The 142,290-nt window shown below is 41.7% G+C and overlaps 7 protein-coding genes across 7 annotated transcripts; 4 read left to right on the top strand and 3 right to left on the bottom strand.

Moving 5' to 3' along the window:
• Nucleotides 1-28,946: 28,946 nt before the first annotated feature.
• Nucleotides 28,947-31,592, top strand: LOC128713938 (uncharacterized). The gene has a single exon (XM_053808810.1). It carries the CDS (start codon nt 28,947-28,949, stop codon nt 31,590-31,592), a length of 2,646 nt encoding a protein of 881 aa, XP_053664785.1.
• Nucleotides 31,593-50,281: 18,689 nt separating this feature from the next.
• LOC128711992 (homeobox protein Nkx-2.6) lies at nt 50,282-53,322 on the top strand. The gene is made up of 2 exons (XM_053806885.1): nt 50,282-50,744; nt 52,358-53,322. The coding sequence occupies exons 1-2, from the start codon at nt 50,282-50,284 to the stop codon at nt 53,320-53,322; spliced, it is 1,428 nt and encodes a 475-aa protein (XP_053662860.1).
• A 3,610-nt stretch (nt 53,323-56,932) lies between these two features.
• LOC128711683 (alpha-1,3-mannosyl-glycoprotein 2-beta-N-acetylglucosaminyltransferase) lies at nt 56,933-58,855 on the bottom strand. Its single transcript, XM_053806566.1, has 5 exons — nt 57,834-58,855; nt 57,656-57,760; nt 57,477-57,567; nt 57,226-57,396; nt 56,933-57,149 (listed from the first exon to the last, which is right to left on the bottom strand). The coding sequence occupies exons 1-5, from the start codon at nt 58,853-58,855 to the stop codon at nt 57,033-57,035; spliced, it is 1,506 nt and encodes a 501-aa protein (XP_053662541.1). The 3' UTR covers nt 56,933-57,032.
• A 1,249-nt stretch (nt 58,856-60,104) lies between these two features.
• On the bottom strand, nt 60,105-61,486 carry LOC128714397 (transcription factor grauzone-like). Its single transcript, XM_053809272.1, has 4 exons — nt 60,828-61,486; nt 60,590-60,763; nt 60,330-60,528; nt 60,105-60,266 (listed from the first exon to the last, which is right to left on the bottom strand). The coding sequence occupies exons 1-4, from the start codon at nt 61,484-61,486 to the stop codon at nt 60,105-60,107; spliced, it is 1,194 nt and encodes a 397-aa protein (XP_053665247.1).
• A 5,615-nt stretch (nt 61,487-67,101) lies between these two features.
• LOC128711534 (uncharacterized) lies at nt 67,102-111,530 on the top strand. Its single transcript, XM_053806415.1, has 6 exons — nt 67,102-67,171; nt 109,950-110,164; nt 110,247-110,404; nt 110,509-110,739; nt 110,838-111,124; nt 111,199-111,530. The coding sequence occupies exons 1-6, from the start codon at nt 67,102-67,104 to the stop codon at nt 111,528-111,530; spliced, it is 1,293 nt and encodes a 430-aa protein (XP_053662390.1).
• Nucleotides 111,531-114,265: 2,735 nt separating this feature from the next.
• LOC128711533 (uncharacterized) lies at nt 114,266-118,645 on the bottom strand. The gene is made up of 5 exons (XM_053806414.1): nt 118,629-118,645; nt 117,329-118,440; nt 117,189-117,248; nt 114,860-115,090; nt 114,266-114,792 (listed from the first exon to the last, which is right to left on the bottom strand). The coding sequence occupies exons 1-5, from the start codon at nt 118,643-118,645 to the stop codon at nt 114,266-114,268; spliced, it is 1,947 nt and encodes a 648-aa protein (XP_053662389.1).
• Nucleotides 118,646-120,860: 2,215 nt separating this feature from the next.
• Nucleotides 120,861-136,959, top strand: LOC128715308 (tyrosine-protein phosphatase non-receptor type 61F). The gene is made up of 7 exons (XM_053810191.1): nt 120,861-121,010; nt 133,874-134,047; nt 134,115-134,377; nt 134,458-134,683; nt 134,746-134,892; nt 134,984-135,879; nt 136,725-136,959. The coding sequence occupies exons 1-7, from the start codon at nt 120,861-120,863 to the stop codon at nt 136,924-136,926; spliced, it is 2,058 nt and encodes a 685-aa protein (XP_053666166.1). The 3' UTR covers nt 136,927-136,959.
• Nucleotides 136,960-142,290: the final 5,331 nt, after the last annotated feature.

Here is a 142,290-nt window from a genome sequence, read left to right as displayed (position 1 = left end):
TAACTAACAAATCACCGGAACAGAACGAGAAAATCTGAAACCGAAGCGAAGCGCGAAATGGTTCATTACCGGGCCTGGCCATTACTCTCCGCTACCTAGCAGTGTATAATGTTAGTTGTTTTACTTTTCCTTTGCGAAGGCAGAGCAATTCACTGCGTAGAGTGTGCATGTGCACAAAGGAAAGGACAAACAGTTGATCCTCAGTTAAATTGGTGGCCAAAAGGGGAAAGATATATCGACACATTAACAGAAAAGATAGAAGCGCTACAGGAGATGGTAGGTTGGTTTAAGTTTTTCCTGTGTTACGTCGGCTTAACTAGTCGAACACTTTCTTCTTCGTCTGTTGCTTCGGAAACTTTGCAAACGAGTAGCAACAAAGGGAACATCAGACAAAACCAAGCAAAAAACACCCTATCCAAATCCATCGTCCAAAACCCAAGTCTCGGTGCGGGTTGGGAATGCAAAATAATAAAACGCAGCACCATTTCAAAAGAGGGCCGCCAAGTACTCCACCCGACGAGACGTAAATGAAAACGAAACTCCCGGCTTGGCTTTTCACTTGTTACGCGTCGATGGTTGTGTTTTGCGTGCTTCCGATTTTTTCGGGTTCGTGAGGTATGTTGCAGTTTTTGGTTTTGATACAAGCGTTTGGCATTTTAAGAGTCCACTTTGCGCAAAGGGCAGCGATACACGTGTACCGTTTGTTTTCGCTCATTGTGGGCAGACACCACCATGCCACACATCGTTTCCATAGAAACGCGATAGGGGTGAGCAAGAGAAATAAGGTTTAAAAAGGCACACTTCCATCCACAATTAACGACCATGTTCGGTAATTACTTGATCATGAGCAATTTATTGGCGGGTGAAGTTTGCCATGTTTTCCCATTTTTTTTTAAATTTGATATTATTTCTTTGCGTGGCGAATTAATGCATCGAACAGTGGAGAGTGCGTAAACTGTAATAGGAACATATACGTGGAAGGAACAATACCATTATTTGAAATAATTTTTAATGAACTTTACTATAGCTTTCTAATTGCACTACAAATGGCAAACTTAATATAAACTTTTAATCAAAATCTCTAATGTAATTAGTTCTCTACTTAAATTTGCGAAAGCCTAAATGCTGCAACACTGAATACAACTGAAGAGAAATCAGTGTGCTGATATCCCAAATACTTCTTAAACAATCATTTCAATTGTATTTCATCCATTTTACTGTTTGAGTTTTGTTAATTCTATAAGTTGTTAAAATTGTGTACTTTTTTTTTTGTTGATTTATCGATAGACTCTGAGCTTTGGAAACTTTGAGAATGTCGGGAAAATCTGAATGCAACGTATTTTAAAATTAAATTTCTAATTGCAGAGCTGAAATCATATTAGTTTTCTTTTGAAGAGTTTTTTATAATTTTTACTTTTTGTGGTTATTTGAAACGAAAGATGCGCAGGAGGATTTTTGTGATTAAAGGACAGAAGAGCAGTTTACTATCGAGCATTACGAGCTGTATGTCATGTCATAAGAATGACACCGGATAACCGAACCAGCGGAGCCCAAATGGTCCCAACTGGAATGAAGTGATAGCGTTGATACGTTGACGCTTTAGGAAAATGTTATGAATCATAACATAAGGAGTTACCGCGCCTATCTCAGATCCCCTACTGAATTTGCATCATCCCTTAAGTAAACTCCAAGCTATCAGCAAAGCTAGACAATTAAAAAAAAAGTTTAACCTGCGAAACAGACATAATGAGATAAGCATTGTGAAAGAGCAAATTAAAATTAAATTAAATTAAACAACAAAATTGTACCAACAAAGTAAGAACAAAACAACATAATTAAGTAACAGAATTTCAAAAAACATCGCGTTAGTAAAAAAAAACAAATTAGCTAACGTGCAAAAGTTTGTTTTATATAGAATATCATTTACTTACATACATAAAAGTTTCTACATAAAGCGAGATGACAATTAATATATTAAACTTCTCTTGCAATCTTCCATCAACCTCTCATATGTCAGTAATTATGTTTGGACAATTGTTAGCGCCACTGGTAACGCCGGCAGCGTCATATTGCACGTGGCTCGGTCGGCTTCCTCTGGCTAGGTAACGGTAGATTTGACCATGAAGCTGGACAATCACACCAATCGACTTCACACTATTCAGACACTATTCTCCGCAAGCCCCTATCTGCAACACTCCTCTGTGTCTATTGCTGGAAGGTACCGGAGAGCTCCAGATATCCTCCCTTCTAGGGTTAGCGAATGGTTGGCCGAAGAAAATGAGGTGGAAAAACTGCCAGTCAAGATTTGCATCTCGACTGGAAGTGACGCGTTCGGTGCCGGCTTCAAATTCAGGTGGTGGAAAAAATTCAATGTCAGCGATCTCCGTGAGTTCAACTGTGTGCCTCCAGCATGCATGCCGTCCACACACTCTCATGTGTGAACTCCCAGCTGCATCTACCACTTCCTACCGCACCATTACATCTGACGCTCATAGCACTAGTTTCACAGTTAGTTTCACGGTTTCAAGTTGCATTCCATAGCGGTAGTGCCGTGAGATTTGTGCGCACTGCACGGTTACTTCCTGATGCGAGCACAAACAAGAGCCAGATCGTGCAATTGCAACGGTAGTTATAAAAAAATCCACATGTGTAAACGTTTCTTGTCACGCTGCCCGATCTGTGGATTATTGCTGTTCATTGTAAATATTGGATCTGTTTCAAAATAAAAAAAAACCAACAGATTTAATTTTTTGTTATGCAAAAAGAAAATATTGAATAAAATATATCACAACTTTAGAAAATAATTTATGAATATAAAATTGATGAGGAAGCAGTTTTACTTTACTTTAAAGTTTAGGAAAAAGTACGGGCTGTATAAGACAAATCGTTTTCATTTTAAAACTCCTCACTAATCGCTCTGCGTGTCTTTGCATGCAGTTGCCATTTTTACAGGCAGCAGAGCTGCACACAAACCATTCTATTCGTTGCATGTGCCTATTTACAAAACGGCACGCGACGCCTAGTTAGCGAGGGTGCATTGATCGCACGAGATTGAATAATTGTGGGCTGGATAAGGGATAAGGCCACAGCGTTACGTAGGAAGTGGTTTGAAGCTATGCTCGCCATGAAAGCGGTTAACTTAAAGGCGGAAGAGTTTAGATCCAGATCAAATTAGTGCTGCAACCTATTCTACTGTTGCTGAACTTCTATCAGACGACTGCAATTGAAAAGGACAAAACTTTGAGCAAAATAAACGAGAAAAATTGAATTAAACATTGTAAGTTATTCGACGATTTGATTGGATTTTTCGACTTAAACACCAACTTGATTAATTTGTTGTAAGCCATTAGTTAGTGAGTGTATACGGTGGCACACCAAAACTCTCGACAATAACAATCGACCGTGCCTTAGCTCTGCTCTAAACTTCACCTCGATGCGAGACAATTAGTTTTCTTTTGCTGCCCAGTTCCGTAAACATCATTCATTCATTCGCCTACTGGAGCGTGCTTTAACGCCGCTAAGTGCGTCTCGAGTGACACTGCCGACGCGAAATGAAATCGCCATGAAATCTAGCCTTGTGCGCGATCGCGAGCCCTTGCCCTTTGCCGGACAGGTCAATCAACTGATGGCTGATGAAGGTTTGTTTGGTGGTGGTGTTTTACGGTGGTGGCTAATCATCTACTGCTATGGCGTTAACGAAGCCATCTACCTTTTGTCCTTCGAATAACGGTTCGAAGCTGGTGAATGACAATATTTTTTGTCTGAAGGGCTCATTTGGGATGATGCGGAAAATTCTAGCATTTGTTTGAACTGTTATGTTATACGGTTAGTATATAAAGCTACAATCATAAACTGGATAAAGTGAACAAATAGAATTTGGAATGAACTCATAATGAACTGCAAATAAAGGGTTACATAATTTTAACACACAAACTAAATTTATAGTTCAAGCTGGGACTCATTACATTGTTACATTATTTAAGTTCCAAATGCCTTATACAGTCAATGCTGTCATCACGTGTATTCTAACCATTTTTTTTTTCATAACGAGCAAATCTCGATGTTTCGAAAATACTCCTTGCAACCCCGCTAGCTTCGAATGTTGTTTGCTCATGAAACTTTTTTTATTTTCCTCAGAATATACCTAATCCCGACATAGCAGTGGCACTACGAATGAATGACGTATTATTATTAATATTATTGTACTATTGTATTATTTTACTTTTCACGACAATTTCATGGAAAAAGCACAAATATAGCTAGTTTTTCACATCTACAATAGATGATAGATAATAATACTTCCGATTGGCAACCGAGCATGCCCGGGATAAGGCAATAGACAAGGAGGAAATGCCTTGAGGTATTTATATTCTTCGTAGTCAATATATGACTGATAACACGGCTAAGTGCCGATATAATTATATTAAATAAATAAATAAATAAATAAATACTTGTAATTGGATAGGACGATACACACGATAGGACCGGTCCAAAATCCCATCCGGACCAATCCTCCGTACACAGAGTCAGTTCTACGCTACGGGTAAACGGGTCCTCAATCCGGCTACGGATAAATGAAGTCAAAGAAAGCCAGAAAACACAGTCCTAACCTCCTTGAGGTTATTGTGTTATTGTGTCGAAAAAAAGAAGAAGAATACCTGCAATAGATCAATAGATTAATTGATAATAGATGCAATAAATTTCACACCTGCAATGTAGAAGAGCCTGCAATAGATTGAACTCGTTATAAGAGGGTCGACTGTATTTAAATAAGACATTAACTGATAATGACCTAAACTATTAATCATATATTTTTTGTTTCATTCTGTATTGTTGTAGCAAGGACACATAATACAATACTAAAACACATTTGAAGTGAAATTATTGATTTCTAAACCATGCGCTTAGACAACAGTCTGCTTAATATTTTGCAGTTTAAGTCAGAATCAGGTCTACATGTTAATTTCAGTGAACCGACAACTATTTGTTACATAAAAAAACGTTAATCATGAACGTCTCCGGCTCGTGCTCATTGCGCATAAAAATATAACTCTGAGGTGGTGACAATAATCGAATCAATAAATCGAACGTTACACGACCCAAGGATTTGCTGTTAATGGAATGGAAGGATAATTCAAACGTATTTATTTTTACGTTTCGCCTCTAGCTAACAATCGGAAACTACGCCAATACACAAATTACTCATTGCGGGAAAAGCATGGAACATGACAAGGGTATTTTTCCACACAGTAAGCTTATCCACCGTGGCCAGCGGGCGTCGCCCGGTCAATGTCCATTTATGGTCAACGAGAGGCACTGCGAAAAATCACCTGTCCGTACGCAACACTCTGGCGAGCGGGACAGGCCCACTCGTTCGTGCTCGATGATGTGGTGCCGAAAGAGCCGATCGATCACGCTTCTGAGTCCCTAATCCGCATCGGGCTCTTGTGCAACAATATCGGCCAAGGAGCCCAGCTCCCTAATAGGCATGAACTGGGACTTGGCGGCGTGTGCCATCGATGTTCCGATTGGTTCAAGCCTCGGTCAGGCCACTCACGATGGGAAGCCCTAGAAAAAGTGCCTTACGACTAGATTTTGTTTGCTACACTTCGTCGTGAATCGGTTTATTTTTGCATAATGTCACCGGCCTCAAGAAGGCAGGGAGGGATGACAATGCGATGGTGAAGCATTCGGATGACCCACCAGAACGGAGCCAGCTATGGAGATATGTGGAGAACATAGAGCAGGCATAAAGTGGACAGCTTTGATCGTTACCGAAAACAGAACGAGTGCGTACTTATGGTGATTTATCGATCGATTGCGTTTGTTTTGTACTGATTGGCTGATGCAATGGTTGGTACTAGTTAAGCGAATGTTATTGCGTTTGTTCACCTTAAACCTATGTGACATTTGATTAAAGCCACAAAGATAATAATTTGTTTAAGTTATACAACTTCTGATAACGTGCGATACTTATAACAAAAGTGACATAAGTGCGATAACACATTTTTCATTTGTTTATAATAATTTGTTGATAATTTTTTAAACTGCTTGCCAAAATTAAACGATTTAATTATTATATTATTTTATTTAATTAATTAACGCAAGACTCCACTAGCGTGAAACACATAGAAGAACAACAGATTTTTTACAAACGTGAAAACAAGATTTCATAGATAATTCACTCATCGCTTGGCCAAGAGCAACACTTACAACTGATAAAGTAACGTACAATAACCTCGAACGCTAGCATAACCTCGAACCATATCAGCTTTACTGTCAACAATCGAAAAACCCCCACCGAATTTACCGTAGCTATATGCTTCTAATATCTGGGCATCAGATCTCATGAAGTTTTTGGTAAACCATAAGCAATGTAGATGACATTTGCTGCAGAAAATGAAGCGTAAAATAAATGCTTAATCAAGGAATGAAAGAAAATGGCACGATTAAATCGATAACCGTAGGATTATAGTTCGTTGAAAATTGAATTTGAAAAACGAAACAAAAATGAATAATAATCGAGAAAAATCGAGATTATTGAAAAAAAATAGAAAAGCGCATTGATTGCGATCGTAAAGCACTACTACCGAACACTCCGTCCATTCGAATCGAGAAAGAGGCCACCCGAACGCAGTCAGTCAGTCAGTCAGCGGTTTCTGGTGCTGTTTGCTTGCGGTGTGCAACCATCCGGAAGAAACGAACCTTTCCCCCAGTTCAGTCAGCTGAGAGAAAATAAGTCAAACTTTCCTAACATACTTGCGACCGATCACTCGAGAAGCTCGGGATGCCGTGCCGCAAAGAAAGATGGATGGAAAACCCGGGTGTTGGTGTGTGGGTAAACACCAACCTACCCCGAAATCGCGTGGCTAGATCGTGAAAAGTCAGCTGAGCGAAAAACAACTCACCAACCTCCCCGAGCGCCATCTCCCCCGATCAACCAACGGTTGTCAAACTTCCAGCAAAACAGCTGAGGTCAATGGCACCAACAACCGGGGTGGTCATAAAAATTCCCCAGCGTGGAAAAGCCATGATTCAGACCCGTGGTGAAGTCGTGGAAATTTGTATCCCCATCCCTAGCAGTACCAGGTTACCGCTAGCACGTTAGTTTGTTTTATTTCTTGCTCTCTACCTGTTTATCTTTCTTGGCTATGTTCATTTTTTATGTTAGTTACTTCATTGTTTCAGTAAACGTACATCGAAACCGTGCAATGCGATGCGATACACATTAAAATCAATTAAGCCAATTTTGCTGTGCAATTCCCAAGTTTTGGGCATTCACAAAAACATTGCATCAAACTGTACGAGTGTATGATCACACACAAACAAACACAGAGATCGGGTGATGATCGCAAAAACTTTTAGTAAGATTCAGGCTGGCAATCTTACCGAAATCAGCTCGCTGCACCGCCGAGCACTATAGTGACATTTAGATGCGCATTGCAAGTACACAAGTGAAACGAAGTAATCAATGTATGAGTACGAGTATTTTTAACAAAAAATCACATGACAAAAATGGGCTTTAATGAAGATTTTCTACTGGGACTCTGTTACGTCTGACTGTGGTGAATTGACTGATGAATTCTTCTGAGGGCCAGAACAAGCATCCACTGGATAGAATTAGAGAGCGTCAAATATTTGTTAAATTATCTTCGAGATAGCTTCGTTCTTGTCAGCTTCATGCAAGGACTAGAGGTGAAACATCATCATCACATCCGATTAAGTCCGGGGTTTACCACACGAAGGGTTTGTACGCTTGTACGCATGGCTTGTACGCATGTCAGCCTATATGGCACCGACAATACCGAAAAAGAACCGCCTTAAATGAGTTATGAAACACATCTAACTCATGTCGCCAGGATAGGATCAATAACCTTGATTCTTAATATGTGTTGACTTGTAGAATAAACACTTTGCATTTACCCTTACTGATTACATTACTCTCTACCTCGATGTTAAATAGCAAACACAACTTCATTAACTCTTAGAGAAATCCTTTGATAGGATAAGTATTGAAACATTTGAAACACCGCGAAAATATCACATCACAGAGTCCCTTTTACCAATTAGTATCCTCTTAAAAGCTTATGTTTTGTACTATATACTAGTATTCGAGTATCTAGCACGTCGTATCTCACATCGGCCCTATATCCGTAAACAGCTCTTAAAATTTGGAACTTTCCACTCTACAGTAAACAACTGCTTGACACGCTTCATATACTGCCACGTAAAACGGCACGAAAACAACTTTACATTTTTATTCGTCAACTTGTTTACCCGTAGGAGGGAAGGAAACTTTTAACAGTATAACGTACAGGAACGTTCATCCAACGTAACCCCATCCAGTGTCTCCCTTTACAAAGGAAGTGATGTGTTCCATTCGACAAGGTGAGTCACGTTTTGCCGAATATCGGCCCAAAGTAACAAAAACAACGGCACCAAACACCCGGCGCCTGATGCATACAGTACAAAAAAAAAGCTATGCGCCATGGTCAAACAAGTATGCCTGATCGATGTACTACAAACATGCAGTAACTTCCTGCTGCGCCGTAGAATCTCGGGGAGATGATTCGCCCCCGGCCATTAGTGAAGAATGTTTCTAGTTGAAGAAGCGTTACAAAAAACACACACACGCATCATTCAACTACCAAAGCACACACTCAAAAACCTCCCCAATTTTAGCGCCTTGGTCTCCGTTTGGGGTGGTCGTTTTTCGTAAACAGCTGATTACGCGTGTACCACGGTCCAGCCACGTGGAGATTCCGTGGGGGTGACAACACTGTAAACAAAAACAACCCCCTCGTCTGACTTCTGCCCCAACGGGTGCTCGGCTATTCCGTCCAGCTGGATCCGGTGCTAGATGGAACCGGTTTCGTGGTTCATCGCAATGCGTGTATAACAAGTTGGGTTCTAATGTGTGTCAGTCTATTTTTAAACTGTATACACCTGAACGATTATTGGAGGGGAGATAAGATTTTGCCATTCGAATACAGTTTTACAACAGTTTTTTAAGTTTTTTTAGATAACATACATTCAAGTAAATTGCTATTATTTTAGTAGTAATGCAGTATTTGTTTGAAAAAATACCGAATTCTAAAATTTTTTTTTTACATAGAAATTTCTATACATCTTAAGAAATGTATTATTATGTATTATTTCATATTCAATATCTGCACTTATACAAAATTACATATACGGCCCGGCCGTTTTTCAGATAAATTAAAAACAAATATTCAAAATTGATTTCTCTTTGTCTTATTCAAGATTCTATTATGTAAAAAATCCATAATACTGAGCTAAATATACTACGCTCGTGAAATATTAATGCAATTAATAATATTAGAAAATTAATAATGTTAAAGTAAAAAAAATGTTTTTTTGTAACTTTTTGCAATTTACTTTTTTTACGAAGGTGTGTCCTTGTGCATAAATATAATATTTTTTTTAATCTATATTTGGTAGCCCCGAAACAGTTGTCCGCACAAACAGTTTAGTAGCCCCAAGCAGGCTGTCATCTTGTTGATCTCTAATGGTGTAAAGTATCCGTCTATTTGTAGTGGATAAAGCGCGTATCTTAACGAAAAAATGTTCGATTCAGTTTTTTTTTAAGTTCGCAACGTTTTAGACTTTAGCGCTGGACGTTTCGTCACGATTCATCACCATGCTTGTGAATGTCGAGGACGATGGTCAATCATTATAGCTCGCTTATTGATTGATTTGCATTTACGGTGTACGATCTAATCATTCCAATTATGATGCATGTCATGTTTTTTGACCTTGTCTACCTCGTATACATTACCTATCACAATTTTCTGTTTTGTCCTAAGTAAAAGCCGTCATTTTAAGATCACTTCTTCTCGAAATAAAAATTGATTCATGCGAGTAACGAGCTATGGATGGGTTGCAATATCAAACCACACTGCCCTGTATTTTCCAGTCGCTGCTTAAAAAGACTTAGCAAAGGTGTGAAGTCTAATAATAATTCATCACGTGTCTTGTCTTAAAATGTAACTCGAGCAACTTGCCAGGGGAAGAATATCCGCCATAGACCTGCATTAAATAAATGTCCATAAAAGGAAAGCAATGAAAACATGCGCCTCCTCGCAAGCGCAATGTACTGCAATTTTCTAACGTATGGTTATACAAAAGCGCGTGTATGGTAAAGCATCGTACCCTGAGAGCACACCCAAACGATTCCGTCCGCAATCGACTTAGTTAGTGGCACGATGCACACACGAACGGCGCTTATGTCACCTCTGCACCACGTGAGTAACCCTGGCCAAGGTTCTCCCAGCCCTCTAATCGATCGCAGCAGGTGATGTGTGTAGCAGCAGGGTTGCAACCTCCCGGACGGACCGTACATCCGACCGGCTGACTATTCGGTGGCTTATCGGAACAGCTAAATGTGTGTTGTTTCCATTTTTATCAGAATAACCAAACTATGGCCTCCGAATGAAATCTGGCTTTGGAGGTTTATCAGCATACAGGTGTTAAAACGTTTGTCCAGCCTTACCAACTCGGAAGTGGGTGTACGTAAAGGGCCCGACGTGCACTGAAAATTTGATTCCCATTTCAATCTACAAAACAACGCGCTGGACTTCCGTAACCCTCAAGTAGGAATTGGAAGCGGTAAAACAGGACTCGCCCTGACCTCTGAGCTACAACAAAAAACAGCAGCTGAAAGACGTCGTACTGATGTCCTTTCTCTGTTGTCTCCCCTTACTCGGGGACCTGGAGAATGGGAAATTTACAACCTTGCCCAACAATTCACAATGGTACATGCGCACACCAATTCCCCCTGGCGCCTGGTGTATGACACCTTAGAGAAAGACCTTAGCGCAGAGACCTGTCGGCGAATGTGCAGTGTTTGCGCACCTTTTGATTTACGATGGGCAATAAAATGACTCACCTCTGGCACGATGTTCTCGCTGTGTGAGAGAATGATAGTGAATGTTAAGCTCACTGGCCACCGTGAAAGGGGTGGATGAGATGTACGAGCCGGTTGCCATTGGAGATCTATGTCAAGGGGGTGCAATGTACAGAAAATCCCTTTCTTTTCTGTTGTGCACCCAGATTCGAACAGGGATAAATCAAAACAAAAGGGGGAAAGGACGCGATGCTATTCATTCATAGATGAAGGATTCCTCTAATATAGAGAGAATCACGTGCACTTACCTCCGGGAATGGCCATGGCATTGACCCAGTGAGATCAGATCGAATGGAAATGCGGGAAAACCCACGCTACACCCGACACGCGCACTGACCAACACCTGCCAGAAACAATTAGTGTCGGCTTTGTTGGATTTTAAACTGCATTGAAAGCAAACTACATGCAGTGGACAAAAAGACTCATACGGAATGTACACTTACTTTTGCGTTCCGAGAAGAAATAATATTGGAAAAAGCAAGAACGATGGTACACTCGACAGGTTTTTTTTTCTAATTGCCAAAATCGCTGAATGTTTTTTAAACTACAACATGTACCTACATGAAAAAACTGAACTCTAAACAGTAACGGAGCATTCATCTAACTGGTAAGATTATATCATCAAAATGCCATAATTCAGTACATAACTTCTGTAGAAGCCTGAGTCTAAGACAGGTTGCTGAAACCTTCATCCATCTTTAGACACCGACTAGTCTACTTCCTGCTTCCACCCAGAGCTTGAAGCCACGCTTTGTGCTTCGTAAGTTCAAGGAAAAACGATGCGTATGAACGATTTATGCTAAAAAATACCATCCCCCTTTAGACGGGGAAGGCCCATTGCTGGAGGACAACTGCCTCTAGACCCCTCGAGCGCTCCAACTGCCATGCAACAGTTACCGTTGCGGACATTAAACTCGTCACACTGGCAACCGCTTATCGGTGGCGGTGAGATGCTAGCCAGCCCCCGTAACCCAACAGGGAATGTTTAGAATCTCGCCAGTGGCAATGAGCACCGGTCGGTAAAGTATTGTTTCGGTGAGATGAAGTCGCACGATGGCGTTCACTGGTCGCTTCCGCACACCGATTGCATGACAACATCACATCTTGTGCGACGCCAGCTCCCATCTCTGTAACCTTCTCCTCCGTAGACTATCGCTAGCTCTATCGTTCGTGTGTGGTTTAACGTCTGGTAGGAGTCGATCGGTAAGCAACGTCGGAACTGACCAGTTTACTAAGCTCCCCTGCTCGCTTACCTTGAACTTCTACGACGGCGGTAAGCAGACGAGAGATGAGGTTAAGAGCTGTTGTGTTATGATCTAGAATTTCTGGCAAGTTCCGTGTACTATTGTGACATCTGTTTCCAGCAATTGATGGATTGAGATAGTTTCTAACACGTGTTACTTAATCATTAATTCGAAGTTGAAACGGTATGATTTATTATTCTACAGATAACGCAAACCAAAACTACCACTACTATCTTTTATCAAACTGTCTAAGAGATCGAAACAATTTTATGTTAATTTTACACGCTAAGCTAAGTTGAGTGTTGAGAATGTACTCTCAAATCTGTTAATTTTGACGGGTACAGGAAGCTCATAGTGCCATCCTTATCGCGGTGAGGACACTGTAAAACATATATGTTGAATATGGCACAAGGTTGAACCAACCCAATCTGGCCTCATGGGTAAAACGAACTAGGTAAGCGAACTGCAGTGCGCCGAATAACCCTACTAGCGTAAGACCTCCCAGCTCGTGTGCCGCTCACTTAGCATACAGTGTTGCCGAAAGGGTAGCTCAAGACGCGAGCAAGTGCAAGTGCAAGGTGCTTCAAAATTATTTATTTATGTCACTAATGCTGTCATCAAATGGCAATTACCGTCACCTACCTCCGCCGGTACCGGTATCAGTGCACAGCTTTAGTGGTAGATGATCGACGACGATGCATCTCATTTGCCGCTGCAGGGCCCGTGCACAATGCAGGCAAACTGGGGCACCGTTGCACGACGTGTTCAAAGAGTGAAACCAGTGCGAGAAGCTCCCACGACGGAACTGCAAGCCAAGGAACCAAGTTGGCAAATATTTACTTATGCGTTTTACTGCAGCAATCATGCATTAAATGTAGCTAACCGCGCGCTAGCCTCACACATCACACCAAACGCACTGCACGACAACGATCCGGGCTCGTTTCCCGTCTCGTCGCCCAAATCTTGGCACGATATGTAAATAAATCATCATTCGCGCGCTTACGGCGGTCGGATTCGCTGTTGAGATCTCAACAATCCATGGTGGGCTGGCGGTGACGACAGCGGTTGTTCATCGCGGCCACAATCGATTTGCAAACTAATTCGAGCGTGAACGATAAATGATGTTGCACCGAGTGAAGGTTTGCATCGATCGATGAGGATCGTGATGATGACGAGACCACCCCCAGAGTGGAACGTAATATGGGGCATTGCTCACCGTCGGATCATCTAGTAGTGCATCACTTGACAGCTGTCGCTTGAGTGCTTTGGCGGGTAGACGGGTAGCAGTAGTACATACAAGATGCACAGTACCCACCACAAAGAATGTAACGCGTGTGAGAGGAAATAGCCTCGATCAACATCTGTTCGCAACTGTCGTATATACTGTTTCTTCTGCCTTGTTTTCGCAATGTCCTAGCGGATCACAATTCTCTTGAGTCGTATGAGTGATACCCATTTTTGCTCTTTGATTTTCTACTATAAATAAAACACTTGCAACTCACTTTTCTTTCATCGTCGCTGGCGGGGAGTTCTTTCTTCCCCGCGCATGTTATTTCTCTTTCACTTCTTACTTCCTCGAAGGACTCGAATGCGGTCAAGTGTACCGGGCATGCGGTTGTTGCTTACCCCTAGACGACATAATGAATACGTCAAATGGGCGCCCTTACGCACACCGGGCCTGTCCCATCCGTGTGTATCTCTAACCCGCCCCATGTTCCTTTCCACGGCAGATAAAAAAATGCACACGCAATGTGCACGCCGCAAATTCCGGCTGTCCTCGAGCGGTGGCAATGGATGGATTAATTCACCATCGAATAGTCACTGCAGTAGTCATCGTCGAGAATGTGAACCGTTCGCTCGGCTCCCTGTCCTTTTTTGCTCACCACCAACACTGCCAACGGATGGGGTCTGACATTGGCCCCCTAAAGGCTTTTCCTGGAGGTGTCCCCACGCACCACACGTCGTGTGTTGTTTGCGCGCGTTCTTAGAATGTTGAGCTTATAGCACTTCCCTGCTGATTACCATTACATCAATCTTTCCCTATTAACCAATACCGGAAGTGGTGGAAGTCCTTCCCGGGGCCGATTCAAAAACAGGGTCAGTCGATTAGGGACGCAGGACGGTGCGCTTACTATCGGAAGCGATGCTTTGACAGCTGGTGGGCCGCCACGAAGTCGCACGTGACCGCCATTCACCGTGCAGTGGTTTTAAAGTTTTGATTTTTTTACTGCTCCCCCCCTCTCGTGCCTTTTGCCCTGATTGATGAAACGTTTGCACTTGAACTTGGCACATGCGTGCGTGACAGGCATGCGAGCCTAATGGTGGTTAGGCGTGCAACGTTCAAGCATTAACCTTTACCGGTATCTGTTGCGCTGATTTGAAGAGTGCAAAACAAACAAACAAAAAACGCTTACTTCCATCCAGCACAAAATGACAACTTAGTTTAGATAAAGGAGCAAAAAAACCATTGAATTGAACTGCTCAACTAGTGTAGTAGTTAGTTGAAAAAAGTGTGGTAGGCATTGCATTAGCAGACTGTTCGGGATATCATATTGATGCGTGTAACTGTGTTAATTAACTGAAGGTTAAAGGTTTTGCCAGATGTATTTTTATTTGTTTATTTTATGTAATTTTGCATCTTATGTAATATTACTGTTAACAGAATAATGTATCTCATCGACTGAACGATTAACTTCCTATGGAGTATAACGGCTAGATGGCAGTTCGGAGGTCGTGGCTTTGACTTTCCTCTTACTCCAACAGTATATTACGCCATCGAGCTGCTCCTGGCTCAAGTGTACACTAAACAAGGTGGCTGCGTAATTCGGTTGCTTCATAGAAATATTTCCGATCGATTAAGAACAGAAATTCTACACTGATTATTATATACAAGATAAGCATTCTAATACTGCTTTTTCGATTAACATTATGCACATGGACTTTTGCGAAATATTTCTTTCGGAACAGCTTGTTGCAATGCAGTGGAGGAATTTAGTTCGTTTGTGCTTTTTGAACAATTATTAATTATGATCAGACTTTGCCAGTAAATATTATCTGCTACGCATGATTCCATTCTATATCATGGCGCTGCACAGGTAAGCTAACCATCTGTCGCTAGCAAAAACTTAACAAGATCAAATGCCAAGGATAGTATCAGTGTAAAACACAATCTACAAACATTACTCGTTCGAAAGGTCGTCTGGTCATGACAAGCCGAATTTAAATGAACAGCCTTTGGTAAGCTCAGCAACTAGTGAAAAGTGGTTTGTAGGTTCTAGAGCTGCGCGTCTAGTTGTAGGTTCTGACATTCCTTTCGCTTTTTTCCGCTTGCATTAAGAATCCTCCCCACTGCGCATTATTGATGCAACAGTTTTCTTTTTACCTCTGATTTCCAGTACATTTTCGCCTTAAGGACAAAAAAGAGAAGAAAAGAAACTAGTTCATCCCTTTTCCTTCATCACCACAGTGTCGGCCATCAAGCGACTGGTTGGGTTCATGATCATCAAAGGCTTCTTGTGGCCAAACGTGTGTGTACTATTAATTTCGAACCTGTTCCATCCCTTAGCTTCGTGATCAGAAAACCTTTAACGAACCAACGTCATAGTACACGGGAGGTTTCGTATGAAAGGCGTGCCACTGAGAAGCTTCGGGGATTTCGCCTCTAGCTTTGTTCGTTTATAGTTTTTTTTGACGCGATAACTCTCCATCAACTCTGCCGCCAAGCGTCCTGTTTGTGCTTACCAGACAAACGCTACGGTGGGGCACGCTATAAGGAGACTATTGAAGGTCAGTGTGTCAATTCACTTGACTGGTATCCATATCCGTTGTGGTGTGTATCGTTTGGCGCACATTGCTGACTCGATTTATTCTATAGCATGCTTCAGAACTTGGTGTAACGTGTACAGATTGTATGATCCTCGAATTTCTCCGAGAAATGTACGACAAACTACCAATCGGTACCGAATGGATCGAGGACCATTAAAGTCTGTACCTGGTCTGATGGCAAAAATAGTTCGCAAATTCTGGACTTGAGGTTATTTACAAGTGTGTTCTTCAATGCCAATTTTCTTCTTCGTATAACGAAGTTTGAAGATCTTCCAATGCTGCATTATACTGTGTAGTCGTCCGTTTGAGACACTTATGTAAAACCACAGTATACCAACAGTTCACGCGAAAGATCCGACCGTTTATTCGCTCTTACTGTTTATGTTCCGCCGAGACATAGAGCCCTATTGTAAGATCCCCTTCCAGTCTCGGAACAGACTACGCCGAGTGACACTGAAAGCAATCACTTCACCCAGCTGACCCTGGAAAGTTCAGTGAGCCTTTTTGGTAGGAACTACATGGCAGACGACAAACACAGGCTATCGTTTGTTTTTATTGGGCAGCATGTTTGCAAGGAAAAAGTTTCGATACTGCTGCAAACTGTGGCCTTCTGACGTTTTTTTGACGAGATTTCGGAATGAATCTCTGTAGCAAGGAAGATTTGCTGATGAAGATGGTTCAACCATAAATGGTGTCGTTACGCTTAGAACCTGTCGCAAAAAACACCATGTGCGTACTTCTCATGTTAAAAGGATCATTTCCATGAAACCACTAATTAGGTTCACGCTAACCTGTAATTTAGTCAGCAAAACTTCAATTGCTTCCGTTCAGCAGCCGGTCAGTATTGTGTAATTTGTGATTTCTAGGTGCAAATTTCCGCTTCCCAGTCATTGGCAAACAAGCTCACGAGTGACACGTGATGTTTGCTAATGACGCGATTTGGAAAACGTGTGAACTATTTGTCACACCCGAAACAAACACTTTGTGTAGAATAGGAGAAAAGAGCTTCTTACATACTGTTTTAAAGGATTGTATTGAATTAATCAAAGGATTGTACTGATCACACGTAAAAAGAATGACAAATACAGCACGCATGCGTCCCTTGTTTCGTATCTCCGGCACTGTAGAGTGTGTCAACGGAGCATAGGATACCGTCCGATATGATCTGCTTCCAAACCGAATCTGTCAAGCAGGGTCTACAGAGTGGGCAAAAGATAAAAGGAAACAATATCACAACAGCGTCGTACGGAAAGCCGGTACACCCAACCAACAAGTTAACGTGGTCCGGTTGACTTTGACCTTATGTTTGGCAGAAAGTGAATGGTTTCGATTGGAGCTAAACTGTGTGTGTGTTTGCGTGAATCATGCGAACGTGATTATTGGGGTTGTTTCCATAGAACGTGTCAAATCAATTTCTAGGCCACTAATAATTCGTTGGTTCATTTTGTAGGAATAAAACTAAATACAGGAACAATGTGTACATAATTTAAAGCCTTCTATTCATTGATATTAATTGCAGAATTCATTCATTTACTGACTACAGCAATGTTTCTACTAACGTGGTTACTAAAATATGAGTTTAAATCACATATTTTTACGTTGAAATTTCTTTTCATCGATGTTGCTAAGTATTACGTCACAAGTTTGTGTTTTTTTTTCGTTAGAACGGCTAGCCGGGTAGTAAGTCCTTGCTATGGGGATTGGTCCGGATGGGATTTTGGTTCGGTCCGTTGGTGTGAAGGCCGGTACCGCTACCATCATGTCTTCGGGCCTCCCCACAAGTGTATTAAATTGGATGAAAATCTACACCCGTTTCACTGGCGCGGAAATGAATACAGTACCATTTCGTTTAGTTTTGCTACGAACCTTATCACTTACACATTCTGCCTGCGGGATAACATTGTACTGGAAACCACCTTCGAACGGTAGTGCCAATCATCCGAAGGACATCGAACGCACAATGGGTAGAAAAAGAGAGCAAAACATTACCAAGCGCACATAAGCTGGTCAAAAATAATGCGCTGCGAGTGCGTCATAGTTTTACATGGTAACTGTTTGGTCGGTGTTGCATCATACGACGAGGGTTTGTTACCTTCATTAGCTAATTTAGTTATGGCAAACAGGAATAATGCTATCCGATAGCATTTTGTTCCCGTTGAATGACCTTATATTTTTACGGCATTACGGATACCACAACGAATATTTGTTTCATAAAACTGTTGCACTTTCTATGTAGTTCTTCATTAGTTATTTTATTTGTATAAAAATGCACAGCAAATTTAAAAAAAACTCTTAACAAAAAAAAAGCAAAAGATTCAAATTTATATACTTAAATATAATAATAAGATATTTCTTGAGAACGCAATGAACACATTTGTAGTATTGTGTTATTTCACCTCTTATAAAAGTTAACTATAATTTATGTAACACAATTTTAAGAAGATTTCAAATTTAAATATTTATGCATGATTGCAAGGTTGTGTTGTGTTAACTTCAATTAGTATTTCATATATAGATACCTTCGTGTTATTTTTTCACACGACAATTGGAGATATTATTAAGACACGGAATCGCAATTCGTTCCATTCTGCAAACCCACATACTAGCCGACCTACTGATGAGCAGACTCAGACAATCCTCCAGCCAATGTCACCGACACGACTAAACCCTGTTTCTACCGTTTAAGGAAGTACATCGCGTGAGTCGTTTAACATGCGTTAGATCCTTACCCCTCATCAAGCGTCCGAAGCGCCGCCAATGCACGGGAATCGCGGGATGTGCGAAGTTGGAAAACGGGGAGCAACGAGAGCAAGAGCAAGCTTAAGCGCAAAATGATGCGCTAAGTAAGGGTTGCGCACTTTGTTTACTGCTTATTGCTGTGATCGATCGCTGTGCTAATCGAGAAGCTACGACGCTGCTGGACGGTGATGCTAAGGTACGAGACGCAACAGAAGAACCGGGAGGTTCACGACTGTTGTTAATTTATGTAATCGACGTCGCGACCTTTTCCTTCGCTTCCTAAAACTCCGCAAAAGGTGCCGCGCCGTTTAACTTCCGGTGGTACATTTTGGAAGCAAAACGGCCATTACCAAACTTTGATTTGACCGCACGATCCCTTCTCCCTGCTGTTGAACAGGGAAATATTTAAATTAGCTGCGGCTAGGGGCTGGTTTTTGGGGCTACAATGTTTGATTTGTAGGTCACATGACTCATTTTTCTCGTTCGTCCCAACCCCGACACCTGCTGTCTGTTAATTAGCTGTGGTAAGCATATGGTACGAGCTTTGGCTGTTGTTTTTTGTGTTCGTTTCTAAACCTTATTGAAGATTGTTTTTCATTTCCTCAAAAACAAACGGACACTTGCTGGCAGCATAATTTCATGGCTGCCAATACCTATCCGATCAGATCAGATTGCCCCGTTCACTATCGGAATCGGATCTGATGCTGTGCCTAAAGGAACGAAAAATTTAGTGAACGAGCTCGCAAAACGGCCATGTTAGACGCACGAAACCACAACTAGCCCGGCGATCAGAAGGGAACGGAACGGATATTCGAATGTTGCCTTTCGTACCCGTGGGCAAGGTTAACGACCAGCGGTCGAAAAGCACCACGGGAAGGCCTATCAAGCCGAGAAGCCCATTTTCGGAAGCGAAGCCAAACCTTTCGCTGCCAGAAAGTGCACACCGAACTCGTTGGCCCTCGAATGCTTTGAAACGTAAAGACAAAATCCGTGCTAGGAAATGATCGAAAGTAAACTCACTTCCTCCGACGATAACAGCTTACAACCCTGTTGGGAGGAGGCTTCTTCATCAAAATCCACCACACTTTGTTCATTAACTTCAAACGACATTGCCCACGGCAATATCGGGTTGGCCTTTCCCGAAGCAACCATCAAACGGGTGGCTGGCAGTCGCAATAAAACGGATTCTGTTCGTATGCAAATCTCATTGCCACCGTACTGACTGGCGGTGCAAAATGTCTTGGTCAGGGTTACTTTTTTATTGTCGGAAATGCATCGCACCCAGAGTGACACTATTACAATATTACATCTGCTTAATTGGCACCAACTGTCTGCGTCGATCTAAAAGCTATCTCGCAACAAAGTTTATACAGATATAAATTCTAATTTAGTAAATGATTTAAAGAATCAAGAATCGAAGGAAACAAGAGCACAAGGCTGTTAGTTTTTAGTGTTAAATATTATAATGCATATGAGTCATCATATTTGCTCTTGTTTCGATGTTTTTAACAGCATTTAAAAGACGGAATTTCCCACTTTGGAATGCATCACATATGGAAAATACGCGCCATGTATTGCCTTGCGAAAAATTATAAAGGATTTAGGAGTGATATCAATAATTGCAGGCATTTTGTAGAAGACATAATTTTTAATGCTGTTCTTTTTAAGGAATCATTGTACAAATGTAGAATTAGAAAGTTGATAGTACTCGAAATAGGAATAGAGCTTTTCCTACTGCAGGATTAAATTCATTAATTTTAACATAAGGTATTGACCGACAGCAACTCGAATATTTATTTTCTTAATTTTTGTTCAATGAATGTGAAATCTACGTCAAATATTATGATATTTGAGAATTTAAAAATACGTTTGCTTGTTTGTGATACAAATAAAAATTCAAATTGTCTACATTTAAACATTTACGTGTTTAGTTATAACCATTCAGTGACTTTTCGTTGCTACCCCAAATATGAAGTACATAAAAGTAATAAAAAGCAGGCAACAACAAATCCTAGATTAATTCAATTGAAATGCTTAAATCAAAAACTTCAAACAGATTTCCGTAAATGATCCGTTCATATTCATCAATTTACAGTGGTGATATTATAACGTTCAATTATTCACCGTAGATCATCCGTAAATCCATGGTGACCGGAGTGCAAATGTTAAAGCTTTTCTTATCGGGTGCAAGAAATCAAACCCCGCACAACTCAATTACCAAGTAAGCGGGCGACGTCTCGTGAATAGCACGCTTCTCACGTGCCTCTCCCATCTCACGAGTGGGTGTCCCGTCTTGCATCGAGAGATCACATATCAGTTTCCTTATTTGCATGCGAACTGCGCCATCATCCAATGGCTGTCTTCCCTTACCGTTCCATCCAGACATTGCTCTTTGTTGGCTCGCTTGTCTAGAAGAGTTTTTTTAACACCCGCAGATGAAGACCGATTAAGATCTACTTTGAACTCGAAGCTCTCTGTACGGATTGCTTCAAAATTCGTTGCCTAAAGTGTTTCCAATGATCGCTCGCTACGTAGGGATCAAATATCAGTCTTGAAAAGTTATGATCAGAAGCAGCAAAGGTTGACATCATGTTGTCTAAAATAATAACTTCTGAGTTGCCAGTAGTCATCGCTCCCTCGCAATAGGGTAACGCAAGAAACATGGGCCAATGCGTTCTTCGAGAATCATTGGTTCAAGGTTTTTCACCCGCTGAGGATGGTGAGGAATGAACCCAAACCCGCTCGGCCGTGGACGAAAGCAAATTGGTTGGGTCGCGGTATTTCAGCGAACAAGTATTCCATTTCTTCTTCCATCGCTCAGGCGAACGTGTGCAGTTCCGTTCGTTTGGTTGCTCTGTTAAAGATACCTTCCGAAAGCAATTAAGACACGTTTCAGCGAGAAACTGGCAAATTCACGCAAACCACACGGTTACCCGATGGCTGGTATGGTGCCTGAGGTTTGGCCAGGGTCCTATATACTTTGTGGTCATGCATCGCCGACCAAGTGGGCGATCAACTGCACCGGGGTGGGGCGGTTTTCTTTTCCTTTTCACCCGCCTAGCTCAGTATTAGGCTAGCCGAGTTTTGGACATTATCCAGCGAAGTGCACGCGGCTGTTTGATAGGAGCAAGAAGAGTCTGGGGAAAAGTTTCAGTTCGGAAGATTGCGATGTGCAATTTACCTTCGGTTTTAATTACATTTCGTTGTGGGTTGGTGATTTCCTATAGCCTTTTTCTCATTCCTTTGTTTTCTTTTCTAATTAACTGACTTTTGTTCTAACTGGCACGATAGGTTATGTTTTTGGTATAAATTTGCTTTTGAAGTTGATAGGCTTTCATTGCAATTAAAACATCAAACGTTTATTTTATGATCGCTTTAAGAAACTGTGAATTTAGATTTTTTTATTTATTTGTGCCATACATGAAACAAAAACTTTATGGTGGAATAAAAAAATCAATAATAACTATTTTCAAACCTCAAATACATATTTCTTTTCCTTGCCCTTGAAACATAGCCACATTTACTCTCTCGATTTACGTTTCGCGATGACATTTCCATCAGCGTTGGAAAACCCCAACAAAATGAACTAATGTTCACAGCTAGGACAGATCACTAAAACTCCCCTAAAAACAGCTCCCAAAGCACCATCAAACCGTTAAATCCACAATCGCACAACAGATCGCACGGTTATTCAATGACACGCCGAAATCATTGACCTTCTACCGCCTCGACAATATCATGCCAAAAAAATAAATTTAAAAAAAAGTACCCGTGAGCAAACCTTCGCAGGGCAGCTCTATGTTTAAACCGTCTGCCAAACACCTTTCTAATCGCAAATCTTTTAAACAATTCTACCTCCTACCGTCTAAGATCCAAACTTCCATCGGTAGTAAACCACTTAAGCAGCGGCCTGTTTAAAACGATTCATCATAAATCTTGCGCTGACAGTCGGTGTATCTTCTGTGCCAATGCAATTGATCCAGCAATATACGGGGCCCTTTTAACTTCATTGTACTTCGTAGTGATCTTGCGTGATACTTAACTGATCCTCTCGCCGATTGTCATCTCAAGGCATTTGGAGGCAAAATCGCAACATACGATTCCGTTGGTGGTAACACGTGTGGAACTCCTTCCAATATAGAACGTAGGATCCAACAGGCGGGAAGCAGGCAAGAGCTCTGGCTAGATGTCACACAACACCCGATTGAACAAAAGAGAATCATACAAAAGCTACACTGAACAACAATGTTTAATCTCCTAACACTGCCCCATCGAATCACCTTGACCGCTGTGTGGATTCACATCCGAATGGGTCCCGAAATTGACGCTTATGCCACTACTGACCCCCATTCGCCATTGCAAAAAATCGCCCTTCTCTTGGTTAAAATGTCCGAGATCAAGACCGAGTGAGGACCCTCCACATAACGCGTGGAGTGTTACTGATGAAGACACTCATCTTTCGGAAATAATCAAACACACAATGCAGGGAAGAAAAAATCCCCCCATATACGGCTCCATGTTGCAATGGGTCATGCTATTGGTATTTCTTTCGCTCCACTCTGGTACTCTCTCTCTCTCTCTCTCTCTCTCTCTCTCTCTCTCTCTCTCTCTCTCTTGCTCTATCTATGCTCCACGCAACAACGGCGCTGGGGCGGTTTCGGCTCGCGTTGGGTGATCGTGCGCACGCTTGAGGGTTTTTTTGCTGTTATTTTATTTGGCCACCACTGACCATGAGGATCAATGACACCGGGTTTTGAGAGCTGCTACGTTGACGCGTTGGACGAATGTTTACATTTTTTGAACGATGTTTTATTTATATTTTTTTCTTCCTGTCCTATCAACAAGATCATTTGCATAACCGTAGCAGAGGAAATTATTTGAGCACATGATGGTACGGCATGATAAACATGTTCTACAAAATAGATTACTAAACTTATATATGTATCACTGTCTAATGTAGATGTTGAAAGATCATCCATGCATTTGTGCTTTACTACTAACACAATAAATGTTTCGTTCATTAAATTGATCAATGATAAATTTTTCAAATATGTAATAAATATTATATCCTATGACGTGTAATAAATAGCAGACTTTGCGCTATAAACACATGGCTGGAGGTCCTATTAACACATAATTCATTCTCTATATGGCCAACATAACCGGTGCCTTTCTTTTTATAGCTCCACTAGTTGATGATAAGAAATCACGACATCTGTGTTAATGTATCGTATTAATGTCAGCTCCTTTTCTTCCCGTCCTAGTCTTCCTTTACCATCACATCTTCTTCGCTGTCGGTGAAGGTCGCGAGGGAAGTTAACCTTGAAATTACAACCAATCGCTCTCGGAAGGTATAATTATGCTACCACAACGTACACCCTCCAATGCTTTCGTCGGTGAATGTGCGACTGTGCTGAGGTTGATAGTACGATACATTTTTTCTACAACTACGGAAAGTTGTAGCATTCGCAAATGTGAAACTGACCCTGAATCCAACCCTTGAAATCGACCATTGGACCCAACGGGTAGGGAATGTTGAGATGAAGCAAACAACAGAGCATAAACGTTGCGGAAGACTTTCAATCGACAACGACGGCGACAGCCCCTGTGAAGCCTAACCAAGCAGGCTAGAACAGAAACGGAGATTCCGCTTCCTTCCCTACTGCAATGGTCTCGGCCGGTTACACTATGACGATTCGCCGACGGAACCAGTCTCGATGCTGACGACCATACTGTTATGCTTCTATGTAACGACGTTGCGTCGACACGAGAATTGTGCACCGGTTGCCATAAAAGGGAACTGGTGCGGAAATAGCATTGCATCATGCTTCGATTCTGAAGGCGAAACTGATTACCACCCAGCCAACTACGCTCTATGTATTCCCGACTATTCCCCCCGTCATATACATGAGACTGCCGCATATCACGTACCACATTTACTTACAGCGTCTTTAATTTCTTTTATGTTCGCCTTGTTGTGATCGTTTCTTCATGCTCCCTTGCCACGGCGAGAGTGTAGGGGTGAAGTACTGGAACTATGCACTCTCGGTTAACATCGCCATCGCTCATTCGTATCAGCTTGGGGATGAACAAAACAAAAGATCATATCGCCATTGGATGGCATGGAACTGGAACCATGTGTACATAATCTCTTCCACGCCTAGCTGATCACCTTGACTGAGCTCTCCCGGCGTACTCTTGAACTCTAGCACGGGCACCGGGTACCGCCAGTAGCATTCAAAGTCGATCAAACCCCTTGCATCCCGCACTTGCAAACGCGTAACTAACTAAACCACGTGGGACGGATGTTCGCTTCGAAAACAACTAAATTTTCCACACCTTAACGAAGGCGGATGAAAAGCGCCGTTCAATGGGGCTAATAAAACCACCAAAGCTTCAAAATAAATGTTAAAACACGAGAATACAACTTGGGCAAAAGCTATAAAGAGGGCAGCATTAAGGCACACCCAAAAAGCAAAACAGAGCAATTCACGATAATGTGTCAATATGCATGCCATAAATACAAATACGGTGCTGCGCTAAGTAGCTTCTAAAAGGGATTTGAATTTCAAGGGTAACAATTTGCAAGCTGACTTAAGTTAAAATAACGATATGGAAATTGTATCAAAGCGTCATTACAATATATTTTTATTTTCGTTAATTCATTAATATGCTGCCGTTTCACATCCGTCGCTAATAGCGTTCTTCGTAAGTCATTAGTTGTACAACGACTCTCATCACATAACACCTATGCGACAGTACATCCGTTCGTTAGTTCCTGTGTGCACATAGCACACACACGTACAAACACATCGTCATGTTACTGCAGACCACAGGTTGACCTAACAGTGAGCCTTCTGCTCCACTTATTGGATTAAGCCTTCACCATTACCGTTTTGCCTGCTGTAACGTGGGTTCGTTAACGGGAATGGAAGCGTCTGGATGTAACTATTTCGGTTGCGTGAACAAAATCGGCCATTGTTTGGCAACAACTGTTCGGTAAATACTTCCAGACCAAAATGTGATTATTTCATAAGAATTGCTTACGACAAGCTATTTATTTTGCAAATTTTCTTCCTACAACTTTGTTGCTTTAGTTCCTCGCTGATGTAAATGCAAATCTAAATTGTATGTTAGTAATCATACTTCTGGATGTTAATTCGGTTATAATTTAAAATATTGTAAATTAGCTATAAACTCACAAAACTTTATAAACTTAATCTGAATATAAGAAAAAAAAACATTTTAGTTGAAGGTGAGCTGCACTTGCTCCCATTCGACGATGCGATACCGCGTAAGCTTCGGTTTGCAAAGCCGGTGCCAGAACGGAAATCACCGCTTAATAACAGCTCTCGCAACCGACCACCAACCATCGGAGGTAAGCAACAATCGATAGCTCACACTGCTTCCGATCGCTTGTTCGTACGGTGCGTAATGCGTTTGTGTAGTTCGTTCGAGAAAATGATAAATAATACCAAATCGCAAACCAATCCCTCTACCTAACCTCGGTACACTTAGCGGCAAGCAGTAGAATGCAAGAGGCGGGTAGGTGAGTAGGCGACATTTTTCGCCGAGGTTTTTTTTTAACCACCCTCACACCATCCCCTCAAAACATCGATCGCCGTCCGGCGGCATAGGTGAAATGCATTGAGACGGCAAAAGAAACGCAGCTTGATCAGCGCGAATCGATCGACACACACTCCAACGCATGGGACAGTCGGTGCATCGGTTCCTGTGGGGAGCCTCGGTCAAGTTGGCTTAAAGTTAGTACAAGGGCTCCCCGTTTGAGAGAAGGAGAGTGTGCTACCCCCAGTTGGGGATCCGAACTGAGCACGAACTGCAAGTTCCGAGCGCCGGCATCGAACGGAAGTGAGACACGAACCGCGAAACCGAACCGAACGCACGCATTCAGCTTGCCACGGGGTTGCATGCATGCGCGTGCGGCGGAAGAGAGTGGGAGAGACGATATAAAACCGGCGTCAATTCGTAGCTGTATTTCAGTCTTTCAACAACACTTGTCGTAGCAACACCTTTCGAAGACGAGAACAGCAGAGGGAACCCACCCCGCTCCGTTGGCCACCGTGCATCTCTATCTGGTTTCGACCTACCCGACAGTGTCTGTTCGCTTAATGGGTGTGTATGTGTGCACGTGGGAGATACAGTAGTGCCTTCAGTATCGAATCGTCAACCAGCTGGGTGCATCTGGGAGGAAGTTTAAAGCTGCTCCAAACGAAGTTGTGGCAGGCGTTAACGCAAAACAACCACTAAATCTCCCACGATCCCCACGAATGTGTTAGTGTTCGGTGAAGCGTGTGCGTTCGTATAGTGCGTAAAGTTCGTGCACTGCCCCAGCGCAATAACCTGAGCGCCCCACGTGCAGCAGACGGGCCGCAGTGTGTGTTAGCAGCATCACGTTAACAGCCCAAATTGATGGAGCAGCGAATCGGTGACATTCATTGGAGTTTGTGTGCGATAGCAACAGCTGAGGCAACCGAGTGTCCAGTCACGAGTTCGCGAGTGTCACGGAGTTGTGCGCTAGTGTAACTGCAACCAGTACGTACGAACTTCCGAAACGGGCAAAACCGGTGTTGGTCGAGTGCCTGTGCACGATCAAGTGTTGATTGTTGAAGCGAAGCAAATATTCGGGCACGCCGTAAGCCACCGTGAATGAACATTGCAACTAACGCTAGCAACTAGCGCTACGTGGATTACTAGGAGAAGCCTTTACATACGGTGTGGTACGGAGAAAGCTAGGTCCTTCATGTGCGCTGCGTACTGAAGGTGGCAGTAGCTGAGCATCCAGAGAAATTATCAGTTATCATAGGACTTCAGACGTCCAAACGAATAGCAACCACGACAAATCTCAATTTTCGGTGATATCGGAACATTCATAACCATTAGTTTACTCCCTCCCAAGAAGTGATCGTTTTGGAACGGATATTGGTCTAAAATTGTTTGCAAACACATGAAAACGAGTGGATTATGTTTTTTTTTGTCTTAATCAATATTATATGCTGGAAGTATTCGACGCACCTCAAATTTCTCGCTACCGTGTAGAAAATCCGCAGTGAAAGAAGTTAACATTTTCCATTGCCTTCGAGTTGCGCGAAATCACGAACTGTAGCGCTATTTCCCCTCTACAGTGCGAAACATTACGCTAATCGCCCTTGCCGTCCTTACCGTCTCCATGCACGAAAGTCTGCTCTAATCGTGGACTTGAATCGTTCACAGCTTCAATACCCGAGACGAGTGCATGCACGCAGGGCATGCCAGCGTGTGCGGCAATTGTGAAAGTACTTGAATTCCGGTGGAAACAACCGTCAGTGAAAGAGCGCCTGCAGAAAGTCTAACGCCGTATTCACGAGACGGCCAACCGGGGTGATCGTCGGGCATGAAATCTTGGTAGCACCGCAGTGAAAGGGAACGCGCGATCACTGTAGCCGGAGTAGGGGTGTAGTGTGTACGTGTGCGCGTACAGAAGACTGTGGAAATAGAAAATCGTATCCGACACACACTGTGTGAATAGGAAGGACACGGCAGAGCCATCAAAACATTTAGGAAGCAAAACCGTCCACCGCAGGACAATCCTCGGGAATTTGTGTGCGGGTGTCTGCGCGAGTGTTTGTGTGTGTACTGCGAGGACATTCATGGGATTAGCTAAGCTATTGTTTTCGTTAGAAACAGAAAACAATCCCCTAACGCGAACTCACTAAACGATTAAGAAACTTTTAAAAAAAGGTCCGCTGGATTCGGAACTTCTTTATCGAAACAATCAACAACCTACAGACTGAGCGGTGATAGCTGTAAAGCAGGCTGTGTAACAAACAAACATTGTACAATCTATGCCGCAAAACAGGTGTGAGCGTTTGTAAATTTACTGTAAATATCAAGTGAGTCACCGTCGAACGGAACTAACTCACTCCAACCTTCCTCCCCCAAAAGACTGGTAGCCAGATTAGCAGAAATCGAAACAGGTGACGGCACCAAGTGCACCGATCGATACGACAGCCAAAACGTACTTGACCAACGCTAGGGGATATTTAAAAAAAATACCAGTGCCTTCATCCGAGAGTGTATCGCCGAAACTAACTAACCCCTACGAAAGCAACTTACGGTGACAAAACTCGCCTCTACAACGTACAAGAGGAAGCCATATTAGCCATATTAGTGGAGAAGAAAGAAAGCAGTACCGGGCGCCGAAACTAACCAGTATGGCCGACACAAAGACGACGACGCCGACGACGACAACGTCCAGTGAACCAACGAAGCCAGTGCTGCCAAGCACAGCTACGGCGACGGAAATGGCAACGCAAACCGTCACCAACAGTGAACAGACCACTCAGACGAAAACGGAGACCACACCGGCAGTGAGAACGATGATCGAAACAGCTACGATGACTGACGCCACGGAGCAGAAAGAAAGTGAAAGTTCCGTATCGGAGTCTCAGTGTTTGACGGAAACTGCTGCTCAAGAAGACGCCATCACTTCCATAGAAGCGAAACTGCTGCCGCATACGCCGGTCGAATTGGAAGGTGTAGCTGCGAAGGAAGCGGTAGAAGCCGAAGAGGAACCGGACACATTGTCTCCGCTCATGACGGACAATCATACGTTCTTACAGCATCAGGAGCTGATGCGCGAGGAACCGCCGACCGACGAACATCTGCCGTTAGACGAGCCGGGAAGCAGCAGTCCTCAGCAACACTTCCATCGCCACCATCATCACCATGGCGCCGAAGAGGTGCACGACTACGGCATCTACGATGATGACGAACAGGAAGACGATGATGAAGAAGATGACGACGACGATATTGATGATGAGGACGAGATGTTTATGCGCGATCAAGACGATCAGGATCGTAACATGAAGCATTCCGACACGAAGGAGTCAATCAGTTCGATCGACAGCGACGTTTCATTGTCTTACGATCGGCGAAGTTCTAGTGAGCTGCCGGAACATCAGCAACAACTGCGACAGCACTCGGAAGATGCCGGTGCCGGTTCGTCGGATGATGCGGCGAAAGATTCGGGATGTGAAATCATGAAAAAATCTTCCGGCGAGGGAGCAAATGAAGCCGGCACACATGAAGACGCCGAGGACGGCGCATTCGAGATCCCGGACGATGAGATGTGCGAGCGAATTATTGAGCAGGTGGAGTTCTACTTCTCCAACGACAATATCCTTAAGGATGCATTTTTGCTAAAACACGTGCGCCGCAACAAGGAAGGATTTGTCAGTCTGAAGCTGGTGTCTAGCTTTAAGCGCGTCCGTCAACTAACGAAGGACTGGCGTGTGGTTGGGTACGCGATCAAGCGCAAGAGTGTCCAGATTGAAGTGAACGACCTGGGCACAAAGATCCGTCGTCTGGATCCGTTGCCCGAGCACGATGAAACCACGCCATCGCGCACCGTTGTCGCCACGGGACTGCCATACGACAAGTACACCGTTGAGAAGGTGTCGGAGTTATTTTCGAAGTGCGGAGAAATATCGCTGATTCGCGTACTCCGCCCGGGTGGTCCAATACCTACTGATGTTCGCCAGTTTATCAATAAGCATCCGGAGCTACAGCAGAATGAATGCGCTCTAGTAGAGTTCACCGAATCCGCGTCGGCTCGTCGGGCCCAGGCAATGACCGAGTTCGTTGTGCTGGAGCTAGTAGCACCGAAAAAGAAGACCGGCAAGAAGGCGACAAACGTCACGAAGTTTGTCGAGAGTTATAAGGTCGCCGCTGGACATGACATTGAGAGAAGCCGCGGCGGGGAGGGTTTCGATCGCTTCCGAATGCGCCGCGGTTCTGGCTTCTATCCCAAGTCCGACATGATGGTTGGTACGATCTATCAGCAACAACAGGTATTACCACATCACCACCATCATCATCATCATCAGATGCTACCAATGATGAGCCAGCCGATGCAAGCTCCACTACAGCAGGATCCACATCAGCACCAACAGCAATCGCCACCGATGCCGTACATGGTGCCACATTCGCCGCAGCCACGCAAGTACTCCTTTGGCAACGATACCTACGAGTGCTATCAGCCACAGCCAACTCAGCAGCAGCAACGCCGTTCCAGCGCCTATTCCCTCGGGTCGGATGCTTCACGAAAGTTCTCCAGCTGCTCGGAAGGTTATTCGAGCTGCGGTGAAATGTCGCGCCGCACTTCCGCATGTTCATCGGTACCGGCGGAAGGTTTGTCTCGGCGGACGTCCGCCTGTTCGGAAGTGCCATCAACACGACGCTCATCGAACTGTTCAGACTTCTGCTCGTGCAATACGCGTCGCATCTCGCAGTGCTCCACCGATCTAATGTATCGTCGCATGTCCCAATGCTCAACGGAGCACGGTACACCGGTGCATTCAGCCCCTCGCAAGTACTCGGTCGGGTCCAACTACGAGCGTAAGTACACCAACTCACCAGAACTACTTCAGCAACAGCAGCAAGGACATCTACTACAGCGTCGTATCTCCATGGACTCGACCGGTGGCTATGATCGCAAGTTCTCGTCTGGCTCGATCACGGGCTACCACACAGACGGAAGCCCAAACATCTCGCCACGAAAGTACTCTTCTGGCGGATTCGATCCGCTGCGTAAGCTATCCAACGGTTCGGATCAATACTACAACGGCCGCAAGATATCGACCGATTCCGGCTACGATCGACGCATCTCGATCGGTTCCGAGTGTTCCGGGCCACGATCGCGTACCGGCAGCATCCTGTGCAACCACGTCAACGCGGGCAACACGGCTCTACCGACGTCCGCCAACGAAGCCGTCGTACGAACTCCAATCGGACCGGACGGCAGCAAGGGCTTCGGCACACGCACACGGCGTATCGGACAGATAGTGCCACCGGCTTAAGGGTGTGATCTACAGCATTCTTTCATCCAGTATTCTGATCCATCACTCCCAAATGTCGTCAAACTCCATACATCTTTGGTTTAACGTTTTGGTTAGGTTTCTCCGGAGCAATACTATGTGATCATCACGCGTTAGGGTTAGGTTCAGTGTGACATTTCGACAGTTCGGTGTCCCCACTCTGCATTCAGCAGGCGAGGTGCGTAGGGGTCCAGAACATACCTCTGTGCGGGCTCTATTCGAATCACTTTCACTTGCGCCAGCTGTTGGCCTAGATTAGCGCACCATGGTGGGATTGCATTCGCACGACAGATATTTCTCTCGTTCGCTCTCTCACTGCGCACAGTCTCGTTCGCAGCAAGTTCAGCGCCACGACGCGAAACATGCGAGGTGGTATTGCGCAAGCTCCTAGACCGAGCAGGGAAGAGAATCGACGAGCAAGAGAGCTAGCTGGGGCGAGTAAATGCGTACGTGGAGTTGTCAGACGACTCGTGAGCTGTATCGGCCGAGCGTCAGACAGAAACGTGCGCAGACAATCTGACGACCGCCACAGCTTTACGCTGTGTTAGTGCAGTCTTTTATTTTTGCAAAGTCCCGCAGACCACAGACCGCTCACAGACGCACATGAGTAAGGTTTCGTCTCATGCTCCCCACATTTCAGGCAAGATCGGAGGCGCAGCAGCTTCACGATCAGCAAACGTACCATAGTGTTGGTGTCGATCGTTTACACACAAACTGCTCACATTGCGAACGTTTCACGCCCGACAAGCCCTCGCCAAGCAATGGGTAGCTTAGAAAAGAGAAAGATTTCATTGAACTTATTTTAAGGATCGCGTGCCTGTGACTTAAGCAAGAACTTAACCTCACTTGTTGAAGGCATACGTCATCAGCACCTTCACTTTTTGCTACTTAGCCGAGACTCACTAATGATCTTCAATTGTTACTTATAATCTTGCCCGGCTTCTCCCCGTCAAGATACATTTTCTATTCCCTCTGTTCCCGCCTTTCCCAGGCCACACAACATATGTTGTTTACTTTGCGCACCAAACGACGATCACAACATATTCAATCGTCTACATGACCTTGTCTCACGCCACTGCAGCCCAGAAGGGTAGATTGGAATGCTTGTTGAAAGGTTTTATTTATTCACTGTATTTTGTGTTCGCGTTAGTAAGTTATCTTTCCTTTTTTGTTTTTGGTTCTACATTTTATTGGTTGTAAGATTTAGAGCTTAAGTTTGTTTTAGTGCAGTACGATCGAGAAGCTTGGTTTGCATGTCCCGATCAAAACCGATCAAATGCGAATGATAGTCCGTCGGATTAGTTATTATGGTAGGAATAGAATCACTTAGGGCTAGTCCTAGGCAGAAAGTAACAATAACGTTTAGTTTTAGCAGCTTTGCCCCATTTTGCATTGAAGAGTGTAAAGATATTGAGCAGACCAGTTGAACCGAACGAATGTCGTGAACGAATCGATCGCAAAACAAATGGGTTTGCGGCGATACCGAACGTAATGGATAAATGGATCCTGTCCACCTGGTTGGATAGGTCAAGCTCTGCTCCAACGACTATACCACCTGGTTGAGTTCTCACACTCCAGGAGGTTACCGTGTTGAGTCTCATTTATTGAATGGTTTTTTAATCACCAATGAGAACTACAAGATCAGAAGAACTGGTAGTTCATGGACCTTGACCTACTTGAGATTTCGGTGGCTCGGACAGGTAAACCTTTGCTGGATAAGGCCATGTACAAAATTCACTGACACTTTCAAGTTCACTCAGTGCCACCGTTTAATAGTGGAACTTTCTCACGATTGCTGAGAAGTGGTACTAATTGATACGACCATATTGGTTACTGATGAATGACAGAAGCAGCCCTACAGATGCCAAATTAAATGCACAATTATCCCAAACCATATCCCGCTAGGTGTCGATGGGAAATAATGGTGTTAAACCAAAAGGAAAGCATGACTTTACATTAGCTGCGCTTCCGCGATCACCAGCAAAGTGAAAAGCTTGTCGCTTCCCAAAATCCTAAATGGATAAGTTTTCTCCCCGCAGGTTTGATAAATTGCCCATGCTGCCGAGTGCGGTAACGGGTAACGTGATACAAATGTTTTTTTTTCCTTCTTCGATCTCCCTTCAATTCCTTCCCAATTTTGTGCAGCGCCGTCGCGGTAGACTTAATTTCCGGTCCACGAGCGCATTAGCTTCCTCCCTCATGGGATTTCTAGACGACCGGACAACTTCACGACAACGGTTCGTTAAGTTTTGATTTTCATTGCTCCGTATTCGATGGTGTGGAAAATGTGCCTCCACACATATGAATACATACATGCACACAGTTTACCAGAAATGCAGAAAGAGGCAGAGTGCCTAGACCCCGGCCATAGGAAGTGAAATTATCAACTCGCGGATGGTTTCAGCCGATGGGGTTTGTTAGACGTTGTAAAGCAACAACACTAAGCAATCGTGTTAGTAGCATTGGTGAACATACAACAACAACAGCATTACAAAAAAAAAACAAAGATTAACGACCGCATTTCACTAGCCCAACCGATTGACGCATTGGCACGGAAGGGAACGGGTTGGGAGGAAGGAAGTGTCGATATTCCACTGTTTAGTGGCTTAAGCATTCGGAACAATGCATCTGTTTGATGTTCCGCAGGTATGGGTAGGTTTTCGGTGGTGGATTAGGAGAATATAAAGCGCCACCGGGCATTGTTGACGGCTACCGCATCTACATTGTACAAGCTCATGTATGACAGCTGGAAACGAAGGCACAACCCTTATTTTGATGGATTATTGCTGCGACTGAAAGCGATGGAAGGTATGGAAGAAAGGGTAGTTTGACGAAGTTCGTTACTATCAACCGTTTCTTATTGGCGGGTGGTAGCACACGGGAGCCTTCGAGTGGAAGGGCAAGTACCTCGATGCCATGCAGCGGTATTACCTAGCGTGGAAGTTAAGGAACACTTGCCAATAATAATTACTACCAGCAGTGCGCCACACGCGGGTTTACTTTTCGTGTCTGGCTGGCGGTGTCGGTGTTGCATGTCCGATATGGGTTCGACTGAGTATATTGCACAAAATGGCTTATGGTGGTTGGTTCCGTAGTAACACAGCAAGGATGTGTTGGTCCGTGTTGGCTTCCGGCTGGAAGTGAGCAGCTCCACGTTATCATCGTTCGTAGCGTCGTCGTGCGTCAAGATCACGGTAAACTCCAAGTGACACGATATTTCGTCACGGTTCGATCGTTCGGTAGGGTCACGTTTGCGAATGGAAAGGAATCACACTTGAGGTGCTGTTGCAGTGTAAAGGCATTAACGTTTAAAAGTGGCTGCTATGACAGTTAGTTTAGTATGGTCTCGTAATGAGTATAGTAATCATGATTTTCGTTCTGCTTAATTACGTTTGTTTCCACTCTAAAACCGCTTATCAATCATGCATAAATAGACGGATAGAAATAGACAGTACACAGACAATACAGGCGCTGGGAAGAATGCAACATAAACAACTCCCCTGGCATCAACTTCATCGTCGGTTGTAAATCTACATTCGCAATGGGCATGGTCCAGGAGGAGCAACTATTCATAGTATTCGATCCGCTAGTGGATCGAAATTTCACTCGTAAAACGAAATAGACAGAGTAGGAAAACGGATTATCTTATAAGTACTTTATTAATTATATTAATTATGGAGACATTTCCCCTGCTCCCGTTCCCCTTCCTATCCTCTCCCTTAACCATCCTCTGCTCCATGACGTGTTCCCTTCGATACGTCCTGTTATTATAATTGTAATAATCATTGTTTTTTTTTTGGTTCAATATTCCCGCATAATAACGTTAAGCAACAACAAACAGGCAGCAAATGAAGCTAAGTGTATGAGCAATGCAATAACTACGATACTGTATCCAGTTGACGGCCACGCATGGCAAGCGCCGATAGGAACAGACGCAGTTTTCTAAAGTGGTGCCGCGCTTGAGCTAGACATATTTATACGTACAGCGACAAAGGAAAACGAGCAAACACGTGTATTATTTGTCTAATTTTAAGAACGGTTTTAAGTCGAAGATCGTCAACGCGCGGCTGTTTGTGTGGCGTTAGCTTGCACGGCAACGGGTGTCTCGCATCTTAGCTCTTAGATGATAAAACGGTGTACTGGAAAAGCAATGAAACAGACAGAAATACAGGAAAGAAAGTATTTTATACATGTAGCTGACGGTGTAATTCAATCAATCATAAAAGTAAACCAGACGTTCAAACGAAAGAAACTTTCCACAAAACTTTGCCGCTCCACTTTGATGACAAGGAAGGTTATTTACAATTTCGACATAAAATACGTCCGGAAAGAAAAACACCGAGTAACTAATTCTGTTTTGAATAACTTCATACACTTCAGGAGATACAAATGTCTTTGCAGGCAGTGGTTTTCCATCCAACAGTGTCCAAAAAGACTATCTTGCCTTGGTGATGGTAGAATTCATGTCACCGTCGCTAGTGTCAAACCGAAGGCCAGTAACAGCACACTACATCTAAAAATATTTCTTTTTACGTGTAGTTTGATGAGGAAATAAACGAAAGTAACGCGTAAACCTTGACCCACTTCGGAAGCAGGAAGGCAACTGCTTACGGAAGGTCACATACTATACCCGGTTGTGCTGCAATGCAATATAAAAAGTTGTAGATGAATTATACCAAAAAGGAACTATTTTTTGCAATTGTTTAAATAACACGAAACACGACTTGTAAGAAGCATCAATTGACGCCAGTCCAGTTTCAACTAGTTCGTTACGCAACGTTGGTCACCCATGCCATCCGAGAATGTGGGATTTTCCCATTTAAGTTACCCAATTCAGCAATCTCTTGTTGCCACTAATCCGGTACTAATTTAATAAATTTTCTAAATCTCATTAACAAAAACAATTAACAACAAGTGACCGTCACTGGCAGGGAAATATACCCTTAATCCATTGCGCCTTTCTTTCCTCAGCCTTTAAAACACTCATAAATCACAAAACTCATTTTACCAGCAGGGGTGGTATAGCCGTGCTGCCCCACAGCCCCATTGACCTACATTCTCATACCGCGTCATCTGCCAGATGAAGGATCGTTCTGTTCATTTGGCAGACCAGTACGAAGGGACTCGGATTAACGCGGATTCTGCCTGGTGTCCTTCATCCAAAATTTAACCAGAGGGTGCGTCCACATAATCTCAAAATAGTCTCACCCGTCCCTAACCGGCTCAATATACCGCAGTGTGCGTTTGGGGCTGAATGTCACTCACTAAGAAAATGCCAACATGACAACCGGCGAGACACTTGTCTACTAGGTTCCTGATCTCAACGCAATTGAAAGAAAATGAAATGGAAAGGAAAGAAAAAAAAGTAAAAGTAAGGCTACATGTTTTCCTTGATAGGTGGACTGTTCTCCACCATGATCGATCGATGATCTCGCGGAGCATTCGGAACGTGCTCGTGGCTATTGGGTTCTGGACGAGATTCCTTGTTTTCTTCCAACAATATTGAAGCACTCAAAAATGCCAATGAATCTTGGAGTCGCGAACCAATCAAAAGAACATCCCTTGAGCTGTCAGCCGCGGTCATAGGCGGGTGCTCACTGGCTGTCTGATCTTTGGGATCGCTAGGGTACATCCACAACATCATGACTAAAATTTATGAGTGATGATGACCTTCGCGCGTCAAATGTACGGAACGCTGCCACACCATAATACTCGACACCGTCACCGGTTGATCTAACGGGAGTAGAAGATTCTCTCGCTCCGTGAAACCAATTCGGCCAGGAGGCCACGGGTAGGGAAGTAAATATAAATCATATAAATAGTACTGCCAGAGGGGTCTGGTCTTGAAAAAGAAACAGCAAACATCGATGGCCTTACAGTAGAAAATATACAACACCAAGTGTTTTTGACGATCGGGGTGGTCCTTCCGTTGGATAGGTTCGGGATGACAACGTCCCTCAATTCTGAACAAACAGTTCATTGCTACGGTTTTGTACGAAGTGATGAAGATGTGTTCATTTCTTACACACATTACTAATCGCACACGGTAAAAATCCGATCGTATCGAGGGACCATGTGTTTGTCGGAACATTATAGTTCGGAGCTAGAAATAATATTACGTAGTAATAGTTGTTTATTAGTTGTAGTTGCTTATTATTTTTATAGAGACTTTGAGCAGGACAGCATTATTCGTCTCTTCAAGTAATATGCCTTTTGAAATGTTTTAAAATTCAATTGTTAGCAACATTGGTAACCTGCAGTATAATGCATTGTAAGATAGCTCTTAAGCAAAACGCGAATCATTTCGAATAACAATAACCACCCCAGGCCTTGGGCGAGTCAAAACAGTACAATATAGTAAACAGATTCATGACTATATTTGGAAAAATAGTGCCGTCAGTACATAAAAAGATAAATATATATACACACACACATAAAGTATGGTAGGGATGCCGGCACGTAAAGGTCAACCGGATTGGCGGCGTGATTGTACATTGTATCCATTCGGGCTCGAGCTTCCTTCCGTTGTTGTCCATGTCCGGTTTCCGAAAACAGCGCACCTCACCTTCGGCAGCGACACTTATGATAGGTTTTACACAGAGCAAAGCAAAGAAGCCAGTATACTGAGGTCCTGCTCGATCCTTTGTAGGGTGCTTCAAGGATCGTCGATCATTGAACGAATACGGTTTGTCTCTAGAACACTCCACTGGGAAAATTTTTTATTTTCCTCATTGTTAGTATGTGTATATTGTTTTGGAGCTAGGGGAAAAAACAGTCACTCCTTGTGATACAATCGCCATGAATGATCATGACACTAAAGTTAAACCTATTTCCCTCTCGCGCTAGAACCCAACGGCTCACGTGCGACTAGACATCAAACATCAAATCACGCGTTGGTACTGTGTACGGGAAGGGTGGTAAATATTATTCCAGCAAACATGCGTAACCATACACATATGCACCATTTCGCTCTAGTTAGACGATAAATCCGTTCGCCTTGATTGTGACCGTCAAAAATGTACGCAGGGTGATAAAGTGGCGAGGAAGAAAAAAACGGGCACAGATTCGAGGGAACGAGCTAAACACCAACAAACTGACAAACAAATAACGACTCTCGTCAAGAATGCTTTGGGTACAATCAAAATGAGCAGTACGTGGATTAAACTTACAATCATAATATGTCAATGTAGAAAATAGGAAGAAGGTTGATTAGCACACGACATAATTATTCTTTGAAAAAAACATAGATGCTTTATACCTAGTACAATATATCTCGGCATTATAAGTTATATTTACCAGCAATACACTTCACGACACTTGCCAGTTAGGTTAAGAAATAGGTATTTACTGTTGCAAGTTACACAGATGTATTTCCGTTTTTGTTTTACATCGTCCACGTCACGAAAGCATTACAACATACGATGGCAATTGCAGTGCATATAAAACTGTATAAAATATATTGCAGAGTACATCCATGTACATAATTTGTTTGATAATTACAAATTTTATTTTTTACGATATGATGCTCATCGAAATATGCGGATTTTGGTTTCAAATAACGATTCTTAACAACCACAATAAGTTATAGTTAGTTATAGTTTTAGATTGTTTTGTGTGCAACGTACGTAAACGGAATATGAATATGTGCAATTTTTGAATGAATCCGCTGTGTGAAAAGAGCCGCTGTACAAAAAGCGCCGCTGTATCAAAGTATTTACTCTAAAGCGCCTGAACGTAATGCAATGTGTAGTGCAAATTGCATACCCCACACAACTTTGTGGACGAGTGGATAAGTCATTGGACATGCGTTATTTACTGAATCAAACGAATATGTACGCATATTTTACAAAAAGGAGAAACACCTATCATATTGTAAAATAATTTTGAATACCTATTGCGGGAATTCAAATAGCCAATTGTATTCAAGTATGCTTGCTTACAATTCAAGTATGCTTGCTTGTAGAAACAACAGGTTCATAGAATTTATACCAAACATGAAAACTGGGCCATTCGATGGTCTGATATTAGAGATTGTTAGATTTTCGACTATTAAAAACTATTCCGGTTACAAGCAACCGATCAAATAAAGAAGCTGATCGTAAGCGAATCAAATACATGAACATTATAAAATCTCCTCTGGTTCCATAGAAGCGAGAACTGATTATCTGGGTACGTCAAAGAATTGAATTGATTATTCTTATTGTATGCCGCCCTAATATGACCTTAACATAATAAAATTTCGTTTTATACTGCGCTAATATATCCTAGTGCCTACTACCTACCTACTTCCTGCGACCACATGTTAAATAGAAGAATAAAACTATTCGTCAGAAATCTGGCGCAAGTTGCAAGGATAGCTGATCTGCCTTGAATCTTGGTTTCCATGAAGTAAATGAGTCCATAACGAACGGTTCAGTAAAACGCCCACTCTGAATTCAAATTCTGTTCGGACCGTGCTTGCCATACGCAATGCAAACCATTTTGTCGCGGGCATTCCTAGCCATACTTTACTAGCCATACCATAGGCAGCTATTAAGCATCTCGCGCTGCTTTACAAGTCAGGTGACACATGTGATATTTCGACTTCGCTTTGCGCTAAGTTAAAAGGGCATGATTACATTATCAAAATGTAATCCCTTTGCAATAGCAGTAGTAGTATATTAACTTAAATATAGAACTAACATTCATATTTGATACATACATAATTGAATTTGGGCTATTGTAGTCCTGGGGAATTAAAAATTAAGAGTTTGAATAACAAACCATCATACCAAACTGTGTGGCATACTTTTTCCAGGTCTAAACTAGAACTAGACCAGTGAATTGCTTCTTTACTTTCTTAAACTGAATAGTGTTTGTTAATCCATGTAATTGGTGGGCCGTCAATAGTCCGCTTTGGAAACCAAATTCATAATTAGGGATGATGTTAAGGTCTTCCACCAGTAGCGGATCTAACGGTGGGCGGAGTAGGCGGCCGCCTAGGGCCTCGCCGTGAAGAGGGCCCCGGAAAAAACAGTGGGGCCCAGGGCCTCCAAGGGGATTGATCCGCCACTGTCTTCCACTATAATTTTTTCAAAGATTTTACCTAAACAACTTAATAGGCATATCGGTTGATAGTTTGTTGGGTCACTAACGCATTTGCGAGGCTAAGGAGTTCAAAAATAACAAATAATTTAATTTCAAACACGCATTTAAGATGCGTGCAAGATATGGAATAACGTACTATGGTAATGTTTTAAAGCATCTGTTATTGATGTTATCAATACCGACCGATAATGCTTTAAGGTTTCTGAAAGTTTTGATTATTTGTTTGGTTTGACAAGCTTCACATCGCAACTATTTGTCTGGGAATGAAAATTGTAGAATCTATCGAATGTTTCCTGCATAATAGGTTCATTAGGCAGCATGTAGATGGTATTTGGGGTTTTTGCATTTGCAAAATGATTTTTAAGGGTCTCGCATTTTTCGGGCTTTGTTAGTAATGTTACACCGTTTTTTTAAATAGGGGTATGGTTTTACGGCCTCCTTTCATGATCGTTACAAATGTCCATGACCTTTTGTTGTCTGGAGTTATGGTGATACTCTCAAGGTTCTTGGACAATTCCTTGTTACTTGTTAACGATATCTCTTGTTTAACTTCAATAGTCAGTTTGGTGTGCGAGGTTTTGAATGTATTACTTTGCTGTCTGTGTCGCGGCCATCTACGTCTTAGTTGATTTCTGCTTTTGATTTTGGTAACGGTAGGTTAAATGACCCGATAAAATCAGCTGGAAAATACTTGAAAGAGTTATGGGCAACGCCTCAAGCATCCACTAAAACTGATGGAGAAAAATTATTAAAAGCTTTCCAAAACTTGACCAACCTACTGAAAAATGCAAAGGAAGCTATCTGAAATCTTTATTTGTAGATCTCTTTAAATGTTAAAACTTTATGGAATAAGAGGAGTGTGAAATCATGCCTAGGAAAAGTGCATCAAAAAACAAAAAAATAGAGCTATGTAATGTGCATATATTACAAAGGTTTCGTTGGATATTTTTCCAATTTAATAACATAAAGATTTGTATAAAATTTAACCCTTTTTGTAAACAACAAATAATGTTTTTTTAATAAATTTATTTTTCATCAACACAACATTTGACATACAATGAGATGTACTATCCGTTTTCCTTACTCTTCACATCTGTCTATTGTTGTTGTACCAAAATTTTAAAAAGATAAAAAGGTTTAACGAGGTAATTTTTTCTGTTATCTGTAGAACGGCCAGACCGTAAGAGAAACAAGGTTAATATCCTAAAAATCTGTGCCCTAATGTTCTGGCGGGATGAAATTAATAAAGACAATTCTCTGATGTCAATCAACGAAACTGTTGCCAAAAATGTTGTTTTCTCCCCATTGCCAGCTGCAGGCCAGAAAAGAAGGACCGTTACCACTACCATACGGGACAGAATGAACCAATTATTATTTTACGCTCCGACATGTTGCACCGATCTCTTTTGGACTCTGACCAATAAATACGCCTACATACAGTTTTGAGAAGATTGCGACTAGCTAGCGCCACGATTACGGATGCTAATTTTCTCAAATTAGAAGATCCGTCAGTTTTTCGGCATTGCTCCAAGGATGTCCTTGTTTGCTTGTAAAGACTTAAGCATTATTTACCCAACGGTCCTGCAGTTCAAACAGCAATGACACTCATATCAAAATGGCAAAACTTACAGCATAAAGTTTGCAATAAGCAATCGATGCAATGATGTTCCCAGTATAACACAGCAACATATCGCTGCACCACTTGGCCTACGACATGAATGTTGAAAATTCGTTGACGTTTATAAATTATTTTTCATCATCAACCGAACAACTGCCTCAACCCCGTACTGACCAACGTACACGACTGAGGTATGATTTAATTAGCGATAATTTATGCATCCGCCCCATGATGTATTAGCACGTTTTAGACGTTTAATTAGGGTATTAGGTACGTCTAATGAAGATATCACTGCCACTACCGCTAGCAGTAACGAATGATCGCGCGAAACGACCGTTGCTCTTGTGATGCGTTCCGTTGATTGGTCGCCCAACAATGCAATGTCCCGGGTTACCATTACGGGTGCGGATAATTACTTCATTTCTGCGAATTTCTACTTCACCGGTAGCAAGACTAGGTTCGAGTATTTTCCCTCGCATTGGTCCTAATGTCGTATTGCGGCGGTGAAGGGTTTGGAAGTTGTTCTGCTCTCTAAAGACTTGATGATTTATGCGAACGAAATAAATTGTCAAACATCCTGTCCCATTACGCTGTAACGCTCGGTGTGCACCAACATAGTACATCGTGCGCAAGGCTTACGAATCCACAAGCTCAACATAAATTGTCATCCAGTTAATCAAACGATGCTTATTCGCTTGTGACCACCTTGAACATCCTGGCAGAGAAAAGAAGGGTACAATGCATGTGTGAGGAGAACGAATTCGTTAAAATATTTTCATAATTGCTATAATGTGCGTCATTTCAGTGTAAGAATACTGTTGCACAGACTAACTTCATGGTGCTAGAATACTACCGTTTTGTCGGCAACTGTGTAGAGGCGACAGTATATAACCCAACACTGGCAGGATTCTGTATTTGGATTGAAATCATAAAAATCTTAAAAGGTGAGACATGGAGTTTTCATTTTCGAGTGTTCCTCAGGCAAAACTATTAATTATGATTAAATTGATTAACATTTCTGAACCGAATTGCATCATTTTCCAGATGAATTTTAATAATCTCCATAGTCTTGGTATATTTTATCAAATGGAGTCGTCATACATATTCAGTTTAATAACAAGAATATATTTCATTTTTTTTTTAAATTTTGCAATACTTTTCCTCAATATTATTGGCTCAAAAGCGGTATTTTCACTCGCTTTAAAAAATTTTAACTAATGACTCCCCTCTTCACTTCTCTGTGCATTCTTATTGTGTTTGTAGAACTGAAGTTGGACTTCTATCCCATTCTGTAGGGACGTAGAAAGTTTCATCATCAGTTCATTCAAGACATCAAATCTGAAATCATCACTATTTTCCTGTTTCTTTCCCTCTTTTACAGAACACAGAACCTGACCGTGTGCACGATTTGATCAAATTATATATGTATATTTTTTATGTGGAACTTAAGTAACCTAACGACGATCACGCCACATGTTGACAGTTGTGGTGATCGTGGAGATATATTTTGGAATATGAGGCAAGAGTAAATGAGGTTATAATTTCCACGGAATAGAACCACGAAAACAGTGTACCAGCGTTGAGGTATCAAGGATCGTGCAGGGTGAGATAAATTATTGGTACAAAATGAAATCAACCAAATCCGGTGTAAAGTAGATGGAGTAAGCAAACAGAAAAGTATGGTGAAAAAAGTGTAAATACATCTATTAGGAAGAGGACACTCACCCGCAGGCATGTAGTGCAGGTTCCAGTATGATCCAGTTACAACATCGTATGGGTAAGCAGCTAGAGCAACATAAATTATGCACAAGAACGCAGATGGATGCGTCCTGATGCATCAAATGCACGCGTTTTTTCGTTTGCTGTTCTTTTTTTCATAATTATTTAGCAGCACAGAGTGCACCACTTTTCGAAGAATTGTGCCCTAATTGGAGCTTGAGTAGGTGTTGAGCACGCAGATCGTAATTATATAATTGGCTTCAAGCATCCCAAAGTGGCATAACGTTACCATGTTCCAGATAGCTTCAGCATACCGAAACGATGGAGCATACATTATGGATTTCAATGAAACTAAAATTAAATCGTGAATATCTTACCTTTTCGTCTTTTCTAATATTTTGTCAACTCCATCAAATCGCGCCCTGTTATATTAAATACAGCACTTCGCCTGTCAATATAGCTCATGGTGATACAAAAAAAAATATTCTAAGGAACCTATTGCGTTGGCGCCAAGGAGACTAGTTTCTATGCCCAGCTGTAAAGAATTAAGAACAAAGGAAAGTCTGACTATTGCTTATTTACAAGAGCACAATCCCTCGAAGGGTTGTTGTGTTTTTCCAAGCAACGTCACACAAAACCACAAACAACGATCCTCATGTTTGTAATTAAACACCACTAATGAAACGATGACATACGAGCACCCGGAAAAACTCCTATACAAGCGGTCCACCTTCAGAGGTCTCAGGAGAACCACCGTCAAACCAAGTGAATGCGTGCGCCCTAATTATGCAGGACCACAGGTTTCCAAATCGAAGGCGTAGCACGCTAGCTATACCGTAACATGGCGATAGATTGCTGCAGATCACTTTCACGCCTTCGACCGGAAAACCCTTGCACCCTTGTTATTGTTTTTCTCCGAAAGTTCTCCAATAAATCAGATCGATTAGTGTCGCATGAGGCAGACAGGTTGGTATTCGAAGTCTGGGTTGCAGTGAATAAATTACGTAATCCCTTTCGTAACGCATCATTTTCGTAAAAAAGTACAAAATGCCCAATGCATTAATTATTTAACCCATCTTTTTATTTTCTTACCATCGAATTAGCTCGAAAATTACAACACGCGTTTCAAGAATTTTGTTGTAGTATTGCATCAAGGAAATGTATTCGTTTTTCTGTAAGACAATCCTTTTTTATCGATTTATGTTGCTTTATCAAAAGAAATCGATTGCTTGTTCAAATTATTTTGTTAAAACAGTACGTTGTTCTAATACGTCTCATCGTTCATGCTCATCGTCATCTAATTCGTGAAAAGAAATTACCAACCCAAGCATTACACTCTCCATCTCACCGACAGTATGTTACACTACTACGATTTATGGTAATAATAAATCAATTAGCAGCGGTGCAGAGCAACGCCAAGAGATATGGAAACATCCACTAAAGCATCTGAGCTACAGTGTGTACCGTTTTACTTGAACATGCTGTTTTTTTTCTTCTTAGTTTTGCTGTAACACTTTTACATGATAGTTTTTGTTTAAATGTTTGAATCTATAAATGAATTGATTCTGATCAATGTTCAACAATTTGTTTACAATAGCTTCTGCACACTTGACACAAATTCAAGGGATGCATGATACAGAATTGACCAAAAATTTATTTAAAAAATCCCTTACATGTTAGATGGTACCGTGATATTTCATCCACATTTATACTGCAACTGTTACATTCATACAGCAGATACCGTTCTTCATTGTGCATGGTAAACATCTTCAAAAGAAAACCAAGAAAACTCCGAACAGCGGCACACATTACTTACTGGCGCTACAACACGGCAACAGGCATTGCGGCAAAACATGCTTTCAGTTGTAACCGCTCATGTTCTCCAATTACACACTACGGCGCGATGCATCGAGCATGCGTTTTGGGATTTGAAAAATGACTACGGACTGACAATGCGCCATACCATACCCGGTAGGTAGCAGTCAGTGTGGTACGACAACATTTGAACGAACATTATCGTTCCGGTGGCGGCAAGTTTGTTAAATTTGGACAGTTTTTTGACATGAATGATTTCGACGATGGGGATACATTAAATGTGTGTTTAGGGGCCAAATATACAATGCTGGGGGTGAATTAATTATCGACTGGGGAAGCACATCGCTGCATCCAAGCCAGAACAAATTCTATCCGGCAAGTGATGACGTATTTTTTATTGCCCTAATATGTTAGCTATTGCATCAATTTTGATGTTTAAATAGTAATAGTTTATAATGAAACCAATACAGAAGTTAGGTTTCAGCGAAAGAAAACATTTTATTCAGTAAAATAACAAAGAATCTTTGTTAATTAATAATCAAAGAATTAATTAAAGAATTAACCCCTTCACTGGCACGATTTTTCAAAAAATGAGATAAAAAATTGTCACCGGTTTTTATTACTTTTTTATAAAAGGTTTTGATGTAAAATTACACATAAAATTACGCTGTACGCTGTTTTTCCTTTATTTTGCTTTAATTATACTCCATTACATCATACATGGCAATGGTTTTACGCGATTTTTTGCCAAAAAACAGCATCATCAGCTACCCCGAGCACTGGCTAGACTGTCGTGAGGCTTGTTTGCAAAGAAAGAACCAGCATTCGAATGTGATTATTTTGCTGTTCTAATAAATTACCTAAACAAACACGCTCTAAACCATCCCATTAGCAATTATTACTCGTCGGAAAGTTTTCACACATGGTCTCATTAAAATAGCATCGAGAAAGGAACCATCCCCTTGTGGAATACTTCCTTTACGCATCCAAACAACAAAGCGAACAATTTCAGCGATCGCTCATTTCCACATGCTCCTTAAATTCAAAACCTTATCTTCCTCAGTTCCTCGGTGGAATAAGGTTCATCGTAAACCACAAATGGCGCCAGATTGTTTTCGAAAATTTCAATGATCCGTACATTTCACACATTCCTCGGCAGCGGATTTGGGAGCACGTGATGGAGGATCGGACCGACACTTGAACTGCACACGAGAAAGCCCTATGAGAATATGTGCTCCCAGAGTGTATTTAGGATTCGTTAATTACTGACTCAACAAATCATTGAATGTCAAAAAGCAGTTTTGCTTCGTGCTTCTAACCGCTAAACAGTTCGTTTGCGATGAAGCGTGCAGTTTTCAAATATTTAGCGAAAGGAAAAAAAGTGTGTGACACATAAATGACGCATTTCAACGATTCTATAATTCGTTTAAAAAAAGTTTAGACATTACTAGACCCAACTCTTGATGCGCTCGTAGCGCCTCCGATGAGCTACAAATATTTCCATTAGTCCCAAATATCAAGCGAACACATTTGTCATCGTCCGAACGGATCGGAAGTAATGCTTCATTTGTGGTTGCGATGACATCACTTCGGTTGGCTAGAATCTAAAGATTGCATTTGTTTTTGTTCACCATATGCCTTCTGCTCTCTAATTATGGTTCTAACGAGATTTAATTGCCTGTCTTCCAATTCGAGGAAATCACAGATGTCCCCAAAAATGTATAGATACTGATGTTGCCCCTCCTCCAAGCTTTGATAATCGTAATTTAATGTGTCCTCCGCGTTCTTAAGTCTGCCGAGTCGCCTCAGAAGCAGATTCGTCGTAAGTAAGTAAGTAAGTAAGTAAGTAAGTAAGTAAGTAAGTAAGTAAGTAAGTAAGTAAGTAAGTAAGTAAGTAAGTAAGTAAGTAAGTAAGTAAGTAAGTAAGTAAGTAAGTAAGTAAATAAGTAAGTAAGTAAGTAAGTAAGTAAGTAAGTAAGTAAGTAAGTAAGTAAGTAAGTAAGTAAGTAAGTAAGTAAGTAAGTAAGTAAGTAAGTAAGTAAGTAAAAAGTCAAAATGTTGCTTCAATTCGAGTGTTGCTCGTGTTAATAATGTTGGTGCATATAATTGATTTGTTGTTGACAACAAAGCTGTCAGGTGTCAAAACACTTCCATTTATTTTTAATTAAATGCATCCGTAACACTATCTCCGCCACTATTACTACTACTCATTCATGCAAGGTTCATTGACAAAGACGACTACGTCTTCGCCATCAAAATCGCAGATTCCACAATCCACCCTTTATCTACGTCCGATACGTGTCCCCAAAATAAGCCACTTAGCCAAAAGTCGACGAATGCAATCAATTATGCTCCAATTACCGAACAATTAACGCCTCGGGCTAAGTTGATGCTTTCCGGCGTTGATTAATGTGTGTGCCGTTTCGGTGTGCAACCGCAACCATCCGATGGAAAGCGAGAAAACCCAGCATTTTCCAAGTCCTCCGCCACCCGACTTACAACACGACAGAAGCGTACAAAAACTGCATGCAGCACATCATCGGGTCGGATCCGCCTTCGAAGTGGAAACGATCGTCAGAACTTTGTTGGAAATTAAAAATAAATCTTGCGGTTAATTTATCTTCTAGCAAGCAGCTCCATCCCCGTCCAAAATCCCAACACTCCGTGTCACGCGATTCGGGTGTAAAGCGGCAGGAAATGTGGCGTATAAAACAAACAACAAGTTATAGCATGAATGCAATGTTGCCCTCTACCAGGGCTACGAGCAAATGTACCCTTTTTTCTTCGTGGTGGGAAATTGTTGGAATAATTTGTCTTTCTACAATTCTCCATTCAGCTACAGCGGGATAAGGCACGAGAATGACATTCGATCGTTCGTCAGGTGACTAATTTATGTTACCTACATGAACCTGTCTATGACCGTATGCTAACTTGACGGAATGCAAAGTGATAGACGATTGTTGAACGAGACAAGATTTTCATACAAAAATGTACATGGAAGTACCGCAAAAATATATTACATAACAATGTGCGATATTCCACCAATAGGAAAATGAGTTCACTTCCTTACCGTTAGTGTAATAAAACATCTCTTATGATAAGAGAAATTTAATGAAATTAGTCAAATACGTTGTAGGTATACTGTTGCTGAAATATAATATGATTTTAAACAATATATACCAACAAACATCAATGTAACATTCTTTTGCACTATTCCGTCATCAGCTTTACACATGAAGCTGCTCAAACGCTCAGTACATGATCATAGCTTAATTAGACCTCAATTAAGAGTGCCATTAAATCGCAACTTGTACATTTTCCACGTACCGCCTATTCCTGCCTCTCTTTTTGTTAACCGTAGTTAAAATTCCGATGTCTTCCTGATGATTCAATAAACAGATTTTACCAATTTATTTTCATTTTGCCCTGTCTCAAGACTAGCCCAATTCGCTGTGACGTATCGAAGTAAATATCGCCGCTATAAAACCGAACAGATGAGATACTAACGATGAAATGATGCGTTGATAATGGTTGTGTTCATTCCCTCTTCCACACAGTCGCTACAAACCGTAAGTACCGAATCTGCCTTCATTTTCAATGAAAAGGTTCTCTTTTCGGTGTAGGTTGTTTCGTTCGTTCTCCGTGATTACTCTTCGGAAAATTCCTTTTGGCCCGGATAATTAGGCAATGATTTATCGATGCAGCTTGTTCACTAACTCGACGCAGCATCCACTCTAGGGAAATGATCTTTTACGCACGATCAATGGACACGCCTTCTTTTCCCAAATCGTAAGAAGAGGGCCAAAACAGGGCTTAGAAATCTTAAGGCTCCGAGCTTGTTTCCATTTATTTCAAAGAAGTATCATTTTACTCGTTTAAAAATATTCCACCCGCATGAAACACACATGATTCAAATTGCATAAGATAGTCAAACGACATAAATCGAATATTGTGACTATCGTCAATGGCAACGCGTTTGACAAACCCTGATCTGAAACAAACACGAGTAGCTCGGAAGGCGTTTCATCATGTGAATGTGTGCTCTACATCTTTTCAAATTCTACTTCGCTTCAGGACCTTTCGAAACACACGAACATCCTCGATCGTCGGTGATCGTGCGAGGAAAAGTGTTTTGCTGAATTCAAGCGACATTCCACTTTTCTACCTCACAGTCGGTTGTGGAAAACTCATCGGGACGGACGTAAGCAAGTGACCACCGTGTGTCGTACTTGATACTAGTTTTGTGAGAACAATGTCACAATAAAATTAATAAACACATGTTTCTTGCTTCAATATAATTAGTATTGAAACAGCTTTGAAAAGCTTGTAAAAGTGCGCGAATAAGTGAGTTCGAGTGCACAACAGAAAATGTGACAACACAGTGTGCCATATTAGTTTAAAATCAGTGCTGTGTCCTAAACACTACTGTACTATGAACCATCCTTCACTTGGCAAACCGCTAGTGACATCAACCATTACAACAGCTATGGCGTCCACTTTTGCGACCTCAACACCCGCCACTATTCACCATGTCGATCACACAGCAGCAAATAATCGTACAAAAAATAGTTTCTCGATCGAACATCTACTTGCAAAGCCGGATCGAGCGAGTGCATCATCCTCTTCCAGCGGATGCTATCACGGAGTGGATGATCATCTTGCAGTATCCTTTTCTGCCCCCATTCCCACAGTGCCTAATGGTATGGTCTATCAGACCATGATGTCACGTAGTTCTGCTGCTGAGTTTTTGAATGTTGGTAAGACTGAACCAAGCGTGGGTTCATTTGACGATCGACCACCGTCGGAACGGGCGAGATCTTCTTCGCCCGAATCTAGCTGCAACGAGGACACCATGGATAATTGCTCAGAAATTGCATCCGAAGGAAGCGCTGGAGGTAAATGTAGATAAATGTAATTAGTTTTCGTTATGCTACCACAACAAAATAATGGACGAGTAGAACAAATTTCATGCAAAGGGCCTGTTGAGCTATATTTACTAAACTAGTTCTCTTGGTGCTTGAGTGATTTATTGAGTCCTCTCATGACAAAGATGATTACAAAAATTATGGATTATTTATTCAAACCCGTATCTGAGCGTTTATGAAGAAGTGAAAATACATTGCGAGCATAGTGATTGTGAGTATGTTGAAACATCTTGTTCGAAACATAAGGGCTGGGTTTTAAGTGATATTTGAATCGCACATGTAATAATTTGAAAACGTGAAAAGCATACATAATAAATAAAGCTTCGGAATAATGAAAGCAAATACAACAATTCCTAAGTTTTATTGACGCTTTATCGAACCATGGAAGGGTATAAAAATAATAATTGTTACCTCATTATAAAAGTAATTGTCATCAGTAATTTGTAATAAGTTCGCGTCAGTTTCAATTTTTCAAAAGGAATAAATACTAACTTTGGTGATCTTTCTGGTAATGATCACTATTTATAAATTTACTTTGCCTGAAGAAAGGCAAATGTCAACCTGCGGGCACAAATCCACTATAAGACAAGTAAAAAAGATGCGATTAAACGACTATTACTTTCTCTAAATTGAAAAATATCATTGCCTTGAGAGTAAAAAAAAAACAAAGATCTTGAAGTACTGATTGAATAAATCATCAATTGTTTAAACGGATAGCGTTTGTATTTGCTTTTATGTTAATATTCAATATGTAACAAGAACTAAAAATAATAAAAACACGATACAAGATACTGATTGATGCTCGGAAATTGCCACAACAAAATGTCACTCTCAGAGACACTTTAGCTGAAGACGATTGAATATTTTTAGCAACATCTTTAAATACTTCTCTCAATAACTTATCGCCTACGATCGCTTCTTTTTTCCCTTTTCCGAACCCAAAAGAGGAAGGCTCTTCTTTCGTTTCCTTTTACCACCTATCATCGGTGTTTCCCGCAACACAACCATTCGCCTAAGAATAAAGTCCGGAAAACTAACAAACCTGTCGTACTGCTCATCAATCATCACCAAAGAGGCATTTAATCGTTTTCTAATTGCCTCCAAATACGCCACTTAATTGTCACCGAATGTCGATCAACAGCCGGAGTTGTGAGGATACGGAAAAACTTGTTGTGGTAGAAGGCAGGCTTCTATCCTCCACCCACAATGACGCACGTTGCTTAAAATTTCAGAATGTGCGTGTGATTTTATTTATTACGTTAAAAAATGAGGCGACCAGGTGGTGTATTTGGTAGCGACGTCAGTCTTCACACGACAGGACCGGTTCAAAATCCCATCCGTATGCAAGACAGAGACTATCCAGCAACATGGAAAAAAATGATTTATTCTATTAAAACAATTAATTTCGTTGTCTTTTTTGCTAAACATCGAGCATAAATTACACATTTTTATCTAAGAAACCGAATGTTTTCCATTGTCATGTTTCAAGAAAGTTCATATTAGTCGAAAAACAAAATATGTTATTTGTGTTAAAGAATTTCCTTAATTTTAGTAAATGATGTTCTTCGTTTATTCCTTCTTAGGAGGGCTTACAACTCACGATGACCGAAAAAAACGTCCACGGACCGCATTCTCAGCGGCACAGATCAAAGCACTGGAGACGGAATTTGAGCGCGGGAAATACCTGTCTGTCGCCAAACGAACGGCGCTAGCCAAGCAACTACATCTTACCGAAACGCAGATAAAGATCTGGTTTCAAAACCGACGCACCAAGTGGAAGCGCAAATATACAGCCGACGTGGAGTCGCTCGCTTCACATTACTACTCCCAGCTCGGTATTGGAAGCTTCGCCCGGCCGATGGTCGTTGGTGATCGATTGTGGCTGTTCAGCCAAACACCAAACGGACCAACACCCGTGCAATCGCTTCTATTAAACGGTCCCCAACCCGGTGCATCAAGTGCATCGCCCCATCATCCCGCGCTCGGCATGCAACATCCGGCCGCAATTAGACCATACCCTGGACTTGCTAGTTCCATCCCAATGAACGCGAGTCCCAACTTCGCCACACGTCCGGCTATGACTCCAGGATCTTACATCACTACAATAAATCCAGCTGGACCCGGCGCTTTTATTCACAAAATTCCTTCGCCTTCGCCACAAACCCGACTAGCACAACCGCTTGGTTTAAGGCCACTCTCGTCGGGGGATCTTATCGAAGGAGCATACTACTCTGCCGCCGGAATTGCAGGTCCAAAGTTTAACCCAAATGAACTAGTGAATGGGGGACTGCTAGCAGCGGATAGTAATAGCTCGGGTATAGCAGATCTGGAGCGAGCATTTGGCAATCCCAGCAATATGATCGATAGTTTAACCACATCCAACGTTGCTGAATCTTCGATCAATTGTAGCACGCGTGCCGGCGGTAAAAAAGGCACTGACACAATAAACAATAACGAATGTACCAGCAAGGATGGTTTGCCCGGCAGTGAGCAGGATTCGTCCAGTGAAATTGATTGCGAGGAAATTGAGGACGACACAATGCTTTGATTAAAGTTTCTTAAAAAAAAACATTATCTTAACGATATTTGGAATTGGATAAAAACGGAAAGATGTGTCAACTGTTTCAAGTAATACGTGTCCAGAAATTTAAAATGTTTAATGATCTTAAAATAAAATAAATGAGGTGTTATGAATTGAGTCTTTTTCCATCTTCTCTGCAACGTAATACCTAGGTGCGACTAGGGAATCGAGATATTTCGCAATGATACAGCACGTAATTCACAGGACCGGTAACTGATGGCCGTAAATGTATTATATCGGGTGTAAAATTAAATTAACACTAGTTTATTATTGGTGCAAACAAACAATTCTGGTACGTACAATTATTTAAATTACTTCAATGGTTACCTTTGCGACTGAAGTGGAAATATCCAAATTCTATCTATTAAAAATAGTTGTTTTTTCATTGCAATTGCACATTATATCCGTATCCGTAAAACAAGTCTAGGATCTTCATACAAATCAGATGGAAACCCAGATTTTGGCCATCAACTTCTGATCTGCCAAAAAAGAGGGCGTGTCCAACGATCGTGCGTAAAAGATCGTTTTTCGGGCGAATGCTGCGCCACTTGAATTACGATTGTAACACGTGACAGGCATAGAAAAGTAATATTTCGATTCCATTTTCAAAAATTAATCCATTGTCGTCCATTGCATGAATGTAAAATTCATTCAAACAATTAAATGAGTTGTTATTTTTTTTGATAACCTAGATCCCTTAATAATTAATTCATCGATTACTTGGTTTTATGTTTGGTACATTATGTGATTAACTATATTGGTTCACAAGAGGATTACTCGAACGGTTGCTCCGACTGTGACGCAAACCCGAATCCCGCATTCCTGCATAAAGATCTCGGTCCATCTCATGATAACGAGAACTCGTGCTCATCAACCGACAAGAGATCACTCACTGATATCAGTAATTGTTTTGGTAATTGACGTAGAGCAAATGTTACATTCGATTAGAGGTTTTCATGGCATTGAAAATCAATTACATCTTTACTAGCATGACTCGGTCGTTGCCAGGCCCCTGTACTTCAAAAGTGGTATGACTAAAATTAGAAACGCCAAATCAACTATATCCAAAGGATACGGGGTGCATAACGCTGTAAAATTCCTTCAGTCCGTGTGCAAACATGCAGTACGTGCAAATTGACAAGATAACCTTATCAAATTTTGTCTGCTACAATAGACGATGCACAGTTGGATACACCATGTAGAATAGGATTTGTTTGAACATCGTTAAAATCGGCCAATTTGTTATTGCATTTTACATTTGCCGGATTCATCTATTGAATAAACAAGCACGAATTTTACAATAAAGTATGTGAAATGTGAAGAACTTACGATTAAAAATTCAGCTATTCTTGGACGAAAGGCAAAAGTCGGACGAAAAGCAAATGCAGCACCTATCTCCGTCGAGGTAAAACAGTCAGTTCTACAGGATGTTGAATGTTGTGGATTGCTATGAAAAGAATGTTTGTGAAACACAAAGAAATCTCACTCTTAGGATCGCTATGTGCCGCAACGCAAAAGGAGATATTCGAACCGCAAGCGAGATGCGATCGGCAGATGGAAATACTGCATTGATTAACTGCACAATAATCAGACATAAAAGAGATACCAGCCTAGGCGTAGACAATGGCGGAAGGCATCTACTGAAGAAGCTTCTTCTTGAATCACTTACTCTCTTATTATGAAATCAGAAAAATCAGGATATCTACGTCGCATACGTGCACTAGAAATCCAGCAACTATCAGGATGTGTAGGTAACACACATCCACGTGGCTGATAAAAACAAAACGCTGGCCATGTATTCTCCAGTTATAATACCCTGTAGTATATTGGCGAGAGCTCAATTCGTCGCGCTTTGTCCAAAAATAAAAATGTTCTCCAAAAGACCTTACGATAACAGACTGACTTGAGACGCAGTGGGTTGGCAATATTTCTGCATAATTTCAATACCACAGCTGTCTGCAAAACGTCTGTCAAACGTGTTTCTTTTTATCACAATCTTAAAGCAATCAAGATCTTAACTGATAAGCAATTTTACAACATTCATAAAGATACCTTAATACGGTAATACAAGAGTTACAACGAGCTGATTTATTTACAACGTTTGACACAGTTCACGTGTTTCTCAGAGTGTAGGTGACATGAAGTGCACATTTATTTCATTTGACACAAACACGTTTCGTTTGGTTAGCTTCTTTTTACTTCATGTTCTTTTACTAATGATTGTTACCATCATTGATGCAAATTACTGATTTAATCCTTGCTCGAATCGAGTGCTGTTTGACACGTACAGTTTCGGTGTTTTATTTACTAATATTTAAAAATGCTACTTTGAATCGGTTTACTTATTCACATAGACCACGTAAAACACGTAGAATGCACTGGGTGACGTTTGTAGCATTTCGGAACGTCGAGATTGTTAATGCTTTTTATAGTATTTTAATAATCGCTCATCCTTTACTCCTTAACTCCTCTAGCAACATTCCCCAGTGACTAAAGAATTCTCTTCCTATTATCATATTTACGTCATGCATGCTATGTTCTCGCATTAATTTATGATTTTGCTTAAAACTTTACGCACATTTCCTAAAATAGGGAGCCGAAATGTATTGCTTTCTTGTTTTTTTTTTTTCTTTTGTGTGACTGCATCACACGCTCAATGGCGCAAATTTTGTGTTCGGTCTTACTTGGCTCTACGGATCTTTCTTTGAGCTGCACTATGGTGACCATTGTGTGGGCTGTTGTTCCCCATATAATCACATATACACAATACAAACACTCATTTGACTAGCTGCTGCAGCGCATATGCAGTATATGTACTTTGTATGCACCTTCTTACAATCTATTGGTTGTCCTAGACTGCATCACAAATTCATGTTTAGCGAATTGATAGAGTAACGAAAATAACAGAAAACTATTTGTATTAAATATGTTGCAAGGTTTTGCATTGGAAAGGAACGTAGGTAGAAGCAGTAGCGAGGAACTGTGTTCAATAGTGTGTTATTTAATGTGAGGAAGTAGAATTTTCAATTATATAACTAAACTTGTTACCATTAATATCAAATGTCATTGAAATTAATTATGTTTTCAATAACTTCTCCTGTAGGCTATTGCAAAGTCGTTTCATTGAAACCAATTAATTAAATAGGTATTGATTATCTTAACTCAAGCAACTTAACCGTAATTGATTATTTCAATTTCTGCACACTCATTTTCCTGCACGCATAACAATGTTACGGAATTGAGCAGATTTTTAATTGGAGTATGAACTTTTTGGAGAAAAAAAAAATTTATCTGCAAGTAATTAGAGCTTAGGAATGATTCACATGTGTTTTTCGATTTCGCTACAAGTACAATTAAAATGATTGCTATAACTGGGAACCAATTGTGATGCTAATTGAATATGTGTTGTTACAATCGTCATACAAAAAAGCTAAACGTCGATTAAAACTATGCAATGCATCTGTGCGGGTGAGCTTTGAAATCTACAAACAAAATCGTACCTCCAACATTTACGCTAAAACAAAAACAAATGCCACCAAATGATGTGATTCACTGGCTCCGCGAGTGTGTAAGAAAAGTCAGTTCTTCGCGGAAGCGAATGCACCTCGAAAAAGGTTGCGCAGCAAAACGATAACAATGCTGCGCCGCTAGATCAAGCTGGGCAGTGGAGCGCTCTGTTAACTCCAGGTGAGATCATAACCCTTCCAATTTGCGCTACTGGGCGCTAGGTAAACCCGCTGCCCGTTGTAGAAGAACGAAACTATACCTCGGTAAGCCGTTCGTGGTACTCCGCTCTGTAAACCGTAGCAACAATACGTTTTAATCAATTGCATTACACACTAGTGAACGACACTAATGCACGGTACTTACCTTAAAATCGTCCATCAGACCGAGGTTCTTGGTGGCCCGTTTGTATTGTTCTTTGGTGTGGTACGCTATGCGAATCGGTTCTCTGGTCATTACCATGCCACGCTTCAGTTCATCCAATGTTACCACCCGACTTTGGTAGACGGTTTTCAAGAAAGCGTGATCGTATGCAGACTAATGTGGTTGCAAGATGAAAAGAGCGATGGAAATTCATCATTCCGAAGGATCCATAAATCGCTTGCCATTCAACTTACCTTTACTAGGTAGGATAGATTGCTTTTGGTAAAGCTGACAAATTCTTCGCTTAGCTTGATGTACTTCAGATGCTTGTCGAAAAAGAGGCCACTGTAATAAAAGCAAAAGAAATTGTGTTAGCAAACCGATATTATCGTTCAAAGGCAATGCCATTTATACATTTTCTCTCTCTACTTACTTGGATACACCTATCTTGCCAAACGTTCTCGATCTTGGCAGTTCGGGTCGTATACAGGCCCGTTCCTTGCGCTGTTCTGGCTGCCGTATCCAATCATCCCAAAATCTGAATACAAAAAAAACATTCTTAGTTTGATATACAATAAGAAAACCGTTGTTGTGCTAATCTAACAACTCACGCTTTGGGCCACTTCGGTTCCAATTCGTTCCATAGATCCTTCGTCATCATCCAGCCCAGTCCGGGGAAGAAATCAGACCGGTATAAGAGATCGTGCGCCGTGCTGTCGATTAAACCTTCCTTGCCATTGTCGTTCCATGCCGACACACACCATAGTGATTTGTCGTGCTTCAAAATCGGATAGGTGCCGAGGAAATATTCGTAAAAGTCCGGTGCCACACTGAGATCGTCTTCGACCAGTATAACTGAATCGAATCCTTGGCCAAACACTGCCCGCAACGCCCAACCGTAATGGCGCGAAATCTTGTAATAACCCTTGTACTTCTTCTCTTTCGGTGGTACGGGTATGTCCGACTGATCCGGTTGCTGTATAAGCGTGACCTCGTCTCGATACGATAGGATCGTGTTCCTAGTCGCTTCATCATCGCAGTCTTGCGAAACAATTATGGGGAACTGCTCTGCGCTTGGTCGATAGCGTATCAGATCGTCCAAACACTTGTTGACTGAGATCCGATTACACGCAAACACAACTACTGGGATCACCGGAAATGCTGGATCATTGTTGAGATAACGTTGTTGAAACTTGCTCAGAGCGCGTTCCACTTCTGGCCGTCCATCTTCCGCTTCTGGTATTGGTGCCAATGGAGCAGGTACGCCGAGGACACCTTTTGCTTCTTCTTCCAACTCCGAATTTCCTTCCTTCGCCTTTTCTCCTTCGTCAATAGCCGATCCCGGTGATTCTTCTGATGGTACGAGGGGAATTGCCTGCGCTGGAATGCTCGGTACTTTAACCTCTCGCCGCAGAATGTTTATGATATCGCGGTACAGGTTCTGCCGATTTTCAGAAAAACTTTTCAGATTTTCCTCAAAATACTGCACCTGTTCCAGCATCACTTTGTTGGCGACCGCAGGTCTGGGTCGCGAACCATCCGTTCCCCGAACGGAGCGCATAAACGCGAGATAAGTCATTAACACCCAAATAACCAGTACACCAATGAGCAAAATTGTCTTACGTGGCCGCATGACGCCGTTATCACACGTTAGAATTTTTGAAACAATTTTCAACCAGTGCGTGTCGATCGCAACATACACGAGCACTATCAAATAACACCTCTGTACCAAAAACAAGAACCTGCTTTCAAACTTTCCGCGTGCACAGCAAATGCCTGCATTTGTTTTCCACACACAATACCGCGCGAAATTGTGCGACTATGTTGTCGCGACCCCAAATACAATTGCCCTCTACGCTGCCTCTCTGCGCGATAACACTAAACACCGAATGTATGATTACCGCCGCAACTAGCCACTATCGCTACATGTCCGTAACCTGCCATTGGAATTGAGCATGGGAATAGAATGAAACACGGAAAACGCGCACATACGCGGGTTACGAACCAGGCATTCACACGACACAATATAAACTCGTTTCCATTACACTTAATTCGGTGATAAAATCGCTTTGCAAACTGATGAACAAGAGAAGCACTTTTCTCACGGATTATTTTCCCATTCTAGACCAATACGTGGATGTATGCCGTTTGTTTACGTGCTGTCAGATTGGAGTGACGTTTGGCTCAGCTGGCTCTGATGTAGTAGAACGATAAAGCCGAACTTGAAAAATGTATTGTAAATGTGCACAATATTCGGAGAAGTATGTTACGCACGAAGAATTTACTACCATGTAACATTTCTAAAAACAAAAGAACCTTTTTGAACAAGTTGATTTGATGATACAAAACATAAAGCACTCACGGGAATATACAGCTCTCAAGGGTTGACTTTCAGCGTCATATGACACTTCTTTGAATAATAGTGGTTTATCAACAGTTTTATCGCGAAACAAATTGTAAGTCGCCGTAGTAGTTTTCCTTCCGCCTTCATTTATTTCAAACATTCCTCAACTGCCTTGAATATCACATGAAAGCTTGTTAACAGTTTTCCATAACAATCAGACCCACTTCAACTTTCACTTCAAGGATCGACTATCCAGCGGAATGATGAATCAGGCCTTGGATGGATGGCTATGAACGGAATGGTAGTAGGGGCCCTTATGACTGTCTATTTTGAAATGATCCTCTCATAAGATTTTAAGTAGACTTTCCTTCCTAGTAGTTTTCCTCGAGGACTTCAACTCGTCAGGACACTATTCCGCCTACCGTAAGATCCGTCATTAACCCAGCGACGAGTACGCATAAGTCAAGGAAAGTCAAACATGGTGCAACAAGTCCTTTAAGACCAGAATGTCCTAGTGTCACAAAGAAGTAACCAGCAATTATTTTCCCATAAAACGCTTTTCATATTCGTTGCGGCTTTTCTCCCACTCTTTCGGATGCTTCTTTTTCCTGTGCGCGTGTAAATTGGCAGAGGAATTGAAAGTTCTTGTGCAGTGTGGACAATTGTACAGTGAGCTGCCGGTGTGTGTTGTCATGTGTTCCTGCAATTGAAGTAGCCGATTAGTTATAATTCATCTATCACGAATTAATCAATCTCACTTTACCTTTAAGGTAAATGCTCGTTTAAAAGCTTTTTTACAAATTAGACAACGGAAAGTTCGTTCCATCTCATGTACAAACAATTTGTGGCTTTTCAGTGCCGTATATGTCGGGGCTACCTTGCCACAGATCTCACATATATTGGGTTTACCGCTTGTCTTATGTCTGACCATGTGCTTGTTCAGGCTTCCGATGTTTTTCAGCCTAACAAATTTTAAATAAGTAATTGTATAAGGAACTAAAACACGATTCGCTGCACTCTTACCATCTTTTGCATATTGAACATTCTACGCGCTCTGTGCGTTGCGGATAGTGGCAATTTTTCTGGTGGTTACGCAAACCATCCCCAGTTTTAAACCATTTTGAACATATGTCGCACATAAGTCCCGGCCCATGATCTCTTTTGTGATGTTGTTGCAGAAGCCGTACAGTGCAAAACCTTAAAAGATGAAGTAAAATAGTTTTTCCATATTCTGCATCTAGCATTTTAATACCATACTTACGATTTCCTACATTCCACACAAGTGTGTTGTAAACTTGATGTTGCATGTTCTTTCCGGTGTTCACCTAGCATATTTTTTTCGGGTAGTACATAATTACACTCTTCGTATGCATAATCTTGCGTTTCCCGTTTTGTTGAATTTCCAATCAATTTTTGCCCTGTTTGTTCTCTTTTACCTCCCCTTTCTTTAGATAAGTTTGCACATTCAGCATTGGTTCCGATAGGACGTTCACTTAACGTGCCCTCAACATCGATTGATTCAATTACAATCGTTTCCACGTTTGTCCGATACACCAAAGGATCAGGTTCGTGGCATTCATCTATAACTGGTTTGCCTTCGAACATAGATGATTCTTCTTCTAGCAAAATTTCCGTTCCGTTCAACTCATTATCCCCGAAATGGATTGAATCCTCCTCCAGCTCTATTTCTTGTTGCTCATCTGCGCAGTGTATCAATTTAATTTGTTCGTAGAAGTTGTTAAAATCGTCTACATACGTCCAGCAGATGCCACACACGTACTTTTGCTGGATTTCTTCAGGAGAAAACCAAAACTGGCGACACAAAATAGTAACAACTTTTGGTTTCTCGTCACAGCTTACCGCATTGTCGGGATTTTCACGCTTAAAACATAAAAGACAAAAAACTGGATCAAAATCCATTTTAGCAAGAACGCGCTGTTCAAGAGCTTGAGCTGTTGTTTGTTTTTATTTTGTAGCAGTATAAAATTAAACGTCAAACGTTTTGAATTTTGGAGCTGCTTAGATTATAACACCTAGTTGTAAAGTTCCGATTTTTTTCAATGATCAGACAGTAGCGTGGATGACTTGAAACCAAAAATTTGACTGATATGATTTGTTAGATAAACTACATTTGAAGTGATGAAATTATGCAACCTTTATGTAAGTAAGCATGGATACATTTCAGAATACTATTAGCCGTGGGAATCGATAGTAATGATCTTCAGAGTCTTCGCTTAAAGCACAGTTTTAGTTCTTTGTGGTTCCTGTTAATATTTTCTTAATGTTGTTTTGGTGAAAATTACGACATCATCAGTGACAGGAGAAACCGGTCACACAAAATACAACAAACCGTTAATATCAAAACATAAGGTACTATCCATCACAGTTCAATGGCCTGACCAAAATTTTGTCCACGAAAAAGCCCATCCAAAGTCGAGAAACTTAGATCACGCTTCATCCCCATCCCACACGTGATGTTGACGGAGGATACAAGTATAGTGGTGCGTAATGCCATTCTAGTTTGATTATCATTCCGCCTTCAGTGTCTTTTTTTATATCTGGCCGCGTTCGTCTGCTAATGTATTTCTCTCCATTTTCGTTTGCGAATTTCACCCAAAAGTTCAGCTTTATTTATAAGGAATCGTACAGCCTTAAATCTCCAAAAGAGAATGCACATACTCAAGAGATAAATAAACAAAAAACGAACATGAGAGTAAATAAAACAGGAACTGAAAGCAGCAGCGGAGGAATAAAAATAAATTTAAAAAATAAATAAATTCTATCTCTCGCCGTAGTGGTAGTTAGCAGAATTCACCCAAACGATCACCAAGCGGAACGCAATGCACAACAGCCTGGCAAATTGGGATTGGACGCTTAAGAATGCCCATAGTGTTGGACTGAGCAGAAGTTATAATTTATGCTATCCACGCAGGCAACGTATTAGTATGAGAGTTTTTTTTGTAACGACGACATGATACGTTACTCAAAGCATACGTCGGATAATTAAATTAAACACTGCACGATCAGTGACCTAACGAAATATTTCAAAACCCTCATATCCTATTTACTATTTGCGAGAATGATGCCAAGGTTTAAAATTGCGGTTCATGACATAATTTTACTTCTCTGCCACGCGAAACAATAACTTGACATCACTAGCTTGGTCAACCTCTTTTATATCTGACAAATTCTTCATCTGCGTGTCAATGGTGTGGGTTATACGTGAAGCAAAGATTAATTCATTAATCATATTATTCCCAACAATGCCTCCACAAGACCACAAGCCGGGGGGGAAAACCGCAGCAGAGTAAGGCTTAGAGACATTATGCTGCTTCTGTTTGCTTCTTACGTACCTCAGCAAAAATTTGATTTTATGCTGATAAGCACACAAGATTTTTCCCTGATAGAACAAGTGGCACCGGACAAGATCAGTATGCTGTAGCTAGACTACAATTGAGATAAAAATCACACACGAAGAATTACTTGTTGATGGAGAAGCCATTTGAAACGAATGCTTTCTAAACCCACAATTTCTGACCTGAGCAAATACAACAAAATCAAATCCATTAGCTTTGTCTCACAATGATCATTGATGTACAAGGGTCCAAGAAAACACTTGATTCTAAACGTTTCGCTCTACCGTTATGAAAAGAGTTAAATTTTCACTGACCTACACACTATGCACGTTAATTGTTGCCTTCCTCTGATCGCAACAGCATCCACAGCAGGGCCCCCATTCGAGACGAATCGAGAACGAAGAGGAGCATAATAATACACATACTTTTATCGTGCACAATTACGCCTAAATGAACTTGCTCTTCGGATCAATCCCAGATCAAAGTTCTGGGGCTGACGCACAGGCGAAACGGGCAGAAGTGAGCATGTGTGATGCGCATGAGCATCTAGTAACTGTGTTAATAGTGTACTCCGCGCTACCGTATGTAGGTCTTTCCGGTCTTTTCGGCACTTACCACCAGCGACGGCCGCGTGGAGTTCATTCTTGTGACGTGCACTTTTCGGTGTGCATGTGAATATGTTAACCGTTCATGTTCTAGCGGATCATCCGGATCCGTCCGCCGTACGGTGGTGTAAGATTCAAGACGCAAGATTAAACCGAAGATCTTACCCCCGCCACATGAGAAAACTCTTTTCGATGGTGAACCTTGTGTAACCTACTGTTTTTCCTTGCTTGTGGAGACCGGTGGTTGTTTGTAGTTGTAACTGTCTCGTCCAAAGAACGGTAAAGGTGATTGCTGCGATGACACGGCTGTGTTGTACTAAAGTCATGCACAGACCCGTGGACCTGTTCTGGTCGCTGATTTTATCTGGGTTTTAAGCAGAATGATATGCACCCCACCTCATTTAGCCTTTACCGAGTTTTAGCGACTCATGGCTCATCGTATGTCGTGGCGGTTTATTTGTTTTTGTCTTATCAAGATTCTTGTCTTTGAATTGCTTCTAGGCTTGATTCTAGAAGTACCGGAGTTTCAGAAGTAACTAACCATGAGAGTGCACGAATGCTACTCCCTCATTACTCATTGCATTATAAAGCTGTGTCGATATTAGAATTATAGCTGGAAACAGTGATTCTTAACTGATCACATCGTAATCGTACTTGTAGTGAAATGAGACAACCTCCCGTGATTACGAGTTGAGTTCTTATGTGTCTTTTTATACGTTAGACTATTCTCTTGTGTTGATGTTAAATGATTTAGTTTGTGTGTTTTTTGATATGAAACAACAATCAAGCAACAATCATATTCTGCAAAGCATTGCAAACTCAAAATATAATTATCTTCATTGCGCAAATATAAGGCGCTTTCGTCCATGATCTTGACTAAAAAAATAAAAGCTCTTATAAACGTACACACACCACTATACCTACACCTGCATTACTGTTGGAACCTGTTTTCTCACCAAAAGGAGACAGCTGGTATCCAAAAGTATCCTTTGGTGCCCCATTTTGTGCTTCCCTTTTGGCGCGATCGGACCACAAAGTTAAGCTACGTTTCTCAATATCAACCATAAATTGATTCTTAAGCTCGATCGTGAATCCAGCGTAGTTCAATTTATTTATTTGCCAATTCTCGTTCTCCAGCTGTAACCGGCTCCTTCAAGAAAAAAAAAGAACTGCAGTCGTTGGTGGAAGCCATTGTAAAAGTAGTCTTCTTGGGTTCATTAACCCTCAAGGTTTGTTGTTTTGCATACATGGACGAATATTTTTTGCCGTGGTCGGAAATTATAGATAACTGTAACTAGTGTAGTATAATTCTTTCTTAAGTTTTTTAAGCAGTTTTTGTTAAGAAGAACACATCGCCTTATTAATTTATTTTGTTATTTATTTATTCTATTTTTAACAGTTTTAAGTTTTATTTTTTTGGGGAAAAAGCACTGTTGGTAATTTGTTAAAAACTAACATTTTATACGTAATTTGTACCATGTTAAATGTTTACTTTTATGCATGGACTTTGTGTAAATTATTCAATCGCTTACTCAAGAGTTACCATTCTGCGATAAGATAAGGCAACATAAAAAAGAACACCTAAAGATCGAACGGACCAAACAAAAAATGGCAGATCCTTTATTATCCCGTGACCGAAACTGGATACCAGATCAAGTGTACCTTTTGGTCGTTTTTTACATTTCTCTCTCTCTCTCTCCGTCTCTCTCTTCCTTTTTGCTGATCACTCTTTGTTTCCTGTCTCTTCCCGTGACCAAAATACTTTCCAAACCTGCACCATTCGCTCTGTCGAGCAGCACGCTTTGCAACCACCGGTGCGTACGTTTTCCGATCTTTATTCTCCGCTTCTCGCGATCGCGATCGTAAGACGCGCGAACACAGTTTGCCGTCTTTCACGAAAATCAGTACAGCTTGAGTCGTTACACCGAGAGGCCGCTGCGCGTTGCTGTTCCTCCGTAAGGTGTGCACCCCATTCGATGTGGTTCCGTGTTTGTTACTGGGTTGCATATTGATGCTGAGAGAGTAAAGATACCTCTTTTGTGGTTTGCCGTCAGTGGAGGCGTTTAAGTTGATTGTGTTTCCGTGGCCGCTATCATCGTTCGCGAGGGGCAAGTGAGCGTTAACTCGCTCTGTGCCTGTGTGTAGTGGTGTTATCACTATGTGCAAACTGTGTGCGAAAAAAAATACAACGAAAGAACATCGTGTAGAGAGCAAATACGAAGGTCGCTGTGGATTTACCTTTTTTTTGTAACGTTGCCAGATCCCGCGACAGTTTGAATTTATCGTGATCTGCGGAGCACATGCGGAATTTGTTGGCGTTTCTCGGAGACGATTGTTTGCAGTTTGCGTGGCTTTATGGGAAGCTATTCGCACCGCAAACACAAATTATCGTAAAGATCTTTCTGTGCGCTAGTGTATGCTCCGTGATAATGTTTATGGCAACCGGTGTATATGCGAGGTTTTTATTCATTTTTCATACTCAAAACAATACAGAAGCGGTCATATCAGCTTGAAGTTGTTTAGCGTACTGCTAACAACATTATTAAAGTATTCATAATTTACTATTGTATTTGAATTGTTTTAAATATATGTAGCGGTACTCCTAGCCATATCGTATTCATAGGCAACAAGCCGGTAAACTGCATGACCCAACACAACTAATGCTGTTCCCTTCTTGCTTTGCAGTACGTTGAGTGATTAGAAAGTTTTCCCTCGGGAATCGCGCTACGATATTTATGTTGGTGTTGATTTCTCTTACCATGGTACATTGCAATATGAGTTTATTACAAAGATGGTGAATAATGATATGGCTTCAAGTAGTAACTTGAATAATTTCACACTACTTTTTGCTCGTTCTTTTCATTGGTTTTTAATTACACTTAATTCAAAGCACACTAAACAATTTTTGTGATGCATTTCATAAACTCTACAGCACTGCAAGCATAAAACTGTCAATTTTTTTACGATCGAGCTTCCGCTTGCCTAAAAAACAAGGAACATGCAAATCAATCCATAACATCGATCACATAATCCGCCTCTTATGTATGTAGCTTAAAATTTCCCCTATTTTCCAGCCCATTCTTCAAAACAAGTGCAGTGAGTTAATGCGAAGTAAGTGAACGAAAATTGCCACCTCGAGGCTGTCGCTCGTTGTACAGTGTTTAGGTGTGTGCCCTTTCTAACTGCCCGTTTCGACGCGTCTGGGTGTACCCCGTGTTGTTGGTGCTTTTACGTTAACGGCCTTTAAATCAACCCAGAGTCTCAAAGCGTGCCGTTGCATAACTCAAGCCCGCCCTACCTAGTTCAGCTGTACGGCTGTTTCAAAGGGTTCGTCACTTGGCCGGCCATCGAAATCGTTCGATCGAGAATTGGAAGCGTGCGCCGACACAGTCGCGGCTGTGGAGTTGCTGTTATGGTGGTGTAGGTGCCGCGTGTCGTATTCGAGTGAATCAGTGCTCTGCCAGTGTCGTGCATTCGATTGTGCCCAAATCCCAAATTTCGCAACGAAACAGCTCCCAGACTGGTGATCTACCTAAGTGGCGCAGTGGTTAAAAATACCACCCCAACCGTCGTGATGATGAAGCTGAAATTGTTGTACGCGCTCGCCTGCATACTGCTGACATTGGCCAGCTGTGAAGCGAAAGGTAAGCTTTGCGAAAATAAAATATCTCTCGGCTCGGCGGCAAGCAATTCAACCTTCGTGGTCGGGCTTCGGATGAGGGTATGCCCCATTACAAACGGGTTACCGAGGAGCGTAGGAGTTTCAAAGTATAGACCGTGATTTTTGAGTGAATGTCCAGTTTTTGGCGCACGTAAAGGTCGAGGACAACACAATTACGGGAAACAAACATAACATTTCAACGATGAATTTATCTTACAAGCGTTGCTCATGATTAAAATTATATTTCAAATGTCTGCGTTAAATACTGCACAAAGTTCTCATTTTATGAACCTTTTGCCTCACTCTCTCTTATTGCGGATTATTCAGAGTTTAACAATTTGTCACCAGCTGTATGAATCTACTCAGTCGTAGGCATAGCGGCCATTCTGCTCACCGATTGTCTCATTACCATAATCGAGCCAAAAAAGGAAACTGGCTCATTCAGCACACATACACTCACACATACACACACACAAAACTCTCGGTAGAGTCTTATTCCTTCGGCAAACTAAAGCTCTGTACCACCTTGGCGGTTGGGAACGCAAGCGTTGGGCATAAATATTGACTCATTGCGCCACGAAAGACACTGCCATAAACAACATCGCAAACGTCACGTCCATGTACGGGGAGTCGTTTGTCCGTGAATGAAATTCGGTGTCCCTCTACGGTGCGGTTAATCTCGGGCGCTTGAAACAACGTACTAAAACCGCGTTCATGCCACTCGTGAACCGGTTCGTGTGCAAGTACAGAAGCGAGGAGGCGAAACTGCTTAGCGCGACAAATGTTCGCCACCGCCACATTTGCAGGGTGAAAAAGAGCCCGGGTGGTGGTGGAAAATGTCTGGCGGAGATTAAATAAAGCTCAGGCGGGTATGGCGTCATCCACTTCGGTTGGCTTGTGCCGTTGGAGGTCGAAAACATCGATGGAAATGCACTCACCAACACCAAAGCTAACACAGGGTAGGTTCTTTTCCACCTGTCCACCACTTCATATTTGTCGTTGAGCGTCTATTGCACACACGGTCAAACTGTTTGATGATGGTGAACTACGTTGACATTGCCTGTGACATCATCTACCGGAAATGAATGCAGTCCCGGAACCGAAAGCTCCATAAGTTCACTCGGATAATTCATCATTTTACTGCCAGATTTCTCTTTGTAAGGATTGCCTTGTGGATGAGCAGAAGAGTCTCGTCATGTTGCGTATTATACCGGTTTGGTTGCAAATTTCCTAATGTTGGATATCGTACTATTAAATTTCAAATTTTTGTTGGGAAATATTTTTTTCCAATGGAAATGGATCTTTTATTATATAACAAAAAAAGGCCACAATGAACAATTTTTTTTTTTTTTCAATTTAAGTTGTAGATATTTGTGCGACATAAGATATATATATTTATATATAGATATATATACTTAGATGTATAATACGGGAAAAGCCGTAACAATGGAAAATACTTCAAAGAAATACAATAATATAACTAACCGTTCAAATATATCTTCTATAAGGCAAATTGAAAAAAAACAAGTCGTAATAAAGCTTTTTCCCCTCAAGATTGGTGGCAACGTGTTTCGATCCCTTTGCTAACCCTGATTTGACGCTGGGAAATGCACTTTAAACACTGTTGGAAAGTGTTTTCCTGCATTTGTCACAAATTCCATAACCAGCCTAATGCATCGAACCGTAGACCACCGGCATTCCAGTCTACAACATATCATTCCAAACATCGCATGGTCCGGCTTTTGCACGATGCATCATCAGTTCGCGTTGATTTATGGCTTCTAGATTCCATACTCACCTGGTGCACGTTCGTCCCGAGGGCGGCTATGTACCGTGCGTTGAGCCGTCATCGCCGTTGTGGTCATCGCCGGATGCATAGCCATCGTCACGTAGCGCATCACCGCACGGAGCGGAAATATGGCAGCATGATTTATACTGGCTGGCGCATTATCGCTTCCTTTTCGGTACCGCTTTCAGTACGTTTGGGAAACGCAGTTTGTTTTTTTTTTTTGCGCTGCGGTACGATGTGCCATAGCATCACATCCATTCGCAACCATTAGTCGAGGAAGAACATTCTTTCTGACGGTCGGCACACTCATCAGGAGATTTTTTCATGGTTCTTTCCTGGAAACCAAATTGCTGTTGCATAGGAAACTATGCAATATAATCGGGCGTGGTTCCCGTGCACCTTCGTTGCAATATGTGTGTGTGCATTTTTTTTCTCCATTTTACGCTTGAAGATGTATGCGAAGATCGTATTGCTAAAGTAAAAGGGAAATTCTCATCCGCTTCTGTGCCGTCGTTACACGTACGAGGGCCGGTGGGTGACAGTGAGACGCTTGGGAAACCCTTGTTTTGCTAAAATGCATCGAACTTACTCATCACGAGTCAGACGGCGTACGTAATTACAGCTTTGCAGCCTCTGTCGATAGTGACGCTACCATCAACGACAATGACACGATGGTGTAGTATGTTTTGTTAATTATAATCCTTTCGTGGATAGATCATCTGCAACATTCTTTCCTCCCGGTAGAAGCCTTGAAGCACCATATGTTTAAAGGCCATGTTTGCTATCAAAATTCCACATATCTAGCTAATGGACACATGCTTCTGTTTAATGTTGTTTATCCCTTCCTGGATAATACGTTTGTGGTACGATCGAGCATAAGAGTGCAAAAACGCGTGACACTTCGTATTTCAACAAAGAGTATATATAATTCATCTCGAAGTATCATTTCCATGCAATCTTGTGAACCTATAATCACTACAGACAGGTAAAAGGAAAACAGAATTGACTGTTGCGAACCGGTTTTTTAAAAGATCATCGCACGAACAGAGAACATTTTCTAAGAATTTTCTCACTGACATCGAACTTCAACGCTAAAACGGATATAAGAAACATGAAATAAGGTTTCGATTCGAAAATTAGAACGAAAGGTCTTGAAAATGAAAAGGACGAAATGAAATGAAATTCATTTCTGAAAAATTCTAAAAAACATTCGTCGCTTATAATATTGTTGATGTCTTTCATTTAACTGCTAATAGCTCTGTACTATACTTGCAAATAATGTAACTTTTAACAGTAAAATCGCGTGAAAAACTTATGTTAAACACTATAGATTGTATTATACATTTTTGACTAATGTCCATGTTGCTACCGGACACCATAAATGAAAGTTTTATTTAATCTAAATCGAAACCGGTACGAGCCACTGTGATGGTGGAAGCTCGTATGGCTTCTGGCATTTCTATCTCCACCGTATACAAACACAGGACGGTTTCTATAACTCACTTTCGCTAACGCGAGGTAAAACGACAATACCCGGCTATTTCCCTCCAGTTCCTGCACTACTTTCACTGCAGCTCTAGGCAGCATCCAGCACATACGAAAAGACTCTTTCTTTCACAATCATCCGGCTCTTCCTTTTCATTGGTGGATTTCGTTTCCTACACCCAAGAAGCGATCTGTCGCTGACTGCTAACAGCTAGCAATTCCGAAGCGCTGCCGCATTAATGAGCAATTCGAATGGCATTGGCTTTGACTCATTTCTATTGCAGAGCGTACCTCTAACGGCACCAATTATTCTATACCATTTCACTAAAGAGTATCGGCATCGCGTTTTTTTGTTCGTATCGAATGACATCACAAAAAAGTCGCCGGTGCGGCTCATGGTGTTGCAAAGAGTGTTGAAAAGTGTTTTCAGCAAGCATATGGATCTTTTCGCATTCACTTCGAAACTATCGCGCGGCGTTATGTATCATGCAAAACTTTCACCGGCAACACCGGCAACACGAAGATTCCATGGCTGACAACATTGCCTGGGGTGCAATTGTTGGCAAAGGAGAATATCACCATGACGGGTATGCTGACTATTAATTCCAGCGTCTTAAAGTGTGTTTGGGAACGTTCCGCTCCTTTCGTGCGTCATTCGAAGTGATGACAGCCTCCAGTCAGGATTAGTTTGTCATATAATACGGAGTTGATCACGGAGGTGATCACGGCTGTACACGTTTCATGGACAACTCGACCTAAAGTCACTAGGACACCATGTTAAAAAAGAATAAAGGGTCAGCGGTGTCAACATGTACACCCATGTACAGAGCAATGAGAAACATGATCTAAGGTATGAGGGAAATAATTTGGCGCCTAACTTAATAATCATTTCAATTTGTCAACTAGACGTGCAACGGGTCCATCTTTTAGACGCCTAAAGTTTCATACCCTGAGTTCAAGTTACAAATAAATTAGAAACACTCGATACTGCATTTCGCTTGGCATAATCTGGGCACCAGTTGTTACTGCATCCCTGCAAATATATGGTATTCTATACGACCTTCACTCCTCGCTGTAACGGATTAATAAAACGAAACAGTCATTGCCAACTCTCTTCATGACGTCGGATAAATTCCGCTCTTTCTTGCTGCCTTCTTTGTCTGCCTAGATTTGCTAAAGATGGTTAGACACCTAAAAAGAACTATTCCGACGGGTAAACAATACTGACAGCTTTCCTTCTTTGTGTAGATTTTTTCTCAAATCGCGAACCGGCTTTAAACTTCTCAATATTGCCGGATAATGTGGTTGCGATTAATGCACCGATCGGTGTCTGCCCTAGCACAAGGGTTGGAAAGATGCGACGTGGGCTTGTCAGAAGCAATTCATTTTCAACCGCCTTTTAGCTTTTGTGACGAATACGTAGATGGGCTCCCACACGGCTGGAACGCTTCATACCATGTCCGGGTGATTTCAACGCTGTGCCGCAAGGCAGTGATGAACCCATCCGACTCATTCGGCTGATCGGCGTAGGGTGACGAGTAGGATGCTGTTTGGCTGTCATTACCTTCGATGTGTTTCAACCAAGACAAGCTAAGTGGCCTTGTGGGTCCACATCAGTTGTTTCGCGTAGGACCAGGGTTGGACCGTGCAAGCAAAGGTGTCAATGGCAAGCTTCCTTATATGATTTTTTGTTCGTTTCTAACTTTCGAACCGTAGTTATGATGACTAAATGCAGTTTTGCAATATTTATAGTCTAGCCATAGTTTCCAAGAAACATTGCTTGGATATTATAACTTATTGTTTTATCCAATCATTGGTTAGCTACATTTGATTTTGTGCTGGAATGCATGAACGCCGCATGGAAACGCTACTCATACGAATTATTTAAACATTATACTTTATTCATATAATCTTTTATTCTATTCAATTCAATCTATGTGAATTTTCTATGCAGCACAGCTGCACATAAGCCACGGTTGCACGACGATTGCAAAACAAGGTTTAGTTCCACGAGAAAGGTGCATTGGACCCGGCCATTACACACTGTAGTCCAAAGAGACCGCGATGAAGCTCACCCACAAACCTGGGATCCACTGGCAATGGACTGCAATTATCGCGCATAACAATTCAATGCAGCTTGGTTCGGTTTCATAATGCAATTCAGCCACACTCTTCCCATGCTGCACGGAAACCGACCAAAGGCAGCGGATGGTAAACTTGCCATCTCATGGGAATTCATGATCCCATTGGCGGCCATGATTAGCGTAGTACCTTATGGAAACCTTATGGTAGTGGTCTGTGCTGAATCTGATAAGCATCCCTAGGGGCGATCTTATTCAAGATGTGCTAAAGTGAGGGAAGGCGTTTCTGATGATATCGATGCAAGACACATTAAAGTATACCTAGTTGGTCGAAAAGATATTTTATAAACGGTGAGGAAGATGTCTAATAGACAACTAAATAAATCAACGTTTTGAATATCACATGTGCAAAATAAACTAAATCTTTAAAGTGTTGGAGTGCAATTACGAAAATCAATATTCTATTATTTAGCTTTTCTTCCAACGTTAAGAATGAGAACATAAATAAAGGCAGTATTCTTTCTCGGCACTGTTCAACAAGTAACCGCTAAAAGCAATGCTAGTCTCCTTGTCGATAGGCGCGCTCCTACTGTAACTGATGCAGCGTTCAGCAACACCAGTATGAGATCGCGTTGAATAATGATCGACATCAGCATCGCCTCATGATCATTACGATTTATCGCCTAGAGTCAGACAGTGGCGGACGTTACGAAGCATGCGTTCTGTTCCATGGCTTCCAATCCGCTCGCTTCAAGAAAGTGTAGAACGCTAGCATAAATAAAGCTAAGTGTAAGTAATGTACTTACTGCGGCCACTGAAGCATTTCCAATGTCTGCATCTGTCCGCAATCGGCCAGACATGATGAGCGAGCGCTTGCTGTAGGGAAGATGTGTAAATTATCGCAGCACGGCTCTACTGCTGTCTGTTCTCGCGAAGATTTGTGCAAAGATTTGTGTGAAGATTTCGCAGCGTTTGAATCGATTTTGCGATTAAAAAATGTTCTACATCCCGTCGGCCGATCGATATGGAGAGTGATTTAAAATTACCAACAGCACGACCGCTTACAGGCGATCTTGATCTAGCACGAGGGATTTGTATATGTCTGCTTACAGCAACCAGGAAGCTTGCTGCCTAGATGCTTTGCACTTTACACGGAATAAAAACGATTATGAACAGTTTGGTTCCATATTGTGCCTGCTCCTTCCAAATTGACGGCTGCAAGTTTATCGCAACCATCGCACAACGATTCTGACATTCGGCGTTTGATCTTCAACATCAAATATCAGCGTAAAGGATCGTAATCGGTCTCAAGCTTTGTTGCATTCATGCTAAAATATTCGAAACTTCCTTCCATTGCATGATTTGCGCCAGCGTGAAAGAGTTTTTCTCGAATCCACATCATTTTTTGCTATTGGAATGATGCAAATTTGCAAAAACAAAATATTACACTGTCACACTCTCTTGGTGGAACGCGAATAACTCAGTAACAAAGCATCCATGTCTGCAATAACTCTTTTTCATAGCTTGCACGGACACAAATCCACTGCCACATTCCGCAGACTTGCCCGAACCGGAAAAGTAAAATAATGCTATTATCGCCCACTAAAACTCTGCAGCCAGTTTTATAAACAAGTTCCTGCCAACAAACGTGATATAAATAAAACACGCAAATCGTACGACAGAACGGTGCGGGAATAAATCAACATCCAGCAACGTCCAACCGCAGCAATAGGTAGAAGGCTCAAGGAGGGCTATTGGCTACATTGGCTACACATATTAGTTGAACATTTTGATTTTCTCACTCACAGTACATTGCACCATTCGCCAATGCGCGTGATTACGATGCGAATAAATTAATACCAACAGCATGTTGCTTCCTGCACTCCCCGGGCGGGTCAATTCTGAACGGTGACACACCGTACTGGCTGTGTCTGCCGTGTGTAGCTACAAAGTCTTCCAGAACCCACCATCTCAGGCTGTGTGTTGCTGTTGGTGGGACGTCCCTTCGCCGAGGTTGAAGAATGCGTATTCCCTGGTGGTTCGATCGATGCTTCGATCCCGCAAAAGGTACCTATCTTACGAGTCAAACTGATGTCACAGGGCAACTGGTGCAGATTGTAACTGGTTTCGTTCGTTAGCAGAGGTCCGGCCGGGAGTTTAGGGCTATTGATCGTTCAGGCTAGCGGAAAGATTACGTTGGCTGTAAGCGAGTAGCATTTTTCTTTCATTCATTTCCTAATTAGGAAACGAAACTGGATCCCAGCGATGGATTATCGAGATCTTGTGTGGCAGGTGTACTATTAAAACATGCTTAATTGAAGTCACCTTTATCGGTGGTCTGCAATCTGGAAAATGTACGATCCTTAATTTACATTTATTTGCAGATTGGTTGATTGTAATATAATTAATACCGCATTTTATACGCTGCTACTAGTTGGTTATCTCATATGTGATGCTTTTAATTTATCCAAAACCAATTTTATCTAACTCTAGGTCAGCATCGGTTGAAGTGTGTGAAGCCTACGATCCCTGGTTTGAAGCAGAATCTAGGTTGCACATAATTTGTTTAGTTACAAAAACTATTTGCAAAAAAAATTCTTCCAAAATTAAAACAATGAAAAGCCAGAACTGCTTAACATCAGTTTGAATGAGAAACGTTTGTTTTTGTTTTCGCCCATTACCTATCGAACGTTTGGAAGTTGTACGGGTTTTCACATCGGAACCGCTGGCACAAACTGTTTGCCAAATTGATCCCCCACATTTCCGGGCTCGCTACGTTGGAATCCGGAAGGCGAAGCTAACAAAAAACGTCAGCTAGTTCCTGCTGGAATACGTACATCCTGGGTGGAGCTTAACCGTATGTTCGCTTCATGTTCCAATTATTGTGATCAGTTTGCCTTTTTTTTCGATCGCAAGGAAAATCAATTAGTTCTGCTAGCTGTAATAAGCTGTGGAAATGTGTGTATTTTTTGTGTGCATTGAATTGTGACCTATTTTTGGTTTTGATCGAATAAAACTACTTGCCTTTAAAAACAACAATTTTGTTGCACAAAAGTAATGAAAACACAATACAAACAAATTTAAAGGCAACCCAAAAGTTCAAATGAATGCAATCAAAAAATGTAAAATTAAATCTATTAATATCGTACCTATGTATTGCAAACAAATATTTAATATAAATGAAACAAAAGTAAAATATGCGATACATCATCAACACTGTAATCAGTGTAATAAGGCGCTGACAATGACAATTGCAATCGTTGTCACTGTTCGCATTGGAAGCATGGAATCAAAGAAAGCAAGACAAAGACCTTTCGTAAACATCTCGCATAACCTTGGCCAATAAACCGCAACTCGAACAAAGTATTAAAAAAAAAACAACCCACACGCGCTCTCTGGCCCCATCTCAGTCGGTTGGAAAACCCCATTCGTCTGGCACAACGTCAGTCAACGTTTTGGACCATTTTGGGAGGTTGGGAATAGTGGCAAGCGGCACAATATGCTCCCAAAACAAACGCACCGCAAGCGAGTGGAGGTCGTTCAGGTTGTAACCAAAAACCACCCCAGAGCTTGCCGAGAACCGAAGAACTGGTGTGAAAATTCACCGTAAAGTGCTCCAAATAGTCATCCTACGCGTGCGGCACCCGACGGTACAACGCCTGGCAGTGGTGCGCTCTATAATTTTGATTCAATTAAAGCGCCAACGTTTTCTAGACTTTCGGCACTTTTTTGGGCCCGTTTTTTCCCGGGAGGGGAATTTTCTTCTCAAATTGAAACCAGTTCGCTTTCCTTTGGTTGTGGGTGATTTTTTTGTTTTTGTTTTATTTTGTTTTCGGATGAGATTTTTCGCCTGCACAAACGGAAAAGGTTTGTACGGCTGTGTTTGCGAGGCAGCAATTTTACTGATCGTCCGATCCAAAGGGGTTTCTTACACCGGGAGCAGTCCATCGATCCACCATGGTGGTGGTACCGCGGATGAAGATTAGAAATTTTCCGCCAACTCTTTGGTAGTAATGATGGTAGCTTTCGGTGTCAGCGACTGCCGAAAACTAGCCCAAATTTTGGCACACTGCAGAAGCGCAAATTTTCCTAACACTTGGAATGGTGCAGAAGGAAAATGGGCACTGGTGATGGTGAGCCAGAGCGAGATTTATAATACAATTGACCGCACGAGTCATTCCATTGTCGGCGTCGTTTAGATTGAGGCATCTACAATTCAATCCACCGGTTCGGTGGACGACCGGTGGGAATGTGTTATACATTGGATGGTATGCAAATTTCCCATCGTTTCATGCTGAACGATGACGAGTAGCGTGTGATTTATAGTGTTGCTTCCTTTCCCAAAACAACAAAAGCTATTTGTTTCGCTCGATCGCACAACACCAGCATGTTCAAAGTCACCCTTTTTAATGACGAACCCGCGTTAGCGTTCGTCACTCATAAGGGCCACAGTTAAAGAGCGATCACCCTCTTGCCGAATTAAGATCACCACTCGAAAGCTACTTTTTCCAACAAGCTCTTCACGGTAACGCGCATGCGTACGGTTCTTATCGTGCGATCGTTATCGTCAATTAAATGGTAAAAAGTTTTGTTTCAAAGGTTTTGTTGGAAAATGAGAGCACACAAATTAAGCTATCACCGTTTTCAAACGCACCTGGGCACATCAACTCCCTTGCACGCCCAGACCTAGAAACATGCCCAATTCCATAACATCGTTATTGCATTACGGACCGCAGGAGCATCCTCATCCACTCCGATGCAATCTTCATTAGATATCGCAGCACTAAGTGGAACCCATGCCCATGTTATCGCCCCATTCTTGTCAAACCACTTAATACGCGGGCCACTTTTAAAGCTGTACCCTGCGGGAAATGCACGGAAGCAAGGAAACGTAACGGACGGCTAAACTTCATACTCCTGCTGGGTTGATTGTTGCCGAATGGAAAGGGCAAGACACTTTAGCAAATGTCCACACCGCACAGGACCGGTTTTCTGGCGGGGATGCGCATCGCGAGTTGCTCTCCGTCGCTGTCAATCCTGCCCGGTTCGATTGGTCTTTTTTGTTTCTTGTTTTGTTCCGCCTGCCAATAGTCAATAGGCTTCACCACAGAAGCTCAACGTGAGAAGATGGTTTGTACCGTCTTATGTTTCTTTCATTTCTCCATCGACCAATACCAATAGCAATCGGATTTCATATTGCATGGCAATTGTAGAACGAAACGAATGTGGTTTGGCAGTGAAATGAATATCTACCGCAACCAACGTACGCTTACGAACGTAAACAGATGGTTGTGCAGATTATTGGCAATAACAATTAAACGATTTTATGCTCCGATGGCTGGCACTCCTATGGATGTGGTCAGTGTGTTCGCTCATCAGCAAGTCATGAGTCTTTTAGCCTTAAGAAAAAAAATTCTAAATCGCGTTACAGACAATGAAATAATTTTCGTTGAATGACGCTTCATAACGCATCTTATCTGCAAACTATTCGTTATCGTTTCGATCTTTCGAAAGATTAATGAACACAAACTATAACGCAACCCATCCAGCCACTCGGGGCGAAGAAAGAATCCCAGCGATACATAATGCGAAGGGTGCAATGGCTGAATTTTCCGAAAAATTGAGCAATCAATGCATGATCGCACTGTTGTATAACTGTACGTTCGTATCCCCAGAACCATTCCATCCGGCAGAAGCTGATCATAAAGGATCACTCATAATACGATCGCAAGGTGTGTAACCTTCTGCTGTTCGCCTGTACACATGCGATCGATTATGTATTTTTATTGTTGGTAGTAATTTAATCAAATCATATCAACATGACCGGCAATTCTATGGCGTGTGCAGAGGCGCACAGTTGAAGCACCGTTACAATCACCCTCCATTTTCCTGCACTTGTATTCTCGCCCGTCCCAAAAAAAGAAGAAAAAAAAACACAGTGGCCCATTCGAAAATCCGGGGTGCTAATGAGCGCCATTACTAATCGATCGCCATTACGGACGATGTGTTGCTTTGCTTTTCATTTAATTCTGAAACAATCATAATCCATCACGGTGCATCAGAGACGAGCCTCCGCCGTGTGATTCAACCAAAACCGAGACAAGATTTATTTCGAATGATTTGTTGCACCTGTTTCAATCGACGTTCCGGTGGAAGAATGTAAGAACGCTAAAGAACCCTGCCTCGATCGCGCGCTAATGAGCCTCATCCGGGGCTTACAGTAGGCTGTACACACCAGTTCACGGTAGAACTGTTAAATTGATTCTTAATATTTTACTGTCTTTCTCTGCGCTGTCAGAAGCTTTCTGAAAACGGAACGAAATGGTTTGTTTTTTTTTCTTCTTTGGCATCTGAACACGAGAGGTGCAATAATTACTTTAGAGAACTCTCCTTGGTTTTGGAGGGTGCCTATTGTTCTGATGTGTTCCGTGCATCTGCTACCAGTGAAGCTATTTTAATGATTAGAAACGGACATCGGCTATAAACTGAAGCCTATTCCAAACCTCAAAAATCCATGCAGCGAGTCGAGAGAATTTTCAACCAATTGTACCCTCATCGGTAGAAGCATAGTTGCACTGCGGCGATGGTTATGTAGCGTCGAGTTTTTATGGATCCTCAATCAATCCTCACAAAGCATCATTAAAGCCTGGCATATCAAAACAAGCTGTCCCGTCCGGGCTTGCGAGATGGAAAAGGATGGAAATTAAATGAATATCTCTACAACAAGATCGTCGGTATGTCCGTCAAGAGCCGATCCGTCAATGCGTACTCGATGACCGGTGAAGTAAACAATAAACCATCTAATTGCGCCAAACGAAACTAATCTCCAAATTCGTATCTTTGGTTTGTTTAGGGAAGCTGATTAGGAAAACACGCACATTGTTACCGTGTGCTGGTGCAATTTGTTCAACTTTCCATTAGCGGTCGTTCAGTTAGCTATCTTTTGGGCTTGAAAGGCATACTTTGAAACAACAGTTCGATGGAAACTGTAAAGCATCGTACACCGCCACGGAATTCAACCCTTCTATACCTTCTGTAAAACAGAAAAAAACCCAGCGATAGCATAAACAGGGACAACCCTACCCTTTATGGTAGAATTCATAAGACACTGAACGGTACCCAACTAAAACCTCATAGCTACAAATGGGTGCGGCGTCAACATCATCTGACCCACTCACGTTCCTGTACCGGGCCGCCGGGAACAAGCGACAAAACCTTTTGGAATTTTATCCAACCAACGCACCAGTCGCCGGCCGATGGGTCTGCTTCAATCATCCCTCTCAATTACACGGAACTTGACACTAATATATGCCTGAGAAAGTGAGAAAGGGATGGGGCCGGCTTCCGGAACATTTACGATCCGACAGCATCCCGCGCATGTCGCGATCGCCACAAAATGACACAAAGCGTCCCCGAATCTGTAGTAATGAGCGGTAACAACATCGGTGGAAAGTTGTCGCCTACCTTCCCAGCATTGGATGATGAGTTTTCCCGAATACCCGCTCTCTTCCCAATGCCCAATCCCCATTTGTTGGGACAGTGGTTCGTGTCTTGCTAAACGCCCGGATGCGTCCACAAGATGCTTGACGGTTGTGGTGGGATACCAGAAATTCAATACCCGTACAAGGCATAGTACGGCTACAAGCTAGACATTGCCAAGGCGCATTTAATCATCTAACCAACTCCGGGAGCACCAAGAAGTGGCGTCCCCGACAACGCCACACCATGTTGACGTCCTATAGCCAATCTATCGGACGGTGGCAAGGGCAAAACCCCACAAATGCAGTGTGTCTATTGTTTCCAATTAGACGATGGTTTCGCCTAAATATACACATCTTCTGCCGGTGTCTTCAATTGCCTCTTGTATTTTACCCATCCCAGCCATACTGTCCCCTTTTTTAGTAGTAAGCAGCTACCAACAGTTGACCAACTTCGAGGTGGTTGTTTTATGGGAAAAGCATGAATTAATTACAATCCAACTTTTCCACAATGTCTCTCTCTCTCTCTCCTGGATGATTACACCGCTTCGTGGCACATGCACCATTGCCGTTCACTAATGGGTTCGTCTGTTTATCTTTGGCAAAATTTTCTGGCTGGTATTTAGGTCACTGGGATGACTTACGATCAATACCGATCGCTCCTTGCCGGTTTCGGGTTTCGTACAATGTTTACTGTGATGTAATGCTTCTCCTTTTCCCGTTTCTGGAACAATGGAACAATATCGGCAACAGGCAGACACAGAGCGCACTGATCCTTTCACCTACTTGTTTAACCAATCGGGCGATCATTTAATGAATGCAACGTCGATTAGGCACGATTTTCGTGATTCTGATGATCGATTCTTTCTTTGACGTTACATTGTATCGTGGTCTGCTCTGCTTATTAAGCTTCTTCATGTTGATCGCTGTGTGGAAACATAATTTTACATACCCTTCTTATAAACATTACATTTAATCTATCGATACACAAAATGGGCTTAGAATTAATTAAAAATATATCCCACCATTTTTTAAAAAACTATAAATCATCTGCAACCGACCATTACTGTAAGGCTACTATTCATATTCCACCTCCATTACTCATTCCGATATCGTGTGGCAATCATCCTCCAGCTACATTGCGTAACATCTTAATCACATTTTGGTGTGCGAAATCAAATGAAAACATCACAAAGAAAAACGCACAGCAAAACACTGGTAAGTTGCAGTTGATTTATGACATTATCTTTGCTACGGCTATAACTGCTGCACAGTGCGATCCGGTTTCGTAACGTTTCATTTTCTAAGCCTCAAATCATTGTGCGGATATGATGATGATCGCTTTGTACGATCTGTGATCGTTGGTTTGCCAGATGGCCATTTCCCAGACCGAGTACCGCGCAGCTATTCCCACGGGTTGCGTTCCATGGCCAGTAGTGTCACGGTGTCGCTGCTGGAAGGCTTATCGTTCCTACCGTGTCGCGACCATCATCAGAATGCGCTACGCAACGGGCAAGTAGAGTTATCTGATTTTGTAAAACAACTTTGAAGGTCTTCTCGAGGGATGTGAATTTATGCTGCAGAGACAAACAGCAGTATGAGCATTTGTTATTACAATTTGTTAAAGTATCATATTTTACCACACATTTTCTTTTGTGAAATTCTTCATTTTATTCAGCAGGTTTGTTTTTAAAGGTTAGAAAAATATCTATGACAGTTTGCACATGCAATCAGCATAGCACAGGGTCTCTTTCGTCTCCACTTATAATGCCATATAATCGTACACTCACGATTCCATAACATTATACAGCTGTAGCTCGTGGGACACATGATGTGTAACATTTTTATGATGCTTGGTTCCGTATCCTTCAGTGCTATTCGCACACCTAACACCACTGATGTCCGTTGTATTTATCTTCTGGTTTGCCGTATTGTACATTTCCCCATTTTTGCGATACAATTCCCAACCGCTTCGCTCTAGGTAACACTATATGGCGCTCCCATAATCAACAGCGAACCAGATTGCGATAAAATTAAGTAATTCCAATAGCCTACAGCAGTCATTAGACGGACAACATCGAGGAGCACCGTTTTCTCGTGTTTGTTATTTTGCAATGTCTTCTGTAACGTCCAGCACTGTGTCACCATTGGGAAGTGGATGCTTTAGATTGAAACACAATTAAATTGACCGATTTCGTTCAAACAGCGCGTGTGTTGCCGCATGTATAATTCATAACATCCCATTTCCTACCGTTTCTTGTTAAACCAGGTGATGATGGTACAAACAATGTGCTCTCCTTTCTGTTCTACTGATCATACCGGCACGTCTGTGGTGTTTAGACCTCGTGAGATACCTTTCGATCTTCTTCGGCAGCTTTCATCGCGAGTCCAGCAACGAAAGCACAAACGCAGGCAAACAAAACATATGATCCCATTACGACAACACGACTACAACGGGCATGCCCAATGGTTGGATCGTTTATTTTCCTACGACTTCTCAACAAACCATTCAATTTGTGGACCAATTGAATGCTAATGAATTCGTGATCAGTTCACCGTACGGAATGGGAATATCATCCTTACCTCTACCCACATCGATATTGGATCGGTGTTCGAAGTCAAATGTTGGAAAGGGGACTTGTTTTCCTGCTTAGTCGTATCGGAGAGTTCTAGAACTTATTTTTATTCAAAACATGCGTATGGTTCGATCAAAAATCCATTCTGATACAAATCACAACAATGACAAGATAAAAAAATACAATAAATTAACAAATTAGTGGCAAACGAAGGAAACAACAAGATAACTACATCTTCTGAAACAAAATTTATGACAAATTCTTTAACGTATATCTCTAATCTATACCTAGCAAAAATCCATTCCTCGTTGTGCACAGTAGAGATATTAAAAACTTAAAAAGCAGCAAGAATTGCGTACGTACTCTTCAACGAACTTGGCACATAGCACGCCTCAGCAGAGCTACCCCTAAGTAAACTGTCTTATATTAGACATCTATAGTTTAAATTTTGAAATTTAGAATTTTGAAATTTAAACTTTGAATTGATTTTTGATTTACGATTTTTTTGAATCACTTATTTTTTTTCTAATAGAAACATTCAAACTTTGAAAAACATATTAAATCGTATTCCCATTGCTGTTCAATTACAGACATTGATTCCTGCTTCTATCATACGTTCTGCTTTACCACTTCGTCTGGGACATTCATTCCAATTCTGTACTCCCGCTCACACTATTGAGGCCAACGTAAAGAACTGGCAATAAATATGTATTTGCGTTTTATGATTTATGTTTATTATATCGCGCCCCAACCGATTGTCTATCCTGCGGGTGGGCACGACCGTGCGATAGTGCCCGCGGTCATATCCGACTGTGCAGAAAACCACCAACTCAAATGGTTGATGAGACTTTCCTAACATGCTGTTTTCATGCTGGAGAGATGCGTTGTTTGCATAAATTGCAGGAATTTATACAATGTTGCTAAGGCGTGTGTTGCCATCCCTGCTTCTGAAGAAGTGTTTCCAGCCATCCAAAATAAGAATGTTTTTCATGCTATCGGTTTTACTACAATCTCGTGCCTGTTTGAGACATCTGCTAAGGGCGCAACCATAAGCCATAAATTCGGAACACGTCTTTGATACGCTGCTCCATAAAGTCCGAAGTGGTTTGGAACATTCGTGTCCTGCTAAACACGTGGTGACCCGGTGAATTTGTTCATCTTGTTTACTGATAGTCTGGAATGAAAACATGCCGTTTCATATTAGGAATCAATAAAAAGGAATCCCTGTTTAATATTTTGCATTCGCTCGGAAAGCACTGGTTCAATAAATTTTCCCAATCCTAACTGTACATTGTATGCGAAAGCGTCTTCGTGTTAGATTTTAGGTATTTGCAGCATTTTATGGAACTTCTAAAGTTGTCCGCTACGAAACACGACTCTCCAATGGAGTGTCCCCATGTGATGATACTTTCTGATAGTTGACCAGGTGTTAGTCACGGACATTGACGATCCCCGCTGTCTAGTGCAGAGAAAAAACTGTACCCATGCCCATTCCGACCACCCCAGAGGACATGGAAACATGCATACAACATGTGCTGCATAAACATTGTACCAATATCGAATCGGTTACAGGCATGCAGCCTTTCTAATCTTCTGTCTATCCGCTTGCCCCATGCGAATGGTTCTATCGTGCAACGTTACAAAGGAACGTCAGAGCATCAAATTTGCAGTTGCTGCATAACATAACGGGATGATCCATACAGATGATTCGTCACTTACATTAGCGAAACACATTAAAGATCACCTTTAATCCCGTCACCATATAGACCTTTAGCCCTTGAAGGAATACCGGTAGAGCCTGACAGTGGGCAGTGACCCCATCCGCAAGTTCACCGAGAAGGGAGGAAAAAAACAGCTAGATCAATCCGGATGATCTTCACCATCAGCTAAATAGTCTTTATTCTATCCACCACGGTAATGAGACGAATACGGTGGAATAACTTAATTGCGGAATCGTGCATAAAAACTCCTCTTATTGCATAATTGCTTATTCCCAGAGCATTTTTACGCTCGGACCCTTCGCGAATGATACACGGCCGTCCACAAATCCACATGTGCGCTTGGCAGAATGATCTATCATCTACCGCGACTGACTAATGTCTTCATTTTCTGCCCCCACCCGTCGTTACCGTTCTGAGTTTCCGGCGCGCAGCTAATGTGTCTCTGGCAGACTAGTGCAGGGCAAGATTTTTGCACCGTGTGGTGTTGTAACCATTTCCCACGAGCGCACATCTTGATAATATGACTGTGGAGTCGTTTCCTAAAACAAACACTAATCGATGGAGTGAAAATGTGAGAAAAAGTGCATAATAATGGGGAAGGCTTTCGGTGTGATTCGGTGCTGGAAGCTCTGTGGTCCTTCAACGCTTTGCAGGATCGGTTTTGCCAAACGGGAGGAGCTTGCCAGAAATGTCGGCATGGTCAGTTACGGTCAGTCGCCATGCTACCACGCCCGTATAAGCACCCGTGTGTTACACGATCGCTTGCTGCGTATGCGATCTCTATATACCGCGGCTTGATGCGTGAACCCATCACGATATGGCATCTGTTGTGCAGCGAGTGGTAAGTTAACACCCGCACACAACACCACCACACATCCATAGATCCGACGAGTGTGCGAATTTATGAGCTGAACAAGGCACACCGCTTGCGCCGCATGACTCGGCCGTAGGAATGAACGATAAGATGCAACCGACGGAAAAGCGTACCCCGCGTGGTATGTCGACGATCATCCACCTTCCATTCACCAGGGCCGTTTTTCTTAACCGGCATTTGAGCTCATTTTCGCCACGGAATACGGGACAAATCTGTACATGGCTCCGTTTCGTACAGTGGCTCTGTGGTCAGCCACCTTCGGCCGAGTGTGAACTTTCTTTGGCAGATACCAACCCTGGAGCATATATCTAGCTCCCCCGTTCGTAGCTTCCTAGCCTACCTAACTAGCGGCAAGCAACAGGAAAGGCCGACGTACGTCGTCACGCCACGGTGCGTTTCTGGCGTTCTTCCGACCACGGGCTCCTGCCGTTCTCTTTTCGTTTTCATTATTTACAGACGATAAAATCTTGTAATTAGAACGATGAGCAGTTCGGTACGGTCGGCGCATCGTCGGTGGTGGGAGTTGCTGGCATGGATGGATTCTTTTCTTCGCCTTCCTAGCACTTTTCCCCGTGGCATGAAATGTGGCCCCATGCGGAGAAGACGAATGATTCCGTTTGGGTTACATCGTTGCTGATGGGTGCGAATGAAGACGATTCTTGTGGTTTTACGGGTGCATTACAAACAGCGTACAGAGCATTGCTTGCAGATAAAGTAGGAAGAACATTGTAGCTGTAGTAAGAAAGAAACATCTCTCCTCAACCTACGAGCAGGCCATTATCGATACGCACCTTCTTGTCTACTCTTTGTCCTTCAGAGCGGGAATGGAGTGCACTTATGCGCCTGTTCCTCGTTTATCACAATTGTCTATCTATTGTAGCTATATGTTATACACCTTCCGCTCCATGGCAGTAGGCGGCATATTGTAATCAATTAAAAACGTATGAATTCTTGTGCTTACCATAAAGTCCATTGTAGCAGTTGCGTTGTGTACGCCTTTGCCATTCATTAAATTTCCGTATCATTTTCCTAATTGCTATCGTATGCTTTTCTTTTTTTCCTTCCCAGGTAAGCGATGATTTCCATTTGTTGGAATTTACATCCCATTGCACTGGAGCTCCCGGAGAATCCACAATCATTCGCAGCAACTCCGTCGTAGTAGTCTGGGAGATATGCTTCGTTACAAAGATACAGTCAACATCGCAAGTTTCCGAAATGCAATTGTTTGTGAACAACTTCTTCACAAATGTTCAGCAAAACTACCCCGTTCCGTACAAACTACTTGTGGGCGAAAAGCGAAACGATATTCTACTTGTGCGGGTGCTTCTACTAGCGCTGTACGGTCTTCTCGTAGGCTTCATATTTTATCGGTTTATTCTAGTGAACCTTGACCTGCCCGACACTGTACGCTTCTATTTTGGCCTCACAGTGTCAATCGCTCTTGGTAAGGTTGTCTAATTTGCATACAATTTAAAGCGTACATTAAGCATGATTCTTCTTCCGCTTAGCAATAGGATGCGGGTTTTCCACGCAGGTCCGTTGTGTTTGTGCACTGTGCTGGATGGGATTTTTTGGCAAGGCGGGGCGCAACTTGCTCAAAACCATCACCATTACGCTCATACTAACTGGGCCAATCGAAAACATGACGCTAAACGGGAAGGAAGTAATCCGTGTGTTAACCTGCTCGGCGGAACTAGGTTTCAATCTAACCTTAACGCGAATAGATCTGATGACGAAACCATTCCAAAATGCTTTGCTACAAGGACGAGATCGGTTGCCTGAGTTGAAGGAGGAATTTTCCAAAATCGTTTCGATCGTAAAACCGATTATTCGAGAAGTTGAACACACGAGTAGTGATGAAGATAGCGAAGAGGTCATTGCTGATAGCGATGGAAAAACTGACAAAGCACCGTCAGAACTTAAATCCGCCGCCGATTATCAGCAGATGTACGTGGCAAAGCTTAACGAACGATGCTTAGCACAGCTAGAGACCGGAGTCGACCGGTGTAAAGCAGCATTTGAGCGTACCTACGACGAGTGTAGCGAAAGCTTACCACCGCTTGTCAATACGCTGCTTTGTTGGCCGATGAAAATTGATTTTGCCTGCAGCACAGCCGAACTGTTTGGCGTTGGCGCTGTGTGCCAGATGGAGGCTGTGTTGGATGAAGATTTCGGTGAAAACTATCGACAGCTTAAGCTAACCGAGCAACAGTTGACCGGTGGAATGGCTGGCATTCAGATCGACTATCAAGTGCCAGATATACGAAACCATTCGGGATACATGTAAGTGATGCGGTTAATATTACCATTACAGGATCATTCACTTATCGCTCCTATCCAGCACGATCAAGAACGCGTCCAAACAAGTCGGGAAAGAATTTGACCAAAAGAAGTACTTTCTACGCGTGGTGATGTATTTGGTGCGGAAAGTGTTTGCATTCATTTTTCTACGAGTTATCTACAGCTCGGTGCGATACCACAACTCGTACCTGTGGCAGATCAATTTCAATAACTTCTACATCACTGATCACTTCCGGCAAATAGATGCTCGTCGTGCTTTGGAAAATCATACCCCAATATTGCCCTTACGAGCAATTCATAAAACTGAATTCATCGACACACGAGCAGGTATATGGAATAAGCTCGAACTTCGCCATGTTGCGGGATCATTCGCTACGGTACTGTTGCATTGCCTCTCGACAACGGTGTTGCTGCTAATGGATGCACTGCTGTACGAAACCATGGATATAGTCGGTCGGCATTCGAAAATTGAGTATCACCAGCATGGATTCCATGGCGTTAATGTCACGGTATGTTTGATTGCAGGGTTTGAATCCGTTCTTGCGACTCCTAAACCGTTGATTGTCCCTGCAGGTTACAGGAACAGGAGCCTTAGCCGAGCTGATTCGCAACACCGCAGAAGGATTCCGCACAAACGAGCGATTAGATTTCCGTGCCTCTAACGAACAGTGTCTACCACGGCCTAACAGTCTCTCTGTTTGGACCACCGCTAGCATTTATGGACTGTTTGGTCTTTTAATGTTACTGATCACAACGGAAGCATACGTTCAGCGTGCACGCCGTCTAATCTGTGCCTTTTTCTATCCTGGCCGTGAGCAGATGCGAACCGTGTTTCTCTATAATTGTGTCCTGCGACAAACGCAAAGCTTAAGAAAGACACTCATCGGGTGCACTTTACAACTGACGAACAAAACTTCGTCCCGGGTGCTTCCATTTTGGGATCGACTTGGCTTACATCACCCAAGCTGGTTTGGATGGGCCCGTACCAACCGATGTGCGGTGTGTTTGGGTGATGGGGCTCCACAGGAGTGTCATCGGTGTGATTGTTTTCTTCGCTACTGTGACGGGTGTTGGCAGGATATTGGCCAGCAATGTGTGCGTTGTGCTAAAAAGGGAAAATTCGAAGAAGCGCACTGTTGCAATCCACTTGGCAATCTGTCGACGGCCTAGAGCGATGAGCACTCGCGGTCACTCCATGCTCCGCAGGAGGTGACTAGACTGTGCGTGACATCCGTTGGCAACCATTTGACAGCACCGTTACGCACCGTTCCTGGGCATCTGCTGGCTGGAAAGAACTGCCACTCTATATCTCCCGAACGAGCAAGTAACACGTCAAAATGGAGTAACCCTCCAACCCGACTAGTGCGTGGTCCCGTTTGGCCGTTTACGGATCCGGAAGCTATTCGACCACAGTACACAGTGCACGGTTCCAGTAGTGGTTGCCACCAGCACACTCAACATACCCCTTCTCAGGCCGCACCCAGCCCGTTGTGAGGGAAACTCGACGCAGCGTAACGGGTACAACTGCTGCAGAGTAGGCTTGTCTCGAGGCGGATCATGCTACACAGTCCACGGTCTCTGGCGATGGAGCAGCCGGACGGTGGTAGCATAATGAAACGCTATTAAAATAATCATCCCGAACGAACGAACAAGCGCTACATTATGATCGCGCACGGGTTACGGTCAACTGACCGACTGTTGGCTTAAAAACCTGATCGGGAGCAGCATACAATTCGGTCATTTGGCGTGTGTGGGTCTCTTTGTTGTGATATGATCACAGATCTGCTTCTGTGTTGCTACGCTGCTTACGCAGATTAACCACGATAAGGCTATTAATAGCGTATCAAATTGGCATAATTATTTCATATTTTAACATATTTCTGGGGAAAGCTTCTAGTAGTATTGTTATGTGTAGGGAAGTAACCATACGCGTGAAAATTTATTACGCAATTTGTGTTCGATTTGTTACGCACTAATTATGGTAATAAATGTTCCTCTGACCGGGTGCACTAGCAAAACAGGTATATTCTATTTAACTTTTATCTCCATATTTACTATTACATAATAATTTATTGTACATTTTTCTTACTATGAGTTAATGCCGCATAAACTTGTGGCCATATGTTCTTTTTTATAATTTTGAAACATAATTTCATTAAAACATAGTTATCGTAATTGGTAGTGTCCAAAAAACTCGCATTTTCTATCTTCCACGTATAAAGACACGTTCAAAAGTGGTGCCGTTGAAAGCACATAAATCGTCATATTTTTACAAGTTTCTTTTTCCCAACGCTTTTCAACAGCACTACCTTCATGAATCAAACGTGAGCCACGTGAGCCACCGCGGAGCACTTTCGACACTTTCCGGCTCTAATTTTAAACCTGCGTATCTCAGCGCCACAATTTATGATCTCTTCATTTCTGCCACAACAAAACATAACTTGCCGGCAATCCCAGCGCCTAGTAACGGAAGGTCGCCGAAACGCACCGTAACGCTTGGTGAAAGAACTTTCACGCTAAGTTAAATTTCACTCAAGAAACGGCACCACGCCGCAGATGTCGGTCGACGCAATGAAATTATGTTGAAAAAATGTAAAATTATGTTAAAAGTGCAATCTCCCAGTCAGGGCCGGGTGCATAACCCCTAACGGACGTTTCGGACTAGAACAAGCTACATCGATAGGAGGAGTTTAGCGTGTGGGAGGGCGAGGGCCTAAATGAAGCCACCAAGAGCAAACGCGTGCAATCATGAGCGCCACCATCTCAGTAGGCCATTGCTGCGTGTGCTCGTGTGCATGCGGATCTACGATCGATCATACCACACGATGATTGTATTGCGAAATGGTGGAGAATGGAAGGAGAGAGGAGGAATGGAGCCACATAAACATTGCCCGACTTTTGTTGTTCGCGGGTAGGTTCCCGGGCTGGATTAAGCAAGGGTAAGCCACATTCGCAACACCCAAGGGCATGGGCAATAGCCTCCGAGCACTAGGCCGAATGGGTCTTAAAAATAAAATTCAATTGCTCCGTGCCGTTACGCCGACGGCTCAGAACTTCCCAGGCGAAGGTTTGTAGGAAACTGGGCGCACCAACCGGAAGTTTCAAGTCTTTGGTGTTCCCCTGCCTCGAGACTTTGAAACCCACGCCAGAACTGGGTTAGTGTGCGAGGAAATGATGCTTTCTACCGACGCAATTGAGGAAATCAATCAAAATCAAGTGCGCGAATTTACGGACCAAACGATCCCGCAGATCACCCAGATACAGTTGAACAACATGCAGGAACATTAGTCGCACCTCGCAGAGACGCGAACGAGAAATGCATCATTTGGAAATGCGACCACGCTTGCGGCAAATTTGCATACCATGCTCGGTACGCGGAGGAGTATGTGTTTTTTGCTTCTTAATGTAAGAATTTTTGTGCTCAGGTCAGTATCAAAATAAATTTGCATTTAATAAATAATTCAACCTCTCCTCCAACGGCCGTGTCGACACAGTGGGGGCCGATGCACTCCACAAATCGCAACATACCGGTTCACCCTGAGGCGTAGATCAAAGCTTCGATCAAATCACGATCGTCTTTCGGATCGATCTTTCTCACCGTGTGGTTCCCGTTGTGCCTGTCTGCGGTGACCACAAGACTCGAGATGTGATCGAATCGGACAAATCTGCATGCCGGATGGTTGTGGTTGACGTTCGCCACAACATTATGCAAGCGTGGCGACGTAATTGCATCGCCGGCTTTTTGCGGTGCACACACACACACACACACATTCCACGCGCGTGAAGTTCGATGGAAAATAGCAGCATCGTTGCTCCGCGCAAAGTGTGCCGCCGGCATGTGGCATTGTGGCTTAGATTGAAGTTTGCATATAGGCAATTTAAATCGTTGCCCGCTTGCTTGCTGCCAACCCAGCATTCCCGGGTTGGTTTTCCGGTGCGGAATGATGATTCCAGTTATGCCGCTCGTGTAGATGAAATATAAACGAATGAATTCAAATCAAACTTGAAACATATCGTGCACTGACGCATTTTGCAAAGCAGTCTTTTAAAATTAGAATTTACGGCATAATATTTAACGTTCTATAAGAAAGCTTACTGTCGTCTTCGTATTGCGCGATTGGTTTAATGGGACATACTTTATCCCAGGGACATGTTCATAAACATTTCACAAACAGAGTTTATGTTCCGTTTTGACCACTTCATCCCCCGGGTGGTGTGAGTTCTTGATACGGTAAACCATACCCTATGGCCACAAGGCAGCATACCGCGTGAAGAAATGATTCAAGAAATTCAATCACAATTTTGCACACAATATGTGCAATAATTTAATGTCACAATCAATTATGTTTCGAGGCTAAATTTAAAAATCAATTAAGGAGGGCTACAGATTCGAACTAGTTGATTTAAGACTTCTTTTTTTTTCATTTTTCTATCACATACATTTTTATTTTACTTCGTGATCTCCAATTTGTTCGTGTTGCCGTGTCTTCAGCGCACAAATTATACTCTGAACAGAAAAGGGACATTATGTTTGCCATGCCACGATCCTAGTCAGTTGTAGCAATCCAATAAAAGTTTAAATTGCTCTCAACTATTTGCACGTATTCGTATGATTACAGCATTTCCGCTGATGTTTGTAATGATGAATGTTTCAGGATAATGATAACGATTACCGGGGCGATAATAGCGTGGAGGAAATAGCTTTGTGCAGTGGAAAGAAAAAAACGCGTTATAAGGTAGGTTCGGTACTCGCTCGTGAATGGTGTCCAAGAAAAGTCAACATTGTGCCGGTGCAATGCAGCATGTATGGGCCCAATATGGCCGCACAAGTCCGATGCGTTCTCCTTCGTTCGACAGTGAAAGCATTCCGCCGTGTAGAGATTTCTTGTGCGCACCAGCGCCAGCAGAATAAATCCCTCTCGTGCCAGCTTCACCCCAAACCCGTCCGAAGGTTGTGACCGTGAACTAAATAAATGAATGAGAAAACGATTATTCTTAGCAAAGGATATCCATGTCCGCGGCGCGAGTGAGAGCAGTTGTGGAGTAGTAATGAATTGCGCCATTAGTAGCTGTTTAAATTGCATTTACGCAGCTGCAGCCGAGATCGTGACATCTGGACTGCTGGAAAGTGAACGAGGCGAAGGTTGCAGCAAATTACTTTCGACGCGTCGCGCATCCCCAGCCGTAACCTTGACGCGCTGGGGTCAGACATTGCACCGGACAACCACGGCGGGAGTTGATTTACGCGGCTAGTCTGCGGACCGGTTAAAAACACACGCACCGGAAAATCGTCCAAGTCTTCCAACTAATGACGTAATTGGCAAATACATATTGGTTTTACTTAACAATCGTAGCCAAGCAGGGTCATTTGATTTTAGAACTGTCCACAGCACGGGAGGAGGGCACCGCACTGGAGCGCTACTTTTAGCATAAATAGCTACTTTTCATTTCGTTGTTCTATTTTTTTGGTCGTGCGACGTGGAGTCATTTAATAAACTAAATTAATTTATTCACTGTCAACAATGGTAAGACAAGAAAAAAAACTGAACACGTTGCTGTTGTGCTCAGTTTTTTTTTAATGCAGGATGTTGGCTGACATTGAATGATGTTGTGTTCCGTAAAGTGGACATACGTCAGCTTAGGCTTTTTGCAAAAGCTGTGTTATTGTTTAGATGATCAGCAGATTCTCTTCCTGGTAATTATTGTCTTGTATTGTCATGTTTTCAAACTTGTGTATTAAGTTATGTTTATGAATGAAAACCAATGCTGGAAAATGCAGCTCAAGAAATAGTTTTCTTTTCAAAGTAATCTTGTAAATATCTTTGCTCATATTACGAAGATGTTTCCACTCCGGTGTACTAAGTATTCAGGATTATACACATCAAAATCATATAAAAATTCTATTCTAATAACTCAGTAAATTGTTGAGTCTAATACTTAAGAATAATTAAACAAAAACAATATATAAAACGTGATCTCGGATAATTCAATCGATTACTGGTGTGTTTGTAGCATATTTGTAACCAATGTTATAACATTAATTAAAATGTAAACTTGAACGTAACTTGAGATCCCATCTGCTGGTAGAAAGGATTACACCCCTCTTTAGTCAGGACTGGTTATACGGCGTAGAAAAAGTTGTAGTAACCCATTATATGGCCCTAATTTCCCACAAGGCTGTCAAATCTTATGAAGTCGGCAGTTAGCCAAATGTTAGATAATTTGAACTAAAACCATTCTTCTGTTAAGTGATGCCAAGTTAAAATTCAATGTCCCTAAACATAACATAAATAATTTGACTACAGAAAAATAAAAATAATTTTCCAAAATTATCCAATTACGATTTAACTACAAATTAACAAAATTACAAACTCATTGTGCCTCAATACAACGATAAAGCTTACCCAAACAACGCCTTCCATAAAGCACCGTACGGAATTGTATTGTACAAGCCATCCGTATTTGTCCGACCCTTTTAGCTGCACAAATCTAGCACACTTCGATCGGCCACTCTTGGAGCAAACTTGGTAAACAAAGCATTACAAAGAAAAACATAACACACATTTGCGCCATTTTCACACTCCTGTGCTTATGTGTGAGAGGGTGTGCGCGCCCGCGTACACACGCGCTTATGGACTTCTTAACTTGTGCAATGCGTCGTAAATCAAGTTCCGCCGTATCTGTTACGTTCGCCAATTGCGTAGACACGTTCGATCCCTTTTTTGCTAGCGGGACGATTCTACCTTGTGTCCACACCCAGAAACGGGGACATCATCTTCCTCTCACCACTTCCGACTCTCAACATTCATCACCCTTTTTCACCGTGCGCGATTACCAGCTGGAAAAAATGGGCACCTCCGGGAAAGCAAACCCAATCGTCCGTTTGCGCTTTATCGTCCGTTGTGGCGTTAGGAACAGTTATCCCTTCAGCTAAACCGGCTCTCCGGGCAAGGAGAAATAGGGCTTCGTTTTGTTTTACCAGGGCTGCCCAACGGTCACCCATCGCCTGTTTGGTGGGTTTTGTCTATTCTACGTGCGACGAGCACGGTGGTTCTACCTGTTACGCAAGTCGGCAGACACAAGTGCGCTCATTACGCGACACGACTGACCTAGTGATGAGTTTGCTGCACGGAAGCAGAATGAAAAAGGGCTCGTTAGCTGATGGAGAGGTGATAAAATTCTTCTTCAAGCCGTTCAATGGCCGATGTACTATCTATCAAGCGGTAAATAACGTTCGAACATTCCTCAAGCACCACAAGAAATATTATCAAAAAAGCGGATACAGTTGAGTGATTTTCATGTTAAAAAATAGCTTAGTTTGGGTCGTACTCTTATTATACTTCTTGATATTGTGTAAATTGGTAAAACGCTCTAATCGATGAATCGTGTCGAAAACGATGATTTGTCAGCAGTCATTAACTTGCCGCTTCGCTGCTTCGAATAATAAAAAAAAATAAATTATTTCTTATCCTGTCATCAGAACATCGCGCTTCGATGAGGTGTGGCATCGTTTATGGAAGATCGCTCACTTTTATTCTATACAATCTATTTAATTTTTCCAAGTTGTAGAACAAATTATAGCAGAAAATAGTATAAACCATCCAGCCATTAGTACCTAAATGGCTAATGTTAAATATGTACATCCTTTAAAAAGAAATCCGTTGCATCAATTAATATATCTGGTGCATACAACATTATCAAATTACCGGTGCTGAAAAAAAATTGATCATTTCAAGAGTTCCTTGGCTCAATTTATGCCCAACGAGTTGTGATGCTTTTTTACAGGCGCACTCTAACAGGAACATATTCTAAGCTCTTAACCCTCCAACGGAGCAGGCAATCATTCTTGAGCTTAAGGGCTCACTTCATACGAGAGTTGTACATCGACATGAAGCCCTCTTAGATCCTTCCACTGGGTGAAGCTTTTAGTCACATTGGCAATAAGCCACTCAGACGGACGATCTGGATGGAACTAATAAAATACTTTCAACGCCATTAACTCGCACCGCACGGGACTCTTAATCTTTCTTGCCAACTTCTCCTTCCTTCTCGCCCTTATGTGAACAGTGGACCGGTGCAAAGATAAACATAAACTACCATGCTGCAGCTGCACTTAGCTAGAACAGATCAAGACCTAGCTCAGTCTGGGATGGTAAATAAACATCATCCAAATGACAAATGAAGAACCAACTGCTTGGAAGTGGGCTAGGCGATACACATGTTTCCTTGCTTGCAATGAGTTTCGTGGGCATGGAAGAAACATGTATATGTTAAAAAAAGTAAACAGATTAACAGCATTCATCCGTGAGCCCGTGGCGATGTATGTAGATAGGCACGACATAACAACAAACCATTCTGAGTTTAGCTTCTCGTTCGTTAGACTCTTCTATCCACGGGCAGGATAGCAAACGGTCAAATCGAAATAAATAGAGAGATAAAAAGTAACTTGTTTAATGAAGTTGTTACTACTCCAGGCCGGAGGTTGCCTCTTCGGTGAACGGTAAATGTTCAACGAATAACAGCAATTGAAGGAGCAGCTTAAGGGTCTTGTGTCCATCGCTTACGAAAGGGTTATGTTTTGTGTTGTTGCGCCAAATGAAAGCTATCATATTCTTCGCATAAGTGAATGATCCATTTTAGCTATGGTTATATGTTTAAGTAAACTATTTCCACTGATGTGAGAATATCAATGTTTGAAACCCAGGAATTCGCACTCGATTAAATACGCTCGGTAATTATTTCTCTCGTTAATGGTCGGGAAACGTAAAAGCAACTGTTTCGCGTCTTCTAAAATAAACTAATGAGTCTGGTGAACTTATTAACGCGCTCCGTGGTCTGGGTCAACCGTAGGCATCAGGTTTGCTATTTAAACGGAATGCCACAAACGGCAACCAGTCGAGAAAACCGTGCCGCTGGTAAACCATTATCTCATACTTTACGGCACGGCAACAGAGCGGTGACTCCAGCAGCTTTAAACCAGGACAAACCCAAACCAAACTTAGCACCACCTTAATCTCGATCCTTCGATGCCTGCAGCCACGCCGTACATTGATACGATTTCCTTTTCAAATATGGCATGTCTGTCAAGAACGCCGCATCATTTAAAGTAAAAATATATTCACACCCGTTCGTTTTTTATTGTCCCTAGCCATTTTACTTGCTTTACTTGCTTGCTTTCTGGATATTCCTTTAAGCCAAAGCTTGCTCCACACATGACCAACCGGCTAGACACAACTGGTTGCAGCAGTACACGCGTCACGCGTAATAAAGTGATCGTAATTAAGCGACAATTTCAATGCTCCCAGCAGGTGTACCAAGACGAACCGTGTAACATTTCGCGGAAAACATTCAGCGGAAGAGGTTGGGTTTACTTTTTCTTATTTCATTGCGCTTAAATACCTGATTAACAGGGCTATCTTTTTTCATAGAACCGTGGTTACCAAGTCTGAAGCAAATCCAATCATGCTTTAAACGGCGCAGTTTTATCTCTACCTTCCCCTTCCTGACAAAGAGGCCACCCATTTTATTTATTGTGTACAAGGCGATAACGTTACGAGTAGAGGCAAAACATACAGGAAGTTCCAGACAGAGACCTAACTAGAACCTTGTATCTCGTTAAAACGGTCCACAAGGGCACCTAAAACGAAAGACTTCTATGCGCGCGATTCGCGTGTAGTGTTGGAAGCGACGAACCCAGACTCAACTGACTCCATAACCTTTACTGGACTTTTTCGCTTTAACTACTGAATGAACTTTAAAGAACATCGGTTGTAGAATTAAACCCATCGTTTGGCCTGTAACGGTGCCCACACAGGTATACTGGCTCACTAGTGCTTGAAGCAAACGGTATGGACACAATCCAGGGCGAATCGTTGTCACGATTTAGCCTTTCCCTTTCGTTTATTTCATCTCCGGTGCTGTTAACTTTCGGGTGAACCAGAATGGAGGCAGGTGAGATGGACGGTCAGGCGACGAATTGAAGATAGGTTAAGAGGTTCTAGCTACCGTTGCTTTTCGATCGAAAATGTAAAATGAAGCATTAAAAACTGATTTACTAGCGAATACACCTTGTTGGGTAGAATGAGCAGGATGAAACATTATATATTGTAATTTTTTTCTATTTTTTAAATAGTTGTGTAGTGTATGCTAACCTCTTACATTACCTATTTTTTTAAGCTTAAGTGAAATTCTAATATAATTTAATAAAATGACATGGCTCATTTATAAGTCGTGCCGTGATATTTGTATTCTTAAAGTTAGTTACATTTAATTTTAAATACAATCACAATTAAGTGTCAAAATAAGTCATACGGTCACAATAGCCACTGCACTCAAACCTCCCATAAACAGTGTGGTCTCTCACATTCAACCCTCATAGACGATTACTACGCTTAATTTGGACACTTATTGTTATTTGCAATGACGGAACCAAAATTTTCACATTGTGTTCCGCAATACATGTTGACCGTGTGTATTAATACCAACCTGCGGGATAAAGCGTACCGAGGGCAAGGAATCCCGATGAAAGGGACGTACCGATCGTTACACTCACACGTTGCACATTACTGGGTTAGCAATGTACCTTTTCCGCTACCCTAGTTCCCATTCAGCACAGAACCAGTGGTCGAATGGCTGATTTCAGCAAATACCGATCGATGGTTTATCTGTTACGCTATAATCTTCGCTACAATCGTCGTACCGTCGCGCCGGCGTAATTGTCATCGTCATCGTCTTCGTGGTCACGGGTAATTAATGCCGATACAGCACAATGCATACCAACCGCACATCGAGCACGCGGTTCGCAATCATTCAAGAAAGGGAACGGAAAATTAAACGCTACTCACCGTGCCAATTGATGTTTCGCGGTCGTGGTGCGTGCTTGAGCTGATTTTTTTATTTTTTCACACGCTTCCATCATTAGTTGGAAATGACGGAGGAAAAGCTTCAGGAAAAGATTAATCAAGGGTGTTAATCGGCTCAATGGTTATGGATCATTATGAAGAGTTTTAGTCCTGCGCAGGTTTTCGGAAAAATAAGCTGGTGACAGATTCTTTGACGCTATATTTTGAAAAGTATTTTTGTTGTGTGTATGGTGTTTTGTTGGCTAAAATCCACAATGCTTCCCGTGGTTAAGCAGCAAAACAACGTAATGGTTTCATAAATTTTATCGCTTGTCACAGGTCTAAACGCTTGAAACGTGCTGAAAATGCTCAACACGTATCCATTTGACAAATACCAACAAAATAGAACGATTTCACAAGAACAATGAAATAATGCTGCAAATGATAATCTTCCTCGTTCAATCGCAACACAATGGGGCACGCTGGTCACGAAGCAAATGCATACACATTCGATTGCATAAATATACCATGTCTGCCAAGCCGTTCGCTAGCATTACTATCAATAATCATCCATTCTAAAAGGAAATTGATTGATTATTCTATGCCGGCATGGTTCAACTGCCGCATGAACGCCCATCTGATGTGAATTTCAGATGGCTTGTTCTTTTGTTTTGCACATTTCTAGAATGCAATCGTAGGGCATTCGATTTATAAACGAATGTACGAAGCGTGACGAAGTTCGTTTACGGCAATATGATATTTATCGGAATCGGTTACTGCTATATCAGCATCGTGAAGCGGTCTACTTAAACTTTAACAGCTTCAAGAACTCATTTTGCAATCAAACTTATTGTATGTTGAAAAATGACAATATGTTATTGTAACATGATTTGTTGTGGGGTCAGTCTTTTATTAAGTAAAAAAGTAAAAAAAAAACAACGTCAAAAGTTGGAAAATAAAGTAAGATGTTTTACAATTTTCAACAACAAACTTTACATTTTTTTAGTTAATTCAACTCCCGAAGCTTCCGCTAATAATATTTCATCGAGAGAAAAATTCTGGCCGCTTCTAGTTAGTTTATTCTAATTTTTCCCTTATTCCAAGATCGCAACTGTAGGACGAAGCATTCAGCATAACAATTCAATCTCAACCAAACCAGGCTTGTAATGATAGGTTTCAGTTTTGACCAGATCAACCTACCCAGATCACTTGCGCATGATTTGCTGTTATTACGAACTGGAAAATGGTATCCAAACGTGACGTACCGATATTTGGAGTTAAAGAGCTTAGAGGCATTGGGCTTCTTTTACATAAAAAAATCCAGAAACAATAATGCAGAACTGGGAAATACAAATCACGTAGCAGCCAATGCATCCAAGGTACAATAACCTTTACCACGGTATAGATAATAGCAGTTGATTCTTCAACTTCAATAAAAATTCCAAAACAAAGAACAAACAGTCTAAACGGTAACATGGGGAAAGCTGCTAACACGCAATGCATCAGAACGCAGTGGCATTTGTAGTTCATGGCGTAATCCCGCTAAGACCTGATATATTTGTTGTTGGGTGGAATGAAAGCTAAATACCCTTATTTCCGAAGTGTTTTTTTCCCCGATGGGAAAATTCTAGTGAATGCCCGTGTTGTAAACTACGTTCCAAGTGTATTAGGCCCCGTGAGATGTAAGTGCTTTGTAACTGCACCGAACGTGTAATAATCTACAACGAAACAAAGCTTACACTGGTTTGCATTTAATGGTTTTACTTGATTATATCGCTGCGACGACACTTCTTGCTTTTTAAGAAAATTTGCATTAGCGTTTTGAGATGTGTTTCACGATTTTTATATGCACTAATGGCAAGCAAATAGTAATCCAAGATCGTTATAATACTGATCCATAGCACATTTTTCGTGTGCTAATGGTAGGATTTTATATCTCCAAATTATAGATTTAATATCCAACACTAGACGAAACCTGGTGGGGACGGTCACACAGTAAAACGTCACCTATGAAATGACACACGACTCCATGGGTGGTGAATCGAACTGCTCATTTGCCATGCCACAAACTTCGCTTACGTTCTGCGGGAGTTGATGACGGTCAACGGACGTAAGAACCGTTAAAACGACACTCGGAAACACTTCTCGCGGCATCATGTTGTTCAATTTGTTCTGAACACCTTTCGCACCTTTTTCGTTCGCAAACCTGCCCGAACCTTCCATCCATACGGTGGGTCGTGTCATTTGCAAACAAATCGCACCCCACCGGTCGCCTTCCTTTGCTGAGTCTTTCCGTTTTTCATCCCCGATCGTCGATCGATTCTATTCGAGAAAACAATCCCCCATAACCGTAAAGGTAGAGAATCTCGCATCATCATCTACATCATCGTGAACGTCACACGGCGTCTGATTTCTACGATCGACCACCTATCGGGATGGGCGCAGGTTGGTGCGCCTAATTCTTACGGGATATACCACTTGCAAAGAATGGTTCTCTTCCTTCGAAACGTTCTAATGCAAAACAGGCACCAGGTTTGCTCGGCATGGTAGAAGACGAAGTCCACTCCACCCCTGGAATTGTGCGATTTCGTTTCGTGCCCGTTCGGATTGGGAATGGTGCTCGATCGATCGATGTGCTTGAAGCTAATCACTTTCGACTTGAACGATTTTAATGGGCAATTGTTTCGGTTGTAAGCGTGGCCTGTGTACACGTTGCAACCCGCTTGCCGGTGCCGGTGTTTTATGTCTTAGGAATGCTTTGTGTACTGGCGATGTACATAATTTCCCGGACTGCCGGATGCTCACGACAGCTAGAATCGGTTGCAAAATCTATGAATATTAATAGCAAAACGAAACATAAATTGTAACAAAAATGCATTCATTCATTGTTTTATTACGCTATGCAAAGAAGCGTTTTAAAATTTGGTGTCTGAAATGTAACTAACTAACTAACTAACTAAATTTTTATTTTAACTTTATTTTCTTTATAATATCATTGTGATTTTTTGTATATAATACAACCATTATGAAGTCAGGCTTTATATCACGGATTGTAATTACAGTATAATTGATTGCACAACCAAAAACAACGATAAAATAATCTCAATCAGCTTGACAAAGACTAAAAACTGAATCGTTTCGGTATGATACATTCATGTAAGTATCATTTCAGACATTAATTAGTCAAGGGAATGGGTTTAATCTCATATAGAATATATTCCTTTACTTAGCCACATGCACTTCCAATTATGGTTGGTAACGGGCGTTGCAGCAATTTGTTACGACCAGCGCCGCTTCTAACACAAACGATTACGCACCACAACCAGCGCGGAGAAAGCTTTCATAATCATTCTCGTACGCATTCTAACTTGGAATAAGCAAAGTTCTCAAGTTTCTCGTACTTGCCGACACAGAGACTGGCAGAGAAAGTTCAGCGCTTTTGATTTACGCCAGGTCAAACAGCAGAATCGCACAAACATATAAATAAATTCGAGGCAAGATACTAAAAAAAATGTATCCATGCACAGTCTGATAAACGAACGCACGTTGAAGAACGCTGCCCCATGCCATGGGAAAATTCTCAGCAATTTCCATAGCGAGCGTAAAACGGTGTTGCGAGTCGTAAGGGAAAGAATACACAACGAGAAAAAAAAGTTGCCTCAGTGGCAACCAATGAAAACAAAACCATTAACAACCGTTTCTTCACTCTCTCTCTCTTCCTTTGTTTTACGACAGCATGTGTTTTGGAATCAAGAGGGGATTTTTTTATTTACTTTTAAAATTTTCCTACTTTTTGTTTCACCTTTCAACGATGCTTTGCTGTCAAATAGAATTTGTTCTAAGAGACGATGCAAAATGTTTACGCTTTCACCCTTACAACACTACCACGAAAACCATAAGCCAGAGCTAATACCTAACGAGCGCATCTGCGCATTTGAGGGAACAAGGTTTCCTTTAGCCCTTTGGGAAATAACAATTTCTTTCGAGTTAAGATATTCAGACTGGGAACGACTAATAAAAGTGGAAAATGTATTCCATTCGTCAACACCTACCACAGTTCGGGTGGAGAATGAATTTTCTCCTGCAGTGTAAATTTCAGTTTTCCGTGCAATTTGATTCTGAGACTGCCAGATAGAAATAGCACTAAACAACACAATGCTATCTGTGGCTCAGCTTGTCGGGAAAATCCATCGACAGCACCATCAACGTTGGTCATTGACCAGCGCGCATTTTTGTCTCACTGGCATCGTAAGGGATCCCGGTGTTCGGATCTTTCCCTCCCATTGTACTGTATCAACACGCGTTTCAGTCGGAATTACGATCCCCCGATCGGTTTCGCAACTTGCCCATTTTATTTCGCTCGATACGCAGCTGTTCGGGCTGTTTCTCGGTGTGCAGTTGATCCGAAGCAACAGTTTGGATCTTTCACTGTTTCGTTTGCATATGCTTTGGGGGAAGTTTAGAAATACTTGCAGCACGGAGTTTTGTAGAATAAGGCTCAGCTAACCAACGGACGATTGGATTGATTATCTCGCGGCCGATGCCGTTGGTAGGCCATTGTTCAGTTGGTGGGTAATTTTCAATTATAGACAAGCTAATAAAAATCACCTAGCTGTAGATGGAATTATGTTCAACCGTACGGTTTCCATACTACACGAAGGGGCATCATGTACCTTTCATTTGCCAATGATATGTGCTTGGTTCCTGGCTGAGCGAAATAAAAACGATACACAGCTTGCAGACAGCAAAAGCATACGTATACGCAAAGAACGATCGATGAAGATGGTTCAAAAATTGGAATTTGTATTCGTTCGTGGATCGCAATGGACGTAAATGCTATTTTTTTTTTAATCCTAAATCCTGCAAAGTATTCCGACCGATCGATGCCACTCCACAACTGCTTGCAGACCCATTTAAAAAGAGCAAACAATAGATTATCGTCTCAAACAAACCAGAACTTCAGTAGGCAGACATAAGCATGCTCATTAAATTATCCGCAATTAATATTCTGATCAGGAGCATTATAAAAGCTTCCACGCGATTAAAATCACTTCATTCAGCGCCGATCGTCGGACGATCACGATACAATCATACAGAAACCCATGACTGAGTAAGCAGCAGTGCCGGTTAATTAATGTTTTGTATGGTTTGGCCTACTGGACTGCACCACCTAGAGGCGCTGTCTAGTGCCATAATCAAGGTGCCTTACCTGGCCGCTTACGTATCGCATAAATTACCATCGATTTGCCCATGGTGGCCAACGTGAAGATGCTGTCGATGCTGTTAACCAAGCGTCGTTCATCTTATCGGCTTGTAAAAGGTGTAATTGATAAATTTTGCACTGGAACACAACACGTCCCCTAGGGGCGTCTTGTTTTGTCCAAGGCCGACACGTTGCTTCGATCGATGCTATGTTAAGAATCTGTACGCATCGAGCTGCGAATCTGGTACGAGTATGATGCACTTCAATCGCTTATTACTAGTCATGAAGCGTTGCGTACCGTAATAATCGGTGTTAATGGTGTGTCGATGCCGTACCACACCTTTAGCACTCATTAACTCCACCAGAGCGGCATCCGTTGCGAGTCGGGGGTTAATTTTGCATAACCATGGGAATGAAAATCCGATGAAAATGCACCAACAGATAATCACGTCTAGAAATTGTGCGCATAAAAAACCTGTGCGAAGAAGTGGCAACACAATTAGTGGAAATGTGTATTTTTGTTGCAAATGCATCTCTTACAGTGATATAATTTATTATTAAATTTCCATATTCTGCACGAACAATAAAAAATACGCTGATAATATTTAAAGCATCATAAAGCACAAACGATATTGATCAAGCGTAAACCATACAGCTGCTTGCGGTTTAGATGAAATTCAAGATCAGTATTTGCATCCAAATGAGCATCTGTTTTCCTCGCAATCGTGCAACACACCCTGCTTCCATTCATATCGTGCCCGAGTGCGGCGAAACGATCGTGGGTCGGGGTCAGTGGCGCACGCTCGTTTGCCAGATATGACCTTTTTTACGAATCGTCTAAGCGGTTCCTCACACTCCTAGGCTAGGCATGACCCAGAAGGTAGCGTTAAAGGTGAAATTGTTGGTCCTGACGAAGGCTCGATCGATCAGGCACGCATCACCCACCTTCTTGTTGCTGATTAGTATACGTTATGAGTAAATCACTTTTTGAAAATGCTGATTATAGCGGTAGCTTTCCAAAACTAGTACTAATCCTTGTAAAATAAAATTAAACGTTATTTGAATAATAATTCAATATTACATCAAAAGACTTCAACAGCAAGCGACGAACCTTAAAGTTATTTAAATCTTTCCTTACATGTTTCAATTAAGCTTCATTTTGTCAGATTTTGTATATTATTACTTCATTGCAAAAGGAGAAAGAATTTAACTTAACTAGTTAAAATAAGTTACAGCTTCTTTTAAAACATTCCCCATTATCACAATCCTCATTTTTTTTGTATATGAATTATTACATGGATGTTTTTGTGACCCACAGCCACATCGTTACAGTCGCCAATAAAGCGTTTTACTCTAACTCATCAGCTGTTAGCTAGGCTGCATCACCCAAAGCACCCAAAGCGACCACCATTCGGGACTAGCCCTCGAAACATTTGGGGGTAAGCTGCACTAATCACCTTATCCCAGTTTCGCTTTTCATTTTTCGCGGCGCTCGGCCACATATATCGGCCACTCGATAGTTGAGCACCTATCGACCTGGAAAACTTTGTAAATCGTCTCCGATTACCTAAGATAGCTGTGCTTACATCCCAGAGCGGATCAGGAAGACCTGCATCACCTGTGTGAGCATCTTAATTTGATGTTCATTTTCGTTGTCTTACCTTCAGACCCGTAATTAATGTAGTTAATCGCTAATCGCAAATGAGCAGAAGGAAACGACTGCATCCGGACTTTTGTCCCATTGCATCCTAAATTTCACTTCCGATCTTGCAGAAAACGGGCGAACAATGACAAGCTAAATGAAACAACCGTAGGTGTTGGACGAAATAGGCGACTGACCTCAAACATAATCGATCGTAATTGGTGGCTCCGGTCCAAAACATCCCCGTTTAATGCCACCCTAGTTGCGGCTGTAAGACAGCTATTATCGCGAGCGACCATGCTAAAACAAAAACCATGCATGCATCCACATAAATCCTCCCGTTTGCTGCTCGCGCCCCATAAAGTAGCACGCGGTCAGAAACTGCACATTACACTCACGCTGACTGACTGACCGACCGTCCGATTGATCCAGCTTTGAATTGATCGCTAGCAAACTCCGACATGTGTCTGGCTGGTTTTGCAGTTCGATATCACCACCGTAGGTCACGCTCGTACCAACCACCGAAGGAACCTCATTGTAACTAACAAAGCACAAACAAACCAATACGAAAAACGCGAAAGAAAAACTCATTAGTCAGGGTTAGCGGCTAGGTTCATCCGCTCGGCGATTTGATTAACGAGATCTCCCGCACACTGACGTGGGTTGGGGAAAATAAAACTCGAACCACAAGAAGGGCACCTATGCGGGATGGTCTAAGGCAGGCAACGGTAAGAAAGGAGGGTGTCCATCGTGTGAGGACGCTGCCCAGCCACCGATGCGGGTGGATTCTGATTATGAATCGCAACGGGAAGGTAACTATTGTATTTGTTTGAAAGTGTTATTCAGAAGGGGGTCTATTAACGAATCTCACTTCAAAAGTTCACTTTCCCATGAAGTTGCGTACCGCAAGCTGTGCGTTGAAAGGAATAAGTGCGAGATTAGATATTACTTGAGAATGGTTGACTAATTTTTGTATATGTGCATGCGGGGGTTACATAATGGGAATTTATTGAAAATTCTTAATTATTTTACTAATTTTATGTTTTGGAAGATATTTTAATGAAACTGAAAAAGTATTAAAGAATATACTCTTGTAACTTTTGGAATGTGGTCGTGTTATTATGTTAAATGTTAGCAACAACATCATTAATGCTTGGAGTGGAGCCAGTGGCGGTAAAAATGTTTTGATCTCGTTCAAACGTTCCTTGCTACGAAGGCCATGATTGGTGGGGTGTATCCAATTGCATGTGCTGCAACAAAACGAATCTGCAATGAAGCCGCCCTGCCTTTAAAATGATCCACACATCAAGAAACCAGAGTGAGTTGTGGAATTGTAAAACGAAAACGAATTGAATGCAACAGCCGTAAGGATCGATCCGGATGGATTGGGAGGAAAATTAGTTTGATCTAATTGCCGCGTTTCCCTTTCCCTTTTTCCCGATGAGCGGAAGCCTTGGAATTGGAACACACTACATCCGCCGATGCAATAATTCGGATTTCTAACCTAATTTCGCCGCTATTGAACAAGTGCGGAAGAAGCGTTCGATAACTTTTTTGTGGCTTATTTACATTAGTTCCATCTGATTGCTACGATATGCATTGCAGGTTCGATGGAAAACCCCAACACTGTTTATCATCGCCCTAAAACCCATCTTGTACTTGGCCCTAGCCCTAGTGATCTTAGTCACACTTTATTGTGCAAGAAGAAAATCTCACTTTTTAAGTAGTTTCAGACACTGACCGGCGGTAATATCGACAAGACCGATCGCAATCCGATGGTTTTTAGATAGATTCCTATGCTTCTCGCGTCTTGTTCGGCAAAGCGTTTCGTATCGTTTGATCCGCTTTTTTTTTGTTCTGCTTTCACTGCGAAACAACATCGATCCGAAAACAAGTGCATCGAAATCAAACGCCGATCGGGGGGGTAAAGCGAAGCCGCCCCGAAATTGATCTAATTTATTTTTCTGGAGCAATTATCGATCGATCAGAAACGACCGGGTGGACTAGAAAATAAAATTAAGAGAAAAGAAAATTCCTGGCCCCAGGTCGGGTGCGGGCGTTAGGTGCGTAAGGTAAGCGTTTGCACGATGCGTTGCCAGATGTGTGTTTGTCTGTTGGAGGAGTCAGTAGCCCGCGCTCAGGTGTAATCAAAGTAAGCCCCCTGTTCGGGAGCAGGGGAACATAGCGCACGCATTGACCGTTTCTGGGACAGCAATTGATTGAAGCGTACCGGATTACCGTTTATAGCAACCTGGATCAATTTTCCCATCTGGGGCATGTAATTGTTGTCCAGTATTTTTCGAAGCAAAAAAAAAAAAGATGAACCTCGATCCATTTTTGGAATAGTAACGATCGGGACGGAATGCAATTGCAGACTGCATGTGGGAGAGATGATCGAAGCAAACACGGATTCTGGTACACAAATGGTATACAATATGTTTTATATCACAAATAACGGTCGAGTAAATAAGAATTTCTATGTGGGATAAAATACGATCAGAACATATGTTAGTGACAGTACAACCTCAATAAGTCCAGGTCTGATATTTCTGGCATTCTGTGACTTTATTTACCCGTAGCTTGATAGTCAGTACTGCATACGGAATCCTGCATATATTAACTGATCTGTAAAAGTAATTTAAAAAATAAAACCAAGATAAATGATAGTTGCAATCTGCTCTCTGATGCATAATTAATGTAGCGCCTTGCATCGAAAATTCTACACGACCCCCACACGATTGTTCTGCAATTTATTATTGATCCAATCCTTTCACTCGGTACAAAATGATCGGCAGTGGTGATCGCGCAACCACTCCAGAACATCAAGATTGACCTCATTCGCAATGATCGATTGATTTTGTGACCCTGGGGAAGAATGTTGGACCGGTTGTGAATGGAAAATAAAACCGTGCTGACCGAGGATCGGATGATAAGCAACTTTCCTAAAATAGCCAGCATGGTTCAGTTCACGTTTTGGACGCAGCAAAATAATGTACGAACCGAAAAATGCCATCATTTTAAGGAACTGACCGCATGCGTGTGGTATAGATGCCAATTTAATGAATATTTTTTAGCTTAAACGAACTTGAGCTTTTTTTTTTAAATATTGTTGAGCTTAAATGTCTTCGAAATAATACATTTAATAATCTCCAAAATCATCAATCATTTTGCCGATCACTATTAAGAAGCTGTTCACAGTTTCACCATGTCGGCTTATCTTAGATCTACCGGCGTTGTCTTGCATATCGATTTCCACTCCTACACCGAAGATCGAAAATATACAAAGTATGCGAGCATTCCCGGTCGCAGCATCGCCCGTTTCGGGGTTTCAACAATAAATCTAGATCACAGCATTTCACAGCATGTGACAGGCACCGGCGAAGAAGCCATTTTTGGACCGTGTATCTTTAATACGCTTAAATCCTTCTAATGCGGGTCGGTGTTCAAGCGCCACAATCGCGCATAAATCTAAACCGAACCGACAGATGCTCGTTTCAGCTTTTCCCCTTTGGTGTTACCAATGGTTGGGATGGGTGATCTGTTGCGGTGTGCTCTGTCCGGTTCGCATTCACACCCACTACATAGAATTCCAGTGCGTTCGAGATTAAACACAGCAATCGTATCTACCTATAAACGGGACGCGAGTGACCCATAATCTGGCGGTACACGATAATAGGCGCCTTGAAATGACGTCCTATTAGCACCTGAGCTCCACAAAGTTAAATGTGGCCCTCATCCTTAGAATGCGCATGCACCTTGAGCAGTTCCATGAGCGGAAGAAAACATCAACCGAACGTCATAATTACAAATCTCTACTCTCTTGCTCCACGTTGGCTGGTTATCAAACACGTTTGCAGCCCTCTCTCTATCTAAATCTTCGATGTTTCTTTTGCTGTTTGCGTTCGAAAGGCCACCAATCACCGATAGCATGCAATTGAAGCTAATAACGGATGACATCGTGACAACTCGCTAAGTAATAAACTGACAAAGAGGAAATTGTAGGGCCGTGCTGGCAGTGACCGAGCGGTAAATGAATCATATAAAGCATTTTTTTTTTCACAGCACCACGATAAGTGGAACGCTAAATGAAAATAAACTCGAATGTTACCGTCACAGTTTCGATGGGTTCAATGCAAGTCAAGCTTCGGCCGACCTAGAACATTTCGAGTATTCCACAAATAAAACGCACAATATGTGAATATGTGAATAATATTCATTTGCCTAGTTAATATTCTGTAATAATCATATTCGTACATCGCATTGTATTAATCTGCATTTTCCATACAACAGAATAATAATCCCTCGACAACTAGTTAAGAACGTGACAGCAATTATAGTGCCGCAACGTATCGAACCGGTTTCGCGGGGCAAAGAATCGTGACACGGAAGAACACATTCGATGCGACGTGGATGCACCATCATACTGTGTGTCCCCCAGTAATTGGCCAAACGATCAGTATCAGCGGTAGCTGTTTAGATTGATTGGCTGACTGGTTGATAAAATGATGATGTTCATGTGAAGGGCGCCAACATTCGTGTGTTGCTGGGCTTAGCCCGCCGGCGATCATGGGAACAAAACAGCACTTACCTTCCGTTACTGCACCTGTGGTTTGGAGTACTCACGCGAAATTAGGACCCCTTGTAACGTACGCACTACACTCACCCCGTTTCCGCAGCATCGGGATGGAATGTTTACAGAGAAATAATATTCCCTTTAATTATGCGCCTGTTTTACCAACGTTTTTCCTCTCCACCTTGACTTCTTTGCAGCCACCCACAAGGTAACATGTGCGGACGAAACGATGCGAGTCGATGTGGCACTGCCGACGAACAATGTTTCCGCCGACTCCGTGTACCTGGACGGCATGAAGGGTTATCCGGATCCGAAATGTAAACCGACCATACGGGAAAATCTGGCAGTGTTTGAGCTTTCCCTGACGAACATCTACGATTGTGGCGTAACGCGTGTGATCAATCAAATTACGGTACGTTCTTTTGGTCAGCAAGCGTTAAGTTTTGTCTGGCACGGTATACTACAATTGACAGCACGTTTACTGAATTTTACAGGGGAAGAAAGTGTTCTATCATCGTATCATCGTCGAAGCAGGTCCGGAGACTGGCAAGGAGATCGTGAGCGTGAAATGCATCACCACCGGGCCAAGTTACAATGTTACGCATGGGATTGTAAAGCGAGATGTCCTGCCGGCTGGCTTCCAGGAACCAGAGTAAGTGAAACCAAGTGGCTGGTGAGCCTTAAAGAGGGTTCTTCTATATGCTTTAGCACAATAGTAACTCCAAACACTCCTTTGTTCGTGCGTTTCGTTTGCAGGGATCTCGAAATAACGACCTCCATTACGGAGAATGCCCCAGAACCGTCGCTCGGCATTGCCATCCGTCAGGGAGACAAGCTGGTGTCGGGCGACCTCAACGTTAGCCCCGGGGCTCACCTTCAGATGGAAATTTTTCTCGACAACCGTTCGGCACCGATTTACGGCCTGGGCGTAAACTACATGCTCGTCACCGACACCAAATACCAGGAGGAAACGATCATTTTCAACGGGTAAGTTGTGCCGATGACCCTCACCTTTGCCGTACCACCACCAAAGGTTACACCGGTTAACGTTTTTGAGCTTTCGTCATCCTGTCTGTTTGTTGCAGCTGTTCGGTTGATCCTTATCTGTTCGAAAACTTCAACACCGTCGACGGGGACCTGTTGGCGGCAAAGTTCCGGGCCTTCAAGTTTCCCGAATCGACGTACGTGCAGTTCCGCGGCACGGTAAACGTTTGCGTCGATCGGTGCAAGGGTGTGATCTGCAGCAACGGTCAGACCGCTTTCGGGCGCCGCAAACGTGAGATCAGCGTGGCACCGGCCGACCCGAACAAGGTGTACGAGGTCACAATGACCACCTTCATCAAGGTGAACTACGATGAAAATGCGGATCAAAGTAAGTGGAATCGTTGTGGAACGGTAGTGCAGAGCTTGTACTCACCCATTTCTTTTGTGCTTCGCTCACCACAGACACCGTGTCGGAGATTGATCAGAAAATCCGCCAGTTGAAGCTCACCAACCAGAAGCTTGCCCGTAACAGCCGTGCAGGAAATGTGTTCGAGAGCATTCACAACGTGCCAGCACGGGCACCAGATGTGATGGAACCGGGGACGACCATTCCTTCACTTGACAACGAAAGCGCCAAGGTCGAGGAAACGATCGTGTTCCGGGAGGTGATTACCCGACAGGAAGAGGACACCTTCGAGGACGTCAACAGCGGGTCACGGCGGAAGGATTGGCCGTGGCAGCTCTCCGTACTATTCGCACTCTGCTCGATCGTTCTGGAGATCGTTCGCCATTGAAAGTTCTCGATTTCTCACGCGGTGAGCATGATCTCTCTCGCACATACCGGAACCAAACTGCAATCGCTTCCAGCCATGCTCGGCGGGCGGAAGTGGAAGTGTTTGGGCAAATTTCCTTCCATTGCTTCCACTTCGGTCGTCGTCGACCGTGGATGAACATTGCACTGGAGACAAGATATCACACGAAGGAAGGAAAGTGATATATTGTATACCGGAAGACTTGTTTTAGGATCTGCTTACAAGTTGTAAATATCTGATACAGCGACAAACAAACAAAAAAACGACTTGAGGATGAAACCTTCGTGCAGAATTGGAATGTTTCAGGGTTTTTAGAAGCGCTTTTTCTGGATGTAATTTTATACGAAACGAACAAACTCACTTTTGCTAACACCGCAAGATTGAACAATGGACAAATTAGTTACTAATAAGAACGCCTTGATAATATTAATTGCTGCACGCAAAAGGAAGGCCAAGCAAAATGTTACACAAATTTTTAATGTGCTCAACAATAAGAACAATTCCTTTCACAATGATGTTTGGGTGTTCGAAACGAAAAAAGCAAGCGTAGACTCAATACAAATGGCGGCACAATAGCGAGCGAAGAACTAAACATTACAGAGTAAGGGAACGGAATTCAGAATTCAGGAAGAACATAAAAATCCTCCCGAGGATCATCGACACGAGATCGTCGGCAAGGTTGCGCTAATGCATACGCAGCTCTAGCCGCAGTAAGATAAGATTATGCTAGTCTAATTACTGTTTAATTGCGCGTAAAGAACTGACGGTATGGAGTGGTAGTGGACAAGCAAGGTCCGGAACAGGACCAATTTCGAATGTTTCATAAAAAGCCTTCCGCGATGGCTACGCTTACACTAACGGAGAGACAAAGAAACGCTGTTAGTAAAATTTAAAAAACCTAGCTTAGGGAAAGAGCGCAAAACGGAACCTCCGAAAGCTTTTCACCGCACAGCGCCAGTGAAACAAAACGGACAGAAATTGAAACAATAATAATAGGATTAACCGATGAACGACATCGACGGGGGACCCTGTGACCGTCTATCTAACGCCAGCAGTAATGATTGTGAAACATTGTGCGAAATTAAGTGACACTAGGAAATAAATCTAACCTTAAAACTAACATTGATGTTCTTATTTCTTGTAGAAACTAGCATGTTTATACATACGTACACTTTTATTCATATCGAAACTTTTGTTAGACAAAATCGTACACACACCACATTAGTCGAAAATGCAATCTGCTAAGTTCCTCAGTACGCGTTTGATAATGGATGAACCATACTACATTAGCTCTGTTTAAGTGATGAGAGTATGTCACCCTCCATTTCCATATTGGCAAACGAAACCAATTCTGCCTGTAAGTAACTATTCTTTAGCTCCTACGCAAGGGGTTCAACCTAAAATAACCAATGTCGTTTTGAACACATCTGCAAATCATACAACAATCTTGTTGGTATTCTAGAATTTAAAGACAAAATTATAGTAATAGAACATGTCTTACACATAGTTCTTTTCATGAAATGTACATAAGTAAGCATAGGAATGGGGAAGAGTTACGAATACCTGGTTACATCGATATTGTTATACCTTCTGCTTCTTATTTGGCTCAACAAACGTATTCGGTCTATCGGCCTTCGTATCTGGCTGGCTAACTGTAACTTTGAGTTACCTAAAGCCGAATAATCAGTGATGCTGATGGAAGGTTCAATCTGCCAAGATTGTAGCGCAGACCGGACATGTTGTTATGCTGTACATTACCGACTATCTTTTATTTGACCGATTAGTTGTATTTCTTTTATGGCCCTCGTTTACGATGTTGCTGTTTTTTCTGACATCTTGCTATGTTCCTTCATCTCACTGCAATTCAAACAATGTCTGTTTCTAGATCTTTATGTACTACCTATTGCATAAAGTTTTCTAGTATAAACTAAAACAAAACTTTCGCCTATACTTGCACCTACCTAACTTCCAAACTGTCAACGATTTTGAGGTGAAAAATTAAAAACGTAACTACAAAATGCATTTCTATTTCTTAACATCTGCCGTTTTAAAAAGGGGAGTATATTTCGGAGGATTTTGTTCCGGCACCGGGTACTGTTGTAGTTTGTAATCTGAGTTCCTAAACTTCTTCCTTTTCATTCTTTCTCTTCTATAATGTTAAATTATACTTTACTTCTTAAGGCGAGGATTGCTTGTCTAACATTTTACTCCTCGTGTTGAGAAAACTTACTTCTTCGTTAGGAATTGTTCCGATTGTTCAAGGTTCTGTGTTTAATAATGCGTCTGTACCGAACACGAAACACATGACAGAATGGCAGAAAAAAGCATTTTTGACAAATGAATTTGTATCAGAATAGCTTTTCCAACCTTTCTTGTGCCAAAATGTTCGGTAAAAAATTAGGGCAACATTTAGACATATGTTATGTTACGTCAGGCGTGGGACCCAGCTGTTCTGGACACGCATCTACAATATGGACGATCCATAATACTTCTGCTCACTGATGAGTGATTGAATTTGTTCCGACGATTGTCGGCTTGAGGAAAACCATTTTCAATACTCCTATGGGGAGTATCGTTTGATAGTGGATGAAAATGCATTATATTGGCCTATATACTCTTTTTGTTATTTTTTTCTTTTGAGCCAATAACTCAAAGCAAAATGATTGACATCTGTTCTTCAATACCTTGTTCGATGATGAGCATTGCTCATTGCTATTCTAGTAGCGGTCATACGATGATGCTCTACCATTGCCATTGCGACTTCTGCTGCGACTCCGACTGCGGCGTCGACGATCTCGCTCCCGTTCTCGGGTACGATCGCGATCGCGTTCCCGGTCTCTCTCCCTTTCACGATCACGATCCCGGTCTCGTTCGCGACTTAACGAACGTCCATTTTTAACCTCACGCCCGTTTACCCTTCGGCTTGCCACTGGGCTGCGAGTTCGAGGCGGTGAACGGGAAGATTTGCGTGTTGCCGGAATCAATCGACGACGATTAACACTTCCACTGCGTCTCGGACTGCGAGAAATGCTACGCCGTCCGGGTGACACTCTAGGACGAACATCTCGTCGAACCAACGACGCCCGGCGTACAGGCGTCCGTGACCGAGAACGGGAACGCGTATGTGAACGACGCCTACCTGGCAAAGCGGCCCTGCGATTACGTATAGGAGAACGCGATTTCGATTTGGATCGCGTTCGCGATCGTCGTTCCCGTGGATAGCGTGACGTCATGTGTCTGTTACCTTCGACGGGGACAAAATCAAATTAGTAATTATATGAGCTCAACATATATTTTTGAATGAAACATACCTCTAGTTTTGATCTTCATGTTCGCTAACTCTACCAACTTTGGATTGATCACCTGCTTTGCTTCCTTCAGTACATCTATCAGGTCGCGCGCTTTAGACGCATTGTTGGGAGTAAAGAACGTGTACGCTGTACCAGTGTTATTGCACCGTCCCGTGCGTCCAATGCGATGTATGTAATCTTCCGATGTGGTGGGAAAATCGAAGTTTATGACAAACTTAACATCATCCACATCTGTTCGTATGCGTAAGAAAGACAAATAGAAAAGGAAGAACAACATTGCTTATTAGTTTGACGGACGCAAAAACATTGAATGGAAGAACAAACACAAACACGCTTAAACCCTAACGTTATCATAACACAAAAACGATTGTACACGAGCGAGGCGTTAAGTTTCAATTGTTCATCTCAAAGGAAGGACTACTGCCGCGTCGATGAAGGGTCGTAACTTAGGAAATCGACGCGAGGAATTGTGAAGATGTATGAGGCTAACAAGATACTAACATAAAAATCAGCGCAGGATAAAACTCGACGAAACAAAAATAACTATTTTACAGAAAATAATGATAAAGTTATAGTTTTTAGGTACAGTATCGAAATGAGTGTATAGAGGTTCTGTCCCTTGTCTGTTTGTTTGTTTTTAAAAAAAACTTATCGATCAACCTTGATCAAGTGGACCACGCTGATTGCTCTAATTTTCTCTCAAGCATTCTCTCACTCTTCGACTGCCGGTGCTCTTGTATGCCGGTAGGTAGAATGGTAGCCAGCGCGAGCTTTTACAGCTACATCCACCACCGAAGACGCTGGCACCCTCGCTGTCTTTGTCGTCGTCGTCTTCGTCACCGCCGCAGGGACTGCGAACGCCAACGCCACCACGTTAACCGCCATCGTTCCACCAAGAAGAACAATGGTTGGCAATGTGGATCCAACGTCGGAAAAGAAGGGAAGTCTGCCGGTTGAGACGGGATTCCTGACGTGGTGCCGCACCATTGGCCCAACTGTCGCCACTACCGCTCACTGCTTGCGAATATGTCACACTCCTTCCAACTTCGATCAGTTCCTAGGGTTTCACATCCTTGGGCGGCCGGTCATTTGGACAGTAACCATAATTAGGTGATCCCTCTTGTCGAAACTCAGCTTCAACGTTTATCCAATCCACGTAAGTAGGGAAAGCATTAGCGCACACGCTACTGGTGGATGATACGATGTTCAGCAGCCGTAGCAACAGAAGAAGGTGTAGATAACAGCAGAAGCAGCAGTAGCAGTAGTAGCAGCAGCAGCGACAGGGCCAACAGCAACAGCGATAAAGCCCGGAAAGACCGACCGAGCTCACCGACATCGACCATCATCACGCCGACGCAACCCTTCCATAGCGCAGCCACAGCACCGGAGCCGATTGTTTGCCGATTTGTCGGCCAGTCTCTCCCGGGGCTTCCTCTACAGCCGCCGATCCTTTTGAGTCTGCTTGCACGTGCCTCGTCGACGTGCCCACATATGCCAAGAACTACACCATCCAGGCATTGGGGCACGCAACGCATTCGGACGAGTTGGAACGAAGATGCGATGATGCACATACACGGATGCGTCGTATTCTCTGATCGTCCGCTTGACCCGGAAACACAGAGGTGACACATTCGGCACGATCGCACCCACAAACACCTGCAAGGAGCGCAACCGATGTCTGCCACCGCGGTTAAGCATTGGCTTGACTCGCTATCCTTCCCCAACAAAAACCGGCGCCTGTTCTGCTCCCGTGCGCTACGGCCGGGTACGGAACGGCCGATTGTTTCTCTTCAAGGCAGACGTGAGTGTGTGCCTCTGGAAGGATAGAATGGGAGGCCGGATTTTACTTGTTAGCGCTTCTTTGGGTTCTCGGGGAATAAAAGTAGCGAATAAGTTGCACTGACATTAAATTGCACTATCGTTAAATGCATGATTTTGTAGGTGAGTTGTTGAATAAATATAATTTTAACCTGATAACTCAAAGGCAAATTTTAACTGCTCATTGTACTCAACGTTAACATTTACGATACTCATTTATCCGGTATAGACCAAAATTCAAAAGTTGGATGCTAATTGACTGAAAGCTTACATTACCATTCAATTTTGTCCCAGTGCTACATTTAATTCTTCAAGATCATGCACTTAAGTTTGCACATGCTCAACGTGACGTTACAATTTCACTTAGGCCATATTTAAGAAGATAAAAGGTAAATCGTGACATTTGCATCATTTTCTTATCACAACGAATGTCTTCATTCTCGTCGATTTACAATCAATGCCCCAATATCTTCGAGGCTACCGCCTAAACAGTTCAACACATGATACTCACCAAGACCACGAGCTGCCACATCAGTGGCAATCAAAATCGGCGTCCTGCCGGTACGGAATGCTGCAAAAGAGAAAGACAAATATAAGACCATTTAAGTTACTTCACTTTGCTCCATGAAGAAAAGCAGGAACGAGACGTACAGGTCAATGTTGCATCACGTTCGTTTTGTGATTTATCTCCATGAATACACCGAGCCGGCCAACCATCCCGTTTTACTTTTCGCGTAATATCATCCACGCGCTTTTTCGTTTCGATAAAGATAATCGTTTTGCATTCCTTTTCCGCCATAATCTCGCGCAACAGAATGCTTAACTTCGATTCCTTCTCGTACTCCTGGCACACATCGATGATTTGCAGGATGTTATGGTTCGCTGCCAGTTTCAAGGATCCGACGTTGATTTGTGCGTAATCCTTAAGATAATCCTTCACAAGCCGGGCTACTATGTCTGGCCATGTTGCAGACCACATCAACGTCTGGCGGTCAGGACGAATCTGCTCGATAATGGTGCGTATCTGCGGTTCGAATCCCATGTCCAGCATACGATCGGCTTCGTCCAACACCAAGTACGAGCAGCGTCGCAGGTTCGTCTGATTACTTGACAGAAAATCGATTAACCGCCCTGGTGTAGCAATGACTATTTCCACTCCATACTCCAAATCATCCTGCTGCTTACGTTTCTTCCCCCCGCCAAACAAGCAGGTGTTCTTATACTTCAGCGCACGTCCAAAGTCATCGGCCACTTGTTTGATTTGCTGGGCTAGTTCGCGCGTTGGTGCGAGAATTAGCGCGATTGGTCCGTCACCTCGGCGGAGTCGCGGCTGTTGATCGATGTGTATCAGTGCGGGTATCAGGTAGGAAAGCGTTTTACCCGAGCCCGTCTTCGCAATACCGACCATGTCCCGTCCGGACAATGCAATCGGCCAACCCTGGGCTTGTATCGGCGTTGGCGATGTAAACCCAGCATATCGCAACTCGTCGATAATTTCCGCAGGAAAACCAGAGTCTTCAAACGTAAATATGGGATCGGGAATATCATGACCTTTTGTCGTTATCTCCTTCGTTCGACGCCACTCGGAAATCTCTCGCTCGGAACGCCGGTAGGATGCTTTGGATCGATACGGTTCACGTACGATTGTTTCCAACTTTAACTGTGACCATTGCACCGGCCTGAGCGTCTGCAGTTTACCTATCTCGTACCGACTTCCCATCAATCCACCCCGTCCCCGAGGACTTCTACTTCGACTACGACGCCTGGCCGGAAAGAAACGGGAAATAACGACAATTAGTTTGACGTGCCCTTGCAAACCTTGACGACCTTGCATAGTAGAAGGGGGAAGCTTATTCATTTTGGACATCTGGATTTGCCAAATGGCTCTACCAGACTGCTAATACACATCCGGGATGGGTCACAAGATGGAAGCATAGAGGCGAGATTTTACCTTCCATTCCGGCTCATCCTTTTTCTCTGCAAGTGCTACTATATGTTCCGCTACTTTCGTTGAGACGAAAGAACTGAATCCTAAACTGGGTATGAAGGATAGGAACCAATTATACCGATAGATTATCACAAAAATTCCACCCGAATCACTGGCTGAGTTTGCTTCTATTCTTTTGCTTTCCTTTTCACTTGACGTTTGACCACAAACCTGTGCGGAAAGCTGCATGCAAGAATAACAAAAGTGAAGCCAGCAGTTTATACTGAAAGCGCTCATTTCTTCGTTGTGTGCAATTCGTGATTTGGAGGTTTTGATAAATTTGCATACCACGCATTACTCAAATACACCAAAAAATTGTTTATAGTTTTTTTGTTTCAAAAACATTTTTGCCCACAGTAGAAACATGCGATAATGACATAGAAATATTATTTTTAACTTAGAATTTGACAACTGTCACGTTGTCAGATGTCTGGAGATCTGCGATGGCCAGGTTAGGACATATAGGCAACATTTAATACATTATCGGTTATTGTGAAAACACTTCCGAAACTCAATTTAAGCCTCGTTTAAGTGAGTCACTGAGTTACAATCATTATTTCCTCTTAATATGTTTGCCAAATAATGGTATAATTACTGCCTAATTCAGCAAAATTTCGTTTTTAGTCAATTTAAAATGACATAAGCAGCCACCTTCATGGCGATTGCAAGGCTCGTCACACCGTAATCGAGTTCTCGTTAAAATACCTTGCACGCAGTGGAATTTCGTCTAGCTCGCAAAATCCGAAGAGGTAGAAGCAGCGAAAGTAGTATCAAAAGCAAGAACACGGAAAGAATTCCCTTTGGCTACAGCCGTCAATAGAAAGTGGTGCTTAAAAGGTTGCAGACTATTTCTGCAGCCGGATACCTCGTTTTTACCTGTGCCGATAAAACATTCATCAGTGCGAAACGCGTACGTGTGTGTAGTGCGGCATCAACACAGTGCAGTGCGGCTCGCGGAAACATCAATTTTCCATTTCCACCGATTCGGTTTTCCGTCGCACCATCTCGTGCTTCAGTTCCGCACCGTCTCTGTTCGGGGTTAGAACGTAGTGTATTAAAAATGGAGTGAATGTTAGTTTAACAGCGGCATTTCATTTCTTCCCTTTTTTGCGAACGCATCGTGGTGTGTCGGATGCAGCTGGTGTAAAGTCACTCGTGATTTGACCGTGTGGTGGCATGGGTTTGGTCGAGTGAAAGAAAATGTCGGCGAAATATCATCCCGTTCATTGACGGCCAGAGGCAAACCGTGTAGCCTTTCTGTGTGTGCGTGTGCGTGTGTGTAAACGTGCGTCATTTCATTGTTGATCCCGTTGGAGTTTGTTCCAAAAATCGAAACAGTTGGAATGATTTAGAAGCAAACTAAGCTGCATTGAGCAAATGAGAATTCCATTGCCACAGTGATTCTGTACATTTGGGTGCGCTATAAGTTCCTCTACTTCTTTTTCACCGCCAGCCAAAGTGTTGTATTTTTGTTATTGTTACATCGCATTGAATCCGAAACCCAACATGGAGCGGTATAGTAGCTAGCGAAAATTGTGCTTCATTGTTGGTCTAGTAATCACAGAACCGTGCAAGCGTTTGTGTGTGTATGTGAGTGGGCCGTGCTGGGTTGGCTTTGTGTGGCACTGGCCCTTTCGGTTTTCGGTGTATTCGAGATCCCGCTTGTCTCCCGCGACAACGTCGCGTTTCGTGCGTCGATCGCTGGTGTGGAAGTGGTAGCTAGTTAGTGTGTGTGTGTGTGCTGTCCCCGTAGGGAGCAAGTGTGCTAAAAAGTGTAGAAAGAAAGGAAGGAGGAGAACAACGCAGCATACCGTGGAATGCAAAACGTCTCTGCGCTACAAACAGCAACAACACAGCCGTCCGCGAACTTGCTTAAACTCCAGCTCAGGTAGATGCCAAGCAGCAGAAACGAAAGGCATACATAAACACTGAGGCGACAGCATTTAAATATCCACCGACACTCACGGTTCGGCCCACTGTTTTCGGAATTGGTAGAAAGGGCTATACACACTATCGATCGGGAATATCCCGAAAATAAAAAAAAAAAAACACACACACACACAGTGTTCAATTTGCGACAACCGCAGCTGCTTGCAACGGAGCCGAAAGTTACGTTGGACGGGAAAACCCCGTTGTGCCCACAGGAAGGGAACGGTATTGTGATAGGTGACAGAACAAGGGTGACGGCAAGCAACGATGAGTACCAACAGCACAACGAGCAACGTTGGGAGTGATGTTAACAGCGCGGGCGGTGGAGTAGGAGGTGGTAGTGGAAACAGCGGGAGCAGCATCGAAGCGGAATACAACGAAATCGTATCCCGGCGCGGTTGGCCAATGGTATTCCAGGTAGGTTGGTTGGTTGCTTGGATGGATGGTTTGTTTCTTTTGCTGTCCGATTTGCCTGTCTCTTCGCCGCCTAAACTTGTAGTCTCTCTTTCTCTCTCTCTATCCCCTGTTGCACTTTTTTATAACAGGGCATGAATGCGATTACCGAACAAAACGCCTCGCGTACATGTAGCGAGAGCACGTTGGTATGTACTGTCAGGGATTTTCTTTTTTAAGGGTATGCATGTATGCTGTTTTTGGCTACTCCCGTTCCAACTAAATGGCTCCGCGGGTGTCGAACCGTTCCCGGAATGGGGTGCAAATGAGTTGGCTTAGGTCATGCTTATGTTTCGTCTTGCTATGCTCAACACCGGTACAATGATGCGCTGGATAAATTCCGTTCCGTATGCCTTCCACGAACAAGACGACGGATCGATCGATGAATGTGGATTTGACAGAAAGTTCACCCAGCATATTCGCCTTCCGGTTGATAAGAGGGGGAAATGGAATGCAGAGAATTTTCTTACATTCGAGGAAATTAAGTTTTTTTCGATATACCGTGAAACAGCATCAACAGCCATCGATGGACCGTTTGAATGTGTGGTGTTTTCATAATAAGGTTTGCAGAACATGTTTGTTATTACTAATTCATCTCGACAACATACCGGGTGGATTTGGTTTGTGCGTAGGCTTACTTGTGCTTCAATCGGTCAGTTGCTCACAGAAAATCGTTGGCAAATTGTCACTGAAAAATTCTGACAAAAGCCGAAAACAAACATACGTAACTCTTCCCATCTTTGTGGAATCATATTGCTATCAGCCCTGGAATCTGCATTCGTTCAATTCATCTAAGTCATTGTTTAGACTAGATTTTTTGTGTAGTTGTAGTAGAAAAAAAGTACTATAAAATGAAATTAATCGAATTATTACTGAACTATGAGATAGTGAATCGATGCCTTGTAATTGGAATCTTTGTATAATCCACCCCATATACAAGAAGGGAGATAACCTAGAGTGCAGCAACTACAGGAGTATTACGATGTCGAATTCCGCCTACAAGATATTCTCCCTCATACCTCATAAAGATCGTATCGTCCCATTCGCAGAAATTGTAGTTGGAAATAAGAGATAATTCCGAAACGGAAAATCAAACACTGATCAGATTTTCACCTTGCGGAGCAGCAGCTAATCGCTTTCAATCTTTTCATTGACTACAAGGCAGCATACGATAGCATAGTCAACTGTACGACATAATTAGCTCTTTTGGAATCCTGGCCAAACTTACCATACTAGTACGAATGATAATAACCAACGTCACATGCCAGGTGATGGTGGAAAGAAAACTCTCGGGCCCCTTTGCTACCACCAAGAGTCTAGGAGATGGGCTAGCTTGTCTACTCTTCAACCTTGCGAAGGACATCCGCGACTGGGAGATGGTCGGTGGTGGTGAGATAGTTCGGGGACTATTTTCTATAAGTCAATGCAGATGCTGGCATGCGCTGGTGATATAGATATCATTGGCTCTCCTACACAGCGGATGCTTACAAAGGATTGAGCAGGCGGCGGAAACCCTCGGGTAGGAGATTAATGCTTCAAAAAACATGCTAATCGTGGCACCATCAGCGGCCCTGCGAACAAATCCTAACTTACGCAGGGGTGACGAATAAATAGGTGAGCGCACTATCGAAGTCGTTCAAAATTTCGCCCATATTGGGCCAAAGATCAGCAGCGACAACGTCGAGATACGCGTCAGGGTGCTGGATGCTAACCTGATCAAAGCAACTGTCGCGACGTACGACGCTAGAGGTATATAGAACTAATATTGTTCCAGTACTCACTTACGCCTCTGAGACATTGACTTTGTCCAAACATGGCCAAACTGTCTTAGCCGCGACCTAGTCTTATTTTACCACGTAGCCAGATAGTCAGTCCTTGCTATGGGGGATTGATTCAGATGGGTTTTAAGTCAGGTTCGTTCTTGTGAAGACTAGCGCCGCTATCATCATGCCACCGGGCCGCCGTATGTTTAGTTATAAATGCTATTTCCGGCCGAGTACACCCGGGATAAGGCGACATTTCACTGTTTGGAGAAGGAAACGGTTTCAAACGAATGTGAATTGTATCTTAGATTAAGGCTACCTTTAGTTATAAGCAATTCGGCCTGGCCGTTCTTCTTGATTATGAAAGATACTATTTCGCAGATTGCAGTTTTTTGTTGTTGCTCGTCTAGAAGATCTATTGCCAACATCAACTCTATGCATAGGCCTAATTTATAATTCAATTTAAATATTCTGCCATATTCATATTCTAACAACGGGCAACGGGCATCCAAAATGTCGCAAGTTTTCATTGAAACTTGTGTTCAAATGAAATCCGAAGTGTATGCATTATGCGGGGACTTGCGCTGCCCTTGGTAATGGACAATTTCTTTGGTAATCAAAGCGTTGTTCTGCATCAGGATGGAGCGCCATTTGACACGGTAATCGTACTCGCCAATGCCTGATATTGTATCCGGTAATGGGGCAGATCATACCATAAATTAGAAAGCTTAAGCTTTTAGACTATATCTATCAAATAATTTAGGAACCGGGCAATATCTTTTTAGCGGAGTTACGAATTGAGAAAAATTGATTAAAGTTTAGAAATTTTACTTTTAATGAAATTCATTTGTAACAATATATAAGTATGATTATTAAAATGATCCTTTTTCAGTTGTTTTCTTTAAAAAAATCGTTTACTTTTTTTTCGCACACGAGAAATATGGCTAAAGCTGGTTCCGACCAGCTAGCAAAATTCTTTGTTTTGACATTTGTCGAGCCTGGGTCAGCTGCTTTCATTAGGAAAACAATCTAATCCCTTTTTCCTAGGCCTAACTTGGCTAGCCATTTGTATGGGGAGCTGTAAGCGGATAAGCCTGGAAACGTCAAAACGCATAAAAAACTGGCTTAGTGTATGCTACGGGTTAATGGCTGATGAAAACCATAAATCTTAGGTCGAGCGATTTGTGGCCTCCTGGCAAAGTGAGCCTTGAATCGGGTTTCAAGTTAATGTTCTTAATGAATAAAAAAAAGCAAGAAAAACAACTGAATGTAGTGTGAAGATCATGAGGTCCCTGAAATCACACACGTGCCAGTCGATATCGGAGCTTTAAATTGGAAAGGAAATTTGTTCTAGCTTCCGACGTAGCCTTGCGAATCTTGTTGATAACATGAAGACATATCGAGTAGGATTATTTAAAATGGTTTCATAAAAATGTAAATCGATATTGAAAGGTTCGATAAAACATGATAAATGATAAATGAAAACATCGATATTATTACCATTTTTGAGTCACTAACTATAGGTTATCTCTCTACCCTACTATTTCGCTTATGTTCCTGACATACCCGTTGTGTAATAAAACGCTAGAATAGGTTTTATCCGGTCCTGTAGATAAATCGATAAATAGACACTGAAAAAAATATCTGTCCTGGGTTGGCTGTTTTGTTTTGTGTAACGTGACGCGCTACGAACCAAATGATTCAGTGCCTTTTACACCGATTTGGTGAAGATTCGATAGTTAGTAATTTGTTAGTTAGTTAGTTATCCGGGAATAGCTTTTCTGGCGTATGAAGGCGTCTTGTTTCATACGCGGGATTTTACATTCTCGAAAGTAATATAATCCGTGATATTACTTCAACCTTAAGTTTTGTAATAATTTTCAGCTTATACCGGTAGTGTAATTACATTCTATGGCAATCCTCAGACTTTCGTAAGTAATCACGAAGTTTGTAGAAAACTCGATCTCTCATATTACTCATTACAACATTACACACAGCAAAATTGTGATTGTGAAATGTGACTGTTGAGTATAAATATATGGAAAAATCAGGACATACGAATTTTCACCTTTGCTATTTAAATTCATTTTTCTATGTGAGAACAATTTTAGTTTAACTGTTACTGAGTACAATAGTTTTAGCAACACTAATAGCAACCAGTTATATATTTTATTTCACTCAAATAATGGTAGTACTTACACGAGAAACGAATCTCTAAGGAAATGTGATTTGATGATGATCAGTTTGTTATGATCATCTAGGCATTTATGCATGAGATAATTTGGGGAAATAGTGTACATTGGTGCATACTAAGTCAGAATAAATTGGTGAATAAAATCTAGGTGAATGGTGATAAGTATCGAATAATTTTATACGTACCTGTTACATTATATATTATATACACACTTTTATGTAATACTCTTGCGATGATAGTAGTATCTGTGTAAGGCTAATTCTCGGGAAAAAGGCACACCTTTACATCGAATTTACTGTTCTCAGTTATTTCCGTCATCGTATCGAGGTTTGTTTATCGTTGGCACGCATTTATTATGTCGCTGCGGCATGGTCTCTACGATTATTTAGTGATTCTTAATGTCTTCCCGGAACCGTTATCAGAGATAGGGTGTATCGTCCAATGCTGTCACTTTCTTTGAATGTGCCTGTTACTGTAAAAAGTTGAATTTTTTTTGTTGGCCCTGATAACCGGTAGCACTATATGCACGCTTCTTGTTCGTATGTAGGAAACTATCGTAATTTTCTTTCATTGAACGGTTTCAGCACCTCCGTCAAAAGCCATTGGTTTATTTTTTTACAAAAAATATGGTACTATCACGTCCGACCACTCGGCATGAAATCGATTGACTTAAGCACATCGATTCCAGGAAAAACGGAATCATCGCCTTCGGTTGGTTTAAATTTATCAGTTTGTTGCTATTCTTCTCCTACGGAAGGGGCAGCAGCATACGTTTCATGTTAGTCCCTTATCCGTAAACTTCTGACTGACGTCACAGTTTGAACCCCTGTCTTTCTTCCCCCTTTCTGCACACACAAATGTTTGTCCGCCATAAATCGTTGCAGACGACGGTGTGTCTGGGGCCGGTATGCCTCAGTTGTACGGTGCAATTTTTCTTCGATTTGTTTGCTTCTCCCACTACCGGCGATGCGCCGGAATCTAGAGCACTAACCGCGGCGAGAACAGCATTGAACCTGGCTTTGTGGTTCTGCCATTGTTCCAAGTGTGGACCGCGGCCGGGTATCGATCGTGTCCGCTTCCCGTAGTCAGCAGACGTGGAATGGAGGGGAGGACAGTTTGTGTATGTTTTATGTTTGTGCCTCATCTGCTCTTACTTTGTCATTGCTTCCACGAACTGGGTTGAACGTTCAAAATCTATTTTTTGTTCAGTGTTAAATTCTTCGATCGTTGTATCACGTGTGATTTTGCAAAGGGTGAAGATAAGGAGAAGGGATAGGAGATTAAAGAGACAAATGTTTGAGATAAAAAGAAGGTTAAAGAGATAAAATGCTGTTTGTAGACAATGGCAATGCTATAGCGTGTCCGGAAGACGAAAGTGGCCAAAGGGGTGGCATCGTTAGTTAAATGATCTTCAACATTTTGTTCTATTGCAAAAATTAAATTCTGTAGTACGTGTACTTTTCATGTGTACAGCTTAGCGGTTGATGGCTTGAGAATCTTTTAGTTGGTAACAACATATTTGCTATTTAACATCTTGAGTTTGAAGCAGATCCTGCATATATTAGATCGGTCAAAAAGTTAGAGCGTTAACAGAATGAACTAAAAATCATCTATATAAAACAGCATTATGTTAACAATTGTCAATTACTTTTTTATTTTTAATTTCGATTTAACATAAGAAATACCAAGCGTTTTCCATATATGGTCACTTTATAAACATTTAATATACTACCGATACCCTTAAGTACTACCGTTAAAAGTACCGTGTGAAAAAATATATAATTTCAATTGTATTTTTTTAACCCCTTCTCGTGCTATAATAAATTAGACAACGTATATGGAACGAAAAAATATAAAATTTCTTGATACTTATTTAAGTAGTATTATGCTCCTCGGAAAATGTATTAAAATGTAAAAAGATCACATAGCATACACTTTCTTCAAGTGTTTGGTATATTTGATCGAGATGAAAGAGTTTACATTAATTTTTGAAGCTAATGAAAGACTATTTATTGCTTTCTTATTGGCGTTTCGACCATCTATGCTTAACAGGGTTTTGAATTTATTCTACTACGTAACTGGAGTTCCGATCATATCGTGTGCCATCGGCGCTATAACCTACAACACCGAGCCGCCTGGCCAACTGAATAGCTGCTGGGCCACGAGCGATGAGGATTCCCTCAAAACTCTAAACATTGAGTGAATTGAGTTTTGAGGAAAACCTGGCTCATCTACAAAAGCTTCAAAAAATTTTGAAACATTTTTAACAGATCCGACCAGTTAGCAGCTCAAAATGTAAACAAAACCTGTTATATCTGCCGATGGTATGGCGAACAAATAATGGTTTATTTTTTTATACAAGTACACTTTTTGCGTACTATTATGAATGTAACTTCATTCTGAAAGTGTTTGATGCGTAATTATGAATGTACAAGCACAATGTTTTGGCGTACGGTATGATGTTTTTATGTCTCCGCAACGTACCTTTTGGAACATAGTGTGACAAAAGTTGTGAACATGCTTTATAATTGAATTGATACTTTTCAACTGCAATATGATTGATCGATTCAGCTTGTAATTAAGAATGCTGATGATTTAGTTTTTAATCAACAAACCACAATTTTTTTGACCATATTTTCCATAAAATTGAAACAAAAATACAGTAGAAACAAGAAATAAAAATACATGAAAAACATTTTACACGTCACACACTGTGTATTGTCAACGTCAAATCCAGTAAGGCCACCACTGAACTGAAATTGAGAGAAACCTCAAGAGGCAACGGAGACTTTGGTTTTGAGTGATTTTTTGAGATAAATTAGTAATTGAGGTGGTTTGAGACGTAGTCTCAACGCTCGTGACCCCGCATCTAATGAGTGACTACAAATATCTATCACGAAGATTCATCTGTAAAAATAATAAATCTTACTATCAGTAATGCTTACAGGTTCATACACGTTAAGAGCTTCATCTTTAGAGATTCACAAATTATTCGAGAATAAACTCCTGTACTGACAAATGACTAATGAATGACGCTTTTTAAAAGTTTTAATAAGCACTACATAGAAATATTAGTAATTAAACGTTTTTTAAACTTAATTTCGATTAAATTTAATTCCTGTATTCATTGTTATACGTTGCTTAATACACTTCTACACGCGTTATATTTTTCTCTTATGCTCCTCATCCCTGTGCTACTACCCTGTTTCGCACTGCACAACGGTCGTTTCTATTTGCGTTCGGGGTTTTTCTTGCTAAAGCGTGTGTGAGACAATGTTCCCTGAAGCGCACAATTTCGAGGAAATAATTAAATTAGCAAACAAAAGAAAGAAACTCAAAAATTGACTCACGCAGAGCAGAGCGCTTCAAGAGCGAACAGTACAGAGCTGTCGGGATTGGATCTGTTTGGTTTTTTTTTTTTGGTTTTCTTACCCCCGGCTCGCACCAGTAAGCTTGAGTTCCGGCAAAGTGGCCACAAACTCACCTCGCCTGTTGGGAAGAGTGTTTCCACTCCTGTGGTATGATCGATGTCTAATGACCGTTGCTCGGTGGAAGACCAGACGGAAAGACTTAGAGCTCGACAAAAGGGAAGTACGTTCCCCTTGTGCTCCGTGGAAGGTTGACGTTTGGATGTCATCGACACACATAACATGACGTCGGTGTTCGTCCGTATGTTTTGGTGTGGGTACTGTTACAGAATCGCATTTTTTCTTGCCTAGGGGGTATCTACGTTTGCGATGAGCAATTTTCAAGTTTGTTTACGTAATATATCAAGTGCGTTAACAGCACATTCGCCGCGAGCTTAACATTGTGCAAAACAGCACCACATCGACTCGCTTGGTTGTAGAATTAGGCCAAATAAAACAGCGAAAAAACAAAATGTGTGCCGTTTTGCAATGAAACATATTGGAAGTCGATTCGTACAACTTTTCTGCGAATTCTATTCATCGGTAGTTCTGCTGCAGACCACTCGCCATTATTAGCATTGTCGTATTTGTTGATTATTTCTAAGAAGGGGATGAAAATGAATTGTTTCGTACGGTGCTATTCACAATTTCACATGCACGCGATCTTATCGTGCAGGGAGGAGATTACACTTTAACTGGACGGATGGATTGTGATTTCACCAACGGTGTTTCATCTGATTGCTGTCCTCATGTCGCTTGTACATGATTGAATCACATACTCTGTCTAGTGGATGGGAGGATTAGTAAACCGCGTGTCTGTGACCGCTGACACCCCACGATGACAAAACGTGTATTTTCACAATTTAAGCAGAAAGTCCATCACACGCTTTGATACCAGGAAGATTTGTAATGAGTAAGCACTATTTTGCGCTAAAATTATCGTGATGACTTTCTTCGGAAGCAGATAAATACGAAACGGTTGTCTGAGTTACTGTAACGTTCTTTAAATTGTTTACTTTCTATGTTATGCGTGCCCACAGTGTCCCATACCTTTGTCGTAAACTATTATACGCCAACCATTCCCCAGTGATCTATGTACTTGGTAAATCGTATGCCCAGTTAGTCCATAGACTTGTTATAGTAATGGGCATGGGCATGAGATATAACCTTGCCAAAAAAGTAGAAGGTATGCTGTTTAATTCCAGGTTCGAGTTTAGTGCATCGCGCTCGCTACACAAACAGACGTCCATTAATGTATGCCCCGTGTGGGCAAAATCCGGTCCGCCAACGCGCTTTCGAAATCCGCCTCACAAGACCAAATTTTCAACCATTGATCCGTCTCATATTCTACGTGAGACCGAAGTCGAAAATTTTTTCGTATATCGGTGCTATCAAATTTTGAAATTTGACTATCGTCCATTGAACGTGTAGTTCGTTCATTTTTAACAAACTTTCAACTAATTTTGTATCCAGTTTTCGTCTAATAACAATATCTATAGTTTTTTTTATGAGAGTTGTCAGAAAAAAAGTAAACCAGAAATGGCCGGCGTAGACCTGTTAAGATTGTTGTGCCGGTTTAAAAAATTCTGTTCAATGTTGAAATGTGGCATAATTTCGCATCAAAAAAGGACTGGTTGTATTTTGTTGTATGTATGTTGTATTTTGAATTTTAATGAATTTGATTTTTTTAACGACTCACATATTGTTTCATAATGGCATATTGTCCCAATGGTCTAGTGGAGCATACGGTTCTTTGACTCTTTGATTGTGTTTATTTGTTGAAAATGATCCAGTGTATGCTAATCTTGCTTAAGTTCCACTATAAGTGGTAGCTGATTTTAAACCATTTTGCTGATTCTTGAGAATAGTCAAATAACTTCTACGTATTTGTGAAATTTAAAGCGATATTTTAAGCGATTATTTAAGCTATAACTTGGGAACCTTCACCTTAGGTTTGTGCTATACTATACGTTTGATAGCTAAAAGACTTCTAAACATCAATTCAGCTTAAAATATTTTTGGTACTATGATTTTTTTTTTGGTTCTTTTTAAACATTTACTATATTTTACATTTACTTTACTATACGTCAGAACTGTTAAAAAGAATTCGATGAAGATTTGGTATATATTTTCGATGTACAATCTATTTTTTGATTAATTATCCAATTTCACACCTCGACCCTTTGAAACTCGAGAAATTCGTTCCGACAACTGGCTTAGTGTATGTATTTTTAACAATTAGTTATTTTGTTAATACACACTGAGTTTTGCAATAGATAGGAAAGAATGAGCACACTATACTGAATCACGCGTACTAGGCAAAATAAACCGGATGGTTTTCTGTTTAATGAATTATAAATTTTGCTCTCATTAATAATTCTTTGTACTTAGTCTTCATGAAATGTGGTTCTCCAATTTACTCACAATTTAATATTTCCTTTCATGCTAATTCATACCTTTGCTCATCATTTAGAGATAGGAGAAAAATATACATCATATTCAGGGTTTTCCAATCGTAGCGATTTTTCCAGCTGTAAATATTTCTACCGCTCTCTATTGTAGTAAAGCCAGCGAAATAATGGACTGGTAACGATCATTAAGAAAATGTGAAATTTAATTTAGCCTTCTCCAATGCACGTCTTCTCTTCTACGTCCTGTAATAGAAATAGGGTCATGAAACTAATTTCCTATCAAGCAAGAAGAAACTTCACAATGTACATCACCCATCAATTATCACCTGGTGCGCATTTTTTGATTGCGATATGCGCAAACATTACTAACATTTGGAGGACACCGACGAAGCGTGTGTAACGAATGAAATAATTAAACTGCATTCTTTTCCTACCGTATCATGCAAACCGTCACCCTCGCATCGCGATTAATCGCGATCGGTTACCGCGTGTGTGTTGTTACGGGTAGTGATCGGAACTCATTTCCGAAAAGCGACCGGATGTATGCGAATCGGAATGCAGACGCACCTGTTGCGGTTGCATAGTTTTGTTTGTTTGTTTTTCATAGCAAACGCACGTTTTTTCATCCTTCTTTCAGTTCAATTTAACTAGGTCCTCCACAGTAGGTCGCAGTAAAGTTGTTAGTGCCATGGTGCTGGTTGTCGATTTTGCACACACTACCGTTAGTTTTGTGTGAAGCGAAAGGAAGAGCGACATTTACATTATGCTGAACAGGCACTTGTCCTCGCGGTTGGCCCACGGAAACTCACGTTTGCGGAAGTTTGGCTTCAAATGCAGTGCAAACATTGCAACCATTTGTTATTTTTGCTTTTAATTTACGTTGCGTTTCCTAAAGGAAGTCGAAACCCACAATTCCGACCATTAGTCGTGGTTGGTGATAAAGTTGGCAATGACATACTACTCGTTAGCTTCGAAAATGTGAAGGCAGAAATTGCCTTCGAGTTGATTTAGAGCTCGCAAGCAGGAAAACTGCAGGACACTGAATATAGATGTGACGAGTTTCTTGCCGTGAAGAAGTCCAAGGTTTTTCGTACAATCTCTCTTACGTGCATGGAAATAGAGTGATGATTTACAATTTAATTTGAGCAACAGTTAATATTCTGCCTGATTGAATTTAGCCCCAAACTAATACATTTTGTAAACATTTTGGAACAACCGTTCCATGTATGGAATGCATGCAGTTTGTGCATTGATGTATTTTGTTGACAATTCATGAATCTTTGAGGACTCATAAATATTTTCAGTAGAAATTTAGAGCCATTTAAACAGTTCAAAAATTCATATTGATTCATGAATCTGAATTAGATTCAGCCTACACCAGTAGACAGGTTAAAACCTTCAACCGTTATAGAGTCGTCATGAAAATAGAATGTTCATAGAGTGCAATATGTGACAGTCGATGAGATATTTTCAATTAATTGGTAAGAAATTAATTATCATTGCACAGTAGACCTTTTTTTGCTTTTGATTCGGACGTTCTTCCGATAGCGAAAAAACTGTCCCTTCGACCTTCTAACATGCTTTTTGTCGCTCTTTGTATTTGATGGTTTTCATTTTGATTACAAAGTTCTCGTTACATATAACTCTCCATTCAAAAACCCTTGATATGTTTATCAAGGGGTTTATCATTTCAACTTTGGTCGACATTTGTCTAATTAACTAATAAACTTTCGTTCAACCGTTTCTAGCTTTTATTTCGAACTCTTATTTCGACTTTATATACCAAAAATGTTGGTACGATTGATGTATGAGAAGAGCAAATATGAAGTATTACCAAAAACGAAGAGCCATTGGTGCGGTTCGGGATGTAGAAGAAATGTCGATAATGTCCTTATGTCCTTATCTTACCTGTATAAAAGTCATAAAAGCGTTCAACAAAGTAGCAACAACCTCACTAGGCTTTTATTGGTTTTATTTATTTTTTTTAACAAGAGAATATCGTAGAATTTAATTATTTTAAAAATTTATAATCATTGTGAAAAGCATATTCAAATAACGAAAGGTTCAGTGTCTCTAAATCTCTTAAATGTTCTTTATTAATCTTTTTTGTTGTTGTAATTATCAGTAAGAAAATGTTGTTAACATTTTGCTCAAAAGAACTTTACTCAATTTGTACTGTGACACGTTTTAAATGCGATTCTGCTATGGTGATTGAATTTTATGATGTAGCAGCTCGGAAACCCGACACAAGTTTTCGCCTATCTGCACAAATACGTAGAAATAGTTAACAGAAAACCGCAGCATGGATGGCAATTGAATCTGATGGATGAAGTTTGACATTTTTGCACCTCTTACAAGTTCCCCGCGTACTTCCACACCGCATACCCGGGAACAATCGCGGTAAAACTTCGCGATAGATCGCAGCAAAACTAAACTAATTAACAAGCGTCACGTTGTGAAATTCCATTTCCATAGAAATTCTGAATATAATAACATTTGTATCATTTACAGTGATGGATCATTTATAGTGATGGAGGTTGAGGGGTTATCCATATCACGACATTGCTATCATTTTGCCGTATTTTTTGTTGTAACATGTACTACATTTTAATGATGTTGGGATACAGTTTGTTGATGATACAGTTTGTAATGATGTTGGGATACAGATGTTTTAAAGCACTATCTGAAAAACGAATGGTACTTTGGTTTTATATCTGTTCGAGCTCAACATTATCATTTCAACAACCTTCGAAGCCAAACTACGTTAATAAAATGCTGTCCAGATGACCCGTGTTTGTGGGGTTGTATACGTGCAATCTGTGCTGTTAGTTATATTTCTGGAATAAATGCTATATTTACGCTTCGTTCATATCGATCTATCAGTCAATCAAACATTTTCCATAGATATTTTTATTGCTGCAAGAACGGCTAGGCGGTACTGCTAGATATTTAACTGTTTGGATAAAATCTTGTGAATTTATGCTGCGAATACATAATAATTTTGAGTAAAACACGATACTATGATTAATGTTCCATTGTTTAAATTTTTCAGGATATCCGTGAGAGAAGCGATATTCAGGCGCGGGCGAAAAAGTTTTGCACCGATGAATCGAAAAAGTTGGACAACCGACGACTAAACCGATATCGGGATGTGCTACCGTATGATCATTCCCGAGTAGCACTGAAACGGGGTGAAGGTGACTACATCAACGCGAACTTGGTGAAGGTAGGCTGAACATTGATCTGGCTTTTTGTTGGTGTTTGTTAATTATTTTTTTCTTATTTCATTTCAGATGGACCGAGCTGGTCGGAAGTACATTCTTTGCCAGGGACCGCTACCTCTTACGGTGGGCCACTTTTGGGTGATGGTGTGGGAACATGACTCACGCGCCATTCTAATGCTAAACAAGCTGATCGAACAAACGACCGTCAAATGCCACCAGTACTGGCCGGCAAAGATCGGCGAGCAGCACCGTCTCGAGTTGTCCGATGTTCAGCTCTCGGTGGTACATCTGAAGTGCGTAGAGTATAAAAACTTCTGCAAAAGAACTTTCAGGTAATCGTTTGGGTGCAAACAGCCCAACCGGAACGAAACTTTGTAATATGCCGCTAACATTAATCCCCTATCATGCATAGACTGACGGACATGGAGACTGGCAAAAGTCGCGAAGTGATACAGTTTCACTACACGACTTGGCCGGATTTCGGTATCCCTAGCTCTCCAGTAGCATTTTTGCAATTTTTGAAGGAAGTGCGCGACTCCGGGGCGCTTGATCGTGACGTTGGCCCACCGATAATTCACTGCAGCGCCGGTATCGGTCGTTCCGGAACGTTTTGTTTGGTGGATTGTTGTCTCGTGCTGGTAGGATGATATTTTTCACTGTTTAAATTGTAACTAAAGTTGTCGACATGTTTTTCATTCAGGTCGATAAGGAGGGAGAGGATCGGGTATCTGTCCAGGATGTGCTGCTTGAGTTGCGACAGTATCGAATGGGGCTAATTCAAACCCCGGATCAATTGTACTTCTCGTACCAGGCCATCATTGAAGGAATGAAGCGTATGAACAACTCCGTAAGTTAATTTCTAAATGTTCACTTATTATCTTCTTTCAAGGTGCGTTACAACACTGAAATGTAATGGTTCGTTCCTTTTTGATTCACAGTCGTTCGAGGAGTTTGAAGAGCTATCCGTTGTGTCCTCATCCAGTCAGCAGAACAGTGATCAGGAGGATAACGAGGATACGCCACCGCCCCTTCCGCCCCCTCGTACCCATTCGCTCACGGTCAAACCGTTACCGGTTATTCCGACCAGCGAGAGCGTACACGAGGATTTCCTGCTTGGAAGCAGTAACGGCGGAGACCGCGACAAGGTGAACAATTTAGTAAATCTGGAAAAGAGCAAGCAATTTGAGATGAGTGACGAAAACCATCACCATCATCATCACAACAATCACCACCATAAACGAAATGACAGCAAAAACCACAATAACCATCATCACAATCCGTACAGTAATCGGCCTTTGCCGCCAATAGTGCGGGATAGCGCGCTGTACAAAGTGAATGAGCATGATAGCGATGGTGGTGGTGGCGGTGGTATCGGAAACGGTAGCAGTGACAGCGACTCCAACGCGATAAGTAGTGAAGACGAGCTGATCGAAGAGAACGATAGCGACATTGGCGAAGATGATTACGATGAAGATGAACTGGAGAAGAAGAAGCGTTGGGGTATAGGCCTAGACGTTCCGTCCGATAACAGTGATAATATTAAAAGCTCCTTGCTGGATGAAAGCAGTAGCACTACAACAGCTACAACGACGACGACCAGCACCACCTCTAGTACTGGTGGTACATCGACGGGCATATCCACCTCGACGTCGGTATCCACTACGTCGTCCACCACAGCTAGTGCGATTGGTTCAAACAATTCGACGTTAGAGTCGAAACGGGGTGACTCGAAATCAATCGATCAGGCATTTAACGCTAACTCGAGCCTACCACCGCTGCCCAATGGCGCACTGGATGATGGAGAGGATGCCATCTCCAGCCCGGAGCGCGAACTGTAAGTAAAAAACAAACAAAATTTCTGTTTATATATATATTATAGCACATTACGTATTACCAGCATTCTACTAGTAAAGTAATCTATATCTAGCAATTTTGCTGTTAAAAAGATAACTCAAGGGTATAAACGGTCAACAGAATATTTTTTTATTATATTTTTCTAAGCTTACGGATTCATGAATATCAGTTTTAAACTTCAAATCAATCTAAGAATAAACTAAGAATAAAAATGCATTAGTTCAAAGTTCGAACACGTTTTAATCAAAACAACGGCTCGAACTTTGCCCGGAACTCGAACAAACCGGGTACCCAAAATTTCACGACGGCTCTGGCGACTGGAATTAATGTTTTTTAAAAGTTTTTCTTTATTTCATCAGGCTGAAACCTTATAATAAACCTAATGATAATAGAAATAATTCTTTACGATGTTTACTAATAATTTTTAAGAAAATTTGACGTTATATCAATTTCCATTTCCAATTCCTTAATTTTTAATACTGACGAATTGTTCGACAAAAATAGTTTTTTTTTTCTATTTATACACTTTTGGCTTTTTATCTTTTTATTTCAAAATGTTAGAATCCTGTTCGATATTCGTTCATAATATTTTAAAGAACCTAAGAAGACGGGCCTATAATAATACAATTTTTGTGTTTTTCTCCTAAATTTCATTTTGATTACTCTTGTTTTCTTTCCTATGGAATCTAATTTATGTTCCATACGGAACCCAGTGCGTGAGACAGGGTTTCATTTAAATATCTTCCGTTAAACTATTTCGCGATTTTATTGAATACTTTTGCATAAATAAGTTATTTCATTTTTTATTCTCAAATCTTTCTCTAGGTCACCGAGCGCCGAACTGCGACGCCGAAAGCGTATCGAGCGTCAGTCAGCTATGGAGGAGAAGATACGTGAGATCAAACGCAAGCGGAAAGAGGTGGAAAGCAAGGGATCACCGAAAAAGCGCAGGTTATTACTGTTTTCCATTGCAGCCGGTGTTTGTTTCAGCGTTCTGTGCGTATATCTTTACACCAAGCAAATGTAATGCGTTGTTTACCGGTGACGAGAAGATGCATCAATGACGTGGTACGAATGGCATAGAAGACACATGAAAATCGAAAAAGGACGGGAGAGAAAACCAGAGAGAAACAAGAGAAAAAATCATAAAAGTGTATTAGCAAAAGGAAAAATCATTCCTACATATAGGCAAAAGTAATCAAAATGTCTTACTAAGCTGATCCCCTAAACGTTCCCAACAAAAGTTTTGATAGTATGGGAAGTTCGATTATACATACGTACGATCACCTGTATTACGGTGGTTCAAAACACAACGGAATGGTGATGATTTTATAGTGCCGTTTTACAGTTTTTCAATGTTTCAAACTGCAACCGCAGTTTAGAGAATTTAAATTTTGTGGATGCTTTGCGAGAAATATTGTTTCGTAAAGTTTGTTTGATTTTTTCTTTCAATAATTTTTCCCACTCTACAACAGGCTGTGGAAAGATTTGAAAAAAGGTGTAACGGACAGCTTATAGAATCAAGAACGATAGAACGAAGATAAACGAACGAGGTAAATCAACACACTTACACCACAACATGTTCCAAGGTATTGCAATTGAAAACACGCATCCTCATGACCATTGATGACCATTGATTAATCTAACTCGTGTAAAAAGAGTAGGAAATTAAATGGTATGTTCGGGATGTTTTCGCTTTATTTATTCATATTCTTCGTCAAACTACCAGTTTGATGTGGGTCGCTGCAACTTGAGGCAAGAATCTCTATTTCGAAAAAATGACCCATCGTTCGGTTGCTGTTGGGGTGAGAATTAGCCATGTCTGTTTAAAAGAAGGATGTTATTAGTGCATCGGCTAGTACAACGCATGTGGATGATTATCTTTACTGTAACAAAATGGAACCCATCCTGCTGTAGCGGTGTGATGGAACTAAAGAAAACAACAATTATTGTAAATTCTAATATGTTAAGATAGTTTGATTTAGTATGTTATTTTCTTTACACTGTTAGCATAATTTACCACTTATGTATGTGCACAATGTATACTGGATACATTTCATTCTTTAAAACTTTATTAATGTTCTGATTCACACACGAAGACATTTCTAATGAAATAGATTGCTCTTTTAATAATAAGCAAACATATTTTCGATCGGTTATGCAAGAATTTCAACCGAAAGAACAGACGATTTGTCGACAACAATGAAACAAATGTATGATTAGCAAAACGTATGCGCACCTGATCGATTCATTCGCTCCGAATAACTTATAATTGTACGTCTAATTGTGCATGATTTCTACAAGATTAACCTTTAAGTTTTTATGATTCAAAGCGAAAGAGAGAATCGCTGTGTGCGAGGTATTGGTAACTTACTTTTTGAACCGTGAAGCGTACAATGTTTCATATTTTTGAACGATTACCCTAATCGTCGCGTTTCTAGAAAGAGTTTTGGCGCGAAAAATGGCTGGGGGTTGTATTGAATGGATACTTATAATAACTGCAACTAGCGAGACAACATCAATTAGATCATACTGAAACTGTATTGTCATTGCAAGATTTTGTGTTTTGTGTGCTAATTATCCCTTTTGTTGGACACTTATGTGAATGACCATAAAATAGGCAAGGGATGCCACAGAGTTAAGGCTATACTCGTTGCAGCTTAACTCTATCAATTGGATGATCATTTAATGATCTGTCCGAAGCCAAGATAAATATGTTTTCTAAAAAAATGCGAATTATAATTGTTTCTTAATTACACTGAAATTATGGTACCGATAATAAGCAAGTGTTGTGAATGTAATCATTCTATGCACACCTTGGCAAAATAAAACAAACATGTTCAGCAACACTGCAGATAAAGCTGTGAACACAGATTCAGATACGAGTGTGAAGTAGATGAAATGTAGGTGAAAGATGGGGTATATATATACATTATTATATATACATATATATGATCCGTGTTTTTTCTAGATATATTATATTGAATAGTTTATTTTTTATCCCTTTTCCTTTTCTAACAACCCCTATCTTTTAACGGTAGCAGAAGAAAAATGTAGAAATGTTTTATAAAACCTTGTCAGATGTTCAGGGGCACGATGAGAATGAGAAAAAATATGATAACATATTTAGAATTGTGAACAAAACGAAGTAAAGAGAATGGCATAAAAACAGAAAGCAAATCTGAAGAAATGGGAGAAGAATGAAGAATGAGGGAGACAGGAAGGGCGAAAGGTAGGAGAAACACATATATTAGGCAGTATACAGTAGATACGTGTCTATTATTTTTGTTTAATCTAGAAAAAATGTATAAAAAAACATATATGGTGTAATGGTTGCATAGTTGTTACTTTATGTACGTTGGGAGAAAGAAATTTGCTTAGTGTTTTCCCCGTTCGGCACTAATAACCATTACCGCTAGGTATTGCAATTTTACTTTTTATTTATGCTTCAAGAATAAGAAAATGGAACAGTGTTTTTTTTTAAGATGGCAAAGGGTAAATACTTAGGATACTCTGAAGATCAAACGAAATCAAAGGAAATGCGACATGTAAGAACATATTGTATGCAAAGCATTAGTTTTGTTGCTCCCTTATTCATGTTTTATGTTTCTTCTTTTTCGTTTTAGAATACCAACGCTTGAAATAACGAAATATGCGAAAAGAAGCAAGTCGATTAGTGTGTTAGTATAGTGTATATGCCTTATAACGTAACATATATCTGATTGTTGCCTTCGTGGTCTAATCTTTTGAGCAACATTTTGCCAACACACAGAAAAACAGGTGCAATATGAGTGATTTTTCTCATTTGACCATAATCTGCCTAAATGCTGAACAGAGGCTAGCATTACATCGGAACTTCCCTAAACGTAACGTAAATCCTAGCAACTGGCTGCACCATCGACGATGAGAAGACGGCTTTTGCTTTTTTCCTACGACATTTTGCTTGTTCAACCGCACTGTGAACGCGCATTGGAAGAGACAAAGCACTGTGCGACGGGAACATAGCGGCCTCTATGAATTATGGTGAGTGGTGATATGTTTTCCAATAGAGCCAGCTGACACACCCACAAGAACACATGAACAGAAAGCTTTTTAATTAATGAACCAACAAATTGCACGCTAGTAAAATGATTGGCGATCGTTTTCCAATATGGTACGAGGTTAGTTGTATCTAATCGTTACTGAAATCCTAACAGGACAAATACACATGAACTCGCCTCAGAATCTTTATTGATAACCTAAAACACTACATACAATAGCTTACTGATACAAACAAGTTTTGGAAAAAGCCAACAATAATTTAACAAAACAAAAACCCCGCACGAGTTCTGCCACAATTGAATAATTTAGTTATATGCACAACAAAAGTTTTTCACAGTGTCATCTTTTTAGGGTTAGATCAGGTGAAATCTTTGTTAGGTGTTAATGCAGTACCGGTAGGCTGAAGTGCTGTAGAATTTGTAGCGTTTTTTGTGTTGCAATTTGTACATTTGGTTTGGTCTTGCGATGTTGTTAATACTGTTGCTGTTGCTACCCAATAGATGCTTTAGTTCAAAACTAGAAGCTGTGTTAACAAGCATTATTAGGTAGTTGTGCCAGTTGTTTATTATAAGTACCATTAACTTTGTGCCCATTAAAGGACAATTTCGGCGCATTGATTGCAAACTCTCACCAAAAACATACAAAAAAAAGATACATGCACAGAACAGGAACATAATTATTGCATGCTGTTGTACATGTTGTTTATTTAGATCATTTGATTTTATTTGTTGTTACAACAACTTTCCTAAGATATAACAACGATTCAACTATTTTTCATATCTTATTCTCTCTCTTTCTCTCTCTCTCGATTGCAGGAAACAAAAAGAAACAGAGAAATGATATTTGGAAATTCCTTGGAGGGTATACTTTATATGTCACATTTAGAGTAATTATTCATTATACCCGACATTAAACAGCAACAACACTCTGCGGATAACTTTCCGCGAAAACATACCTTACCGAAGAAACGTTCTTGGGAATCGTCGCAATGGTCAAGGAATTATGTGACACTGAGGTTAACACTTTTCGATCAATCGACGATCGTCAAAATGCATTAAATTCTTAAACACACGTACACAAACCCACACACTTGTATACACAAGAGCATACTATGGAACGACGGGTGCACACCGAAGGCAAAAGACTGCTTTTAGCTACGGTAAAGTAGGATTAATCAAGTTTTTGGGGAAGTATAACTACAAAAAGCAACAATTAATCGACCGACCGTATGGTAAGGCGGAGAGTCCTATGAACAGAAATGTCAATTTTTGCAATATTACGGAGGAAACCGTGGAGACATATATAATATTTATGATTTTGGACAATCTGTGCAACATTTACACGTAGAAAAAGTTGCAATACACCTTCTTCGACAAGTATGCAAATGAGATGCAACTAACAGGCTTAACTCAATATTGCATTCGTTTGTATCATGTGTGTGTTGTTTTCTTACAACAAAGCAAGCTTTCTTTCAACAAAGCAATACGTCATTTTACTGTTACAGTTACTCTTTTCCCATTTTTTCAGGCGTTTGTTAAAGGGGATCTGTTTTAGCACACCAGTGCTGTGCAGACATTGCGTTATATCAATCAATTTTATTACATTTGTTCGCACTGACTTAACACTCACTGTTGAATGCTTTGAATTGTGTATCCATCCTAGTTGAGTTATGGGTAATTTGCGGGTATATGTAGCGATAGCGTTTAAAACTAGTGCTATAACCATTGCCAAAATGTAACAGCATGCAGAAGTTCAAACATTGAAAGCCAATTATAATCAACTAAACGGAAATATATCCCCGTGGGAAGGAATGGTTAGATTAGGAATCAACATGATTCGCCAAGAAAGCCGCGATGGTAATGTTTATAGCCAGCACGTTAACATTTATAATAAAACTATTGCTCATAATTACGTTTTGTGTTTTTTCTTTATATAATAAACTAGTGATTTCTTACACTCAGTGGCTTATCAACTTTTGTCGGTTGACTCAATGGAATTCCAGTGCTTAACCATGTAGCAATCTGGTATTTGAAAAGCATGTTCGAGCTTTTAACTTAAACTGGGGTGCTGGGGTTGTAATGGTGTAACCGTATGATACACTTAGACTGACAAATGAGCTGGATCGACAGTATTAGTATATGGTAAGAAATGACAAGAATCCGCCATCTCTTTCTATTCGGAAATTTCTCCGTCAGTTAAATCAAAATTCTGTACAATAAGTCGTTTTCTGATTTTTGACACGAAGAGAGCATCCAAAAGAAGAGGGAACACTGGTTCTGCTCCGTCGAACTAGTATATCATGCATTTGTTCTGCTTTCTGGTATTCTGCTATTGATATTATATACTTAGC

The sequence above is a fragment of the Anopheles marshallii genome, chromosome 3 (assembly GCF_943734725.1).
Source record: "Anopheles marshallii chromosome 3, idAnoMarsDA_429_01, whole genome shotgun sequence".
In the NCBI taxonomy this organism is placed as follows: Eukaryota; Metazoa; Arthropoda; class Insecta; order Diptera; family Culicidae; genus Anopheles; species Anopheles marshallii.
Note: the sequence above shows the minus strand (reverse complement) of the source record. Positions and strands in the feature narration are given on the sequence as shown.

What these genes read in the sequence shown, in the direction of transcription:
- LOC128711533 (XM_053806414.1), bottom strand. An exon ending in ACGTGATGCAACATTGACCT is followed by an intron (nt 117,249 to 117,328) that starts GTACGTCTCGTT and finishes TCTCTTTTGCAG; the next exon opens with CATTCCGTACCGGCAGGACG. An exon ending in TGTGGCAGCTCGTGGTCTTG is followed by an intron (nt 115,091 to 117,188) that starts GTGAGTATCATG and finishes GCATACGAACAG; the next exon opens with ATGTGGATGATGTTAAGTTT.
- LOC128711683 (XM_053806566.1), bottom strand. Translation starts at nt 58,855, where the DNA reads ATGCGGCCACGTAAGACAATTTTGCTCATTGGTGTACTGGTTATTTGG. An exon ending in GAACCGAAGTGGCCCAAAGC is followed by an intron (nt 57,761 to 57,833) that starts GTGAGTTGTTAG and finishes TTTTGTATTCAG; the next exon opens with ATTTTGGGATGATTGGATAC. An exon ending in ATCTATCCTACCTAGTAAAG is followed by an intron (nt 57,397 to 57,476) that starts GTAAGTTGAATG and finishes CAACCACATTAG; the next exon opens with TCTGCATACGATCACGCTTT.
- LOC128711534 (XM_053806415.1), top strand. Translation starts at nt 67,102, where the DNA reads ATGATGAAGCTGAAATTGTTGTACGCGCTCGCCTGCATACTGCTGACA. An exon ending in GCTGGCTTCCAGGAACCAGA is followed by an intron (nt 110,405 to 110,508) that starts GTAAGTGAAACC and finishes TTTCGTTTGCAG; the next exon opens with GGATCTCGAAATAACGACCT. An exon ending in CGATGAAAATGCGGATCAAA is followed by an intron (nt 111,125 to 111,198) that starts GTAAGTGGAATC and finishes CGCTCACCACAG; the next exon opens with ACACCGTGTCGGAGATTGAT.
- LOC128715308 (XM_053810191.1), top strand. Translation starts at nt 120,861, where the DNA reads ATGAGTACCAACAGCACAACGAGCAACGTTGGGAGTGATGTTAACAGC. An exon ending in TTCTGCAAAAGAACTTTCAG is followed by an intron (nt 134,378 to 134,457) that starts GTAATCGTTTGG and finishes TATCATGCATAG; the next exon opens with ACTGACGGACATGGAGACTG. An exon ending in TCCAGCCCGGAGCGCGAACT is followed by an intron (nt 135,880 to 136,724) that starts GTAAGTAAAAAA and finishes ATCTTTCTCTAG; the next exon opens with GTCACCGAGCGCCGAACTGC.
- LOC128714397 (XM_053809272.1), bottom strand. Translation starts at nt 61,486, where the DNA reads ATGGATTTTGATCCAGTTTTTTGTCTTTTATGTTTTAAGCGTGAAAAT. An exon ending in TGTTCAATATGCAAAAGATG is followed by an intron (nt 60,529 to 60,589) that starts GTAAGAGTGCAG and finishes AAAATTTGTTAG; the next exon opens with GCTGAAAAACATCGGAAGCC. An exon ending in AACGAGCATTTACCTTAAAG is followed by an intron (nt 60,267 to 60,329) that starts GTAAAGTGAGAT and finishes CTTCAATTGCAG; the next exon opens with GAACACATGACAACACACAC.
- LOC128713938 (XM_053808810.1), top strand. Translation starts at nt 28,947, where the DNA reads ATGGCCGACACAAAGACGACGACGCCGACGACGACAACGTCCAGTGAA.
- LOC128711992 (XM_053806885.1), top strand. Translation starts at nt 50,282, where the DNA reads ATGAACCATCCTTCACTTGGCAAACCGCTAGTGACATCAACCATTACA. An exon ending in ATCCGAAGGAAGCGCTGGAG is followed by an intron (nt 50,745 to 52,357) that starts GTAAATGTAGAT and finishes ATTCCTTCTTAG; the next exon opens with GAGGGCTTACAACTCACGAT.